Below are 144,179 nucleotides of genomic sequence, written 5' to 3'. Positions count from 1 at the left end.
GGGGTCCTGAGCTAGTGTCTGTATGTAATGAGCAAATTATCAGGACATGTTATTTGCATGTTCAAGGCAATTACAGCAAGTGCCATGATACGGACCCCGTGTGCCTTAAAATTGACGAATGAGCAGCGTTATGTAACTTAACACAAGTGTTTATTTACCATTTTCAGGGCTGTGAACTCCATCCACATTTGTTTTAGATTGTCACGATCGACTGAAAAAAATATAAATGCCCTGTTTTGTACATTAGGAAATTCTATTTTCCTTGAGGGCAGCCAGTTGAGACACAAAGAGTGTGCCTTTTTTCACCTCTAACAGAGCTAGCAGAGTCTGGGAGGAGAAAGAGCAACATAATCTTCTCCTATAAAAGGCCATCTACTGGAGGAGCGAGGCCAGATGTGTTGAGCGCTGTGATCAACCTGCTAGACTCATCTGGCTGATGAGGCTGAAATAACACAGTGTGTGTGTGTGTGTGTGTGTGTGTGTGTGTGTGCACGCACGTGGAGCTCAGCTATGACTTGAGATGATGAAGGGGGGCGAGAGAGTGGAATGACCAGGAGGAAAACTCGGATTGGAAAGGAGAGGAGGAGAGCTTTCATGTGTAAAACTACTCCTCTTTCCTTCATACATCTCACTTTCCATCTCTCCATCTCTCTTATTTCACTCCAGCTGTCCCTCCTACCCTCCTTCATCCTCGCTTCCTGCCTGGCTGGTGATGCTATAAATAAATTGAGCTAGATGTATGATCAGAAATGAATTTATCTGCCTGATGCGCTCCCTGCGACAATTTCCAGGGCAATATGTAACTGTTTGAAGTCTGAGGCGGTGCGAGGTGGTGGCTAACACAATCTTATCAAACCAGAGAGGGCTGGCTGCAGAATCTAAGCAGGCCTCCCCGGTCTGTTGGATATTACTCACACTGATGGCTTCAAGAGCTTTATCAGCGTGCCAGAAATACTGAGTAACCGAGTAAAGCCTGTTTCTGTATCTGTCTCTGCCTTTGCACACAGACGTTCTTACACTTAAACACATAAATACACATGTTTGCATGTGTCGCCCCGTTTAAACACACACACTTAAAGGCGAGTCCTGCGCCGCCGTACGTACACATTTCATGTGCTCGCTCAGGCGCACACAGCATTGGACTGGACATACAATCACAGACACACTGCCTGTCAACCTCCTACAGCCACAGTCACACACACACACACACAGAGAGACACACACACACACACATTGGATTGGTCCCAGCGCCTGCCATCTGCGTGTGTTTGTATGTTGGCCTATTGTACCAGGGAATGTGTTATATTAATGTGTGAAAGTGAATGAATGGGTGTTGAAATGAATCTTTTGATATTTGGAAAGTACAGAAGGTCAGGCTGTTACATGCTGTCAGGGCCAACGTTGTTTCTTTGAAGAAAGTTTAGACTGAAGTTTGTACTCAAAGTGCAATTTGGACTGAAATCACTGAGAGCTGAAAGCCAAATGCTTCTTCTTCTTCTTTTTTTGCAGTTTATTTTGATGTGAACTGTACACGGTTTGAATCAAACAGGAAAGGCAGAAAAAGACCCTTACCTGTACAATACAGTCATTCTCATTGGCTTGATGTTGTCTTTTCTCTGAAAACACTTGGACTGAAAGTATTGGCAAATGGAGGCTGACATATTCCAGTATGGTTTTGTTGTGTTCTCAGAGCCTTTCAGTAATCCTCATGGAAAAAAAAAGTGAAAGCCGCGCACCTTTTTAGAGCAGTTAGGAATTGTTAAAATATTGACTTTCTTCAAGGAAGCTGACCACCGATTTTTTTAATATTTGATTTCCACATTTATATAACACTAATTTAATCAATTTTGGAGTCTTTGTCAATAGTAAATAAACATTAAGGTGTACAAGCTTTCAAAGCATCCATAACTAAATGCAATTTCACTTGAATTCATCTTAAAATCTGTGGCTTTGATGATGATGTTTAAAGATTTAGTGCTTGTACGCTATGACTTTGTTACAGTGAATCTGGTGTCTTACTGAACTGCTGCACTGGCTGTCTTAAATTTCAAAAAGCTGCATGTGATACTTGTGAAAACACACTAACGTTTGCTGTGATTGAAAGGTGGCAAATATAGCGATGGATTTGGATCTTTAACTACAACATAATGCGATGTTAATTCGAAGGTTCTGTCCCCTGAAGAAAGTTTGTGCTTCACCTGCACAGGCTGCGACCACAAGCTTGTGTTTGACAGTTTTTCGGTCTTGTGCAATTGTTTCATCTGCTTGAGACTTCAGAGAACAGGTGCATTTTCTAATAATTGCTTCGGTCAGAGCTCTGCGAGAATGAACTTGCAGAAACAACCACAACAGGAAGAAGCTCCTTGTGCCTCAACATAGACGTATTCTCATCCTCTGTGAACTGTTTCCTTTATTGCAAGGAGTTTTAACTTCTCCAAACACCCTTTTACTGGTGTTTTGACAGATGTGCCTTCTGCCACAGCATTGGTACCAGAAGTAACAAGCTAGTTTCTGATATTTAAAGTCACAAATCTGAACCAATTACTTGACATTGTGTTGCAGGCAATAGTGTGGATGCAGCCCTTTATGAGTCCTTGGAACGATGATGTTTTGGTAATTTGCTGTCAAGAATATGAGAGGCTTTTTATCTAGTTCAAAATAGCTACTGCCAGTGAAAAATCTCAATTGAGTTGGTACAGTTTAACAATAAATGTGAAGTCAGGATGTTTATTTTAAAGGCACCTTATAAGAACATAAAGTCAGTTATGTTTGGCACTGACATCTCCTGCAGGGGAAAAAATAATCATGCACAATATTGGCTAATGGACAAAGGTAGAATGATGCTCTGCCACTTTAAGTAATGAAATAGAAAATTTGCAGTTTGCAAAATCTGGTTGAAATACATCTAAATATGTTAAGAGCTTGAAGAACCAATCATCACTAAACTGTGAGAGCCAATAGAAACAAACTGAAAGGTCAAATTTTTCATATGGACATGTGAGGTGTGTTGAATGATTCATGACGTCAACGAATGCACTGAGTAACATGAAAGAAAACATTCCACCTTAAAAGCTGCTGGTAGCTGCTGTTTGCCTTTGAGGCAATGAATTAAATGTTTTTTTTTTCTAGCTAACATTAACTAGTAAATATGAAAAGGCAGCACAACATGCTTTCATTCACTCTGCTGACAGATCCTTTATTTGTGATAAAGAAACATCACAAAGCCAGCCTGTTGAACTTGGCCAGCTTGTGCTGCATCCACAGCCTGCGGGAAATGAAAGCTAGCATAGCTACGTTAGCAAGCCTGTTAGCTGAGCGTGACCGCTGGCTGCACTGACTCCTGCTCAGGATGGATGCAGCGTTTCCTCGGTACAAGTAACTGAAGGAAATCATTCAAAATGCACTTGAGTACAATCACCTACACTGCTTAATGCTACGCTAAATACAACCTGCTGCAACCATGCTATCGCCTAATGCGACTTAGCTCATCCTGTACTTAAACAAGAAGCACTACACCTCTGCTAATGGGACATGTTTTAATTGCAGGTACAAGTACATTTTGGTCACTTGGGGCACGAGATCAGACTTAAAAGTAGAAAAAACAAATGTAAAAGTGCTAATAAATCCTGTACAGTCTACAAACACGTGTAGCACACATGACATAACAAGAAAAGGGGCTTCAAGATGCTTTTCAGGCCTGTTTTTATTAAGCATAGAAATGACTAGGTAAGGATCAAACCCTTAAATGATCATTTTAATGCATTTTCTTTCCCAGCTGCACCTACTCTTTCATTTCTTCATGTGAGAGTGAACTCTGCCCTTGAAAGCAGTGTTGTCAGAGCAGTTTTTTTGAATGGGTTTTTTCCAATAATAACAATAATAAGGGATTTTATATATTTTAATTGCACTGCAGATAAAGCACAACATCAAAATGCATCTTTTCTATGAAAACAGTGCAAAATTTTTAGGGTCTGACATTTCCTTTGAAAGAAGCTATAGCAGAACCATTGTGTTGCATGTTTCCCCTTTTTTCATTGAAGAAGAAATATAGGATTCAAATAGGCAGTGGACAAATATGGCATTAACTCACACTACGCATGCCTGATGGAGAAATAGAGTTTTTTTTTTTGTAAACTTGAACATGACCTACTCTTTGGGTTCATTTATTTCTGCAGGGGAAGATGGAGCAGATTTATATGCCTATCTATCATGGCCATGTGTGTTAATGTGATTTCACACAGAAAAATCCATACATTTGGTCCAGGCAGGACAGAACATGGGGAACAAGAAAAATGCACATTATGTTGCAAACGCTTTTCATGCAGGGAAATGATTTTGATCACTTAATACTTCTCAATATGCACACAAGCACATGAGAAAATGTGCCCACATTTTCTCATTTTCCTCTCAAAACAGTCTCAACAAAACTGGTTTGCTAGCAGCACTGACAGGGACAATCAAATGTCTTGTTCAAGGGCACTGGAGTAGTAGCTGTAAGGAGAAAGGTGACGTTTTCCTTTATTCCCCTGCTAAGTTCTCTAATATCTCAGCGGAATTTCATTTCACCGCACCATTTTGTGGAGGGGATGACACTAGCACCAGCTATCATCCTGCAAATGGCACACATGCAACAACTTGTCACCGCACTCGACACTTTGTGTTAAATCTCAGCGAGGCCACAGGGCTGCGGCTACTGATGGCCCGCCCACACTGGTGTCAGGATGTCTTCATGCTCGGTGAGGCCTCCCAGATCAGCTGACACAAAAGTCAAACTGTTATTATTATTGTTGATTGGTGTAGTTTCTCATGCCTGTGCTGCATTGCTCTTTTCCTCACTGGAAGACGTCATGCTGCAGACTAACATATAACTTAGACATAAGCAAGGTTGCAATTCAGATATTTTACCAATAAGAAAAAGTGTTGTTGCAACTTTTCCAGTTAAAATGACGTTATAGTTGTGCATTAAAACATTCATATTTGTGTGAAAATTCATGTCAGTGTACCTCAGCATTGTATAATAAGGGCATCAGTTCTTCTTGGGCTTCTTACTTTTGATTTCCTTTTGGAATGATTACCCAAAAAGCAGACATATGGGCACACAGGCTGCAACGTATGTCTACAGACATGCATAATGCACACATGTGCAGTTACAACTACAGGTATAATATTCATGCAGACAGACAGACACACGCCGTCTTTCATTTTCTCCCTCACACACACACACACACAGAGGAGTAGAGGGCTTATTTGAGGTTATTATGGGATATTAGTTTGGCTTGGGAAATGACAGGGCTTTGCACGGATGCTGCCGTTGCATAGCAACCAAGGTAATTTTCAGCTAGCTAGCACTGATTCATTTTAGGTGATAGAAATGTTTTTTTTAATAAAACTGGAGGAGCAGAGATATTTTTGTCTGCCAGCCGTGGAAAGAAAAAATGGGGAGGGAAAAGGAAAGAACATGGAGGATTTAACAATAACAATAATTTAACAAAAGCGTGTTGATATTTTAGATATGCAATGGTTTGGCTTGAACTTAAAATGTCTAGATTAATTAATTTGCAGATTCAAAACACACTATTAAGATATAATACAGTACATTATATACAGTAATAAGTAAAAGATATTCCTTGTCATGAGTCCGCTGTGCACCACTATGTACTCTTAACAATCTTAATTGGTAGCATGAATAAATAATATAATCATGCAATAACAGTGTAATTTATTTTAAAATGTATGCTTTATTTTCCTTCAAGAAGTTCAAAAGGGTGACGTAACGTTTCCAATTGTACAATCATAATAATAAAAACATCCCTTTTTCCCCTTGCAGAAACAAACAATGTATCAACAATCTACCTCGGTAGCTTTAGAGAAAATTGTAGTGTGGAGCGATGACAACCTAAATCTTGCAAAGCAAATCTCGCACTGCCTTTACCATTTTTGGTGATTAAAAGCAAAAAAAAAAACAAAAAAAAAACAATAGGAATTAGCATCCCAAATGTCAAACATGATCTCCACCAGCTCCTACTTGGATGGAGAGAGAAAGAGAGATAGGGACTGAGAAAAAAAAGTGAAGAGGGGAAAACGGCGATATAGAGGGAGAATAAGTCTAGAGCTACTGTAAAACATGGTGCTGTAGTGGCAGATAAGTGTTTTTCTGGTGGGGCAGATTAAAAGACTACAATTTCCCGATGAATATATTAACATTTTATGAGGTGAATCGGGGACTGGCAATCTCTCCCCTTGCATAAATAATGAGCTGCTTTAATATGACTGCCTGGTTGGGAGTCTCCCCTGACATGTGTGAAATTGAATGGGATGTTATGTGTGTGTGCGTGTGCGTGTATTTAAAGGATGGGTGTAGATGGGAGTAACAATGTGTGTGTTCTGTCGAGGGGAAATAAGGGGTGTGTGTTGGGGTGTTGGCTGGTGGTGCGTGTGTGTGTGCGTCTGCATTTGGATGTGTGTCTGATATTGGCTGTTGGTGTGTGTGCGTAGGCAGGATGCTAATGACTGAGTCACTGGCAATGCACCAGGACATTACACACATGTACATACACACGTACAGAGGGGCACACAAGCACCTTGTTGATAGACGCAATTAAAAGCTTTTCAGCTGCAAATTATACTGTACAAAGCTTTCCAGATTGTATTTGCATGAATGTTTAAAGGAGTGCACCAGCATTACACTAACATTTAGACTTTCTCATGTCTAGTGGCACAATACCTAATGTTACAACCAGCCTGTGAAAAATGCATGCAAACCAATGATTTATGACCTCTTGCCGTCATATCTAGGGTCTGTACTCCTGTGCACATATTCATCTTTGTGTCTTTTTTCATTATTATTATTACAGCAAGCCCTTTTCTCCTTCAAGCCTCCTTTTGATAAATAATGGTGCAAAATAAAGATACATTTTTTTTCTGAAAGTCCGTGTCAGTGTTCAGCCGAAATTCAGAGCAGCATCCCATCATCAGGAATTTGAGCAGCATTAATTTGCCCTTTTTGCTGAGATTAATTGAAATTACTGATGTGAAACCTGCCTCACACATGAAGCAGCAACGAGCAAGTGGGTTTTCCAAAGAAAGCTGGACTCACCAAACATGTCTAACAAAATTGAAATTAGCAGCACAGAATTGTTGAGAAAGCATATTTTCATTGCTTCTCGTAATGCATTTTGAATTGTCTGTCTCTTAAGCGTGAACAATGACACTGACATGCTCGTGTTTGCATCTCTATCATGCTTTTTTTATATTTAGATCAACTCATGATTACAAATGGACATAAGGTGCATCACTGAATATCAGAGATATGAGCACAAGATATGAATAGAAATATACTGGAACACAATGAATTGTGAATGCTTTATCTCTGAAAAATGTACTTATTGTTGGGATGCATTTTTCTGTGAGCATTTAGAGTTGACTGTATTTCACTGCTCTCTCCTTGACCTACTGTTCTGTGGTATAAGTTGTAGCTGCAGTGCAACTTCTACAGTACAAGCATAGCAGTTAATGACAATGAAGCCGTCATGGACAAAAACACAGTCAAAGCGAAAAGACATCCACAAAACATAGACATTGAAAACCAACAACATGCCACAAATGGATGTTTTTGACCAGACCCATTGAAGGCAGACTGCGAGTTCAAGGCTAGCAACAATATGATGTTAGGGGTTACATTCAAGTAATACAAAATAAACACAACAATGCGTTAAAGTGTATGGCAGCACTGGATGAAAATGGAGAAAAACATGAAAAGCTTAGCATCTGTCTCAAAGAGCTGAAAAGGAAGAAAGGGTTTCATGAGGTTTTTTTTCGCACACATTCACCTCTCAAAGGGATATGCATCTGTTTTCTTTTGGAAATATTCTGCAGGTCAAAAGGTGAAACTATAGCAGCTAAATCAGATACAAACTTTTTATGTGTGGTAGAAAAAGTAAAGATTTTTAACAGCCTGAACAGAGGAATCTGCTTTAATTTGTTCCACTTCTTGTCCATTGACTGACTTCTGTTTCCATATAATGCTGACATAAAAATGTTACTCAATAGAAGGCAACTTTCAGGACCTTGTGAAACCTACAAGTGCAGTTACAGTATTTTTTATTAATTCATTTATTTTTGTGATGAATACAATGATTGAGATGTCCAAGGTAGCATACCGCTAGATACAGAAAAGCTTCTGAAATAACATGATTTGTGCCAAAGCATAGTCAAATATTTATCACTAAACATGCTTTTCAGTCGTTAAAAAGGTATCGAAAAGCCTCTGACTGAAGTGAGTTTTCTGTCTTTGCAGCGCAGTTTAGTTGATCCAACCAATATCTGGAAGCAGCAATACTTCCCCTGTTCATGTCTGCACAGCCCTCCTTCACTTCCATCTCCTCTCTCCTTCTCACCCATCTCTCCCGCTCACAGTCTTAGCGGGGGTTGAACGAAATGAGCAGAGGGAACAAGAGATGGAAAGAAGGTGGGATAAAGTGTGTAAGCATGAGGAGAGATCACAGACTTTTCTGCTGAAATTTGCAACCTTCTGCATGCATTTTCCCTCTGAGGCGCAAAGAAGAAAAGTTGCAGAAGTTTGAGTGGAACCCTGCTGATTATTTAAAACAGCCACTGCAAAACCTGGAAAATGCGCCAGATAGCCAAGTGCGAAAGTATTGGGTTTAAATTGATTTTGATGCGTGAAAATGCAAACATGGTGTGAACTGCGTTGCTTCCAGTCTGCTGGCTCTGTTTAGAATGGACTTAATTGGCTCAGGTGCAGCCCGAAAGCCCATGAGTATGGACAAGTGGCCAACCATGGTAAATGTGTTGGGTTTTGCGTTTTACAATGCTGTTTTCACAAATTCATGGCTCTGCATTAAGGGAACAGAGACACGAGGAGAGGCAAAGTAATGAGCAGCGCTGAAAGAAAGTGAACAGAGTTAATGAGAACAGTCGTACAAGTGAAGTCGATTTTAATTGTGCTCTTATGATGAAAATGACGAGGTCTCTTTCACCTTGAGACAAGCTGATGAAAGATGGCAGAGCCCTTTCAGAGCATTTCACGGAGCCTGGCATTAGCCACGCAGCCATCTCTTATTCCCTTTACACTCTGTGTTACTTTAGCCCTCAGCTCCCAGACTCTATTAAAGCCCTGTATTTTGACGCCGGCTTCCCCAGAGCATGGCAGATTAGCCGGAGAGGGTCAAGCAAAGTTCACGGATAAAGGCCAGTTTCGGGGGAGACATGGGAGGCAGGAAGACATGGAGGGAGATGAAGCAAAAAAGGGGAGAAAAGTTGGAAACGAGAGAAGAGATCTTTCACCTTGCCTCAACATGATGAAATATCCCAAGACAGCAGTAACTGATCCAGCATAAAGGTTAGGCTATTATTAGGCTATGTGTGCACGTGTGTGAACACACATCAGCGTGCATATGTGAATGGTTAAAGTTTGTACCTTGACAGCAATAGGAAGGTGTAACCCTGTGCAATACAGAGGGGAGCAGCGTGGCTGTGACCTACTGTGATGAACGACCCCCCCTCAAGAGATGTGTGGAAATATGGAGAAACAGCTCAAAGTAGAACATGGCCTTGACAGGTCATAACTCTTGTGTTCAGGCTGTGAGCAACTTGGTTGAAGGGTCACTCTACTCTGATTGGTGGTGTGCAGCAGCAGGGAGTCTGCGTATTGTAGTGGAGGTCTTACAAATCAGGTCTGTTTCCCTGCTGCAGTGTTTTAATAGGCGAGAGGACAAGTGCTAATCAGGTAGCCTTAATTTAAACCAAACTGGAAACAAAATCTTAAAGAAAAGACGTATTTCTAAGCTCACCGTTAGCTGATGGCTGTAGCCATTTGTCTGTGTAGTCTTTTAGTCTTTAAAATGGGTTGTGAAAATCTGGGAAGCTTAATATAGCTGTTGCTGTTTCCATTAGATCTAAAAGTCAAATTAGTGCTGAAAAAAGGAAATCTGATCCGACTTTTGACAGTGAGCAGTACATCAGCAGACCTCATCAGCAGGTTCATTACTTTTTTTGCACCTTTGCCAAGCTCCTCATATATTTCACCACCAAATGAATTGATTCCTTGTGGCATTTCTATATTTTTATATTGCTCTGTAAACAGCCTAACCCTCGCATTACTAGATTTTTTTTGGAGCTTTCAACCACATTTACAGCCAGTGAATGAAGCTGACTTGTTTATCATCCGAGTCACGCACACGCAGCCTTATTATACATTACAGAAAGATACTGTCTCTACATGTCAGTGTCTTGCATTGCAAGCAGTACAGTAGCACTTAATCATAAATATCCTGTGCAAACTGCATATACTCTATAAATACTTGTCTTTGGTGGAATAGGCTTTGCTCCTGACGGTGCCAGTGAGTTTATGTAACAATGCAGATTTCAGCAGGAAGCACAATAATCCGTCTTATACAGAGCGGACCCCACAGACACTTATGGGAAGCACAAAATGCACCAAAGAGGCAAAGCAGCAGTGGCATTATGAGTGATAGTGAGAGCTTGTCAGATTATAAAGATCAGGATACTTTATTGCTCTGCTAGAACAAAATGGTTTATGTGATTTGTGTCTTTTCAGTGTGTCTTACATCTGTAACTTAATTTCCAGCCTTTTAGTTGTTGTCTTGGTTGCGCTGTCTCAATATTATGAGGTACTTGTAGTACAGAGGAAAGTGACCATTTTAGGTTTGATTTCGCTGATTAAAGCTGCTACTGTGTCTCACTGTGGTTTGCTGTAGCTTGACTGGTGTGTGATTGGCAGATTGACTTTGGTGGAAACATTTTAGAGGAAGAAGAGGACATTAAAAGCACTTAAGCAGTCAAGGCTGTCCCTCATATCTTAAACGTTGGCATTAATGTGAAACAAAGGACATATATTGTCTTAAAGATCCCCTCCATTGAAAATCCAGTTTTGAACCATGTAAACAGGTCCATATGATGTTTTTCATGTGCAGTCAGTCAACACCATGACAGAGTATTTCTGCCCTGGAACTGCAGCGAAACCATTAACAAATAAGGATTCAGACAGAACCCGTCAGATAATCAATATCAGGATGCTTTTTTTTAAAAACTTCATTGCTATGGGGGTTGTTCACACAGCTTGTCAAGGCTGTCCACATAGTTACTAGTATAGCGTTAGTAAGATAAAGCTAAGCAATTCTAGTGCATATGGCACGTGGGAGAAGCAGGTATGCCGAACTGCAGGTAAGTGACGGATGGGCAGGGGGAGTTAGAGGTTTGCCAACCCTTTTATAATGTTGGGCAAGTTACTTTCAAAATGTATTCATCATGTAATCAATATCACCTAAAGGTAATAAGTTACTCTACACTATGACTGTCTGTGTGGAGTAATATATTACAGAATACACTACCTTTGCATTACTTTCACCAAAATAACCTCAGAAGTACAAGCAGTGTTATTATATTATGATTATATTATGGATTGTAATAATAACGCTATTGCTTCTAGAACCTCAGCAATACCTGGTCTCTATGGAAACATTAGCTTATAATACTTTTGATTGGTTTTAAGAGGAATTTTGCCCACAAGCTTTATCAGAAGCATTTCTTACTGCTCATGCGTCTCATGTAGCAGATGCGCTCTCATTTTAATCTCTGCAGCTGCCTGCACCGACTCTGCCCAGGCTCACACCTCAGCTGTGTCCCACGGGCGTAACTGCAACCTGAAGAGTTTGTTTACGATGCAAGTCTATTTTTTCTACAATATGCGTGCGAACACAAGGTTATTACCCGATGAAAAGGCTTCTGAATAAATACGTCTACATACAATTTGCAACCTAGTTGGAGCAGAGGGTGCTGCTCTCTGGACAGAGACGACCACACACACACACACACACTCCTCCGTAACAAATTTGCTGAAAGCTGGAGCTATAGCAATGGCCCACATTTCCTATAATGCTGTACTGGCTATTAAATACTCGTAGATCCAAATCCAATTCAGGATGAGTTTCCATAACCTAAGATATAATTCAGCAATTGCCCTGATAAGCAGCACATGATGGCAACAAGACCATCTGTTTCCAGAGAGGCCTGTCTCTTCTAATATGCAGAACACACACACACACGTTTACCCCACACACCTGAATTCTCTGTCGCACATACACCCCTTAATTCAGGTAGATCAAGAGGCACCCTGGGAATACCTTTTGACGCTAGATAGTGTGCCGATGGGAATATTCACACATGCACACACAGAGCTGTCTCCCCCTTCTTCAAGAGGTTTGATTGTCTAGAACTTGAGGAGCATGCACACACACACACACATACACACACACACGCGCATGAGAGAGAGAGAGAGAGACAAACCTCTACCCTCTGTGCAGGTCAATCATGTCCCCTGGAAAGAAATCTATGACTGTGGCTGTAAAGGCTTACACACACACACACACACACACACACACACACACACACACAAACTACTTGTTTCACATATATGATAGTCAGGATTACAGTTTTCCCAGAGCTAGGAATCCTGGGGGACCACTGACACAACTGATTGCCTGCTACCCCTCCTGCAATGACAGGAACAGCAGAACCAAAGAGGAAGGACTGAAGCAGAGTGTTTCTTTTGCATCTGTTCTCTTCTCCTTTGTTGAATTCTGCTTCTTTCCTTCTTGTCTTCTACTCTTTTATCATTATCATGCCCAACTATCATCTCTCTTTTGTCCTTACTTACATGATTTGGTGCAGTCCCAGACAGACACAGACAGGATTTAAAAAAAAAAAAAAAAATTCATTTAAAGAAAAAAGATTTGAAAAATATATAAGCCCATATAACATGGCAACAAATGAACAACTAACAAGTTCCTACCAGGCACCAGGCAATGTGACTGACTTGAAGAAGTACTGGTACATCTCCCCCATGTTGCATCACCTGAAAGGTGTATAAGTACAAGTACTGGTCAGGTGTTTCCTTCCAATGTTCGTTCATGAGTCAGTACATGATCAAGTATAGTCAATTTGTCAATCTGTATTTGTCTTCCTATAGTGTAAGTCAGTCAACCTGAGTGTTTGAATGGAGACAGCAAGGGTGTGTGTAACCTCCAGCTTTAGAAGCTAAAACCTCATTCAGGAGGAGAATTTGCGAAGGAGTGATTGTTGCTGCTGAGTGTGCAAACTCACTTAATCATCATCATCACTACTACTATCTGAAATCAGAAGCCTCACCGAAGAGAAGCAGTTGAAGTCAACGCAGAGGTTAGTGTGATATATGTGTTCAATAATTTAGTATGGCCAGGAGCGCTGCCAAGTGGCGGCCAGGGGGGCCAAGGCCACCCTGATACACCTGCTGGTCCCCCTCCTCCACAGTGCATATGCATAATAAGCTTCTCAGGTGCTACCCAATCACCAGTGACCACCAAGTTATTTTTCTTGTTATAATATTAGGTATAGTTAAAATATTAATCAATTTATTTTTTCATTCTAACGTTTCTATTAATTAATTGTGCTATTAAGATGATGTATGGACTGTCTCTACTGTTAGTCTCAAGCTAGTGCACATAGTGTCCCTTAGTTGTCCCTGCCTGCCTCCAGGAATGGGTGTGTGTCTGTCTTCTGAATACACACTTGCATGTGTGTGTCCACATGCGTGCATCATAGCCTACACCTGTGTGTGTGTGTGTGTGTGTGTATTCCCTGCACAGCTCCTGTCCATTGTCAGTGTCAAAGCCGGTCCGTTGGGCCTTTCAGTGCACAGGTGGCGATAGACTGGCCCCTAATGAGTCCATATGGGACTGTCTGGGAGGGGTGTGTGCTTGTGCCTGCGTGTCTGTGTGTGTGTGTGTGAGTGTGTGTTTTCCCATGAAAGTCAGTGTGTGCTGTATATATTGATGTTCCCATTGTGTGCATGTGTGCTTAAGAGGTAAAACCCTGCTGTATGTGAGAAAGAACAACCCACCTTGTGAGCGCAGTTAAGATGAAACTTGCCACAGAAGGCGAACTCTGTGAACCTGCCAACCACTCGTGTACATGATCGTGTTGTTTTTAGACTGTTCGTGAGGTTTTAAACTCTGCATGCAGAATTGCATCCCAGCTCACCTGTCAACACACTGTGCATATATACTACGCAGTCTTCTCACAGGAATATTCTGTCGGCGTGCTCATCTGACTTCCCTCTGTGTACATATCTGTCTTTAAATCATACTCCATATCATTAAGGCATGTTATACCGACTGTGTGCATGCTGTTTGCTTGCTGATTCTCTGCCAGTGGCCCCAGTGCACAACGTGTCAGTGTGTAGCCATATTCACACTCATTCTGCTAATAAGCGTTAAAAGAACACAGAGTCAGACTTGGCATGTTTACAGGCAGACACAGACACTCACACACATCCCCTGAGAGGAAAAGGAATAGATTCATCCATCTTTTACCTACCTGCATGCTCAAATAGCAGCATGCACACACACACATAAGCATGTCTAATTACAGCTTCATTGTATTATGAAAATATAAGGTACAACTTTTAGCTACCAGTGCTGCTCATAATTTAATAGATTAGTTTAGTAAAAATATTTATTTTTAATCGTGTATCTGTCTGTATTGGGCCAAAATGCTCAAATAAAACAATGAATGATTAGATTATATAGTCCAGGTCCTGCAAATGGTATTTAAAAAATTGCATTCACACCTTTATTTTGCATACTTTTTAAGTAGAAGTATGCAGTTTGAATGCTCATGTGCACAGGAATGGAGCAGTTAGATCAGTTAAACTGAACTTCAGTGAACAAACAGGTCTGTTATGTGTCTCACACAGTTGATAATGTTTACACTCCACTAAAAACATGAAGTACTTGTGTGTGTGTGTGTGTGTGTGTGTGTGTGTGCGAACTTATGTATTTTTCCGTTTGAGTTCAAATGTGTTATCTCTTTATCTGTTGACACAACAGTGAGTGTGAGTCATTGAGTTGAGTCAGTGGTTTAAAGCTAGTTTGACCTGTCTGTTACATCACCTTCTGGAACAGATAGACAGATACAGACAACAACACGGACGGCTCAATGTCTGTAGGATATCAAAACTTTTAAGCCACAATTTAATTGCCATATCGCAGAGAAGATCTTCAGTTAACATTTTGATGCGTTTGTATAATGTCAAAACAGTTTCATACAAATCTGCTTCTGCGTTAGCGGCGCAGCACCTGAAAATGCGTTTGATGTTTTATTTGGAATTGCAACATCAACATAACAACGTAAATCAGTCAAAGTAGTGTGACGTTTCAGTTATTTCATAATTACATTCATGCTGGACTTATTAAAAAGAGTTGTTTTGATTTTGTCCGAACATGTTTAATGTTTTAATTATCATACTGTTTTTTTTTCTTGTCTTTATGTGCAGCAAGAACAAAACCATCACTGACAGAATGAGCATGTTGTCAAATCATTTTAATTGATTACATTTTTTGCAGCTCTGGAGACAGATACTCCTCTCATTTATCCGTCAAAAATGTTACAAATTGATCAAATTGAATGACGAAGAGAAGATTATGGTTGGATATGCTTGGTTGTCTGCAAAATAGAGGAAGCAACCAATTACGTAGTCCATTGTGATTCAGTGCTTGTCTTATTGGAAGTATTAGTTGTTAACTGATGACATATTTCATTAAAATCTAAATTGCTAAATTAAACAACCTGAGAGATTTCCTTGTTGTGCTCTGTTAATGTCACTGAATAAAGAAGGAAATGAAGTGACAAGACCTTAGTAACAAACTGCAATGATTATTATTTCTGTTCCCCAGTTTAATAGCTCAGATGTCACTTCATAGCTAAGGACCAAAGTGACTACATTGTAGTAATAATCCATCACAGCATCCCCTTCTCACACAACAGATGTAGGTCTTTCACAAATATAACTGGGAAAAATCAAGACAGCAGACGGAGATCTGTGAACAATAGTTTCATGTTTTTTATGTCTTTATTTGAACAGGGACAATGCACATAAAAAACATTAATCTTATATAAAAAAAGTAGAGATGTCATGTACTGGTTTTCGCAAATTGCTGTTTTTCAGCTGTGGTCACAGGGCAGGCAGCCAGAATAATAAATGAATATGAGAATTAGACATAAAGAGAGTAGAAAATACTAAAATGGTCAGTAAAAGTATACAAGCACATCATTCTAAAATCTAAAATAGTGTGCATTATCAAGTTTTTAAAATTTAAGGCGTTATAGTTAGTGAGCACTCGATAGTGGTGATATGGACATGTTTTATTTCTCATGCATTTTAAACGTGCTTTCATACAATGATTGGAGTGATCTTAAAGCTGTTTTACCTGCCTGAGACCAACATGCCATGCAGCATGAAAGACGTGAAGGAATCATTGCATTCAAGTATTTGATGCCTCATCTGTGAGAAATTTTCAATGTGAAAGATAAATTTCAGTGCGTTACCTAGCTTTGTGGATCAAGGGTGAGACCAAAGCACTTTAATTCATCCACGTTTTTAATTTTCTGCCCATTTACACAGACGTCAGGGCAATCTCTAAGTGTGTGTCTATTGGCAAAGTACATAGTTGCAGTCTGTTTAACATTTAGAGTGAAACAATAGTTATTTAACCATTTAGTAACATTTTCAACTTCCATTGAAAATTTCATGGCAATTGCTGTTGCATTTTTCCCAGGGTATATAACACAGTGTCATCTGCGTACATTATTTATTCATATTCATTGCAAACAGATGGGAGATCACTGATGTGCACATTGAAAAGCAGTGATCCTAAAATCAAGCCTTGTGGCACTCCCATGGTACAGGCTTTTAAGGGTGATAGTATATTGTTTACTTGTGCATGCTGATGTCTGCCACTTAGGTTGGATAATCCAGTTTTGAGTAGTTATGGAAAGGTTAGAGATGTAGAAAGCAAATTACATAGGGTGTAAAAAGGCAAGATGTGCAATCAATTGTTCTGCTACAACCTTTTTAATGACCTTTGAGTTGGTGGGGGTATGCTGATGGGTCTATAATTGCTTATTTCCTGTTTGACTCCAGATTTATGTACAGGAGTTAGCATAGCTGAAGGCAATGGGAGAAGTGCTCTCTTGGGTAGATTTGTTTATTATTTTAATATAGGGGAGGTTATAGTTTCTTGATATATTTAAAAAATGCTGTGAAATGCAGTGTCAAGACAGTATATGTCCTTTGTTTTGCTGTTTGACAGGGTTGACAGGATTTATTTTATCTTTGCCTCATTTACAGGTGTCAGAATAAAAGCAGATCTAGCATAAACAGAAACTTGGGGAGGGCAAGTTTTTGTATAATTCTGACCCAATTTCAGGACAGAATTTCTAAAATAATGTTCAAATTTGTTGTGCCAGCTAAGTTACCATTTTGAATAGAGCCATTTATTTTGAGCTACCACACTTGGGTTTGTCCTTTCCAACTTAGTTTGTTAATGCTATTCCATAGTATTTTACTGTTCTCTTTTACTTCTGTTTTTATTTCAATGAAAAAAGTTGCTTCAGCCTTTCTAAGTTGTGTTGTGACTTTGTTCCTCAAACCCTTACAGATTAAACGATCAGTATTCATTGCTGATTTTAGGGACTTTTTCAGAGGGGCATCTCTTTTTCTCATTATGTCCCACAGTTTCCTATTTAACCAAAGCAATCTCCATTTTGCATTTGTTTTCCATTGTGTTGGTGTATTTTAATAAAATCTGCCTGAATTCTGACACTAAATCAGCCCATTGCTGCTCACAGAGTTTATCTGAATAGTGTCTTGTGATAAAAAAAACTCACTTTCCCTTCGTTCTAAATTGTATAAAATAACTAATCTTATTTAGTGTGAAGAGCCTCGTCGCTGTCTAACATTTCACATAATAAAACAATCTCCTCTCACACTTCTGAGTAGGAAGAATGAATTAAGAGGGAAATTTGTCTTATAACAAGCAGATGAGTGAGACGGAAAAGAATATGATGAGGATTTAATACACCACTTGACCACCTACTGAGAATAGAGCCGATTCAAACACAGTGAGGAAATGCAGCTTAATGTGAAAGACGTGACTTATGAAAGAAAAGAAAATTGTTGCTCTATTGGTATAATGTTCAACAGTCAGTTCACCATAGATTTGATTCATGAACATCACTGTGCCAAAGTTAACTCCCCAGGGGGCCAGTTATCCCTGTAAACTCAGACAAAATGTGACCTTATGCATAACTCATAAGGAAGGCAAGACTCCTTATGTCGGTTTTTGTCCCTGATGACAAAACTGAGATTGATTTAACAACTCTGGACTTTCAGAATGCTTGTTTGATGTTTTGTACCCAAGAATGAAAGAATGTTAAATGAGGTGCAAATTTTACAGTTACAGTCTATACTGTCTCCGCTAATGACGCCACTTAAAAGCCTTTTGAGATAAAATGAGGCATATTGACCTAACATGTACAACAAACCTTTATTATATTAATCACATAACATTGATGCATTTAGGATTCAATCACCTGACATCTCTGGGCGTGGACATATCTACCACTGTATCTGCCTTCGAATGTGCTTGATGGATCCAACAAGGAGACCCACTAAAAAGAGACAGGCAGCAGACAGTTTGATTAGTGAGGTACAACACAACACTTACAAGAGATTCCACAATGAATGGCTCAACCATTACCTTTATTTATTCTAGAAGAGTGTTTTCTATCTTTTATTTAAATTATTCCTTCTATAGATAAAGTGAGGTTCCAGCATACTGTGTGGAATGTGTTTGAAGCTAAGTACTTCAAGCACGTCAAGTGAATGTTGTATCATTAGAAAATATTAGCTTTTCAAAATATGGATAGAAAATGAAAATAAGAATAAAGCCTTGAGAGTGACAGCCATGCATTTTTGAAATTATAGAGCAGATTGGCAAGGAAGCGTGTAGAGCTCTAAGGTGAGAATGCTTTAAAAAAAACAGCATTAGAGTACCTCACTCACACCAGTCCGCAAAGAGATACTATTTACTTTAAGTGGAGTAAAGCAAAGGACATTCACCATCTTCAGTAAAGTTCTGCAGAGAATCTCCAATTTCGAAGTTTTAGACCACAATTGACCGCTGACACAGTCTGCCATTCATTCTTTACAATGGAGACCACATATAATGATGCTATATAATGTAGCAGCTATTCCAGTGATGAAGGTTTTCTTCAATTTCCCCATGATTTTAGAAACAGGCCTCAGCATGACACAATAGAATAGCTTAAAAGTGAGAGGAACAGATGAAGAAATGTGAGGACATACAATAATAGGGAATTTTGGCACAAAGAAAGAATATATGAGACTCACTGTAAGTGGCGAAGCATGTGCTGTGTAGTTGCCATTTGCAAATAATGGACCTGTCATATGATGTGGGAAGACAGCAGTAAAGGAAGTGGGGGATGCTCCTTGTTCATTGGGTGCATGTTTATGTAAAGGTCAACCTTATTATGTTGATATAGAAAGAGTACAGTGGCCTAAACAAGCTTGTCAACCAAAGCCAGCATCTGTCAGGGTTACAGTGAGCGGAGGCAGAGTTAGTGATGATTTAGGCTTACAGCAGTGCTACGAAAATGGGAAACAGCACTTCATTAAAACACACACACACACACACATTACTTAAACTTGAACAAAGATGCGAGATTAGAGCTGTGGAGGCAGGGCAAAGTGTGAAATGTCCTGACTGCAGAGAGCAGGAGGAAATATTTAGCAGTACTGACCAATATAAAACACTTTCGCAGACTTATACTCAATAGTTTGTTTTCTAAACCACCAACAACATGGGGACACATCAACTAATAACAAACAGCTTCATGTCACCCTCTGAAAAATGTAATATCTTTTGAGAAGCCAAAAGGAAGACAGCTGTGTCTTCCTATGAAGAAGTAAGGGATGCTACAAAACAGGAACTCCCCTTCTTTTTAAGGAAACATGGGATTCTGATCAAGCTTCAAGACGGTGAAAGCAGTGTAATTCTGTCTCATAAATAATACATTTCCTTCCCCCTCTCCACCCTTGATTTTCCCTGACAGGTGCCTGTGTGTCCTCTTCCATTACCCATGTCATTTCCTCTCCTTCAAATGCAATCCCCTCTCATGTCCTTAACACTGATCCCTGAGGACTGACATGCAAGTGGAGGGAATGGATGGAGTGGGAAGGAGGCAGGGAGGGGGGAGGAAATCATGAGGAAGAGGAGTGAAAACTAGAAAAAAGACAAGGTGGAAGAGGAAGGATGGTTATGGCGGGCAAGAATAGTCTCAATATTCGGGCTTGTATGCAAAGCTACATATGTAGATTTCAACCCGGTCTTATGCTTAAGCATGTGATAGACCTGCTGATGCACTAGAGGATAGGATTTCAGTATCACGTTTTTGCCTCGACTATGCGTGAAAAGGACACGCGTGTATGAAGGTGCAGTACCAGCAGGGGGCGATAATGACCAGAGCGAAGGACAAATGTTGTATAAATAGCGACAAAGTGGAGGGTAGAGGCCAGGGCAGAGTGGTGGCTCACACACAGGAGACCAGGGTTGGATTCCTAGGGGATGTTACTGGTCCAAGTTTATTCTAAGCTAAACCATGATCTTCTCTTAACCTAAGTCAAAAGACTAAACCCAATGAACCTGCGACCGTCACCTGAAATGTTTCTCACCAAGCTTCATTTTGAAAGTCTAGCCGTATGCACATTTGCACATTTATTAATGCTAACGTGACCGCAGAATGACAGCGTGTTCTTTTCACCCCTCGACGAGGCTAAATGTCAGACTGACACGGTGGACTGGCGGGTCTGTTGCATGCTTTGGCGTGATACTGGGCTGTAGATTTATAGACAAGGCAACCGGGAAGATAACTAAGCCACTTCTTAGACAATAAGCCAGTCTATAAGCTTGCTGTGGGACATGAAACCCATACAGCCACACAGGACAAATGGTCAGCGAGGCAGGCAGTCACACTTGAATTTACCACCTTAACAACCGTATGTTCAGCTACAGAAAGCTGTGGGAACCAGCTTGTAAGCCACCAGCTTCCAGACAGACAGCTTCCCATCCAAAAGGCAATCAGATAGATATGAAGCCTGGCTCACCAGTCAGGCTCACGGACAGATAGGCAAATAGAGCTGCTGCTGCTTTGGTGCCGTTCTTCCCCTCCAGTGACGCTAGATAACACCACACAGCTAGACAAAGTAATCCACCATAAAAATACTGTTAGAGCTAGCCAGAGATAGATAAATGCTGACAGAGGAGGAGGAGAAAAGGAGGAGTGTGGATGGGGAGGTGTTGGACATGGAGGAAAGAGGGTTATAGAATGGGATGCAGAGAGAGAAGGGGAGGGGGGACAAATGGAGGAGAGAGGAGAGAGCAATATGAGATGAAGAGACAAAGGAAACAGAGCTTGTAGAAGAGGACGAGGAGCATGAGCAAAAACACGTGTGAAAAGTTAATATCCTGAATGATTATTTCTTTGTCTGTTGCATTCCCCCAGACACCTCAGACAATGGTTGATTAATGGGAAGAGATGGAAAGACGGCAGCGGAACAGCAGGTAGAAGGAGAAAGGGGATATGGGAAGAGGAAGGGAACGAAAAGGGGTATGAGTGAATGCACAAAAGGGAAAAGGCGGGATGGACAGAGTTGGAAATCGATGATCTCTGCTCAGGATCAGCTTTCTCTTCGTGCCTCTGCTGTCTTCTGGGTCTCTTTTGTGTCTCCTTCTCTCTTTTGCATCTTTCTTTCCTGCTATCTCATCCTCTCGCTTTCTGTTGCTGCTGGCGCTCTGCATCCCCAACTCTCTCTCTCTCCCTCTCACTCTGTCTTTGACTCCAGACAGTGTTGAATGTAGGTCACCCTGTCTGGAGGCTCCTCTCTCTCTCCTCTCTCACTCTCTCCCTCACCATTCATTCATTCCACTGTTTTCTGCCTCTCCTTCTCCTCCACTGGGGCTGCGATTTCTCCGGGCTGGGTGCCGGTTGCTGGACAGCTCGCCTGGCTGGATACCGCTGGATACTGGATATGATTTATATTGCATACGGAGAGTGCAGAATCTGCACAATCACAAGGCCTGGCTGCAACTATATCCTGGAATGAGAGCGGGAGATTTCCATCGCTTTATCAGCAGCAGCACGCAGGTGGATGCTGAGCATAGCCAGAGCCCAAGGGGTCAGCTGCTGCAAGAGTGTTTTCAAAGAAGAACAGGGAGAAACCTTTGGCATCACTCCTGCTTTCTCACTCCCATCCAAAAAAAGACCATTGGAACATTGCATGTTCGCTCGCTTCCAAAATCCACCACATAGGTCCAGATTCCCTTGTCTTTCTTCCCACTTTTTGTGTGTCTCTTTATTGGCTGGCAGGTTGAGTTGTGCATATTCCTTTTGAAATGACGATACTCCGAATCTCTTTGAAACAACTTTCAGCACAAGGCAAGAAATCCCTGAAATGTCTGCTGGATTTTACAGCAGCCCTCCGTTAAAAAATATGAAAAACGCGCGCTGTCTTGCTTTTGTTCGCTCCTCGTCTCTTCCCTTCCAAAAAATATGGGAGTGGAGCAGAGAAGAGTGTGTGTGTGTGTGTGTGTGTGTGTCTGAGTGTGTGTCTGCTTCCCCTGCCTGCCGCAGTGCAGAGCGACTGGCTTGGAGAAGTGAGGGAGGCAAAACGCAGACTGTTGCTAACTCTGTGGTGGCAGACTGGCAGAAAGTGTTTGAGTCTCTGTGTGTGTGTGAGTGTGTGTGTGTGTGTGTGCAGCTGGCTGGCTGCAGTGTTGTAATGCAGCAGTCAGCTGAGGCCATCAATCAACTATCACTCAATGTCACCTGCAGTCTTTTGTCATAACAAATAGTTGTGTGTATTTGTGGGAGGGTGAGTGGGTGTATAAGTGGGTGTGGACATGAGAGACATCCACTCAAAGACCACACAGACATGCACCACACACACACACACACACACACACACACACACACACACACACACAAACATGGACACAAATGCTAATCCCTGCTACAGAATCTTGCGTAGTCATTCTTTCTGTTACAGTTTGAACAACTTAAAAATGTGAAACCTCAGAACTGTCCCCAGGTATTTAACTCAACATTAACTTAATGTGTCTTAATTGTTCAAATGCACAAGTCAAGCGATTGTAGGGCATCCTGGAGCGTTATTTCTATCGAGAGGACCAGGTGTTCGCAGAGCACCTTAACCTATAGACTCATGTTTACCTGCTTCAACTCTGTCTCAGAGACAGATGTTGCTTTGTTTCAGCAGATGCTTCTTTATTCCTGTTCACTCAGAGGCACTTAATTATTGCATAGGTGAAGAGAACAGCATGTAGTGTGAGTGAAGAAAGTGTTTGAACCTGACTAACTAAGAGCAAACGCATGTGCATATAACTCAGAACAGCCAGGGGTGGGTAGTAATGCATTACCAGTCACGCACATTAAGTGAGAGTGGTCAAGTAAAAAAGTATTTTTTCATGTTCCCTTTTTTTAAAACAGCACCTCTGCTCTTAACTCCACTATACCTGAGCTAGTAATCTACTTTTTACTTCGCTACATTTGCCATTCATACCTTTGTTTCAACTGGTAGGGGGGAGAGAGCGAAAAGCAACCGTGTCCGTCTGCAACACCCAGACGACGACAAGAGGCAGCTTCCAGCGATGATCCCCGGCCACATCTTGTGTCCCAAAACCTAAAAAAGAGAACAGTGAGATGAAGTGTTTGCTGTGCTACCTGAAAAGCATTGAGATTGCCACTTTTAAAAACTCCTCTTCTGACCTCCGTAAGCACTTTGTGTAGCCCTCAGCCAATTACAGGGCACAGGGTGAGAGGTCGGGACTTTATAAAAAGGTAGCAACCAGGGGCCAGACCATAAGCAGCGTGCATCCAAGAGGATGCTATGAAAATGTAGCCCGTGGTCCCAAAACAAGGGTGGATCTGGGTCTGGCTTCCACCTGGCTGCTGGCGAGTGCTGGAGGAGAGGAGGGAGATGAATATTGGTGTGGGCCTGTTTTCTGTTAGACAGGTAGGTTCTGGCAGTTAGCTTAGTTAGCTTGCAAAAGGATTGGCTTTTCTATGACAACAAATGAAATGTTCCTACAATAGCAGCTTGCAATTTTCTTGCGAGCAGTGTGATTCTGGTGCCATTAAGCTGGGGAAGAAAGGGACAAGTTTGGAGGTTGTGTTGACAAACAGTAGCTGACAATTCCTGCGTGGTGTACCTTTAAAAAAAAAAAAAAAAAACTTATTCGAAAAGACTGAAAGAACATCATGTCAAACGTAGCACCTCTGAAAAACACTCTTGAGGAAATGCTGCCACGTCTGCCTGCTTGCCTGTATGTGAAATAACAGCGATTTCATTGCCCTTCATTCTGGAGTGTCCAGCATAGAAAGGCAGACAGAAAGAAAGACACTGAGGATGAAGTCACACATCTGCCATAGAGGAAAGGCCTGTTATTTGCCTTTCAACCCTTTTCTCTTCCTCTCTCCTCCTCTGCCACTCTGGTCTCCAGCTTTTCTGAGTAAAGAATGCTGACATTTGTCTGTCAGCTCAGCTCTGTAGGTCTGGGTTGTAACAGGGCACGGCTGGGTCCCGTTTGGATGGGATTTATTTGCAGCCCAAATTACCGACTTATTTCTGAGCAGTCGTTGATCCTCCTTGCCATCCTCAGAGCTCCTTGATTTCTAAAGGTGTGTGTTGCATGATTTTCCCAAAGAAGATCCTTGCCTATTACAAACACCGTCCAGTAGTTTGAGTCCACTGCTGTCCACAGCAGTGAGTTCTGTTACTGAGGAGCAGAGCAAACATTAGTTTATCCACCTCCCTACAGAATGAAAAATGTCAAGAAAGTCAAAGTAATGTATGATATCATGCATTTACCAGCATGGAAGACTTTTCCCTTTTATAATATAAACTAATCCTTTCGTAATGCAATAATTTATCATAGTTATATTTGTTGTACCATTGTACTATTTTTTCTTACAAAGGTGTATATTTGTGCCAGACATAAGTATGGCAGTAACTGGGACTGGGAATGCAGACCACTCCCTGCATGTTGATTCAAAATAACAACATTTTATATTACGTTTACTTTAAACAAGAATAACTTTGCTGGTTAGTGTTTATTGAGCAGTAGAGCATGTTAAGGGCTAAAAGCTGAGCGGTGGTGCTTGGTGGTTTGCGTCTTCACTGAGTGATGGGGTGTCATTGCACCTATTAAAAAGATTCAGTCTAGGTCAGGAGGTCATTTAGGAAGGATGATCTAAAGTGGTCCAGCCTGAATCAGAGAAGCAGCTTCCTCCACCTTACTGTTGTTTTCACTGTTTGTCTCCCTGTGAAAGCTCCAGAAGCTCAGTTTCAAATTGTTCTTGTGTATTCTCTAAAGCCTTGTCCAACTTGCTCATATCCTTGTTTCTCTGTAAACCAGTATGCTGAGATCCTATCTGGTAAGGTTGCCTTGTCTAAGTGTGTGCATGCAGTACCTGAGCTTGGAGCCACCTCTCACAGCTCTGCAGAAGTTTAGGTTTATTTGTGGAACAACATCACCCAACTGCACCCCTCCAAATATGCACATATGTACATGTAGTGTTAAGCAAAAAAAAAAAAAAAAAATGCAACCCCCTCCAAACCCCTATTCGACATAAAAAAATCAAATGTATTGATACAAGCTCTTACCACTGTGCTCATTTGTACTGAGAGTCATGTTTCATCAAAGAAGCATGCAGGTAAAATGGTAAAGAAGGTAACAGCTGTCCTCTGATGTGGATCTATGGGGTGTTACAAACTGTACATACGATTAAAAGTGGGGTTTTCGGTTTTCACGTGTAATGATTTACAAGGGAATATGTGTGTCAAACGTGTGTGCAATGCAGGTATCTATGGTATATGTGTATGTTTTCTCAGGGTAGAAGATAAGCAGACAGATGGATGGTGCTTCACTGGCCGAAACAGCTGGTGGTTATTTAGCTTGTATTGCCAACAGACTGTCAGTCCACCCACTGGTAACACACGGCCTTCAGCTTTCAGACTGATATAGTGAAAAGACACAGAGGACATGATTCTTAGATCTAAGTTTTTAGGCATACAGCTCCTCTTCATTTTATGAACGGAACTTTTGTGATGGAAGATTCAGGTAGTAAACCATAAATTACATTAGCAAAAGTACAGAAGCAGGTCTGTAACCCTTACAATTAGTGTTCTGTGTGATAGAGGCAACATCTTAAGTGCTGAGTAGAGTCATTGCCATGATGTTTTGCTGTTGATGATGATGCTTGGTAATCCTCTTTTCCTCACTATTTCCTGTTGATGAAGGTTGTGCTCTGATAGCTATCACTGCTTGTAATGTGTCCAGAATTGTGCATTACCCTACTGAGGAGAACAGCACATTTTAAAAATTTATAACCTCGGCTGAATCACAGTGCAATATTGTGTTGAGAAGCAAAGAAGACATTTGTATGAGGGCACCAGTATGAAAAATTAAAGTCATGCCAAATCCCGCCAATTGTACTGCAGAGCATGATGGTTCTGGAGAATGAGAAAGAACAACATGGAAACAGGGGGTTAACTACAGCGGTGTGAGGTGAAGATATGTCATTCACCCGATGAAGACTGAGGACTCGTAAACACGAGTGACAACCTCTTTAAAACCTCTCTCTCCCTGACTTAATCTCTCTGTGTGGCTCACACATCTTTTTTCCTTCCCTCTCCCTCCCTCTCTCACTCCATCACACACACACACTCACTGACACACACGTTGTCAGCCACATCCTCTGCCTGCCAGGTGTGAAGAGGGAGATGGAAGACAGAGAATAGAAATCATTTCCATCCTTGTTACAGACACCCGGTGGCAAACTCGAAAGTGAAAGACATGCCCTCTCTGACTGGCATTTTTAATACTCCACCTTAACCAGACTTCTCGTTTAGCCTTGTAGCCCCTATCTACAAATTGCGGCGGTTACAGCATTAATTTTATATTCTCTTGAAGTCACTGCTTTTCAGACAGATTGCATAATATTTACGAGAGATACAGCGGCTCAGGGCTAGAGCTAATTAGTAAAAACACAACAACAGGAAACACGTTCACACCTTGCACATACATCCAGCCCTGGGGCCGCATTCACAGAGGAGATTAGGAGTCTGCCTAAATGGTGCTGTTGTGCAAACTGCTGATTTTGTTTTGATTTGCTGCTGTGCTGATTTCATTCTTAATAACTCACCCACCATCAAAATATGCTTTTAAAAGTGCATCGTTGTATTTCTCCGAAACAGTGACGCGATGAGGCACATTACCTGCAGCATTTGACTGATGGTAAACAGGTCTGGACTGCGTCTAAATTCTCTCTGACTTTAACTGTAAAATACTTTGTGGATTACTCTTTGACCAAAAATTAAAGCTCTAAATTTTGTACTGACACAACCCTTTTTTTCTATGAAGTTCTCCTAACTTGGTCATTTAGGGGTTGCATTTAGCCTTAGGGTGTTATGTAAATATGGCCCCTCAACTACTTTGTATATTTGACAGTGTGTACAGTAGACTATGTCACTGAAATGTCAGCTACAGTGTAAAGATGTTAGAGCTTTGCACTAACACCAGTTAAGAATGTGTTCTTCAGTTTGTTGCATCCTGCTAGTAGCTGGTCAGACTGTGTTGGAGTATTGAGTGTGTCTGTCAGAACCTCAGCAATCGTACTAACTAAACTACGCATTTACTGGTCATAAGAGTGACTGAGCTCTGAGGATTCATCCAGAAATCCAAAAAGTGGTTTTCAACTTATAATATTTCCTGTCCTTTCATTCTTCTGTCTCTTCTCTGTGTGTTCGTTCTTTATTTCTTCTCTCCGCTTCCCCCAACGTCTCTTCTTTTGACCCTGACCCTGATATTGACTGACTGCACCATCAAGTCCCTGAAAGAGCAGAGCTCAACTTTTGTCATATTGAAGCCATCTGTGTGTGTGTGTGTCTGTGTGTGTGTGTGTGTGTGTGTGTGTGTGTGTGTGTGTGTGTGTGTCATCCATTCTCTGAAGGCGTCGGTGAATCTCAAGAGATGTGAACCACACACACACATGCTGCCGCCTCATCACCCAAGGTTCACTCCTGGGATCCTTCCATGTGTGTCATCCGTGCAGTCTGCCACACACACACACACACACACACACACACACACAAGCACCCAGGAGTAAAGCTTGGAGGAGACAAGGTGACACCACGTCTCTCTGATACCTGGTTTCTGTCAGAGCTAGGTGACAACTGGTCACCTTTGACTGGACACACATACGTACACGCACACACACACACACACACACACACACACACACACACACACACGTATATATGTAAATACACACAGAAATGAGCATGCACCAACAAGCAGACTTGACACGTCTGCCCACTCACAAACACAAAAATATGCAGTTAATCTCAGATATATGCATGCAATAAATAAATGCAGCCAATGCACACAGAGGCGCACACACACATCCAGGCATGCAAATCCCACTGTTAACACCTTCACATCTGATTTAAGCCTCTCTACCACCTGCATGGCAGATTGAGGTAGTGTCTGCGGTGACCAGTCACCCACTGCAATGACAGAGAACATGGTGTCTCACACTGTGTCACTTTCCTCATGAAGGTCAGATGCCAAATGTCATAAGTGCTTTAATATGCATGTGCCACATGAAGTGTGTAGTGCTGTTAACTCTCAGAATGACAGTGAGGGTAGCACACCTCTGTCAGCAGCTTAATCCTTTTACGCCCTGCTATAGCCTGTTCAATATGCCCCTGTGTCACTCTGTTAGGATCATCATCATCACCATTAAACTGATATGATGATATTGTAACTGAGAAAATATAAGTATTATAAAAGGAAATTGTGCTGAAAACTTTTCCAACCAATATGATTCACATATACCGGAGTTGGAAACAATAGCATTAACAGTCATACAAACTATTGCAAAAAAAAATCTGACAAACTTGCAATAAATTACAAACATAACCATTAAAAAATAATATTGTTTGTTTTTTGAATGAAACTAGCTGACATTTTGAAGGTGGTTCTGTACAATTTAATGCACCATTTCATTTGGAGTTGACTATTTTAGTATCTTAAATATCAGTAAATGTGTGCTGTACATAGTTGCTGACATGCTGTATTGAATATACCACCCAGCTCCCATCTCTTTATAGAGGTTTAAATATATTTTAAATTTGCAAAGTTAACCATTCCTCTGAAGCTGACAGTGTTGCTACGCAACAAGTACATTTTTTAGCAACAAAATGATGCTGCAAGAATTGAAAAGTAATTAACTAAACACTTTAATAATGTGCAGACAGGATGATGCTAAAACTTTGTTTCAGGCTTTTAGAAGAATGTAGTCATTAAATGTTCTGCCGTTCCTTTACATGTATTCTCTCACAGTAAAGAATCCATTTGAACTCATAACACTGGGCAAGTTTAAGAAATATTTGTAAATGCAGTCTTACATATTGGTTTTTCACACATGTACCTGCTGAATGTGTGTGTGTGTGTGTGTTCCACTTAATCACTAACTTGGTAGTTTGGCTGTGTCTCTGTTTGCTCTCCCCTATTGAAACTACCTTGAAATGCGACAGATGTTCAAATTCACCTTGCTGAACTTCACAAATCAAAGCTAGACCACTAATAATGAGCTCTTGTCAGTTGAGAAAGAGGAGAGATTGTGGGGGTAAAATAAGTACACACACGCACACGCACACACACACACTCCTGAACACACACCACCAATTATTAACAGCTAAGCTAGGGTCATACTTTGCAGCTGCTCTTTCTGGATAAGATAAGACTTTGACTACTGAGTGTGTGTGTGTGTGTGTGCGTGTTCTTGTCTGTGTATTTGTGTCTGCATCTTTGTCTGTATCAGTGCCTGAAAACACCTGTTCAAACAAACCTTTAGAAATACGACTGAATAAATACATTTCATATATACAGTAACCAGCCATCTGTCTGTTAAAGGGTTGTAAAACACTGCTAATCTAATAAATCATAGAGCTTCATTGTATGTGCTATCGCTCACTGATACATTCTATTGTCATGTGGGGGCTGAATGTGTTTAAGAATTACAGTGTTTTGGTGATTCGCTGCTCACCACAGTGGGAGAAGAGGCACAGTGGAGGGTTACCTAATTGCAATTTTGGTGTGAGTGTTTTGCATCCACCTGGTCAATACTGTACTTTACACACTATACCTGTGGTTGTCTTTTTCACTTCTGAAAGTGCATCCACATACACCTCTCCAAAATCACATGAGCCCCTTTTATTGTCAAAATTCCAATTATGGTAGTAGTGCCATGAAGGCATCCTCACCAGCATTTCTAATCCAGCACAGGCTTCATATATGAATGGCCTCTCTTTCTGCTAATTAAATCTCATTAAAACCACTGAATGAGGCAGGTATGTGGCCCATCTGCAGTCTCTAAAAGAGGCATGCATTGTCAGAGTATGAGAATACACAGCAGATCCACTGGTTAGCTTAATTACCTCATGCACAACCAGCATCAAGCTGTTGAAAAATAACCATGCAGATTTCTGTCTCAATCTGATCAGCCACTGTGTAGCTTCTACACAGGCTGCCAGTTTATGCAGTGACAGTAATCAGGAGTGCTAGAGATGGTGACATCCATGGACTGCATGCACGAGTTCATTCAGCTCCATGAAAAATCTTGAAACTAGTTTAACTTTTCTTACTTCTGACACTGACACTCCTAAGGATAGTGCATTCCCACCAATACCCTCTCTTTGTTCTCAATACCACGACTTCAGGCTAGGAGCCGCAACCACTGCTTCTGTTTCTTTTTAACAGGTCTGACGAAGCAACATCTGCACAGCTGCAGCTGCACAGAGCATCATATTTTTAATTGCAATAGAGGTCAACCTATGGCTGATGAACAGCATGATAGAGCTGAATCGTGATTTTTAATACAGCTTTTATTAAAGCTGTCGATTACATTACCAAAGATCTACCATTTCGTATCTTATCATATTTCAATGCTGTTTTCTTTCATTAAACTGCTTTTCCTTTATCATTCACTCATTTACTTTATTTCTTTCTTACTCATTTTATGTCTAAATATAACCATGTGTTTTAATAAGCTGACTTGTTCAACATGTTTTGTAAAAGTTCTAGCAGGCTAAACTCTAAGCAGGGTTTGTGACAACCGGTCAATATACAGCTCAGTCAATATTTAATATGGGAACAGTTTAAGTTTTCATGAAACTGACTGGATGTACTCTGAGTGGGTGGCTGACCATATGGTGTCAGTGTTCTGAATAACAGATGACCTCAGATCAGATTTATCTTGCGAGGGAGACGGGTAGAGAAAAGAAAGAGAGATCGGGGTGCTTTGGCAACACTGTTCATCTAACATTCATGCCAATGAAATGAACTGAGCTAAACTGAGGAGAGAGGGAGGGAGGGCTGAGCGACGGATAGAGGAGGCAGAGAGCAGAGACAGAGGAGAGAATGAGAGACTGGCGAGAAGACAGCGAGCAGAGGGGGGGCGAGACGTCCTGCTACACTGCAGCCTGCACAAAAGACTGAGAGTTCTTTACCAAAATAAAACTCACATACCAAGAGTTTGACACACTCAGACCAAAACAGAATTCAATATTTACTTGAAGAAAAACTGACACTGCCAGGGGAGCAGCAAAAGATGTCAGAGCATGTCACAGCCTGAGGGAAAACCAGTGGAAACTGTTCAGAGCTCCTTCAAAACTTCCCTGTTCTTTTCCTTTATAGCCCTCACCACTGTCATTACATTTATGTGTTCATCTATGTCTCTTATCATTTATATTCGTTTATTCTTTAATCATTAACTAGCTCTTTGTACACAGCAGGGCCATTTAGTTGCACCGTGTAGTACAGTGGATACAACGTTGTAATGTGCAAACCATCTGTCCACTTACCTTCATACATTTTGATACTGGCATTGTCGACCTCGTACAAACTGCTTTGACAGAAATAAGCTTGATTATGGTTGTTCTAATAGAGCAAGAAAAGTGGTGAAGTGAAGTACGGCGGGGGAGGGGAAAGGGTAGAGAGAGAGTGAGAAAGAGAAAGTGAGGACAGACAAAGACATGGGGGGGTGGGGGAGACACCCAAAAGAACACCTGTTGAGATTAGGGTTGGCACGCGACCCACTCCAACTCGCGTGGCAGCTGCACCGCACTGGAACAATGGCAGTAAAAGAGAGAGACAGAAAGCGAGAGGAAAGTTTGAATGCACTACTTATCCTTTCAGGTCGTGTGTGTGTGGCATACTAATGTGCACGCTGAGAGAGAGGAGACAGAGGGAGGGAGAGACCGAAAGAAAGAGAGAGAGACAGAGAAGTGTGGGCAGCCAAGAAAAAAAAAACAACATGCGTATTCAAGTTAACTGTGATGCCGAAACTAGGTGAAAGGTCTTATTTATCTTTGGGTGGTAGAGTAGAGTAGAATAAGTAGTACAGAATAGAACAGAGGACACCTGCTCAAGGTGCTGAATAAGGTGTTGGCTTTAAGGGGGTTGCCAGCTGTCACTCCAGGTGCACCGAGTTCCCAAGAGTTTGTTGGAGGGAAGAAAAAAACGGCTGAAGAAGAAGGAAATTTTAGAGTGATTTAAATCGACAAGGATTCACAGTATGTGTGGTCATACTGACTGAAAACACGTTCCCATTTACATGTTTTTGCGTTACATTAGGACAGCATCTTTTTCAACCTTAGTGGATGATTTAAAGTGCTCTCTCACCAGGGCTCGGTCCTGTTCCATCTATAGCCTTCTATAGCATGGAGACTTATGTGCTATAACGGTTTCCTGCACTTCCTTATTAAAATGGCATCGAGGAGCGGTGTGAGTTTATGAGTTAACATTCTTATTTCCATTGCAGTTCTGCTCCATGAACACACAAATTGGAGCCCAATTACCCATTGCTTTACTTGGATGCACTGCAGATATGAGGCCATATTGAATATAATTGTACCCAGTGAAATGCATCCAGTAATGTTGGTGACGATACTTTCATACTAATTTCCCAGTGGTGATCCAAGTCACCTCAGACTCTCTTTTCATTTAGATACAGAACATCTGACCATCTCTCTCTCTCTATTGCACACACACACACACACACACACACACACACACAGACCTACTTTAATTTTCATTTCCAATTCATTTCATATTTCGATGACATTTTGCAGAAACATGCTCTCCTGGAAGCTGAAATCATTACAGTGGTGACTGATTCCAAACTGAGCTGATTTTTTAACCAACTCCAAAGCGGTTTAATTTGTCTTTACTTCACTGCCTGTTCTACTTTACCGCAGTCATGGCATTCAAACACACACACACACACACACACACACACTGCACGACGGCTCGCTTGGATGCCTCCCTATCGCACAGAGACATTATGTAATTCACCCCTGGTAACTGTTCTGAATGCTCGGTCTGATCTCTGTTACCCTCCCTAAATTCTCTGCAACACAGCAGAGCAGAGTCCTCTCCGGCTCTGCGACGCCATCTAGCGACCGCCCAGAACCGCACTGTAGGCTTACTGTGTGCTTGCATCCCTCCTTGCTCCTATTTTCTTTTTCTTCTCTTTTTCTTCTTTTTTTTTTTTTTTTGGATTACTGTTACTGATTAAAGAGTGAAATAAACTAATCATTATTTTGCTGGGGATGCGCCCTGAGGAAACATAGACGACTGGTGTCTGCTTTATAAAGATGTGTTATTATTACCAAAAGCAAAAGTAGGAAAAAAGAGACATGGGATTTTGGCAGTTATTATGATGACTCGTATGGTGTAAGGTTAACAGGATTGAGATTTTACCTGTGTTCATTGTGAGACTGATGCTAATACAGCGCGCGACAGTGTTGTTCATTCTGCCATCAGTTATTTTACGCAAAACTTCTTTCTTGTTTTCTAGTAAAGTGGGTATAATTTCCTCCGTGCGTAAGAGGGACACCGTGTGCGTAAAAGCGCAGTGCCATGCGGTTCTCTGTCACTCGGTCTTGTGCGTGTCACTCAACGCTCACACGGAGATGTGCGGATGTGCTCGCGCAGGCAGGTCGCGCTCACCGCTGCCTGCTTCATTGCCTCTCTCGCTTTTCTCCGTCTGGCGTGTGGAGCGGGTTGGTTCGATGTGTGTTATGTGACAAAAGACCGCCCAACCCCGCCTCAGACGGAGAGAGAGAGAGAGAGAGAGAGAGAGAGAGAGAGAGAGAGAGAGAGAGAGAGAGAGAGAGAGAGGTGAAAGCGTGTGTACAACTTGGCTTGGAGTCTTTTCTCACACCAGCTTAACGATCATGATGTGTCCAAGAGACATTTCCCTGTTTGTGAGGCGCTCAGTTCCAGCGGCTCAACTGTTGAACGTGGTCTTGTTTGACCGCGTATCGGTGACACAAGACGAGCCCACGGACAGCGACCACCTGTAGGCAAACAACCACCGATTAAAAACAATTAGCAATCATATCAATTAGTCAAAGTCTCCTCTTACTGTAAGTGATCCATTTTTTTTTAAATGTACAGCACATCAGATAGACACCGACATGTGTCAGCTTGAAGAGGTGGAACTTAATGTTTTTATTTTCTATAACATCTTCTACATTGTAAACATTAGGTAATGCATAACTACATCAGCTGCATTGCGCTGGCAAATGTTCTGGCTCCAGATTACCACCATTCATAACACCGACACCTCCTTTTCTGTGCCGGGGGGGCAAAAAGGAGGTTAATATCACAGGGTATGTCTTTTATTAAATATTACCCAGGCAACTCAGCGGTACAAACTGCACTCAGTGTTAAAGTTTCCATCTGGTAAAGTATACCGAGCTTCTCATATAGCTATATGTTAATGGTGCACACATGGGCTGGCGGTAGGAGAGTAGAAAAGGGGGTCCCATAACACAAGCCAGTGTCTCTTTAAAAAAATTGAAGTTTCTTGTTGTATTCTGGAATGAGGTCAGACACGAGGCTCCTCATTGCACGCGCTGATTATTATTAGATTCCATTTTCGGCCAATCGGCGCCGAGGGGGGCGTGAGTTTGGCGCAGAGGCAGGGTAGCGACAGCGCGCGATTGGTGGATTTTTATCGCCGTTGTATCTCCGAGAAGGGATAAATGCAAGCAAGGGGGGCCGGGTCTGGAGGGCTGCTTGAAACTCGACTGCAGGTCTGCAGATGGAAGGCGGACAGTGTAACTCGCTCTAGGTTTCTTTTTTTTCCTCCCCAGCATGCATGGCTTTTGTTTCTAGGAGAGGGGACAGAGCTGATGCAGAGAAAAGCACTTACCTTACATACTGTACTTGGGAGCCCTTTGTAAGTGCCCGGGTGCACAGTGTGGCTCTCAGTCTGCGATCTGCAGCTGCATAGACTATGTTCAGTCACCACACGGCTGAATTAATTTTATAACACAGAAGGAAGAGACTGAGAGAGACAGATAACAGTGGGCTGTACTTTCTGTGCTGTTTCAACACCTACAGAGACTGGAAATTAAACTTTTTTTAAACACATCTAGCCTTTTTAAGGCTACACTGGACTCAACTGTTATCGAGAGTTTGCTGCACATCTCAGGAGTGAATTATTGCTTGCGCTTTTTTCTCAGCTCCAACTGCGAAGAGGGGGAGAAAAGAGCTGAGTTTGCTTTAAAGTGAATCGGAGGACCAAGGAGAGAGAGGGAGAGGGAAAGAGGTAGTCCACCGCTCTCCCTCTGTGTGTTTAACTGGGCAGCATGGTGCAGAAAATGAGCCACACAGAGAGCACCGCCGAGGCGCTGTCCTTTTTCGCCGGGGATTCGAGCTCCGACTCCGGGGCGTGCATGGATCTGGACCCGGCCGCCTCGCCTCTCTCCCCGGGCTCCACAGCTTCCTCGACCGCCGGGGACAAGCTGGGAGACAACCCGGCGTGGTGTAAAACTCCCAGCGGCCACATCAAGAGACCCATGAATGCGTTCATGGTGTGGTCACAGATCGAGAGGAGGAAGATCATGGAGCAGTCGCCGGACATGCACAACGCCGAGATCTCCAAGAGGCTGGGGAAGCGGTGGAAGCTGCTTAGAGACAGCGACAAGATCCCCTTCATCAGAGAGGCGGAGCGGCTCAGGCTCAAGCACATGGCGGACTATCCCGACTACAAGTACCGGCCGAGGAAGAAGGTAAAATCGAGCGCCTCCAAGCCTGGCAGTAGCGGAGACAAGGGGGAGAAACTCAACAGTAGCTCTAACAACACCAGCACTAAGACATCCTCATCTTCGAGGAAGAACGGATCCAAATCACCCAGCAGCAGCAAACCCCACAAATCACTTTTCGGGAGCAGCAGCAGTAGCACCAAAGCATCACCGTTTGCCTCTGAGCACCCGTCAGAGCACCATCACAACTCTCTCTACAAGTCGAAATCTGTCTCCTCGGCGGCCAAGCAGATACCGGATGGCAAGAAGCCCAAGCGGGTGTACGTCTTCGGGAGCAGCGGGGCCAGCCTGAGCGTCAGCCCCGCGTCCTCCGTCGTGGTCCCGGCCAGCCCGACGCTCAGCAGCTCGGCGGACTCCAGCGACCCGCTCAGCCTGTACGAGGACGCGACCAGCGGCAGGGAGGAGGGAGCCGACTCCCCCGGCAGCAGCGGCAGCCTGGGCGGGTCTTCGGAGCGCCGCGGCGGGCACACGTACAGCAGTCGGCGGGCTTCCTCCCCGACCCCCTCCGCCTCTCACTCCTCCGCCTCGTCCCACTCGTCCTCCTCCTCTTCCTCGGAGGACGAAGAGTTCGAGGACGACTTGCTCGACATCAACCCGAGCCCCAGCTTTGACAGCATGTCGCTGGGGAGCTTCGGCTCCTCGGTGCTGGACAGGGACTTGGATTTGAACTTTGAGTCCGGCTCCGGGGGCTCCCACTTCGAGTTCCCCGACTACTGCACGCCCGAAGTCAGCGAGATGATCTCCGGGGACTGGCTGGAGTCCACCATCTCCAACCTGGTGTTCACGTACTGAGTGAGCGAAAGGCAGAGAGACGGAAAGAGAGGCAGACAGGTAGACAGGTAATGTCCTGCGAGCAAAAATACGACCACAAACCGAATCAGGAGTTCCTGGTACAGTGGGCGTCATAGTTCGTGATAACTTCACCAGACTAGTAAAAAACCCGCTGAAACTAGCCCCCCGTCCCTTCTCGTCCACATAGGCAAAGCTGCAAAATCATTTGGAAAGCTAAACTTTAAACTTGCTTTTTGTAGGCCTACTTTTCTTTGGATGCGTGGACTCGGTTCACCCACAGAAGCGGAGGGAGTGCAAACGAGAGGCAGGGGAGGAAAAAAAGGAGAGACTGGCTGAGTTTCCTGACAGCGAAACGCTCAGTTCCGAGCTGTTTTTGAACTGAACAACTTAACTGTGATTGATTTGCACGTTACGCGGTCCGCCGTTCACTTAATCAATGTTGTCGCCGATTAAAAAAAAAGAAAAGAAAAAGAAAAGGGACATTTCACAACTTTTTACCAACCGCCAAGTGAACTTCACCACTAAAAAGGTACAGAAACAGGACTGTCGCGCGACATTTTTATTGTGGTGTGTCACCGAGAGGGATTTTTAATGAAACCGAGGTGGGTTGATGTTTTTTAAAAGTCGACTATTTTCTCAAAAGCAAAAAACATGTTAAGCATGATAGCCTACTTTGTTCCTATCTTGTGCTGAGATTTTCTGTGAGACTGTCGAGCAGTTTTAAAAACTAGTATTAGGGTTATTTAAATGGATAGGTGGCGCTCGCTTTCGGTTCTTCTCTTTATGGAAAAAAAGGACATTGAAATAATCACCAGCTGTTGTAATTTTTCAAACTTCAGGATTCAAACGCAACTTCAAATCTGTGCTGAACTTTATACACGTGTTCTCTTCTATTCAGGACCAAAATTCTTTAATTTCAGATGATAGCTATAGAGAAATCCTCACCGATTTGTTTTGTTTTGTTTTCATCCTCTGAGCTTTGTTTTGTACATGTATTCAGATGCCATTTTATATGGGATGTTGTATTTATATACTGGGCCAAGCATTTTTGACTTGATCTTTTTTTTTTTGTTTTATTTCTTGTACACATGATCTAGTCCTGTTTTTTTCTTACACGGTTGTTTGTCAGTATGTCTGTGTCTGTCACATTTCCTTCTCAGGCGAAGGGCTAGAGTTTTAAAAACACGCAACTTTTGATTTCGTTTTATATTTAAATGTACACACTTTTTGGACACTTAAAAGAGAGGAAACAGTTTGATTATTTTCTCAGTGTATTTTTGTACAAATCTATATAGAAAATGGGGGAGTCAACAATCGGTGTGTGTAGCCTACTAATACAGCTGTATTGGATTTCCTAATTTTTAGTACCCGACAGGCTGGTTTTTATGCTGCCTTCAAGTGCTCATGGTAAGCTCGTACTTATGTTTTTTATACCGCCTGTTCAGATGCTTTTGTAAGGACAGCCAGCAAAACAGACCTTATATCACTGTGGTGCCTATTCTTTAACTTTAGAAATCAAAGGCACCAAGCTACTTTATACTTATGTAACGGAGCAGAGGAGAGATTATGACTCAAGTGTGTAATTGGAGTTTGGATTCTCTAATTTGGCAAACCTTCTTTGACTTTTACCAGCAAATACTGACAAGACTTCTTTGATGTCCAATCCCCGAAGATCTCGTTTTGTCCGGACAGGCATGAGATGCCTAACCACCCAGTTGTAAGGATGCAATTGCGATTTTTCCGACAGCACTTGAAAGCAGCACCAGTCTTTGTATCAGCCTACCTTCTACGTTTACAGTGCCAGTCTGCAGGCTCCTTAAAGACACAGGAATGCATTATTTCTGGAGGCTATTCCTGTGGACCATGTGGGTTTAACAGCTTCATTATCTTAAGCAGCCACTTGCTTTTTGCATTTCCCGTCAGCCTATGACAACACATGAGGAGATTGTAGCTTTAAATTTGACTTATTTCTTGATGTTTTCATTAATTGATGTCAAATTTGCCAATCAACCACTGGATTGAACAGGCTATCAATACAGCAAGCAAACAACAAGGATGATAACATCAAGCATATTCAAATTTCTGACTTGAGTTCCGCAACACCTACACTTACTGCGTTTCTCATTGTATTTGAATATATAATCTTTTCTACTTGTCGGCTAACTATTAGCTAATAATTGTTTTAGTATCTTTATGGCATGGTGAATAGCATTTGTATTTCAGATTCAGGTTATTAGCTGTTGTGTTTTTTCAGAAAAAATGAAAAAATGAGGAAAAACGAAACGTGAACTCGATCTTTGTATATTTGACTGTATCATAAAGCAAAAAGATTGTGTGTTTATGTACGTTGTTGCTATCGAGGACAGGCACTGTCTAGAACTGCTATCTTTTACACATCCTTACTTACATTTAAGGTGGTCAGTTCAGGACTCTTTTTTTTAATATATATATATGAAAGCATTTTTAAATATATTGACTTTATTTTTCATCCATCCTGTGCAATATGCTGTGTAGAATTATCATTTATTGTCTCTAATCATGCCATAAACAAAGGAACCACCCTTTTTTTGAGACTCGGAGAAAGGGAGGGGAGAAACTCATGCCAGCTAAATTGTGTCCATTCACTGCCTGTCAGATTGTTGATATAAACTTGTGTACAGAACTTTTTCAAGGAAGGAAATAAATATCAGCTGGAACTGAAACTCTACCACTCTTTTCTTGATTCTTGAACTTTTCTCTCTTTTACTGTCTTTAGGCAGACAATGATGAGTTTGTGTGTACCGCATTTGACTTCATAAATAAGAAAGAAGTGGCTGTTACCGACTCCTAATCATCATTACAAACTTTGTGCATGGACTAGCATGTCATTGAGTCTAAAGAATTGAAAACAGGAGCACACATAGTCCGATCAAAGTTATTTATGCATCTCACTGCTGCACCTGCTTTTTACTAGCACAGCTGGGTACAAACAAAACACATAGCAAACATCACTATATGGCTGTTTCCCAGTGGTTTACACAGAGTAACCAACAAACATGGGCTCAAATAACCACCTACTTCCTCAAAGGGAAGCAAAATGATTGTGGGCAGTGCACTGTGAGATCTAAATGAGAAGGCCATGTTTGCTATAATTGCTTTACTTCGTTGCTAATAAGTTAAGATTTCATTTACAGTATGGAAAAGGGCTTTGTGTCTTAAAGCTTCACACTGAGTGAGTATTGTCCATGTCTCCACATTCTGATTGAGACTTTTTTTCTGCACAACAACGTCTTCTACATTGAGCGTAAATGGCCCACGGATGGTCTGCCAAGCTTTTGGAAAGCTCATCTCGAAGCTATGAAAAACCTCACTTTTATTCCCAGTTACACTACAATACGCAGGACTGACTCTGAGAGAGTCTTAGCAGACCTCCCCCCTCCGTAGACCTTGGATGGTCCTGATTCTGTAAAGCCTTTTGGAAGCTTACAACGCCGCTGTGGAGGCAGGAAATAGATGCATTTAGATAGACTCAGACAGAGAAAATCAATAAGATTATTTTAACCCTATCGTGACACATATTTGATATGTTTTCATGTTAAGCCCCCATAAGTCTGAAGTCTACATCATGCATTCAAAAGGTATCTTAGCAGAGGTGTGTCTTAGACCTGGTTATCCCACAATGGTGATTATATGGCCATGTGGCATAACAGAGTGAGTAAACACAGCCACAATACATGTGATTTTTTTTTTAACTATGTTGCACAGTTTGTCACATCAGGAAGAAAACACAAGCTAAATGTATGTGTTCAAACAGCCATGCAACATTGATTTGTGGCTTAAAGGGTTAAAAATCAAATGCATTATGTATAAGATACATCCTTTCTGTTACTGTATGAAAACACTTGCAGTAATCTGAATGCACAAATCTTAATCTGACCCACTGAAAAACATGAATCAACCTCAGATTACCTTTTGATTTGAAGATGGGCTCAGAAATCCCAACAAATGACCAAATCGTTTTTAAGTTCACACAAAGCTTTGCAACCATCAAACATCATAATGAATAATGTGGACAGATTTTGCTGTTTCACAAAACAGTCACTGTAAAAAAAAAAGAAAAGATGGTGTAGTGGGGAACGTCTAATGATGAAATAAATATGTACTGGCTGCATCCTTTGTAACATCACCCCCTGGATAATGCTCATAGACTCATCTGAAGCCAAGAACATGAAAAGCTAACCTATGCTGACCAGATGAAGCCTCACAGCATGGGGCCACTATTAACATATCTATACACTGCACAGGTAGTGCATGCATTTGATTACAACTCTTTATTATACAGACTCTGAAGTGATGGAGCCGAGCAGTTTTACCATCATCCCGTGACTAACAGCACTGTTTCTTACTAATGTGCTTCTTGAGTAGCCAATTATGTTGCCTGCTTAGGTTTGTCTAATTGCCTAAAATTTATTCCTGCTGAAGACTAAAATGTTGCCCATTTACATCATTAATAAAAGCTGCGCACATACTAGGGTCACCTTAATTGGCTGAATGATAAGGGATAGCTACAATAAAGGCTGCTTCTTGGAGAATACACAATTATCAGTTCAAAAGCTAAATCTTCTTGCTAGGCAAACTGATGGTCTATTTCATTCTGTTCTATTCCAGCCTGTTGTGTGTGTGCTGTATGCTGGCTGTCTGGTGTTCAGACAGTCATGATTTCCCTTCCCCCTCTCCCAGACAGACCCTTATTGTGGGGGAAGGGCTGGTTTAGCAGCAGTCAGCCAAGGGCCCTCCAGCATAGCTGACAAGCATGTCTGTCTGTCTACGGCATGTGCGTGTCTGTGTGCGTCTGTGTGTGTGGATGTGGCTGAAATACTAGGCATAAAATTAAAATCACATGACAAGGGTATCCCTGCAGTAAGACCAGGCCCTGAATGTCTGCCTCACACATCAACAAATATGTCCCTTTTAAAAATCAGCGTTCCTCGTCTTCTGTCGGGCTCAGTGGTATAAAAGCACTATTTAAGAATGCAACGTCCTCAACAACATCACATCCTTCCTTTTAGTACTTTCAAGGAATCTTCAGCGTGCAGTTTGAACCTTGGCACCTCTATTTGTTGTGTGTGACTTCCTTGAAGCAATACTTCAGAACTATTCTATTCTGTTGCATAATAGCTTAATTAGGTGTATGAAATTACTATGACTATATGGAGCCATTAAACACCAGAAGTAGTTTCAGGTCACAGTCATATGCATGTCTTAATGTTGTAAATGGATGCAAAATTACTATAAGATATCAAGACTTAAAGCTTTTATACAGTTGCATAAATATCGTGCACAGTTTGTAGCCAAATGCATCTCCAGTATCGTTTAAATGAGCAGTCTTATGCACGTCACATTAGTTTAATTGCTTAAGTGTAATGGGTAGGCAAGTAGCAAGATGTTTAGCATGTATTTCATAAAACTGCAATATCAGAAATAGGTTAACTTTATTCACCATATGCAATATTATGTACAGGGATTAGCCTTGGTGTCATGAGTTTCACAGTAAAAGGATGACAGGAGAGGAAAGATAAAGATGAAGATGGGTGCAAGTCACAAAACAGACAGCACATGTAATTGTATTTCATGCACTACATTCAACATTTATTTGCTACATGCAAAAAGCTGCACTATATGTATGCAGCTGTAGAGGGAATACAATGGCTGTGCACTTGTGCAGTGATCCATAACTGATTTTATGAAGCTGCTATAAGTAAGCCCTTGCAGCATTACACCAATATGCAGATATATGCGTTTTTATCAGAGCTTAATTGGCTGACAGAGCTAACTGCTGACTTCACATGGAATGTAAACACTGTCTTCTGTTCAGCTTGCAGTCATGTGCATTTCGTAGCACCCACAGTGTATATTACTTTATTTCTTAACACTGTGATGATAAATAAGAGCCCTGCAAGGAGATAATATCTTCAGTGTGTGGTATAATCTTGCAAATTTCCCAACAGCTCCAGCACTTCTCTGTGTGTGTTAAGCTCCTCTAAGCTGTATGTAGCCTGTTCAGTGTGCAGTCTCATGCCTGGCTCAGCTGACTCCTCAGTGGGAGATATGCAGGCAGCAGCCAGGGCAGAGCGGAGCGGAGCAGAACAGGCTCACTGCTGGAGTCAGTGGCCCAGTAAAACCACAGCAGGGAGGATAAGAGCTCTGCCAGAGGGGGGTGAGAGAGGCATGACTGTATCTCCATGTCTGCCTGTCTGCATGTGTAGCTGTTCTATCCTCAGCCCAGACGGGGGTGGTTGGTGCAGTGGTGGTGCTGGTGGGGAAATGGCTACTTCTCCGCTCTCTCTGTTGCGTGCATTTTTTCAGAACTTCTTTTCCATGTCCTTCTTTGTACGAGCACCATCTGTTTGTGTTGTTCTCAACTGACGCAGGTTTCCCTGTTAGCAGTGGCATTCCCTTTTCATTATTTATTTCTCTCTGCCTGGCACATGAACGCAGGAAGCGGCGGCGATGGCGCCTGTTATCTTTAGTGCTCTCGCCTCGACCTGACCATCTCTGTCTGTGCATCTGAGATGTTCCCGTAGGCTCGCACTGACACGAACAGAAACATCACGCACACCGGGACGCACAGACAAGTTCCTGTTTGTATGGCTAGTCTGTTTTCAGGAATCAGGTAGTTGTGGGTGAGAGCAGTACTTCCTGTGTGTCTGTCTGCCAAGATATGGAAAGATTACCTGTCTGTCTGTTGGAAGCGGCTGCAGTGTAACAGGCAGGGCCACACAGACTGCATTTTTATCTGCCTGCAAACAAGTGTGTGTTACCTAATACCTGGCACTGCATGTATTTGCATATGCATGTGTGTTGTTTGTCTGGTTAATTTATTTCTTTGGGGAATGAAAATATTACGATCAGGACAACGATGTAGACGAACAACTGACAGAGGGGAGACACAGTTATGACTTCTTCTCTGCGTCTGCTTGTCGCTCTTGTCTACTCTACTTAAATCCCTCCCTGCCCCTCCCTCTCCCTCCCTTCCAACACACACATGCAAAATTTTACCACTGCCGCCACCACTGACTCCAACACCAATAGCATCTTCTGTCACTTTCCTTTCTTGTGTGCATCTTGTGTTACTATACAGCTGGAAATGGTCTTGGTCTTGTAATGCACTGTGCTTTGTCTTAAAAAAGACTGATGCATATGAAAGGAGTTTGACACCTTTCTTTCTCTGCTTTGGACCTACAGATCCTTACCCACTATCCTCACTTTAACCAAATTTTAGGATGTGATCAGGTTTATGTCTGTAATTAGCAGCAGGATTTAATAATAGACTGGAATGACAATTCAAACTGATTAATAATGCAGGTCTAGTTTAGAAAATGACCAAATTTGCATGCACATGGATTTAAACAGTGAATCTAGTTATATATAATCAATCTAAGGGAGTGCAATTAAGCAATTAAATACTGATAGTGTTAATCACCAAAATATTCTCATTACATGTAAAAACCTGAAAAGGTTCAAGCTGAGAATCAGCAGGATGAATTTTTCTTAACCTCACAGGCACCTCAGCTTAAGAGGTTTCACCTTGCAGCGGCAGCGCTGCTCCTTATCATTATTTATATTTACTGCTACACTGTGCATTACAAAACAATGAGACCCTTTTTTTCTCCTTTTGTCTCTTCCTTTGTTCCCCTGCTGCTGCTGCTGCTGCTGTCCAGACACAATGGTAGTCTCCAGGCGGTGCATCCAGGAAAGTTTTTGTTTGTCAGCCAGCCAGCGTGCTACAATGTGTACACAAACGGTGAGCATAAAAGACGAGAAAAGAAAGCGGAAAGAAAGAAAGGATGAAGCAAAGAGTGTTCAGTGTGGCCGTTTTAAGCATTACTTTTAGTGAAAGAGAGAGAGAAAAAACAGTTCTCAGAGGGGGAGAGGTGCAAGGTGCTAGTGGGTGACAAACAAAGAGGCCTGAGTGGGTAAACAAGATGAATTAAATGTTAAAATAATTAATTAGATACAATGAATAAGGATAAGATAAATAGATATTTGAAGACAGATATATTCGTTGATTTATTAATTGATAGGGGGAAACTAAATAAACTGATTAAGTGAAGTTAGTGAGCTTAAATAAATAAATAAATCCAAGCTTTAACCAAACAATTACCCACCGTGCTCCGTGATGGTGATCACACACATCTACGGTCCGTCTATACTGTTGTGCGCATAGTTGTTTGACTTTGAGAGGGCGGGACTCTTTGGATAGCGAAATGAACTAGGCGCGGCCAAGAGGAGCCCCATCCATCTATCACACGTGTAGACAAAGGGGGACTCCACAACACAAAGCTGGATGTGCCCTCTCAAACTTTTTCCACGACGCACGGCGACGCGCACAGAGCAAACCACCCACAGGTGAGTTGTCCGCTGACTTCGCTTGCACCCCTGGAGCCATTTTCGAATTTATTTCCAGTGAAAAGTTGCTGCTGTAGTTGGTGCGTCAGCGCTCAAACTTGAGCACAAAGCAGGAGAGAGAGGGAGAGAGACATAGAGGAACAGAGGCAGCGGGGAGAGAGAGAGCGAGAGGAGCGGTCCCCTTTTCCTTTGTCTGATGCGGGGCGCTTTGAGGAGAGAACTTGAGGGGATGCTCAGGCACGCATCTTCATAACGCGCAATAATACTCAGCATATGATCCTGAGAATTATTTGTCAGTGAGCTTTAGTGGAGGTGAGATGGAGTTTGTAGTGCTGCCGATTTTTTTTTGTCTCTTGGGGATGTTGCGACGCACAAGACAAAGCAACTGCCTGTCAGAAGTTTGCGGAGAAATGGACCTTTTACGCACGCCGGAAAACAGACACACTGACAAGTATTAGTTCATGAATAGTTTGTAAATAGTTTTCTTCCTCGTGCAGCAGTCTCACGATAGTGGTGTTCGTGGTCTTACGAAGTTGCCAGTGCACTGTGGGAATTCAGAACAATGCAATCAGGTGTAAAGTCTCTAAGAAACAAAACAGTGACACAGAATTAAACTTGTTGCGCGAATGAGGAATGATGTTCGGAGGCACGAAGATCCACACAAAATAGGTTGGTCTCGAAATCACTGAGAAACTTGTTATAGTTTATTGGAAACAGAGCAACAGGTATAAGTCGCTGCAGCTTCTTTGTTACAGTAAAGGCTCCTTTGTTCTCAGTCCATACAAAGAAAACCAGCAGAAAGGAGCGCAATTCCACAAGGAAACAACTTTTTGGAGCGCTTAAAATGATTTTCACAGGATCAAAAATATTTTGAATTTAGCTGTTTAATATTCAAAGTGTGGAATAAGCGTTTCTTTCGTTTTTTTCCCCTTCTTTTAAATATATAAAGCCCGCCGGATCATGTTTAGACAAAAAGTTACTAACTTAAGGTTTATGAGAGAGTTTCTCCTTGATTTTTAATAAATGTGTAAAATATAAGAAATGTAGTTTACAGGATTTTTAGGCTAAAAACTTTCTTCATCATGTGAAGGTGTGGCCAAACAACTTGTTTGAATTTGCTGCATTCCATTGTACAGTAGCCCTACCCTTCAACTTTGTATTAAGCAACACAGAAGAGCCTTTACACCTCCAGCACTGATTCGTCTTATGAAGCAAAATTAGTTTTGCTTTCTGTAAAATATTTGCTTTTGAATGCGTTTATTTTCCCAACTTTTTCAACTAATTTCAAACTCATGCAGCTCACACCAACTTTTCCACAGCCTTGCAAATTGACCTCCAGCGTGCAGATACAGTTTATTATATGTGTAATTTTTTTCTTCTTATTCTACCAGCTTTAAGTAATGAGCACATTTGTTGCATTGACGTAATGTTTTAAATGCACTGCTTTCAATCTCTCTCTTTCCTGATTCCTGTGGGATCTGTCCTTAGGTGGATTTTAACACCAGATTAACCAGCAAAGCGTTTTCTCCTGTTGGAGGTTAAGGAAATGAAAATATGTGGAAATCACATGGAAGATGTACAGAGTCACCTATCAAGCAGCTTTTGAGACGCAGAGGAGGATTAAGAGACTGTGCAGTTTTCTTTTGGAGAAGGTGAAGACTCATAAGGATTTAAACTCCAGCAGCAGCAGCAGCAGTGCCAGGCGGGATGCGTTTTATGCACAATTGGAAATCTAAAACTCATGGAGACACTTGGAGGATTTCAAAAATGCGTAACATGTCTCTCCACAAGAACCGCCCCGGCCCAAAGTCACTGGGATAGCAGGATATTGCATTTGTGGTCCTCCTCGGCCCTTCGCATGGGTAGGTAGTGTTACTTTGTATTGGGAGGTGTCACTTGTCCAACCCCTTGTTCCCTCAACATACACTCGCACACACACACACATGCACACACACACTCCAACCACCCCCTATTTATTTCCCAATCAGTTGGATTATGGCAGAGGCTGTGTTGTCCCTGTACTGGAACATTTTAGCGTGGCTGTTTATGGTCCACTTCCTATCCTTATGGAGGACAACAAGCAAACAAAAATCAAGACAAATTTGAATTTAAAATATAAAACAAATCGATTCTCTGGACCGTTCTCAAATAATTTTTCCTCTAACCTGTGGTAGTTTGGAGACAATCATAATGCGATTATATCATTCAACAGCTTATCATTTCACGTCGGTAGAAGCAGTTTGGCCCACAAATGAGGCTTTTTTGAATGTTTATAGATACAGAAACTGGGTTTTACGGCCTGGGGTTTTTTAAACGGACACCACGACTTACAGGGTTGACTTTTCACTTGAATCCATAGTCAGACAGACAGACACACACACACACACGAACACACACGCAGGCCAATTAAGTGCCTAGAACCTATTGAACAAAGACAATTTTCAAAGTTTTTGTCACTGCATGACCACTATACAGCATAGGCATTGCACATGTATTGTATAATGATTAAATAGCCAAATGTCTTGCAATTATTATTAATAATAATGATAACAGTTAATGGTAAGATTGCATTCTTTTTCCTGACTGATCAGATATTGTATGTAACTCCACTATGTCATGTGCAAAGTTCCATCTAAGCAGACTTGTCTGTCTGGCCTAATTAATTTCTTCATAATCAGCTCTTCTGAGTCACATTTGCCTTTCAGATGTTCTCTCTTGTCAGTGTTTGACATACAAACGTAGAGCAGTCGTGTGAATTGCCACATGAGTTGCTGCTTTAGTGGACGGCAGTTAGACAAATGTTTCCTCAGATCCCACATTTCACTGACGGGACTGAACGGAAGAGGGGGAGCTTTAAAATGAAGAAGGTGCATGTGCATGGTGCCTGATTTTATGCAGCAGTTAATTTAGGCAAGCTTGTTAAATCTTAGAAAACAGGTGATGAGACATGCAAGCAGCCCTTTTAACCTGTGCTTCTACTATGTGAGTGTGAGGGAGTGAGAGAGAGTGTGCAAGACTTACTCCTTATCAATGATGTCATTGAGAGCCAATGAGAGCATGCAGTGGTACTTGTCAGCATCCAAGCTCCGCCTCCAGCCTCCGTGCATGGCAGCCCACATGGTCCTGCAGCATCACATTTTCACCATGCGTTACTCTGCAGCAGAGAGAGGCACAAATACTGGGATGTTGCTCCCGGCTGTGTGCTCTGATGTTAATCTACCATGTCCGCTCAGGATTGGCTTGTAAGCATACTGTGTGCAAGGAAAAACTTAAAGGAGGAGAGATGACAATTTTATTTTGTTAAGCCCTTGAAAAAATGCATTTTAATGAGAATGTGAGGAAACAACATGCAGGCTAATGAAGATAAATGATCAAAATTGTAAGCTCAGCCAACTGACAATGCTCTTTTTTCATGTGGCCGTTGATTATTTTATGCTTTTTATGAGAAAAAATAAATGATTAAGATTCCCTTAAAAATCATTCTAATTAAGATCAAAACATCATACATATAGGGAAAAGAATGTGTGGCCACCTGACCATATCTATGTCAGCTTCACAACAACTTGGCTGCACTTGCTGCCAGTCGAGCTTTAAGACTCATGGAAAACGTCATTTACCCGCCTCCTGCTGCTCTTGCGGCTCTGGCTCAGGTCACAGCCTGCAAGTGACTGGATCAGTGGGAATGTGGGTCAGTCAACACTGACACACAGGTGGGACAGATGTAGGTCAGTGGTAGAGTATGGGTGTTGATGAGTCATGAAGTCTTCATTAAGCAGGGACAGAGGATGCGTGAGAGAGAGGGCGAAGAGGGCTGTTCAGTTGTTGCGATATGCAGAGAGAGTATGCAGTGCATCTCAGACTGACCATCTACCAGACAAGTGGTAATCTTTACTTGCTTTCCTGCTTGAGTAACCCTTGAATTTCACCCTTTTTGCCCCATCATTGCACATGTAATTGTGTAAACCCCACCATTTACCTATGATACTGTGGATTACAAGTGTGCAGATTCAATCCAGTACCCAGTTAATGAACTTGTGAGTAAAACAGAAACATCAGGTTTAGCATAACTAATCATTGTGACAGGCCCAGCGCTGAGCTCTTAATAGGCATCACACAGGCATGGTTTCTGCGACAATACAGTATGCTCCACTGTGTGTAGCTTAATTACATTGCTTATCTGTAATGCTATTATCAAGCACAGTGCAGTTTTCATAACATTTGCCATTTGGTGGACGCATTATGAGAGAATACTTTTTTTTTATATAGACGTCCCAGTGGGAGTTTAGCTTCTCAGCCTAATCCACTGAGTTACATGGGACAACATTAGCACAGCAATCTGTGGCATCTTCCAGCTCTGAAGTCTCAATATCCCTCTAAGCTGGAATGCTCATTAAAATGGGCAATGGTTTCACACCATCTCTTTCTCCGCAGCATATGCACAACTAAATCTGTGTCACCATAATCTCTCATCCATCTGCATTTGCTATTACACTAATATAGAGTGCTTCATTCTGCTTCTGGTGAAGCCTGATTAGGACCATCACGCAAAGTGCTGTGTTGGAGCAGAGAAGTACATTGATGCCAATCCTACACACATCAACATATCTTAGCCTGTGTTGTTCTTTTTAAGTTCGATTTCTGTTATGCTTGGCATGTCTTTGAGCTGGTCTGATGCTATGCAAAGTGTATTAGACTAGAATACAACATTAGGCCTAGAATAACTAATCACTACTCTAAGCCTAATTCTCTCAGACATCCTGTGGTCAGCCTCAGGAAAGCTATCAGGTTTAGTTTAACCATCCATTGCATGTAGCTTGTGGGCATTACAGCTTGCAGTCCCAGAAATCACTCGCACACATTTCTGCATACACTAGGTATATTATCTGGTTCATCAAACAACAAAATCAGCAACAAACACCAGTTAAGGTCCAATCTGCTTTTGCAGCGTTTGTTACTTACACATGAAACACTGTTGACCCACCACTGTGTATGTTTACACTGCGCTTTATTGAATTCATACTATTTTTGCACTCTGTAATGTAATGCTTGCCGCTCTGATACAAGCACTGACAGATGGACAAATAAATTTCGAGCTGGATCCTCAAAGTGTAACAGCCGCTCAAACAGATTTTGTATGTGTTATGTACTATGTGCCTTGACAAAAAAAAAAAGAGACTAAATTAAAGTGGCTGCAATAAAAATGTTGTTTAATTTCCCCTTAACAGCTTAATTTTGGTTGATGTTCCCTCTGTGCATATCATTGAGTCATACAGGACACTACACTGTGGGTACAGTACAGTAAATTACAGTGCACTAAAACATTAGGCCCACCATTACTAATCGTGACGACAGTCCTAATTCTCCAAGCTACAGGCATTCTGTGGTCATCCTGTTGCAAACTATCAGAGCTTAGTTTTACCACTCGGTGCCTGTAGCCGCGAGATAAGTCAACGTGCTCCACCGGCATGCTAATACATACCCGCACTGGGGGACAGGAATAAATTATTTCTTTAGGACTGCGCGCAAAGGCAGAGCGTTTGAAGGAGGGGAGGAAGAGATAGAGAGAGAACATAGGGAGATGAAGCAAGGAAAAGAGACATGAGGGTAAATGATGGGCTGGAAAGAGACGAGAGAGAGGAAGCAAGAGAGGAGAAGCGAGATAGAATGAGAGGGAAGGGGGGGAAAGCAAGAAAGAGAGATGGAAAGGCCAAGAATAAGACAGATAGTAAGTTTTGTAGTGCTCTTTATATCTGCCTCTCTTCCCTTCATAGTAACTCTCTCACCATGACGGAGTGGGGTAGTCATTTTATTTCTGAGTGTGACTGAGTTTACTGAAAACACAGTCCTCCAGAGCTTCCTGTTCTTTACAGCCAATAAGGCTCTTCCCTGATAGGTAACATCTGAATGAGCTAAGAGCTCATGAACAACACAAGGTTTGCTTTGGCAAAAAATAGCCGTACAGATTTCTTTTACTGCTTTGACCTGAAAACCATTCAGCCTGCATCCACCATTGAATGACCTTTTGAGGGATTTTGCCCTAGTTTGAAAAAACCCAAATCACGCGATGAGAAATAGCTGGCGGATAATGTTAAATAATGGCAAAACAACTGAAATCAAGCTAAAAACCTTGTTATTGCTTAGAAAAAGCAATGATTTAGATCTCCGAGGGAAAGTGAGGATGGGGCTTTGTGATGCAGAATGCTGTTTAGTTATTTCATGTTTGGGTTTAAATGTTAATGTCTTGTTTTGTGCCACACTGTGTGCTTATACTTTTCTGGCTACTGCACATTTGCCCTGTGGGATTTCAGAGAAGTCAAAACCGAGCTGCAGACAATAGCATGACAAATCAGTCGGAAAGCACATAAAGGTAAGCGCCAAATCAAAATTCACCGGGTGAGAGCTCACACGGTGTGTTGCGCAGCAGGTCTAACTGCCCCTGAAGATATTGCTTTCTGCTCCTCCTTCATCCCGGCCCGGTTGTAGCTGTACGAAGGGACACAATTTCCAATAACAGCTTTAGCCAGTTGTCCGTCTGTCTATTGCAGGTCAACTTATTACCTCCATAAATGCACAGCATGTTGCTGTCTGCGGATGGGCTGATAATCCTTCTAAAGACTGGGGTTTTATCAAAGCTAAATCTGCTCCACACACACACACACACACACACACACACACAGGACGTGCATACATCAGGAATACCCACATGGGAATAATCACACAGAGCAACTACACACAAAAACACATATGAAGATAGATTTGCCTGGGAGACAGACAGACACACACATACACACACACGTGTAAAGACTAGGATTTTATCACAGACAAATCTGTTATTGTCTGGTAGTTAGGAGATTAAGAAGCAGTGATTTTTTTATAGACACAAACACACACACCCATGTGTCATTAGAGGATAACAATGGCTTGCATACTGAATGCACAGTGCAGTTAAGCGATATCAGTGTAGGTGAGCTTTAATGCTGTGGTTTAATGCTTTGATAAAGACACCTTTTGGTGACCGCTTTTATTGTGTCCCCTTATTTCTGTTTTGAAATTTCTGAATCCTGATTAACAGTCTCTATAAAAGATTTCTAAAAATCCTTTTGCCAAATAGCAATTTGGTCCATGTGTGGCAAACATCAAGTGAGGTTATAGCCGAGCCTGTGCAGCCGCTGTCGGCCTTTTGCTGGCCTTTCTGAGCCAGACAACATATCACAAGTTCAATTTTTATGAATTACCAAAGCTCTTGAGGTAACCATTTGAAAATCAATCGAGTCGGCTCAGATATTTAGACCAATCACAGGACAGTTAAACTGCAAGGCCTGTATCTGTGTCTTTAGTCTTTAGTGGATAGTTTTGGAGAAGTTGTTTTTCATCTGAACATGTTTACCAGTATGAAAACAAGAAGCAAAACCCGGTGAGTGGTGCAGTGATCCAGTTAGTTCGTGTTGTGTCAAAGGAAAGACCTCTCAGTCATGCACTGTATTGCACAGCCTAATTGAAATGATATCTGGTTCATCCACAGAGGTGTCAGACCACAGTGGGTGAAGAGAGGCTAGCCCTCTATGCTATGTTATAGAGAGAGAGCTGCCAATGATGGAGACCTGGCTTGACCATCAACTTGGAGAGTAAGGCCCACGTTTAGTGAATGCTTGGACTGTCCTGTGTGCTGCCTGCTCTGTTTTACATGCGAGCACCTGACCTGGCGATGTCACAGCTTTTCTCCATGCACCGTTATCCCCCCTGCCCCTTTTGTACCAAGAACAAAATGTTTGAGGATGAGGACAGCTGCCCGTGGCTCCTGGTCTGTTGTGTCTGCCTTACACCAAAACCTGTGGCTCCTCTCTGTTCTTCTCCGCCGGAGCAGGACGGGATGCATGTGCGTGGGAGGTGGTGTAGCAGATGACGGCGCCTTAAATGCACAGTACGTAGCTTCTGCCTCCAGGGGTCTCTTAAACAAAACAGCAACAAAAGGCAGACATTGAAGACATTGTGAACTAACGTGGGATCATGGGAGTTGTGGTCTTCACTGTCAAACAACCGCCACTGCTGTTGAAAATGTGACTCAGGCAGAAATGTGAGATAATGTTTTAATTCGCGTTACATTTAGCCACGTTGGCGACTTCCTTCCTCACTCTCTCATTGCCATTGACGGGCGTCCAAATGAAATGCATTTAACTCTCATTTCACCTTAGTACCAGATCTGGATCTGTGTCTGGCTGACATCCATGCTGTGGTGTGATGCTCACCATCCACATTAGTACTACCCAATAGTTGACCAATACTCATATGGAGGTTGCATGTCCTTTGCTGAGTTGAGGGCATAGCATATTAAGAACTGTCCTTGACCTTGGCCGGCTAAAGTTTCCATTATACTTTTAGACTTCATGCTTGTGTAATGTTTCTGTTCCTCCTCAAATCAGAGCTGTACTTTTTTCCAGTTTATGTATAATTTTGGGAAAGCAAGAGCCGAGATGAGACAAGACAGGAGAGGGGCTGCTTCCCTCCTCTTTTTACTTGTAAACAAATCTATGTTGTGTCACCTTCCCACACTTCCCTCTACAAACTCAGAAAGTCAGAAAGCAATGTTTCTCCACATGAGATGGTAACCTGCCTCAGCTGTCAGTCACAACCCAGTTAAGCACAAACTAAAGCGCCTGCCAGCCATACTCTGTAAACTGAAAGGAAAATGAAAGCTTCCAGCTCTGTTTGAAACTGGCATCCTCTGATTTCCTGAGAATGTGCAATATTTTGACAGTAATTATTTAAAAATATTTGCTTTGCAAAACAAAAAAGATCACAGCAAAACAGCAAATATTTCATAAAGGGATAAAGGCGCTGCAGAGTGACTGAGAATCCACAGTGATGTAAAAACCATGAGGGAGAGCAGTAAATGAGCACAACTCCAATCCAGCTGCCCTGGAAGTGTCACTTTGTCACAATTTGTTTTTGTCTTTCCCTCCTTTTTTTAGATGATACAATACAATCCCATATTCTTTGTCCTTACTTATTTAATGATATAAAGCATAGCAAATTCACACTCCCCTCTTCCAGCATGTGCTCTACTTGGGAACTTCCGATATAAAACTAAATATAAACCAGGTGTTTAAAGCTGATATTGCACCGTCCTAATGGTATAACGCTAATCCACAGTAATGTGGCTATTTGAGGGCTTCGAGGCATTGTGATGAGCTGTAGTCTTGTTCAGATATAGCTGTCAGATTACAGTGAGTTGACTATCAGCATTAAACAGGAAGCGTTTTGACTCCAACACCTAAAATAACATCTTTGTGTGTGTTTATGTGATGCTGTGTGCTCTGTGCTAGCGATAGTTGAGCAGGCTAATCCAACAACATTATCTAGCTTCATATCTTGCTTTTTTTTTGCTTTGTAACTCCTTGTCAGGACTGTGTACTATGGTTGACTAGTGCTGAATCAGATCTGCTGTGATGGAGATATCTGAGCTCAGCTGGGTATGGTGTGATAAATCAGATTACGTCCTGTAACACTAGCTGAGATATCAGACTTTAGACCGTCCCCATCTCTGTTGTTGTGGGTATAACACACCCCTTTATTCCTTTGTGTATACATACAAACAACACTGCATGCAGAATGTGAGATTTTTTTATACCGAGATTACAATGTGGGATGAAGATCTCTGGATCCTCTGGCTCACAGCTGGATCTGTCAGAGATAATAGATCACATGTGGACAGCTGTACTGCTTTAAGCCCCCGGCCTGCAACTCTAGTTTTGTAGGTTTTTTTTTTTTTTTTGGTCTTTTCTATCAAATTAATTTTCTGAGTTGCTGATACAGACACTGGCGACCCAACAGCTGCAGTTTAGACAGGTTAATGTTGTATGTGGTAAAATATTTTTGCGTGTCCATGCACTTGTTATGATAAATTTGGAAAGATTCATAAACGCAGATTCAAAACCAACTCTTAAAGAGATTCATCAAATATGAGAAAATCAACTGAGGCTCAGTTAAGTCATAGAAAAAGCTTTTGTATGGATTTGTCCACAAACATTTCTATTCCTGTTTCTCCATCCATCCATCCAAATCGCATTCTCCTCCCAGATGCACATTGTGCTGATACAATATTAATTATAATTCTCTTTGATGGTGTAGTGGCTTCCTGTAATATGACTCAAAATTTATTAGTGATTGCCCAACTTTTTTTTTTTTTTTTTTAATATTCTGCATCAGAGATCAGTCATGTCCGGGAATCTTTGTGCGTGAGCGTGCCATTTACAGCCATGTGATGGTTAATGTAAAAAGTTGGGTTTCCTGGAGGCAGATTATGCCTCAGACTATGAAAGCCTTCCCGTAACAGTATCTGCATTGACACGATTTTCCAGTCCAGTGCGAGGCATAATCTGAGTGCCTGGAAATGGGCTGAATAAGCCCAAGTAAATGCCCCGCTCTCAATAATGTAGTAGTTCATAGCTGGATAGAGCCTGTATGCTGAACACTGCTGGATACATTCCTAATTTCTTATAAGACACTGCACAGCACACAACAGTTAAGAAGGAGTTTGAATTTAATTTGAAAGCACTTTAAATTAATGGGCATACTTATTGAAATAAATATATGTATTTTAGCATGTGGCAAGCTGTCTAAATGATTATTTTCACCTGCACTAATCCCCCACTCATGTGAGTTTGTCCTGGGTCAAAAAAAATCCAGATTGTGATTTAAAGCCAAGGCCTTTATAGACAATATAAAAGATCCAGCAGAGAATAAAGGCTGACATATTTCTTTTCAGGTCTTTTCATATGAGGTCAATGTGTAATCTCTGGTGGGAATGTGGCTGAATAAGGCTAAGTCATGCCCTGCTCTTATTATTATGCATGTAATTACTATGCGTCAGCCTTTAGCCATTCTGTACTATGCTGTGTTGCCAGCGCCAGTTCATAAGGTCAAATTCATGGTACTTGTAAATGTCCTCGCTGAATAAAATTAGATCCTGACTCAGACTGTGTGTACTGTATGTGTGTGTGTGTGTGTGTGTGTGTGTGTGACAATCTCTGCAACTGAAATCATGACACTCACGCACACCAAGCCCACACACAGTGTTTGGCACAGCCTGTGGCAATGTTCACAACACCTCAACATGAAGACGCCGCTCATATTAAGACTAACCACCCAGTGCTGAATCACAGTGGACACGCATTTCTTTTCAGGCAAGGTCAAAGCTTCGTCTTCAGCCGAGAAACGTGCTGAGTAAGCATGAATCATGCTTTCAATTATGCATTAGCCTGTTAGCCTGCGCGCTCTGACAGACAGGCAGTGTAAGCTTTCAGATAGCTGTCAGCGGCCAGACTGACAGGTGACCCTTTAATCTGTCAGCATGCTATTCTTACTTTGAAACCAGAAAATGGTCAGTTAACCATCCAAAATGAAACATTCCTCTTTACATGAACATGTACTGTTGTCTTAATCATAACAAGTCAAACTACTTTACTTGGGCACTCCTTGTGTAACTAGTGGAACTGCTGGAACTATGTTACATTCTGGCTAATAACTAGTTCACAGCACTAATTTGCTCCCTTCCCAAATTAAAGTGGCTCCATGCAAACACCTTAATTGGCCTAAAGGGAATTAAGAATGTTCACATGCAACCTAATTGTCCATTAATATGACTCATTTACTTTTATTCCAAATTACCTGCCTTCACATCGCCACCTCAGGCAGCCTAGAGGAACCTGAGTGGCCTTGTTCTGGCTAAAATTAAATTCAGATTAATTTGAATATTTCTGCACATGCAAAGTTAATCCCCGCGCACCAGTCAGGCTACCTTTCAGTTGGGTTGGGTAGATAATCCACTTCCAGCGTCGCCAGTATGCATATGTGTGAGTGTGCATCACTGATTCTGTGCTCATGTGTGAGCCTCTCTTCTTCCTGCTGTTTGCATGTGTGTGTGTGTGTGTGTGTGTGTTGGTCTCTGTGCTGCTGTTGTTTGTATGCAGGTAGAAAGAGGCTGCTTTACCAGGTACTTAGTGAGCTCTCTGATGTCCTCAGCTGTGTGTGTTAATGCTGACACAGTGAACTGTGGCCACTCAGACACACAGATATTCAGTATGAAAGCGCGCAGTCACAAGGACGCTGGCAAATGGATGTTTACACTTTCTCTCCGACACTCTCTCCCTCCATTTCACTCCCTGACTTACTATCTGTTTGCCCCCCTCTAATTTATTCCATCTTTCCCCCCCCTCGCCCTCGCCCTCCCCTCCTCTCTGCCTCTTTATCTCTTTCTCTGACTTAATTTCTCTGTCTGATTTTCTCTATCACACGCGTGCACAGTGAGATGCTGCCGTGCCACAATAGACGGTGAGAGCACTGAGCCAGACTCCTCTTCAGTTCACCGCCAGTTCACTCGGCTCCACGCTGACAGAAATGATGCTAGACAGAAATGCAAATTTGACAGTGACAGCAACCGTGCCAGCCGCAAATGTTAACAGTCCTCCTCAAAACTTCAGGTACCAATTTGCATTCACTTGAAAGGGTAACTCCAGACTTTTAGACAAGGGTCTGTATTATTCTCGTCTCAGAGGAACTCAGTTAGTCTGGTCGACTAACAATATGCTGTCATTTTGTGCTGACTCATCTGTCCCAGGAGCTTACAAAGGATCTAAAAATATTGTCAGACCTTGTGAAAGCAAAGAAACATCTCATTTGATAAAGATACTGCACTAAGTGGCATCATCATTATTATTTTTTTTAAAGTGCGTTCTGGGACATACTGTCTCAGTGGAAGTTAGTCTGTCCCTTTGTAATGTCCTTGCAAACACTTCATTAATCAACCAAAGTTTGCAAAATTTGCAGTCATCTTTTATAGTGTGGATGGCTGCTAATCTGGTTGGCTGTTTTACGGCCTGTTTCGCAGTCCTAGAAAGCGGGCTAGAGAGAGTGTGGGGGGGAAAGACAAGTTGTCCTTGTCGGGTGGAGTATTTCTGTTGGACGGTGCCCTTAGACGAGCATGTAAGAGCCCCTGCTGAGTAATGCACTCTCCATGTGTACGTCTCCCTCATCATCTCAAGCTCTCGCTCCTCTTCGGTCACTTTTTCTCCTTTTCTCTCCCCTCGAGTTACACTTTGACTTTCTTCCCTCCCGCCTCTCTGTGTTCCTCTCCCTCTCTCTCTCTCTCTCTGTTTCATGCTGGTACGCGTTGCTGTCTTTCAGTATTTGCACTTTAAGCGTCCTTGTGCCAATGCGGTCCGCCTGTCACAGTTGGGATGCCTATCTGTCTTTTTCTCTCCTCCTCACTATTTCTCTTGATCTCTGGCCGCCTCTCTGGCTGGCCGCATGTCTGTTTCTATTTCTCCTCCTCTCTGTGCGTTTCTGGCTGTATCTCTCTGTCTGCCTCTTCCTCCCACTCTCCATCTCTCTCCGTCTGCATTACGCCATTTGAGTGTAAATATGCTCAAGTGTCTTCTTAACAGTGATGGACTGTTTTTTTAAATGCCTGCTTCGTTCTCTCTGTCTGTTTCCTTTAGCTGGAGGCCTTAGTTTTCCACCTTCACAGTGGTTTGTTGATCAGCCCTTCTTCTTGCAGGTGTGCGCTGCTTTCATCTCTCCCTGACTGAGTCACCGTCTTGCAGAGTCACATGCGTTCATCGGATCTCTGTGAGAGTTTGCTGTTTCAGAAGGTTTCACGCCTCAGATTACCTCCAGCTTGCACTGGAAGGATCATGATTTATTACTTTTTGAGCGAGTTTTGGATTACTTTGCTCATTCCTTTGGTTACCATACCGCACCAGCAAAGCCATAGGAAGATTAAACCAAGATTCCAGAGTTGGGAAGGGTTTAAGCATAATTGTTGTGTAGTCAATGTCAGTGTAATGTGGTATTTTGATTTTACACACAGAATTTGCAAAGTCGCAGCTTCCTGACTTTAACCTGGCTCTGCACACAAGAAATTATCCAGTTGTTATAGCAACACAGTTTGGAGTACAATAAACTTGCTTATTTATATACAACTAATTTGCATTCATAATTACATTTGTGCTGACAAACGTAATTGCTGAGTGGATTATGTTTAGAGTCAACGTTTGCTTGAGTGAATGAAAAGCTACATTTATGTACTGCCTCGGAGTCCCAGGTAGGTGGATGGGGTGGATGGTGAGCGTCCAGTGCAGGACTGTAACACCAGAATCCAGGGTGCACGCCCAGACTGTGGTCAGGTTTAGGCAACAACAGCACTTTGGTTAATGTCCATGAAATATTGTGATTGCTGTTAGCTTCTTCTGTATTAAAACAGACCATGATCTTTCCCAAACATTAAATAAATACTGTCAGTAAAACCATAAAAAAGCTGAATAACGCTGTAGTCACTACGAGTGGATAGTGCATTGCAAGACTTTAATTGGAAAACAAATGAAATACGTTATCAGTAAAGAAACATTCAGTCTTGATTTTGCTCATTATGCACCAGTCAGCTGATGCAATGGAAGGAGCAGGTGGATCTATGTCGAAGGATGGATTGTGATGGAGTGTGTTTTTGCTTTCCCTGTGTGTGTGTGTGCCAGCTTGTTTTTGTCCCTCAGTTTACATATGTTCATGTCCATGTGTGCGGTGTGTCTGCCTGTGCATCTGTGTCAGTGTATGTCTGTTTATTTACGTCTGTGTTTGCAGCATGTGTGCACACATGCAGTATGTGCTCGCCTCCGTGCGTATGCACAACGTGTGCAGCTTCACCCATGCTGTACTGTTGAGCTACTGAGTGTGTCTATGTTTATATAAGGTTTCCTAGTCAACCCGTCCTGGACGTCTCCAGTTGTTGACATGGAATTTCCTTTCAGCAATCCAAACCATTGGAACCATTGTCTCAAACTGGGGAGCCATAAAACTCAATTTCCCATGGAGGCGGGGTTGGTGGCGATGGTGGTGGGGGCATTTTGAAGTCCAAATGTTCTTATCTCATGCACTATTAAGCGGGGCAGTGGGGTGTGTGGGTAACGTGGTTTAGAGTCCGTCTGTCACAGCCTCGGGGCATGTTGCTTTGAGTGCACATGCAGACACACTTGCAGACGCGCATTTGCACACACACACACACACACACACGGAATGAACGTATGCATATGCATAAACACACATAAAACAGACTCCCTAACACACACGCACAAACACACCTCTTTCTCTCATTGGCCCATTAACGCACACAAACATGCACAGTGCCTCAGGGCTCCAGCTCCAGTCCTATATGGCCTTGGTGCAGGTCAGAGGGGTCGACTGAGACTCTCACTTCATTAATCACATCTGGGAAGCTAGCAGCTTTTTATGTGTATGTTTCCATATGTGTTTGCCCTTTATTCAACTTTGACTTCAGGGTAACGTATGGTCCTAAAGCTGTCCTTTAATTATTTAATTAGATTTGGAAACTATTGTAATTGATATAATAGTATATATGTATGTTAATATGAGGATTTTCTATGAAATTGTAGCCGTGCAGCTGTAATTAAACAACTACTTGCTAGCCTTTTTTTTTAATTGCTCTTCTTTAGTGTCTATTTTCCAAGGCAGCAGAGCTTCAGAAACAAAGCAGCACCTTACAACCCTTCTTTCAGGCATCCCTGGCTATTTCTGACCACTCAGAGGCAATCAATACACAGACATAGCTGAGGCTAATTCTATGTAGGAGAATGAAAAGAAGCAAGCACTGCAAGCTGAAGCAAACACAGAGACTTAAACACAAACATGGCATGTGGAGTGGCAATAGCTGTCACCACCAGAGTAATTAAAACTGATGGATTAGAAACATTGCAGTAAGTTGTTGATGTGATAATGATGATGAAGATCATTGGTTCTTTTTGTCACAGCATGCTGCTTGTGTCAGTTGCTCTGCGTGTCTTTTTGCGCCGGGATCCTGCTCATTGGTCATTCGGAGGAAAGCAGGACAGCAGACTGACGCCTGATACTTACAACAGCCACTATTTTGGTGAAATTCTTGGACTTTTCAGCACGCAAATTTCCATGAAAGCTCATAAGCACTTAATCTCCGGCCTAAGCTGCCCTCGGGGGATTTGTGTTTTCTGTCACTTTTCATTGTATTCGTTGAAAATGATTTTATGTGTGTAACGTATATAAACAGCAACAACTGAGAGCAGTAGTCCAATCATCATATTTCAAATGACTACAATAGCTGTTCCGTGCATTATAAATGAAACTAATGACAGTTTGGCCTTTGACAATGCTTATCAGACCTTCCATCATTGTAATTTAAACTGATGTGACACAAAAGCATGAATATCTACATTACAATGTCCTTAAATCAGCGCTGCGCTCATTCATGGCCAGGATGCTGGTTTGTGAATTGTGATCTGATTAAAGATATGAATGGTGTAAAAGCATTAACACCATGTTAATAGCGAATGCACATACAAACACATGCTGTCACCACCCACCATAAGCCGGAGAGAGATACCTGAGAGAGGCTTTGGCAGTGCAGTGCTTAACAGTGTAAGGTGCTATCACAATGCCTGCAGTGAAACCCATGTCACAATGTGTACTGTGTGTGTGTGTGTATGTGTGTGTGCGCGCATGTGTGTGTTTTGCCCTTGACTGCTGGCACTCCTACATGCTCAGAAATGGGTAGGGGCTTTAACTGTGTGTGTGTGTGTGTGTGTGTTTGTTTGAGACAGACAGACAGGTTAATTGGACTAAAGTTAAAGATTAGCCTTAGTGAGTGCAACCTGTTTTGCACAAAAATACACTCACTCTTTTACTCAGATTCTCTGACTTTCATGTACACACACACACACACACACACACACACACAGCGCATGATGTCACTTGTACTGCAGGCACCAAACTAACACCTCTCAGTAGTTGGCTCTAGTTAGCCAACATCAGGTGTTTCTCTCATATGGAAGGTGGCTGACAGAGAGAGAGAGAGGGAGAGAGGGGTGTATTTGTGTCTCTTTGTGTGCATGCCAAGAGAAGTGATGTTTGATGTGTGTGCATATGTGAGGGTGACAGTGGGTGAGGGGTGTATTTGTGTCAGCGCAATCAACATGGAAGCAGGGGAGAAAGGAAGCGAAGGATGTCTGAGCATATGTGAGTGTGCGTTTGCGGCCCGTGTGTCTATTCCATGTGCACTTAGCTTCTTTAAAAAAATCTCAACACTTCGCTAACTGTGTGCTACAGATATGTTAAGTGTGGGCGTTCACACTATATTAGTGGCCCCCTTGTGGTTAACAGTGCATAACATTTCATCCACTTGGCAAAGCCGGAATGAAACATGTCCAACTTAAATGTTGTGTTACCTGTGGGGGGTCATTCATCAGTTATTGAGGTGATTCTCTCTCCTGCTGACTTCAATCTGAGCTCATTCAGAAACCAGCTAGGCCTCGAAACTTCGAATCAATTCTTCTGTTTCTTTTACTTTGTTTCCAGGTTGTCCAGGACTGTGTTTTTTGGACCGTCGCGCCAAACACTTGCGCACACTTCATGCTTTTGCTGAGTGAGTAACACAGAGTATGACAGACTGTGTGTGAAGTGCTAAGTGAGCAGAAGACTCTACGACAGCCTCTCACAGCGTTTGCCAACAGCATGTTGCCTTGGCAGAAGAACTGTTCTTTTTGCACAGCGAGTGGTACCACTGATCAAATGTGTTTGTGTGTCTGTGTCTGCATCTGTGTGTGTGTGTGTGTGACCACTGCGGTTCCCACTGTGTGTTTCTCAATTTGTTCTGAGCACCAAGTTGAATCTGAGGATTCGAGTGGCTGCCTGCTCTGATAATGACAGAATAGGTGTGGCGTTCTTGCAATCGCGTGTTATCGCCACTGTCTGTGTGCGTGTTCACGCGTTTTTAGCGCGAGCGTGTTGCACCCTGCTGATCACGACCACTTCATGTCCACATCAGAAAGGCTCTACAGAGAGTTTGCACTCAGATCTGATATCAGTTTGCCATTTAAACTCATCTGCCAGGTACAGAAGTGCACGGACGTCTTTGTATACACACACGCACAAACACACAAATTCACCGCGCCACAACACTTATCCCCATTACTCAAATAGCGTGAGGAGGTGAGCAAAATCTTCCGACAGACCAGTGAACTCTAAAGTAGGTTTATCAACAAAGCACTTAGCAGCAGTGAGGAGGAGGAGGAGGAGGAGGAGGAAGAGAGGAGGGAGAAGGAGTTGAAAGTAGCAATAGGGGTCTTTTCTAGTTGAAAGTTTACCTGAGAGTGAGCTTAGGATCAAGGCCCAGCTGGCTGACTCTCAGCTGACCCAAGTCCAAGGAAAAAAAGATAGAAAACACATCAATTTCAAACTTGGGGAAGTTATAATCAAAGACTTCAGACAGAGAGAGAGAGGAGGGGGGGTTGGGAAAGGAGTGTCAGTGAGGTGGTGAGTCCGAGTGACTTTTATCTCTGCCTTAATGTTTGCACCCATCCTTTATCTCGTGTTTTTTTTCCTGTCAGTCCTTTTCGCACTGTACACTTCCCAGAACAGCAGAAATGGTGCCAAAAAGGGACGATCGCAAATGAAAACAGCCAAAATTTGAATAATCACACTGTGTTTGGTCAAAATTTTCCACTCGGCAAACGATGGAGGACGAACGCACATGTGTGTTTCCTCCAAGACGCTGCCCGACTTCTCCGTCAGGGAGGTGAGACACGGAGCCAAGATGGCCGCCCATAGCTGGATATGCAGCACACGAGTTGTGCTCGGGTCTCGCTGTGACTTTAATTAACAACCTTTCAGCCTCATCCCAATTTTGCAACACAATCCCAAGCTATTCTGATATGACCTGAAAAAGAACCTGACCGTTCAATTAATTAAGCTCCAAAGTTGCCATCGCAGCCAAATTTTCAAGGATGTCCCGAGGCTGCTTATATCATGGATTTTTTTTCCCTTTTAAACCACCACCTTCTAAATTTGGACGAGCAGGCCTAATTAGAGGCTGAATTTGGTTGCGTAGCTTTGGCTGCACCGCTGAGTCTTTCTCCGACCTTAAAGCGCACCAGAGGGCCGCCTCGGCGTCTCAGCAGAATACCATCACAAGTGTTGATGCAGCGCGCAGCCCCGAATGTTTTTCCTGCCTCTCTTCATTGCATGCATTGAACATTTTATAATGCATCTGAGGAGAGCAACCTTGCTCTTGTGATTCTGAGCCAAAATTTCAATGAAAAGCAAAAATTGCGAATGTTAGAGAGAAACCTTGTATGTGGTCTTCCTCTTTTTCGCAGAAAAATAAAGTGTTTAATGTTTTTTCTTTCATTAAGGAACAGGAGTGCAGTAATTCGAAGAGGCTGCAAGTGTTTAGAGTCGTCAGATTTTTCATACAGTGCAGATTTGGCTGCGTGACCGCTGTGATCTTTAACCACAGCAGAGGCTTAACGTCTACATCCATAAAGTACCATAAGAATGATGTCTCATAGGAAGCATCATTATGTGGAGTATTCATCTTCTGGGATGCTACTTTCCACTTACAGTGTATCTGCATTGCCAACAGCAAAGAGCCTGAAGTTCAGCCCATTAAATGGGTCCAAGTTTTCCCCAGGCCTCCTTTCAGTCCAGCAGGGTTTTATGAGGGTATATTTCACTGACTCACTGGCACAGCTGAGCAGGGAAATCCTTCTCTTCACGGTCTAGTTGGGATGACTGATGCAAATATGCTGCTACTGAGTCCAGACACTGACACCATCATCACGCTGACCCAGTTAGAGGGAGAGGGTGGTGGTGGTGGTGTGGGGTGGGGGGGGTTCCAAGTCATTTGTGACTTACATTTATTTTTGTGACTCCACATGTTTTTAAGTAGTTCCAACACTATTAAAAGCTTTGAGCCGTGCATGGAAGCTCTATGGTGTGGGAAGCAAGAGGAGAAATGTTTCAGGTCATTTGGGATGTATTGAGCGACTGGACATTTTTCTGGACATACAAGAAAGAAAGAGAGCGGCTTCAGATCATTTGTGATGTATGTTGTGTATTTTTTTGGCAACCACGCACAGTTTCCCCCCCGCGCTGTACTTTCCTCGATGACGCATGCTGTAGCTCTTAGCTACGCGTGCAAGTTCTGTGCCGGCCGTCTGTTGGGTTTCCAAGATTATTGTGATTTTTATCATCTTGTCTTATTTTCTGAGGGGTCAGACAGAGTCAAACTTTGATTTTTCTGTCACCCGTGATGTCACATGTTATCATAGCACAGTTATGACCACACCCGACCACAGCCATCAGTGACGCCGGGTGTGGTCAGGGAAGAAACAGGCTTGAAATCAGAGAGAAGCTGGTGTTGAGTTACTCTTCAACAACATCACGCTACTAATGCTTTTGCTGCTGAGAGTCACGAGAGAGAGAGAGACAGTCATTCCAGACATGGCCACTAGAGGGCAGTTGTTATAGAAACGTAATCATGGATCCGAGCGTGTGAATTTTGACAAAATTAACTGCAGCGCCGTAGCTTAAAAGAAAGTTGGGACTCTGTGTAAAACGTGAATAAAAACAGAATCCACTCATTTGCAAACAAACAGTTTTTACCAACAACAGTTTTACTAAATGTTCCAGAGCCCATGTGGTAACATCCTTTATGCTATCATGTGATCATGCAGTGGTGGACCTCCCTTATAAACCTCGAGTGTTTATAAGAAACATCATTGTGCTTTATCAGTACTACAGCAGGACAAGCAGTATGATCTGTATCATGCTAATGGTCTGAACTCACAACAAATGCTGGTCACGTCTTCTCTAAACCATTAACCCCGTTCGTTGTCAGTCTTTTCAGTTCGTGTAAGCGTTCGTGCAGCGATTGCAGTTACATGAACAGAAGTATTTTTTTTCAAAGGCACTAAAAGTCACATGACCCTGTCTCTCACCTGTGTAGGGTCAGGCTCCTACTTCTCTTGTTTGTATTCCATGTGAGCGGCGCTGGCCTTACTGCTCGTTAACCTTTCCTAATGCGGCCCGCATGTATTAATAACACTCAGCAGGAAAGGTCAATCGATGTAAGTGTGCATGTGTGTGTGTTTATATAATTGTTTGTCACAGGGAAGGCTTATGCAACCCATATGTGGCTGGCTATAGAAGGTATACGGGCTTGTCAGTGAACTGCTGAGGGTAAATTGAATTTGCTCTTAATAATTAACCAGGACTGATGGTTCGATGCTGTGGTGTGCTTGTGTGTCCTGGCCTGGCGGGGAAAAGGCTCGCTAATGATGATATACAATCAAATGTATCGTGTTTCAGGGTGTGTGTCCTTGCTCTTTGCTGGGCTAGATTAAAATACCGCTGCTTAGTCATTTCATTTTAAATGGAAAAATGAATTAAAATACCCCTGCGCTGCCATTTGATTTAAATGAAAAAAAAAAAAAAACCCCAAAACATCAGCATTTAGTGCCAGTGGCCATTAGTAGATCTTTACCTGAAATTCAGATATGATTTTAAAAAGATTACCACTTCATGCACAAAGAATCACCTTGACTGTGGATTTAATTGCTATGTAGTGATAAATTATGTAACTGGATTCAGTTTTACCTTAAGGGTTATTAATTGATTAATTAAATGTATATATCTGACCCGAGTGACCAGGCTAGGAGCTTTAAATCGATTCCCTCATTGAGATGTTGCATGCTGAGTCCATGTTGACCTTTTCAGTGTGACAGTGCTTGGAAATGCAGACCAAAGACAAACTGATAGCACTTGCTTTAGATGTAACTGCTTTATACAACAGAGAGACACAAGAAAATGAGACAGCACTTAATGATTATATGAGATGAGAGCTACAAACTGGATTCAAACAGCATAATGATGAAATGGTATGCACCCTAATGGACTAGCCTCACTGTAATGTTCTTACTGTTCTCCTCATATACTGTATACGCCCCATGGTGAACAGTGGCTGGGCACAGGGACTCCTTGGAATTTTGGTTTGTTTCAAGAAGGCAGTGAAGCTGCAATGAAGAAACACAGTAGTTACAGCACAAGCCAAGCTGATCGCCTCCCGGCAATGTACTTAATGCACAGGCATGATAATGGTATTTATCTGCATCTATGTATTGAATTAAGATATATATGATATGCATAAAGGTAAAAAAAGTGGGGAAAATACTCAAAACTGAGCTTTTTTTTTCGTAACCTGTCATCCCAGGTGAAAAACACACCTGATGTCAGTCCTCCTATATCCTGTGAAGCAGGACCGTCTCCTATAAAAGCACAGGCAGTTACACAATAACGAATTGTGTCACATAAGCAGCTCGCAGCTTCATTCACAGTAGATAATTTAAAGGCCAAGGAAATCTTTAAATGTGTGTTGCTGTATATTTTGTCATTGGACCATCTTTGTGTTTGGCAAATGTTGTCCTAACATGCCGACTACATGTGATGGAGCAATGGCTTATGAAATCTGCTGTAAACCCTCTGTTTCACCTCAAATGCATCCCTGTGCCCCCTCTTTTCCTCCAAAGCTCAGCCAAGGTTTTGCCATAAAGCAGCTTTCAATACTATAATGATGTAATAATCTGATGAATAATCAACCGTCTTCCTCCAGTTGTATTGATTAGCACCCAGAACAAGATGAAAACAGTAAACAGAGCCAGAGTTAAAGGCAGAGCACAGACAGTGTATTTGAGTATCAGCTCATACACGGTTGACTGCCAGGTGAATGTAGCCGATTCACTCACCCCGAAGGCAACAGCACCACCCAAAAACTCCCAGTTTCCCGCAGGTTCAAATGTACCTATTAAGCAGCCAGTTTGTTGTGCAGATCAGTGACTTTGGCGTGTCAGAACTTAGCAACACGCACGCAAAGTTCAGCTTTCGTTTAATTGCAGCCCACCAAAGACTCAATTTTGGGTCTAACCCATGATTTAGGAAAACAGCCGACACAACCCACTGCAGATGAACATTTCATGTTTTCTCGGTGTGTGATTTCCAATCTGACTGAGGCCCGATAACGGCGACATTGCTGTTACTCATTCCCTCAGATCCCCTGCCTCCATTTCTCCTAATCAGATTTCTCTGGTTGGGTTATTTATCATCGCCAGCTCTGACTGTGAGTGATGCTTGGCTAATGGGTTTAGCATTCAAATCTGCTGGCTTGATGCGACAGAATCCCAACAAGGGTTGTCATTCCTGTGGCGGCAGCAGCTTCGGAGTGGCGCAAATAAGAGGGAAATGACATCGTTGGAATATTCATTCATGGCATGGTTGTTGTTACATTTGGTTAGATTTGTATTGATTTTAAGGATGTTAAAATGAAACGGAGAGAGAGAGAGAGAGAGAGAGGCAGAAAGAGGGCAAGACAGAGAGAAAGAGAGAAAAAGGAAAGAGGGGAAGAAAATAGAGAGACTTGAGGATGTGTGCTTTAAATGTGATAAAACTGACAAAAGATGAACCTGCCCATCCATGCATTCATCTGTCCGTGCATCAATCCTTCCATCCATAAACCCTTTTTTTGCCTGCTCATTTCCTTTCAGGGGTGTCAGGACTCGTGACTCACCAAACGCGGAGCCAGGAAATGAACAAATCAAGTCAATAAAACAGAATCGAAAACAGAGAGGCTCTCTGGCGGCGTGGTGACCACGTGCACACCAATGAGGCCGCGTGGTGCTGAATGACAGTTATGGTTATAACAATAATTATAAGTCATAAACCGACAGCTGTGAGAAACTCTGTCTTCCGTCATCTTTCATCGCTGCACCTGCGCCGTGTGGTAACACCGCGCGGTGTCTGGTCGTCAGACAGGTCCTCGTGCCTTATTGTTTTGTGTAATCTGCAGCGATGACAGGACTGTAAATTACAAGACAGCTGTTAGTCAGTCTTCATCCATTTCGTTCTTTCCTTCCATGATATCTGGCTGAGTGTCAGGCGTATCATTTTCTAATGTTTGATCCGAGACCATAAATTAACCGGGAGCAGAGATAACGAGACAGCGTGCGCGTGCGTGCCTCAGACTCTTCAGTCTTCGCTGCCCCACCACCTGTTCCATGTAAATAGCTCCATATGTGTGGGTGAAAGGCTTTATGTGGCTCATGGGAACCATTCTGGACAGCCCCATCACCTCATTGGTCATCAGTACCACAGTTACAAACACTGACATCACAGCACAGAGGGAAGGAAGGAAGTGTTCTGTTTTTTTTTTTTTTTTAACAGAGAATTATAATAAAATCAGTAAAGTGAACTTTTTAACTGTTTCCTTTCAACCTTTAATTGTGCTCCTTCGCTTGATCACATTTGCCCATTTCTGCATCATTCCAGGCAAGTCTGGACATGTAGGCATGCTTTCAGGTTATGCAGTTTGTCTTGCCTCTTGATCTTGTTCCAGGATCTGGTTCACGCCTGCACACACACACACACACACACACACACACACACACACACACACACACATGCACGCACGCAAATGTGGACACATCTGGAAATACTTGACTGGTATTTTGTGTTAACAGTTAGAAAAAAAAAAACTGGTGTCACCAGTCTGTCACAGCACATGTGTATGTTCCGACAAGACTGCGAGGTCGAACAACCTGCTAGTCAGGTGGAGGCTGACAACCTGCAAAGCGCTTTCCAAACGGCGATGGTATCGCTGCGGGCGCGTGCGTTTGTGGTCGAGGCACGTCTCAGCTGATGTTATGACGATGATCCGTATTGACAGACCAACAGGATGTGCGTGTCTAGCCTTGGTTAGAAAGTAACGATCACGTGACTGTGTTTCACAATCCCTTTAACGTTGCAGTAACAGAATACCTTTACTCACGCTCACAGATTACAGCTGATCGGCCTGTGTCGAAGCAGCCTGTTGCTGCTTTCACCTCTACACTCTCAGGCAGTTTGCATGGCTTTTGAAAAAAGTTTCCATCACACTTACTGAGTTGCCAGCGATGTTTTATCTCACTGGAATTAAATTTCATCAAAGACGTCCTCTAAGACATCCTTATGCGAGTCTCTGTTCTCTTTTTATTAATCATGCCGACCAGTGGCAATAATCGTTTAACTCTATCAACTGACTACCCTACGATCCTTGTCCATACAGAATTTATTTGCATAATTCAAGAAACAGCGTCACAGCGTGGCGATATTTTGATCTTCCTTCATATAGGCTGGGTTGACAAGACCTTGTGTTCATGTATCATTTTGAGCTAGAGGATGTGTGTGTGTGTCTATGTGTCTCAGCATGACTTCAAGTCTCCCACTTAGCTTTGTAATTACCTTTTTCCAGCTATGATGGTTAATTGGAGTACAGGAAAATCACTGCTGCACACACACACACACGCACACAAAGTTGAACTGTCTCACTGAGAGATTGGAACTCTTAAGCGTTCTTAATTAAGTTTGAGCTCTACACTGACTTTTATTTGTATATATCTGTTATGATTTTTCATTTATTACTCGATAAAACCGATCCTTTGTGCGTATTATAAGCCCCCGAGGAAGGGAAGTGACACTTTGACAGCCTGTTTGTTTTGTCGTTGATGAAATGTGCAAATACATTAAAGAGCGAGCGAGAAATCTCATTGTTCATGCAGACGCACAGGAGGTAACGCTAAATAACTGTGAGGAAGTTTTTAATGGATTGTAGAAAACGGCAATTCACTTTCATTTTTACATCTTTTATTATTTAGTAAGCGGAAAGCAGCAGTAAGCTTGGAAAAAGTGGCTGAGTCTTAAACTATAATTAAGGACTTTACATTGACACAGAATTGCAGCGAGGCCCTTTGGCTTGGCAGCAGAACTTTAATTCAGTAAAGCTCGTTGAATAGAAATGGCTTTCTGTCTGCTGTGCCAGCACACTCTCTGTATGTTGAGCTGTCTTCGTCTCTGACTCTGTTTCCTATTGTTGCTCTTTTTCTGCTCCCTTTGCGACTCTTTCCACGCTCGTCATATACCTGTCTCAGTTTAAAGAAGCTCTCAAATTTGAAAAGCATCCAATAAGTAAATGTCCATGTGGCGTTATCATCACCTGTAATCCTTCCGCAATGCAAAGTTGCCAAACTGAGATTTATTTATATCAAAATGTCGCAAGCTCTTACTTTAATATAGATTTTTTGACAGACTCAAGGATGAGTGTTCATCTAGTCATTTCACAGCACAGACAGAATGGCAGAAACAGAGGGACAGAAGAGTGTGGGGAGACAGGAGGAGGAATATCAACTGACAAGAGTTATAAAACTCAAATTTATTTCAATTAGAATGTCAGAGGACGTCACTTTGATGCAATTTCTGACAGAACAAAACTCTCAAGTGCACGAAGGAAGACGAAGAAAGCAATAAATGCAAATACAGGGTTGGAAAACAGACATTTATTTATAGGAAATGCCACAGATTATTGCTTTATGCATGTGTTTTGGTTTGGTCAGCCAGCTCCTATGGTGAACACACATGTTCTTTAATTTGTTTCTGTCTCTCTTGCTAGTCTCTATCCAACTTTAGGACTTTAGGGTGTGTGTGTGTGTGTGTGTGTGTGTGTGTGTGTGAGAGAGAGAGAGAGACAGAGAGAGAGAGAGGAGATACACAAAGACAGAATGTGCGATTGTGGCCATGGTTGAGGCCATTCCTCATCTGTGTGTGCCTGCATGTGTGTGTGTGTGTGTGTGTGTGTGTGTGTGTGTGCGTGTGTGTGTGTGTAATTTTGTGACAAGAAAGACACAGATTATTGCACATGAAATGTTATTCATACAAAGCAGCTCTAGCGTGACTATCCCCCTGCTACAGCACTCAACAGCCTATTGGAGAAACACAACAGAACAAATCTCAGTGAAAATAACAGTCTGCAAATCTCACAAGGGAGATTCTCTCTCACCTCTCTTCATTTCTGATTTTTGCCTCTTTTTTTTCTGAAGGGAGGCACTTGTTGTGGGCGACAATGAAAGTGCTTTTTTTTAATTAACAGAAATGGCCGCGTTTGTGTGTTGGGATGCGTGACAGAGTTACAGTACGACGGCGTTCTTGTGTTTCTAGAAACTTTTACATTGAAAAAAAGCTGTTCAATGAATGTAGTCAAATTTGCTCACAAGTGGAAGATATAGAGTGTATACAGCCAATGGTAACTTAAAACTAGGGGCTGGTGGCTTCTTAGTTCTCATGCACGCTGTATAGAAAAACACACAAACAGAGGAAGCCACATGGGCTACGGAAAACACTTGAGCCTCTGGGTTCAAATGTTTTCTGTAGTTTTCCTCCCCTAAGACCGACTTCCTCTCACAGACTCATCTCCCAGCTGAATCTCACGTCCTTTCCCATCCTCCTCCTCCTCCTCCTCCACCTACCCACTCAGCATCTCCCATATGTCTTTAGCCACCCTTGCAGTGCCTCAGCGTGATCATTTTTCTTAAATATGCAAGTCACACTAACCACAACTGAGTGTTTTTCTTTTTTAAAGTCGATCTCCATGATTGTCGATCTCCGTTGATGTTTGTTCTGAGCCTGAGTCAGAGGATGATGTTGCAACAACAGAGGGGAACGTTACAGAGGAACAGTCACAGCCAAGTGCAGCTGATACCTTTTTGCTCAAAGTGGCTTCAAGAATATACTTGTGTTGATGGTGTAGCCCTGCTCTAACTGTTTGTAATAAACAGGACTTGACAGGACTTACAGTTTTTCTGTTTGCAGATGTTCCACAGGTTCACTTTGGCGCTCCTCTCTCAGTGTGTCTTTTGCATCTCTTCATCCTCTCGTCCCGGCTCCTGTTCATTTTCTGCCTCTCTCCACTCGTCTGTTTCAGAGATGGATCTTGCTGTTTTTCCCTCCTTCTCCTCTTTTTACCAGTTGCGCTCTGTGATTTCTCCCCTCCGCTGTTCTGGTTTTCTCTGTGTAATCTCTGTGATCTCCGTGTGAGTTGTTTATAACTCCTAAATGTGCCACTTCCCTACCCTGACTCACTTTCCCAGAGTAACAGTGCAGAGAGAGATGCATTCATTTTCACCGTGCTCCGGCACACGTAGCTTTTATTTCCCTCTAGATTATGGTTTTTTTTTTTTTTTTATGGCAGTTCAGCTCTGTCAGATGTTATATGGTGAGAAGTGATAGGTAAAACGCTTTCCTCTGTCTTTTCCCTCTGGTCATGTTTTAGAGCCGTGGTTACATATCTTTTACTGTTTTCTCCTACTTTGAGCTGTACTGCCGTGCACAAAGTGTTCTTAGATTTCATTCTCGAACAAAATCAGCCACTTTTTTCTGCATAATAAATTGAATGATAAGTATTTTATTGGTTATTGGACCATAACAATAGCTCTTAGCTGCTCTTAAAAAATGGGAAGCACCACCTTGCATGGCTTGGGTGAAATTCTAACAATACATTGGTGCAATAACAGCTGCCGAAACTGTGCAAGACATATTCTTTTTAATACTAAAGATTTAAATGTTATTTTTCCCCTTAGCAAAGTCCTTGAACGGTAGCTAAACAGGTGGTTGTTGCTAAGCAACATGTAAGTGGTAACTTTTGGGTTGGCACGTTCATTTTGAAATCATGGCTAATGTGGTTGTATCTGTGTGTTTGTGCACCTCTGAACCTGCACCAGTCTGTCAAAGTACACACAACGAGCTGTTTTATGCTCTATGACATTTCCATAGAGGTGTATCTCTCTTGAGGAGGTTTAAAGAATTTGAAGCCCCATCATTGCATGGATGAATATTGAAAAGATTTTTCAAATTCTGATTTCCTTCTGAAACATTAGAAATGTTCTGCATTGCTCGGTGCATGCAAGGGAAGCATCTTTATGTGCAGGAATGAGCCATATTTCAGTCTAACAGCATAGCCTTGTATTTGAAAAGAGAAGACAGAATAGACAGCAGAAAGAATGGCCTCCATGGTCTGCCTTTGATGCTTATGATGCCTTCGACTTTTTAACCCCAACTTTCATTGGATGGAGGAGGCCCCCTCTCTGTCTGTCTCCTTTTCTCATTGGCTCTCCCCCGTGTCTGTCACACATACACCCCCCCCCCCTCCCCGCTTGTCGTTCTCTGTCTCATTACCCCCCCAAACACACACACACACACACACACACACACACACACACGCTTGCACAATGCCTTTCTCTTCGCTCTCAGTGCCTGCGGTCATTTTCAGTTGGTGATTGAACTGACTCAGTTGCTTGTGTGTGTGTGTTTGAAACAGGAGGAGTGGGAAAGAGAGCAAGATCCAGTGAAGAGGACAAGGTAATAGAGAGTAACAGGAAGAGGGAGGGGGTGTGAGAGAGCCATGGAGAGTGAGAAAGATGCGATGGAGAAAGAGGGGGAGAATTGTACAGCCAGATATTGCCTTGATGTTGATACTGCCCTGCTGACCTTCCATCTACCTACTATCTCTCTCTTCCTCGCTTCCTGTGTTCTGCCTCTCAGTCTCGCTGAACTTCTCTCTCCATGAGCTCTGCATTCGAATGACCAGAACCAATTAGTCTTTTGTGCTCCATTTAGTACTGTTTCCTAATTATCTTAAGATTTTGCAGCAAAGAGTGCACACAAAGTGTCATAAATATGGAACTTTTTAAAGCCGTGCTCTCTTTGTCTCTCTCTCAATGTATCCATCTTTCTCTCTTTGCCTCAGCTGTCTAGTATCACCCCCTTTCCTCTCCTTATATTCCTCTCTTCTACCATGTAATTTGAGAGGGAACACGGTGAAAAAATCCCCCGGTAGTCTGACCCACCGTTGAACCTTTGCTTGCTTTGACAGATCGCTGCAACGCGAGCCTTTCATTTCATCGGCGAAAAAGGCTCTCTCTCCCCCTTTTTCTAAAATGTGTTGTGTCTTTCACCGCAAATGGAAAAAGATCAAGTCCAGTGCTATTAACGTGTGTGATATGTGCGCATTGTGTGTGTTTGTCCACCTTGGTGCCATTGATGTATACGATGATTGTGTATCTGTATGGGGCCCATTTGTGAGATAAGGGTAGCTATAGCAGAGATAAGGGGCGCAGAAAGAGGCTTTGTTTTGGCCAGACGTGGCGAGAGGTGTCGCAGACAGTTATAATGATTCATTTGGGCACACTTTAAACACCTCTCACTGAGAAAGTACACCCTGAAACACACTTCACATGCTATCACAATGAGCCTGTATCAGAGTCAGCATTTTTGACTGAGAGCAATTGTCCAAAATACAAAAAAAGGAGAACCAAGCCTCTGATTTGATCTCACGAAACTTCAAGCAAATCCATTGTCACTGAATTGTCGTCTTCTTTTATATAATTTTCTCTCTAGATTTCATGTTAACAATTTACAATTTACAGCTTAGTGAGTTCGATGACAATATAAGATTCAGAGGCTTTTTCAAAGATGCTTTGAGAAACACACAAATATGAGGTATTGAACCTGTGATCTTTTGGTTATCGGGCTTGTTCACATTGATCGTGACAACAGCATCCTGCACGGCTGCAGATTCACAGCAGTCCGGCATCATGCAGATTCCTTTTTAGGTTGGATTTCTTTGCATTTCAGTAAAAAAACAAGATGCATCGGGGGTCAAGGGACAGAATGGGGCCAATTTGCTTTGAATAAATGTTCATTTAATTTAAGAAAACAAGAATTATTTTCTAATAAAAGTTCCCATATTCAGAAATAGGTTGAGAATACAGTGGTAGTGAATAATTATATACAGTTAGGTGTTGTTTCAAGGTGGAATGAGGGGAAGTTTACCCCTGACCCTTCACCACCCCAAACTAAACTTAAATCTACCAGCTGTCTACTTTAAGTTTTTTCTTTTAACATTACCTGCCTATCAAAAGTGTTTTAAATCATAATTATTATCACTTGCCACGAACTGCAGTAAAGGGCAAAATGAAGCATTTCCATTATTTGTGATGATAAGGCCTATTATAAATCCTTGTCAGGCCACTATGAACATAACAGTCCTTTTGTTGTGGACAAAATGAAAGGTTATGGCGATTGAGAACGAAATTAAAGGTTATAAATGAAATTGAGTATTTCCTGCATGAGGACATTTAGAAGATTGAGATTGTAATCATTACTGTTGTGGCTGACAAAGAGTAAAATGGGTACGGGGTCTATTGTGTAAGCTTAATGAAAAAGTAAGGACTTGACATTGCAAAGGTTAGACTTATGGCAAGAGTGAAGGAGGGAAATGAAGGGGGGGTGTGGGTACAGATAGATGGATGGTATGAATGAAGGTGGAGGGGGAGGAGATGACAGAGAGATGGAAAAGGAAAATAGAACAGGGGGGGTTAGAGAGAGAGAGAGCTGGAGGTTCAGAGAGGGAGGGAGCTGCCTGGCAGCAAGACAAACCTGGCCAGGTTGATTTGAGAGGTCTCAGGAAGGTCGTTCATTTGACACAGTCGGCTGCCCCGTGCCAACCTTGACCGCTGGTTCATGCTCTCGCTCTCTGTCTCTCTATCTCCCTCTTTCTCTCTCTCTCTCTCTCTCAAGACGAAGCTCTGGCAAGATGCCTCTCTCCTCTCACACCTCCCTCCTTCTTCTCCTGTCATCTTTCCCTCCTCGCCTCTGACTGCGTCCTCCACTCTTCGCTCTAGTAAAGGAGAACGAGAATAAGTGGTTTGGAAATGCATACGTGTTGCATTTGCATGGGTATTAATTCAAGTAAAATGTCCCTGAAGAACACGTACAGCACAAGTTTAAGACTTATCTGTAAAAAACGATGTTTTTCTGCGCTCATTGTCCCCTCTGTCTATGTTGATCACACAGTGTTACATAACTGCAAGCTTGCTGTCTTCACCAAGCTTTAAGTAAGTATTGGAGGAAGGTGGTGTTTTTATGTTTAGAATCACATTATGGACGATAGGTGCCTCATTATTTTCGTTATGTGCAACATAAAAAAAAAAAAAATTAGCTCTGAACGCAACGCAACGCTCAAGATATTTTCAGTTCATGATCAGTCAAAGTGTCCGGGTATTCTGCCATGTTGTACTGGCTGTTTAAAGGGAATTCATCTCGTGATTCCAACAACTTTGATGGGAATATTTCTGTTATTTGCATTTCAGTACGATGAGCCCCCAAACTGACTGAGGAGATCCTCCTCCCTGCTCTTCTCCTGGCGTTGCAGAGCCTGTGTCAGGGAGGTTGGGTTCCTGGTTTAAAGCAATCGAAGGTTCTTTATTAAATGCTGTAGATAAGTGAGGCTTGCTCGCATTCTTCAGTGTGGTTCTTTTTATTTCCAAAAAACTATTTCCAAAATATTTACAGCTCTCAGCTCTACTTGTGCGATGGGGGAATCTGCGGGGGTCTGGTAATGTGTGTGTTTTGAAGCTCCTTTAGTTTCTGCTTGTTTTCTCTGGTCTCAGTGTCATTCTTCACAGGTGGTGCAAATAGGGCTTTGAAGTAAGTAATCCATATATCCACATCTTGAAGCAGTTGCTCTGAAGGTGTTTAGCAGAGGGAGTTCTAGCGATTCCACCAGGAGCTGGGTTGTATGGATTCTGGACTTGAACTCAGCTGTTTAAAGATATTGATTTGATTCGTCTTGTTGTCTGATGGTACATTTGGAGGATTTGGGAGGCTTGCAGTATCGGAGGTGTGCTAATTTATCGGCTGGATTTTTTTAATAGGAACGTTTTCTGCTGCCTTTCTCACAGCAAACATTTTGACTTGTCCAACGCAAGCCTGCCTCTTACCATTAATAACTGCTGCAGTAAATGTAGGTGTGCCTAAATGGAATAGACCCATTATTGATGCTAACAGCTTCACCAGTGCTGCAGCCATGTGTCTGTTGTGAAGGTCTGTCTTTGGAGTGTGACTTATCCAACATTAAACCTCTGGACGTGGTCATACAGAGAGGACAGACTGACTGAAAGCACTGAAAGAGACTGTCTCCATGTTTGTAATCTTGTAGTGCTGCTGCTCAGAGGTGAGCAAACCTTCCTAAGTGACAATTGACAAGATATAGACTCTGCTTTTCATTGTGTGCTGCTTTTTTTTTCTCTTAACAATCTGTAGCTTCTACAACAATATATATCCCTCTATCCCTTTATCCCCACTTTTGCTGTGTCCCCACCTGTGAAAGACTACATGGGAATCATGCTCTAATACACAGAACAGAAGAACAGAAGTCAATTTGAGATGGGAAAGGAGAGATGGAAGAAAACAGAGGAATAGAAAAGGGGGCAATTAAAGGAATATGAGGAAAGTGGATGAAGCAGAGGACAAGTGTCAAAGGGAAGGAAGGGACCATTCACAGAAGTGGGAAAGGAGGAGAGATAAAGGAGACATCAGAACAACAGGTGAGGGAAATGAGAGAGAGAGAAGGAAGTAAGGAGACAGAAGACTACAGTGGAGGTTGTTTAATCCTGAAATACCTGTTTGTCACATGGGATCGTGGGAGGACAGCAGAACATTCTGACACTCACACGGGTGTGTTTCCATGTCTTTGACAGGGAAAATACTGAGGAGGAGAAGAAGAATTTAAAAATACAGCGGAGAGGAAATGAGACTAAAGTTAGCTGTTCTATCAGATGTAACAGATGGATATAAATGGTACTTGTTTCTGAGGTCAGAGTCCACGATGCTCAAGTCTTTAAAGTTTTGAGAGTTCATGACACTTTGGCCTTTTTGGGGTCAAAAGTACATCCATTGTGCGATTCTGTGCACTTGTGTGTGTGTGTGAGTGTGAGTGTGTGTGTGTGTATTTTAATGTTTCTAGTCAACTGCACATCTGACATGCACTGAACCCTTAACCCCTAGCAGTGCAGATCCTTGGCTCAGGACCTGCATTGCTTGGCAGGCTACTCAGGAAACAGCAATGGTTTGTGTGTGTGTGTGTGTGTGTGTGTGAGTGTAATTGCTAGGTGTGTGGGAGAGGTGTGTGTAGTTTGCGTTGGTTTGGTTCGAGTTGGATTTTAGCCTTTAAAAAAACAGGCAAATCTTCCAAAACAAGCAGCCAAGCAAGGACACACTTGAAATAATAAAACATACGTCAACACGAAAACTGTTCTGCAACTTGTTTTGTAATGTGCACGCTGCGTGGAGGACATACTGCCAGGGAACCCTCGCCATCTAAACTGACACACCTCTGCAGTGTGCACCATTGAAAGCTATTATACGACATCTTATAATTGCAGTTCTGATAAATGCGATATTTGCATTTTTCTTTCAAGTGCACTCACTGAACTCCATCTGCATTGCTCCTGTTCGCCTCGTCCTGCCCCTCAGGCTCAATAAAACATCTCATTATTTGTCACGTGGAGAATCATCTGAGTGGGTCCAGTTTGGGGTCCAACACCAGAGCTTGGGAAACCAGTCTCTGTTGATCTTCCCAGACTCTATAGGCTAGCAGTTTTTACTTTTTTTTTAAAAGCAGGTGATGTGTTATATGTAATAGATTACATTCTGTACTGTATCTTCCCAGCCTTGCCTTGTTCACACTATAAATGCTTTTATGAGCCTCGGGCCTTGTACAGTATAAGTCTTTCATCTATAAGGCTTTCAGCTGTGTGTCAGCTCTGCCAATAAGACATGCCGTTTAAGACTTGGCAGCTAGTCTGCAGCCTCCACACTAAATGGTTTGCAGCTGACTTTTCCGCACAGTGGCTTTCAAACTTTTCAAAATGTTTTTGTTGCAGCCAAAACTGATTTTGTAGGGTAAGGTTACTGACCTGCAGTCCGGGCGTGTGTGTCAGTCACCCTGCCCCATGTCTGTGACTATGGAGCTTGATAGTATTCCACTGCACATAACTTTGGATGGAAATTTCTTTAAAGCAGTTGAAGGAACCATCTCTTGAACCGGGAGCAGACAGAGGCTTTTTACTGTAAAGGTGACAAGAGAATTTATTTTGTTGGGAATATCAAAAAGCTATTCAAATAATGTAATTGTCACATGGATTTCCTTCACTTTCCAAAAGCTGAGCCATAAATTACCACGTCAAGACATGCCTTTAGTTGCAGAGTTTGGTGAGTCGACTGCAAATTCAAAGTGTGTGCAAACAGCATGACTTATTGTGAGAGAGGAAGATACATGTGTGAGTGCTTGTGTGTTTATCAGCAGCGGTGGAACCTGCCATGACAGACATTCCTTTCTACCCATCATGGCTTAATAATCACATAGACTTGCACACACACACACCTTGTATTTTAACAAGATAGGCCTGCTGTGCTTGTTCTCTGTAAAATCGACAACTAATATCAGGAAGGGAAGTTATAATAAACATAATGGAGGTTATTGTTTTGTGTGTGTGTGTGTGTGTGTGTGTGTGTGTGTGTGTGTGTGTGTGTGGGAGAGAAAGAGAGAAAAGGAAGAGAGCAAGTAAGGGAAGGCTGCATTTTAATTATTTACAGCTGAGCAACTGAAACCTCTCCCCCTCTCTCTCTCTGCCCCCCCTCTCAGTCTACCCTATAATCCAGAGTTAAGTTATAAACACAGTTAAAGTTTCCATCTCTCTCTCTCATCCTGGGTGGCCGAACAGTGCGTGTTTGTGCGCGTCTGTCTGCATGTGTGTGCTCACTTCTTGTTTGTCTATCTGCCTCTCTGCGGTTGAATGTCTGTAAGCGTCTGTAGTTTTCTGGCCACACTGTGACCTTTCATGGCCCAAATTGTGTTTATTTCGTCTTACAGAATTGTAGAATCTGACCATGTTTGCATAGCATAGGTGTCTTCGGCGGAAAAATGCGCTGCTGATACAAATTCAGGTCTTGTAAATGTGATGAAGACATGGAGATGATTAGTCTGTAAGGCTCCTTTCAAAGAAGGCTCATGTTCGAAAGTGTTGTAACAGTTATAATGTGATGCTTTATTGATCCCTATAGTCATATTCTGTTTTTATTGAGGTCAGGGGTCATGCTTAGCTACAGAACAGCACCATCGCAGCACGGAATAATAATATAACCCTTCACTGCCTCACTGCTGCGCAACAACATTATCTCTGCACGGTTAATAAATAATTGGGATTGAGTTTTGATTTTGCTCTCGTGCTCTGATCCCAAGTATGGTGTTTTTCATTCAAGCTCATGATTAAATAATATTCAATAATGTTGACTCCAACTGGAGACTAGAAGACTTGTGGTGTCACTGATGCTTATGACATGCAAAACTACCTATAGTGCAGTTTTCAGGACGATGGCAGAATTTTTAAAAGTTGATTTTGTGTCTTTTAGCCATCAAGCCAACAACATCCTTTTGTTCTGGCTTTTAAGATACTGTAATCAGAAGTAAATAGCCTTTGCTAGCAGTTTTGCAACATATGCATTTTTCTGTTGAAGTGACAATGCATTTGCCATTGGATCACAGTCACGATGCTTCCCACGTTCAGCTGGGCTACTGTAGGCAAAGCTGAGAGACTTTGATATTTGTGCAGACCAGAGCTCAGCATAAAACAGTGGGGCTGCACAGTTTTATGGGGTCTCTGGATTGTTAGCTCTGCTCAGTTTGAAATAAAGCAGCCATCGCTGCAAACCCGTTGCCTTCTGCTGTGTTATATGATGGGAGGGATGGATGGGTGGGTGGGTGGGGGTGGGGGTGTCCACACTGCACCTGGGCAGGCTAGAGACCCTGCATGACCTCATGTTTGTAGGGAAACCGTTTTCAGTTGCTGCAACTTGAAAAGTGAGCTTAAAACGGTAACCCTCTCTCCCAGCATGTTTTAAAAATGCTAAGTGATGGGGGGGGGGGGGGCTCAGGGGACACGGGGGGAGACGCCGCCGCTTCTGAGCAGCCACTGCAGCGCTCTGTTTCGCCGCTGGAAGGACAGGGAGTCTGGTGGAGCTTTGATGTGCACGCAGCTCGGCTAGCGCCTCCACTATGAGGGCCTCTCTGGTGTGTGCGGGAGGCTGCGTGTGTGCAAACAGTGGGTGTGCTGTCGCCATCATTTGTAGGTTATTCCCACTTTGTTCCGGAATTCTGGGTTGAAATTGGTCACAGGCGGGCAGCTCTTACAAAACTATCTTAAAGGTTAAAATGGAAGAAAAAAGACATCTAATATGAACATTTTTAATCGGTGTGTGTTGCAGAGAGTTGATATGTGCATAGGCGGTTTTGTTATATAATCTTCACATGAGTAAAATTAGCTAGAGCTGTGAAGGAAAGCTCAACCGGACAGAGTGAAAGTGGGAAGTAGAGAGCGAAAGAGAGATGCAGCGGGATGGTATGCGAAACTGCTGACACCACTCGTTGGCTGTCGAGTATATAGAGAGTCTCTATATGATCTGTGGGTGGCCTAAAACACTTTTTGCGAGAGACGTGAGGGTAGTTTGAGCTTGTTCTGTGGAAAGTGAGACCAGCCAATCCTCTCAAGTCTTACATCAACATCAGGATGTTATTGATGTGCTCTATTTTAAGGTGAGAGCTTTGAGAGTCTCTCTCCCCCCCGTCTCTCTCTCTCTCTCTCTCTCTCTCTCTTGCTCGGTCTGTGAATGCTTTAAGCAGTCCTCTCACTGCACAACTATGTGAAAAAAATAAGCTGGCTTGGCGAACTTTCCCTAAAGTTAATGATTTAGAAGAGGTGTTGGCAGACTAAATTATCACCTTCTGAAAGGACCCATTGAGATCCCATATGAGAACCACACATATCTGCAGCAAAGCTCAACTCGGCCAAGAAAGATTTAGCCAAGGCCCACCCAAATCCAAAAAAAGTCTGTTCGAAACTGTAATGAACCATGGCTGTTTAGCTCTTCGTCAATCCAAACCTGGAAAAAAAAAGTGCTAAGAATATGTGAATAAAATATGGGTCATGGCCTAATTTAAGCCCTGGAACACAGCTAAGTCTGCAGAGGTGTTTAAAGCTGTTGTGCTAAGACTATCAGATTATATTAGATCAAATATGCCTGAATGATAAAAGCTTAAGAAAAGACACCTTTTTTTTTTTAAAGTGATGAATTGCATAAAGGCTCTCTTTCAAGGTGTTACTTCCTTAAGCACTTTTTCTGCTCGGGTGGATTCAGGTGTGCGCAGGTTAACCATGCAGACCTTAAATCACTTAACTGATGTATTAGATGATTCGACTTCTGAGGCTTTCCGTACGTGCACCTCTTTTGCCAATCCTCCCGTATGAAAATCATGAGATGAAAAGTCCCCCAGATGAAAGAGCAGAAAGTGAGCCAGCGTAATATGACAGCTAAATTGACGACATTGGGCAGACTAAGCTGACTGTTCTGAAGGTCTAATGAAAGGTTTCTTTGAGAGGCCGTGTCAGCAGGTGAATGGGGGTGAAATATGCTGGCTCCCTCCCTCCTCCCTCCGTCTCCCCACCTGTCTTCTGCTCCCCTATCTCTTTCTCCTCGCTCTAGCTCTTTCTCTGGCCTGAAAAGAAAGCCTGTGTCTGCCTTGACCGCCAGAGTTATTATCGGCTCCAGTGGTGGTCTGAGGCCTGTGTGTGTGTGGGTGACTGGGGGTCACAAACACTCATCAAAGCTCTTATCTATACCATGCACAGTGTTGCTTTCGAGCAGTAATGTAGCTTAGGGACCGTACTGCCATACTGTGTGTATAGAAATGTATCAGCTAACTGGATTTGATATGAGTGGAGGTCAAACGTACCCTATTTTAGCACATTTTTCACTTTGTCTATCTCTCTCTCTCTATCTGTGTGTCTGTTTGTCAGGCTGTCTGTCTGTTCGCCTGTGTGAGTGTGTGTGTAACAGTGTGTGTGTGTATCTGTGCTAACAGAGGGAGTTATTCCGCTACAGCTACCAGCTACCTTTGATGGACCTTCTTGATTTATAGCAACATTAAAAGGCTGTTGCCGGCGTTTGCATTTTTATTTTATGTTTCCTCTTCCTTGCATGAAGAGACGCTGTGACTTATTAGTGCGACAGATTCTGCAGAGGACAGTGTTTTGGTGTGTGTGTGTGTGTGTGTGTGTGTGGAGGGGTGGGTGGGTGGGTGTGTAGGGGGCGGATCCGTGAGGCTGCAGTCTGTGCTGCATGCATTTCAATGATTAGATTTCAAATCTCACATCATACTTTGATGGAAAGTTCTCTGCTTTGTCAGAGAAAAAAAATGGTTCTGCTGATTTACAAATTGCTTGGGAGAGCAAAATTAATGCGATTTTAATTTACTCAAAATGCATTTTAAAACTTTTGGCCACACCGAACAGAACCGAGAGGGAATTAAACAAACTCACACTGAGACAGATTAATGACAGCTGAAAACACTTCTGCAATGCATCAGTGGTTTGATTGACTTTGACACTTCTGTTAGAATCAAATTCCACGCTTGTCCAAGGACACATGCTTTCGCATGATCTCTTTTTTTTCTCTCTCTCCATATGTCTCAATGAACCTGCTGTTCGCTGTTCAGACTGCATCTTAAAACAAAAATGGAACCTGACACCACCTTGCATTGGGTCCCTGGGCTAGCGAGAGACAATATGTTGTTCTAATATGCTAATTTCGCATTAAGAATTCAGTGAAAATGAGCGCGCGAGATGATCACACCATTAAAAGTTAGCATTAGCGGCGTAGTATGTTAATCAGGCCAGATGGGACCATTCTGTTTGTGTAAATTAACTCACTCCACTTCTTTGTCGTAAGACCTGGAAGGATAATTCTTGACAGGCCTTTGAGATCGTTTTCACTAGAGATACATTATATTTGTATCAAATATATGGGCTGAACCGTCGGTGTTGAAGTATGCAACTTGAAATAAAACCCACCCTGTCCTGTACTGTGAGCATGAGCCTGTGATCTGCAGTGCGTCCAGGAGTTATTGTATGATGCAGTTCTGTAATTTACTCTTTTCTACTACCCTTGACCTGCTTTGCCCTTCCCGTTACCTGCATGTGCATGGCCATAAGATCGTAACGTTTACTGCTGATCCACATAGTGGTCATTACTGTGATGAAATCCTCCCTTGCTGCTGTTGAGTTTGCTCAAATATAATCATGTCACGCCGACTCCGTCTCCTAGAAATTACATTTATGCAAATTTGTGACCCTACCACATGCTGGTGAGAAGAGAAACTGTGTGTGTGTGTTTTTTTAACAATGCATTTGTCAGGAGGTGGTAGAGGTGGACAGCAGACATGCAAAAATCAGGACTTTGACACCAGAGACAGGGGTTCACTTCCAGAGTCATGCCTGTGGTTTATGCAACAAATGCACTTCGATTAGAGTGAGTCAAAATTTGCGGTTTTGGGTCAATCCCTATGAAGTAAACACATTATGTTTCCCTCACCAACCAAGATCTGTGAGTGCCTAAACATTTAAACGTTAAAAAAAGTTTCAGAATGTTTTAGTCAATACATCGCCAGTGTGGATAGGAGTCATTAATGAACACTTCCTCATTGGGCTGATTGGACTGAAATTTGGGTGTCATTAAACGTATTAGCTGTTGCAGATTAGTTGTATGTAACATCATTTCTTGGAGACGGGTTGCACACACATGCAACTTCCAAGCTGAGTTCTCAGTCGAATGTGCGTTTGTGTACTTTCCCATAAGTTATGGGTCAACCTTTCCTTTGGCTCTTTTGCTACCTGTCAGCAGTCCATTTGAGTCGTGCACGTGATTTGTTGTCCCGCCTCGTAATTTCAATGCCGTGACTGAGATGCCGTCTGTGTATACAGTCTGGCTATAATTAATGAAGGAGTCGTGGTATCCATGGTGATCTCCTTCGTTGTGGTGATCGTACAGTGTAATTATCTTTAGCTCTTTGGCCCTTTTGATGAGAATTCAGATTTTTGATGATTATCTGAATTTATATCCTCGTATTTCACTTCAGCTGTACTTTTTAAACTGAAAGCCTCTTTGTGCTGTTGTGAATTACACTTATTACACGCCTGCTTTCGTCCCCTGTAAATCTTCCACAAATAACATGATGCTTTTTCACGTCAGTCGTGCTTTTAACTTCTGATCACGATGCCAGTTACTGTGCCACACATGTGAATTCCTGATTTGCGAAACACTGGGGTTATTCTAGCAGAAAATGGACTCTATTACACTTTTTTTTCTTATAGCAGTGGTGATCATTTCTAATTATGTTACCCTACCACTCATGGATAAATGCAGGGAAAACAGTTGTCTGCACTATAAACTGTTGGATAGCAGCAGACTCCCCCTGTTCAAATCCATTATTTTTATCCCCTGAATACTGTCATTATCCTAACAACACTGAACAAACTGTCTCTCACACAACCCAGCATCCTTCTTTAGCCAAAATCAGTATTAGTTTTCCACCACTGTCCCCGGGCATGTACTGGCTCTCTGACTCCATAATCCAGGGCATATTCTGAGATCCTTAACCCAGCAGCAAGCTTTGTTTTTGGGCTTTAGTCCAGCTCTGCTCTTGGGAGGTCCAACAGCTCCTCCAAACCCCCTCCAGTAATTTTTTTGGCGTGAAGGTTTTTTTTATTTTCAATCACGCTGTCCCAATCCCCAGGACAATTAGAGGTCGTCACAGAGCAGTTTATAGAAAGTGCAGAGCAACAGAATGTTGTTTTGGAAAGTTGTAATGGTCCCTTGTGTGAGTCAATAGGCTTGGAAAGCAACGTTGAAAGAAAAAAAAAAGACTTGTGCTAAACCAGAAATAGGTTGCTTATCATTTAATAATTTTTACTTACCGGAAAATCTTGTTTATCCAATTCCCTCAGGAGCCGAGGTTGTCCAAGAAAATTAAATGTTCTGCATGAAGATTCATTGAAATTCCTCACCAGATCTTATTCAAGCTCCAAATTTGAATAGAATATATTTTTGTCTTCCCAGTGCTCAGGCTCATTATCTCGATCCAATTCACAAGTAAAATCAGAGAGCTGAGGTTTCGACACACAGGTTGTACAGTATCCCACGCTGCTAATGAGTCTTTACCACCTGTCGCAGTGATGCTTGTAATGTCGAATGTTTGTTGAGGAAACAGCTCATTGTCTGTCCTGGTACAGCCAGTTCAACCTCCCATTCTTCCTGTGTGCGAACATTTTCCCTTCATTTTACACTGAATATGCGTGTAAGACCAGCAAATTCAGAGACGGACCGTTCATTTGACATTATTGTATTAAAATGAGCCAACGTTGCTTAGCAGTCATCAGAGTCTTTGAGTTTTTGCACTCATTCACCTTTCATCTGAACATGTGACTCCTGCAACCCAACTAAACAGCTCTCTCTCTCTCTCTCTCTCTCTCTCTCTCTCTGCCATTATCTAGTCAGCATGAGGTCACTGTCTGATCCAAGCCAAATGATGTCATTTCCTTCATAAACAAGTCCAGCTTCCTCTCAAGGGTCCATATCAGCTGAGCTTATCCTGTGAGGGCCCCAGTGGGACTTGAGTTCATTTTAGAGTGTCCTTCCCTCCCCCAACATACAGCTAAACTCTGCATTACTAGTTTATTCATTTCGCACAGCTGCATGAAACTATATTTGCTGCTTACTCTGCACCAGACTGTGTTTAGTTCCACAGTGTTTGACACACAATAAGAATAGCCTACTAGTGTGCTGCAGAACCACAAAAGACCAGTTTGGTGAGTCAGATGTTATCCCACAATCATCCCTGTATGTATGCAGAGTCTGCTTCAGTTACCCTGACTCACAGCGCAGATTAACTGAGTGAAAGCATGTGATTTTTCACTGGGCTGTTGGTGAAGCAGTGTTTTGGCTTGTACAGCAACGTGGACCAAGTGTGCAACCACAACATACACTGGTGTCAAACAACTCTCAGGCACCAAAGTATGCAGTATTCAACAGCCTGGCTGTTAAAAAGGCCATGCACTCCTGCAGGTTTATTCAAGTGCAGCTCGTCGTTCTGTAAATCAGCAAGGTAAAAGGAATGACTATGAAATGATTTTCAGAGGTTTTTATGGAGTGAGGCACAGCTGTAGCCTGCCTGCAACAACATGGGCTGGGTTCCTGTAGTCAGCCAAGGTAATCACAGCCTAGATGAGCTTTAAAGCTGATGGCTGCTGGTGGGGAAAAATGGAACCTGTTTTCTTTGCCAAACCCCCTCCTCACCCTGTTTCTCAGGGATAGGTTGATATGGGTTAGGAGTTTAAAACTGCTACACACCCATGTGTTTTAACAGTTCTCCACCACATGTGTTATCAGCTGAGCCATGAATGTGGGAAAGCCCCGCAGGCAGAGTGACATCATGCCCTGTGTAAAACTAGATATAGTTTAACACACAAGGGTGTAACTGGGAAAACGTAGGAAATGGGAGAGATTGTCGAAAACAACTGAAACCAGTGGAAACAAACACAGATAAAGATGCCCGCTAACTGTTCAGGCTTGACTCTCAGTTTTGGCTTTTTTGTGCACCATTTGCAAAGGTGCAAACCTGCACTACATCTGGCGGTTTCACCTGTTATAGATCAAATCGGGGGTGACAGCTCCAATCTCTGAATCACACTGTAGGTTAGATTTGAATTCCGGTAGGGGCTTTGAAGCGCTCAGGCTTGCAACAGTAGCATAAAAGTAATGTTGACATTCTGGCCTGTATTGATGTGTTTTACTGTGACGTGGCTAAAGAAATTGATTTTTTTTTGCTTCAAATTGATTTTTGCATGTGCTGGCCATTTAAAAGCTCCGGCAGAGTCAGCTGTTTAGTGCTGAAATGTTTTAACAGTTAAAGCTTCTCTGCATGTGTTATCAGTTTAACCATAATGAGCAAGAAGCCCAGTGGCGGAGTGACATAATTTATAGTTTAGAACTAACACACTGGGGTGGAACTGGAAAATAGCAGGGAATCTTTGGAAATAGGCGGAAATTAAGAAAGATTGAAAGCAATGGAAACAATGATGGCTGCAGTTTGTCTGAAGCAGGGGTTGATGACGATGCGCAGTTCATTTGAAACTTGAGCATGTTGAAGTAATCGCTTTTGACGAGTGTATAAACAGTGAGCACAGCGTCTCATCAGCGCTGAGTAGGGCAGTAGAGGATGGACGGCCTCTTCAGCACTGGAGCCTACAGTTAAGACTCCTCAGAAAGATGTGTTCTCTTGTCAGAAAAAAAGCCCAGCCGAATGATTTCAGTTGTATGACTTTCTTCCAACATATCAACTCACAATTGAGAGAACGAAAAAAAGTGGGACCTCATTGCATTGTAAGACTAACACATAATGTTTGAACTCCAAGTAAAAATAATTCCCCCTCCACTTTATGGTGCATTAATGATATTAATATTAATAGAGACATCACTGAGGACAGTAGGAGTGCTAGTGCCTCCTCCACTCAATGAGGGCTTTTTGATTAAAAGAGGTAAAGAGTGCTGGTTCTTCCTCTGCAGCGCTACCGAGAGAGAAGTGGCAAACGGCTTAAACAAAAAAAAGGGAAAAGGCTTTAGGGAAGATTACATCATCATTGTCATCATCACCACCATGACCACCACGCTGACCAGCACCATCATCATCACCACCGCTCTAAACCACCACCACCATCATCATCATCTTCCAGAGCTCAGCACACTAGTGTATTAACTCTGAGATTTAAAGCCCTGCTGGAAAGATGACATCACCCCCCCACCCCTCACCCCCCCTTATAACTCTCCAGGGTACAACTGACAGAGCCGAGGAGCAGGGAGGTAGTTTTGTAAATGATGTGATGTGTTGGCATCTTTGCAGGATTGTCAGCTGCTTTGCCTTCTACATCGCACAGAAAAGGCCCTGTAGGAAAGTTGACATCATTCTCATGCTGCAGAACAATAACTGGCATCTCTAATCCTCTGACATAAAATTGACATATGTCTGGGAGAGGGGAAATATATGACAACAATGGAAATCGTTGGCCCTGCTGCAGGAATTGTCAGCTGTTTGGCGTTCTGGAAATAAATGGATTGGGATTGAAGTGTTTCAGCAGCGCAGAAGACTTGCCAGAGACACAGTCCATGAACTGTGACTGTAAGGGTTCAAACCTTCCTCGTGAATTGCTGTCATACATCTCTGTGCGATGTTCCAAGCGTATCTACACTGTAATGTCTAAAATCGGTTAATAACCCTCTGGAGTGTGACTCCAGTCTGCCCCCCTGGCTAAATGACATAATTCCCAGACATTGGGAGCGTAATGCAAAACTTGAAACTGATATAGAAATGGGGAAATGAGAAGGTTGAAGGCGTTTGAAAAATCCTAACTACACTGGAGAGCTCAAGGTTAAAAACCTAAAACCCATCTTGTTTGGATCTTAGCGCAGAGCACTGTTCCTCCTCCACCCTCCAAATGGTTTTGATTCTTGGAAGTAAATTAGCGAAACTTGGAAGCAGGGATTCATCTGCCATAAGCGCTTGAGGGAATCATTCGGCTGTGTTAAACTAAAACCAAAAGTGCTACAGGCAAAATGGATTAAATTCCACTGGCTGGGGTAATGCTAACTGATTTAAATAGTTGTGTGTAGAACTGCTCTGGTGGATTAGCACCCTGAAAGTGACAGCATGGTGGGAAATGATGACCACAGCGCCAGAAAGGTGTGTGTTTGTTAGCTGTCAGCGGTTTCCTAAGGAGAGAGCAAGTGTGTGTGTGTGTGTGTGTGTGTGTGTGTGTGTGTGTGCGCGCGTGTGTTTGTGTGGTAGATGATGTGCCACAGAAAAAATGCCAAATGCTCAAAATGCCAGAGACACACTCATGCATGCGCACACACAACTACTGTATAGCAAAGTGGTGTGTTTTCACAGAGAGCTGCCAGCTGGGTGATGTCATCTTGCCTAAATTTGCAATATGCATCAGCTAACAGGTCAGTGTGTGGTTTTTGTGAGTGTGTGCACGTGCATATTGCTACCACAGTGACTCTCCATGCCTGTCACTTTTATTGGTTTTATACAAGCAATTTTAATGAGAAAATACAAAATGTGCCTCCCATCTGAGTCATATATACAGTACATACAGCATGGGCAGTATACTGAACATGTGTGAGTGTCATTTTAAACCACTTACAAACACCCACTGTATTAGGCTCATAACTGCAGTTCCTCTAATGACCACTAGATGCTCATTCTAAGAAAAGTGGCTGAGAGGGTTCCCTGCTTCTGTCTTGATATACAAAATCAATGTTTTCCAAAAAACATTACAGTCTCAATACCACATTTTAATTCTAATGTTTGTCTTGGAAGGAAATTAGTTTAAAAAAATTATAAATAATATATAAAATAAATATATTATGGCTTAAAAAGAGGTATGATTGGAAGCTTGACTGACAAAGAGTCTTTTAATTATCTTATTTATGCAACTTTGGCTTTGGATCAACACTCAAATGCTGATTGTATTCAAATTATTTGAATCATGCATGTTGGCTTTATGGGTTGGTTTGTTTGAGAACATTCTTGCTTCTTGATCTGGTCATGACCAAGTCTGCTGATGAACACGTTGAACTCCACAGAGGTCACAGATCATAGGAGGATGACTTTGTTTTCATGGTCATTTTGTTCCTGGCCTGCTGTTTAATATGCCATACTACACTAACCCATTACTGTTAACATTATCAAACAGCCATCTAGATCCTCTGTCTGCATGCACTGCCTCTCTGTCAGGCATGTGTGGTATTGGGTGGCCACATTTATCATCAAATTCATTTGAATCAACATTTCACAAGCATACCAAATGGCTCAGGACTTAGTTTTGTTCGGCAGGGTCATCCGGTAGGTTCTCACATAAACAGGAAGAAGGATGAGTAACTCTTTTCATTGTTGGGACCTCTGGATATTCCTAACCCCATGTAAGGACCTGCGGGCATTAAAAATCTGAATCACTGATATAAAATGACTCACTCAGATACAGAGCAGAGAGCTATAGTAATGAGAACAGTTAGGCATTCACATTATGTAGATTACCACATGCTGTGAGGTTGACTCAGTCCTCTATGGGGTGATGGCGTCACTGTCTGAATATTGATCTATAGCCTCAAGTGCTCTGTGTACCTCACTCTCTTTAGATGTGTCCTTGGGCACAATGAGACTTGGTCTCTGACTCACGTGAGTCATGCTGATGTTTATAGAAGAAACATGCTGTATTGTGTTTGAATCAATGAGGAAAGGAGTCTGCCAGCTGAATCATTAGGGTTATACACACCACGTGACCGAGGTCCATAAAGATCCGAAAACATGATCACTCTGTAGGATCTTATAGTCACAGGGTTGTGTAATTAGTCAGTAAAATTGATGAGTCCCTGTATGGTAAGTGGAAAAGGATCTATCTGACTACTGCATGTCTGGTGCTCTCACATGGGGATGTGAAGGTATCCTAAATGACAAAGCTATAGCGGATTACCACACACACACACACACACACACACACACACACACACACACACACACACACACACACACACACAGCTGAACTTGTCTTCCTTCCTGTGGAATGACAATGCTTCCTTGTTTATCCAGTTGCCATAAAAACACAATCAGCCACAAGTCAACACTGACTGACTCCAAACAAGCTGGATTATTGCTCTAATTAAGCTTTAATAAGCCCTTATTAAACGGCCGCAGGCCTCGTTAGGCGGTTCATTAAGTCATTTCATCCCTTTATTCCTTCATTAAGTCTCTTTTCTTCTCTCTTTTCTTCTCAGGGAGTGTGGGAGTGGTGAGGTCTGGGAGATCACGACCTTAATTCTCTCCAAGACAGACGGTTTAATTAACACTGGAGGAATCCTAACTGGCTCCAGACCTCTGCAATGGGAATGTACAGGGGAATTGGATTGCCAAGGTAAGGCACTAAGCTAATGTGTTTTTTTACTGGCAATACACACTAATAACCTTTTAAATTACTGCTACTCTGCTCCCTGTATTTATGATGTAATTAGATGGTAATATTGGATCCATAAAAACATACAAAAACTATGAATATATATATAATTTTGCAGTGTTTTAGAGAAATGCCTGATAATGAACAACATGGTTTAATTAAATGTGAGCATATGTTTTATTACTTTATTCACCAGGCCCCAGCATGAGAAATAAGGAGTAAATGTAGAAATACATTGCAAGCCAGAGAGCTAGTGTATATACCTGACTGGACAATATCAAATTATTCAAACTGAGAGAAAAAAGACTGCATATCTGTTGCAGTTTTCCCTCTACCTTCCTCCCCTTCATTATGCACACAACTGCGTGCAGGTTTCCCACAGTCAACGCTGACATTTTAGCTGCAGCCGTTCTCAAAAAGTTCAAAATGACGCTGTCACACCACTTGTGTGTAAGCTGTTTACAGTTAGAAACAGGAGAAGTTGACCTATTAATTTCATAAACCCGCAAAACCAAATCTGACTGTGAAAGTGAAGAGGACGGAACATTTACCACAGTTTGAGAGCAGCCCGAAGTGGCTAACCAGAAAACAGAAAAAAAAAAAAATCAAAATGTTTTTGAAAAAAAAAAAAAACATCCACAACCTCATTGACTTTTTTTCACATAAAATGTGAAGTTAATGCTGAACACATTTTAAAGGTTTGAGCTTTATGCTATTTCACGTCCAACACTGGTGGCATTTTGTGAAGCTGTTTTATTGGTTTACACTTTGCAGTGACCTTTCACCTGTTACGTCCCAATGCAGTATCCTCTTTAAACAGAAAGTAGCCTGTGTCAGTCTCGGGATGCATCATGTTTTAAAATACAACTTAATGGGGATGTGGAATACACTGTTCATATATCTGATAAACATTCACTATAAACCTGTTGAATAAAAAGACAAGACGAGGGCAACAAGATGCATAGACACACACACACACATATCCTGCAAACCAGCTTGAAAAATAATAACTTAAAAGACCAAAACTGCCGCTTTGAACAGCACACTGCTGAATGTTCACCCTAAAGCTCAAGAGTTAAAGATTACAGTTAGTGACACCTGCGTGTTTTAGTGTCTGCTGTGTCGGGGGATTTCCAAATCTTTGTGGAATATTCAGAGGTGAACTTTGCACGCACAGAGCTTTTTCCCGTCGCACATGCCAATAAACAGCACCTGAGAGACTGTTTGCTGTGAGCAGTGAAGAAAGTTACACCCCAGGCAATCTTAAGGGGAACAGGTGTCTCACTTCTTACAACGTAACGCAGTTTATTATTGCATAAGAGTCAGTATGAATTTATGAACACAGATAGCTCTCGCTCCCAGAAGTGAAAACAAGAAACAACGACAGGTAAAGAAAGCAGAGATGAGGACGTTGTGCCGGCTGTGGGTGCAGGTGTGTATGGAGACAGACAGTGATAAAATACCGAACCAGTAACACATGGAGACTGGGCCAAATTTAGCTATATATTTTAGATTGAAGGAGGTGTGCATGCGTGATAGAGCCAAAGAAATGGAGATAACGCGTGTGTGTCTACGCACGAGCATGCGTTTGCATGTTTATTAGCGGTTTGGATCCTGCTGAGGTGACAGATGTTCATGGCAGAGGTAGGCAGAGATGAGATGCAGTCCAAATTAATCTGTGTGTGTGTGTGTGTGTGTGTGTGTGTGTGTGTGAGGGGGAGTATTTTTCCCCATGGAAGTCAGAAAAGCTGTCCTTCACCTGTCTGTGTTGTCTTCACAGCATTGTGTACATGTGTGTATGTGTGTGTGTGTACTGTATGCTGGCATGATTTACTGCAAGCAGGTAAGACTTCCACCTTCAGCCATAAAATGATTGAATTTCCTGAAGCTTCAGCAGATGTCCAAACCCCAGGATTCACCCTCTGCCTCCTCTATCTTTTTGCTCTCTTCCTGTCTGTCTTTGTTGTTTTCGAATCCTATGAGCTCCCATTTCCCTTTTATATTCTCCCTGTCCTCCTTCACTCTTTGTCTAATTTATTTTCAACATATATATGTACATATATACATACGCACACACAGCCCTACTCAACCTACATATACAGAGACACAGCATCACAGACTGTTGATGTTGAGTGAGGATACAGATAAGCATGCACCCACACACAGTTAGACACAAGGAAGGTTTGGATGTTATGCAAAATCATGGTTCCTGTGTAGGAAGACACATAAGAATCGTGTACACACACACACACACACACACACACACACACACACACACACACAGTGTCAAGTGATTAGTTACACAAGTAGAACCATAAGTTCCCTTAAAAAGCAGAAGTTCTAACTGTTTGTACCTTTAGGCAGGGAGAAATGAAACTTGTGAGACACAAAAATCTACAGTTGAAGCCAGTCATGGGTTTAGTTGTTTTACGTTTTGGTGTGCGGTTTGGAAAACACATCCAACATGATCGAGCACACAAATGAACAATCAGAGCTGCCTGATCAGAGTGTTTTAAAGAAGAGCACAATCTGTCTTTATTAAGTTATTCTAATGTAACAGTAATTAAGCTGTCCAGCTCAGATTCAGAATAATCTTGATGTCCATCCACCTTGTCTGCACACTTTAAGATGATGATTATCCCTAAAAAGTATCGGACTTTGCATATTAATAGCAGGTACTCTCCAGTTTAACATAATTATGCCAAGGCTGAATTTGGGAAGTTCAGGGGAGAGGCTCTGGACAACTGCTGAACCCACAAGATCAATTTTGTCTGCTGAGCGAGCCGACCCTTTGCCATTAAAGCGTTTTTGATTGGTTGTAATTGTAGCTGTAGTCTACTCAATGAAAGCAATCAAAGGCGAGCAATTACAAGATGCTGGTCACCAGCCCTCAGGGTAGAGCTTCAGACCAGGCGACACGTGTGTGAATGTGCAGATACGAAAAGTCACACATACGCACGCATGCACACACACACACACACACACACACACACACACACACACACACACACTCACCCACACATTTCCTGTGTGTCTCATGTAAGACGGTCTTTTCTTCTTTCTCTTCTGTTTGGAGAGGAAGTACGGGTCTAATGACTTTTCCTATGCGTCACGAACACTGCATGTGGGAGGCAGACAGCCTCACTGCACGTGTGTGCATGTGAGGACCTTTATGCATATATGCATGAGTCTGCGAAGAGCTTGATACAAGCAGGTTTTGTTTGATATTTGTTAGAGGCTTCACGCATATTTACAAGTTGGCGTTTTTATAAAAATGGTGTTTGTGTTATGTGCGTGTTCGCCGGAAAGGCGCACTCTTAGCGAGTGCTGAGTATTTTTGGAGCGCTCTGACAGATAAGTTTGTCTCGGAGGAATTTCACACATATGCTTGCTTCATCTGATGTGACCGTGTGCGCTTGTCCCTATATGCTTGTAATGGAGCGTGAGCATACGGTGCTGGACGGCATGCGCGTGCAGTTTGTTTTTGCACGTGCTTCTTGCTCACTTCTCGTAAACACTGTTTTTGGCACACCACTGAGACCTCACACTTTGTCGAACTCATTGTTTTTCTGTTTTCGTACTCCTCACACACTCCATATCGATCCTAATCAATATTTTATTTCTTATGAGAATTATTGCGGGCCGAGCAGAAATTTCAGATACAGTTTCTTCATGTATCCTATATTTATGATGGTTGCTACCGATACTTCTCCTGGCTTTTCCAACAGTGTCCCATGGCATTATTTTAAAGCTTGAAGAAATTTTCTATGGCCAAATCAACACTGAGCTGTCAAAGACACCTTTTTTTTGTAATTATTTTAGGGAATTTGAATATGTATCTCACTTATCTGATAAGTAAGGAGCCCCATAGACAGAGAGAAAAAAAATGTAAATGATCTTTTACTAGATCAAGCACTTGAAATGCTACTGCATGTGCATGTGATACAATTTGTGTTTTGCTCAATTTTTCGTGCAAGAGATAAGTGTACAGTATGTACAGAGGATCAAAAAAACGCTGCATCATTTATCCCGCCTACTGTAGATGAATCCACGCCCACTTCCGTATGACAAAAACCTCACCAGTGTTATAGAGCTACAGTCTCTTGGGAAGTAGCAATATGGTTCACTGAATTTGATGAATTTACTGTCAGTCTACTCCCAATAGTCAGTTCATAAACAGCGTGGCTCACTGATGCACGGTTCACCTGCTAACTAACGCTGGTTCCGTTCGGTCAACTTTGGGGTGAAATATCTCAAGCAATGTTAAACAATCAGGTGTCTAGCTGTAAACCCCATCTGCAAAAGTCTGACTTTTCTTCATGGGCTGCCAGAGTGAAACAAGGTTTACTAATCCCACAGTGCTTGGTTTCCCAATCTACAGCCGCAGTGAGCTTGCACAGTTCATCTGGGGCCACCGAGAAGTGTTTTGCTCAAAGCGAGTACCCATTCAAAGACCAAGGTTAGCGCTTAGCTATGAGCAACTGACTACTGAAACATTATTTTAGGTGGAATGAAAAACAGAATCAAAAACAGTCGTTTGATTGGATCCAAGGCCTTTGCTGAACTCTTCCTCCAAACTCATCACTCCCCTTCTCTACCTTTGCTCCCTGGTGCCAACTCCATCATTTCCCTTACTACGTCTTCCTCTTATGAACACCCACTCCTTTCTTCCCCTGCCTTTTCTCTTTCTTTCTCCTCTTCCTTCCTCCCTCTCTCCCTGCCCCTCCATCACTCCATCCTTCCTCTTTTTCATTCCCAGACTGTGGATCTCAACTCTTTCTGCAAACCCCCATGTCTAATTTCATCATGCATTTCTCTCTCATTGCCTTCCCACCCCAGCGGCTCTCTGTCTCTTTCAAATTCAAGTTTTTTTCAACTTCAAATATGTTTATTGGCTTTATTAGGAATAATCTGTTGCCAAAGCTACACAGCTTGTGGTGATTAGAGGAGTGGTTATTCACAAAAAAGTTCAGTAACAGAAGAAAAAAAGCTAGCAGAAGTAGACAACCTTAATCATTAACTTGCAAATTATGATAAACTGAGGATCATTCATTTAGCCGCAGTGTGCATTGAGAAAATGAAGCAATGCTGTTCATTACAATATTCGTCTATCTCAATCATGAATATACAAACAAAAATTAAAACAGCTTGAAATTTTGGTATATACACGTATTTGCTTTCTTGACAGCTGGGTGAGAAGATCGATACCTCTCTCATATCTCTATGCTGCATATGAAGCTACAGTCAGCAGTTGGTTAGTTTCACTTAGCATAAAGACTGGAAACGAGGAAACAGATATAGATTAAACACGAGATACGATGTGTTAATTAGTGAGGTTTAGAGCTGCTGGTAAGTGATGTGTATTTCCCCTTGTTTCCAGACTTCATGCTAAGCTAAGCTAATAGGCTGCTGGGTGTAGCTTCATAGTTATGATGCAGATCTGAGAGTGGTGTCAATCGTCTCATCTAACTCTAAAGCGAATAAGCATATTTCGCCAAAATGTCTCAGTTTTCTTGAGGTGATCATGTTTCAATGACCATGCACATCATTTTAATGATGATTCCTCTCAGAGGTATTCTCAATCAAGCATTTCACAGAGTTTTGTTTCATGTGGTGCTCAATTCCAGTATTTCAGCAAATGGAGAGTGTATAGTTGTATTGCTTTGTGAATATTGGCTCTTTGAGTTGTATCAATTTTACCACATTTCTTTCAGAGCAGTTTAGTGGGATGACTTTGGTTTTGCCTCTTCGTCAGGAACATGCAAAGGGAGCTTGTTCCCTCCCCCTCCTCCCTGTTGCTCTTTTTAGCTCTCCTCCAAACCCCGTCTCTTTCAGCTCCACATCATCAGCAGTGAGACTACTCTTGCAGTTGGGTTCAGCTGAGGTCAGACACACAGTGTGTGCTGCCCCGGGGAGATACAGACTGGCTACCAACCAGATAAGTTGGAAGGAGATGTCCTGGTATCCCCCCTCCCCCACTCTCTCACTCTCTCTCTGTCATTTGTAAGAGCTTGTTGCTCCCACTGAGCGTTGGAGGCTGAGAAGAGCTCCTGGGAAACCAAACCTGACCATTAAAGCAAGCAATAATGATAATAATAAATGAAATACTGTCTGTGTCTCATTTCACTCCTCAGCCTCCTTCCCTTCCTCTCCATCTCATCTCCTCCACACACACACACACACACACATTCAGATTGGAATGATTTATTTATGTCAGCATAAATTACAGCAATAATCTCTGGTGTGCTGTATGAGAATCAGATCCTGGTGCAGTTGGTGTTTCAGCGGCGATGTTTTGTGGTGCCTCGATGCCAGCTAATTTTCATCGCTGTGTGTCTGTGTGCGCACGAGTGTGTGTGCGTGTGTGTTTTTTTAAACTCGCTTGGCTTTTCCCTGACAAGTCTGATCTGAGTAAACAAGGAGCCGGCCAAATAACTGTGGAGTGAGAGGGAGGGAGAGAGAGAGGAACAGGGTCAGAAAGTGTGTGTGAAGCAGTGAGAAAGGCAGGCACTTACTCAGGCTAAACCCTGAAGTCCTGGGCAGGAAGCTGATATTTTCCCAGACTTACTTTACTCTTTTTTTCTTTTTTTCTCTGATCCGACAATTGTAGCTTCCTCGGAGGGGCTAATAATACAACAGAGCCATTGTGCAATGCGTCGTTTCCCCTCGCCTGATTTAGCAAGAGAGAAGGCGTTTGCATGAAATCTTTCCACTCCCAGTGTGGTTGGGTGGAGTTTTTTACTGCCATCAGATTGGATTGTCACACCACATCGTAATAATGCACCGTTATAGTCTGGCTCAGCTGAACATGAATGCACAGATAACAGTGCTCTAGTAGCCACTGTACAGCTCTCCATGTGTCGCGTCTATCTTGCTGTCGCTTATTTTCAAAGCATTTCTTTTTAGGTGGAGAAGCTGTGCAGACAGTGGATGTGAAATGTGGATGGAATCTATCCACTAAAGCAGACATGCAGAATGAGAAGACTTTGAGGATAGATTAACCATCACAAGTACACTGGGTAGATTTCATTTCATTACAAAATTAGGTTATTTTCGCTCTTGGACCAAATATCCTCCTTCCTCGCTTAGCAAATAAAATCTGCTATGAAAAAGGCTCCCTTTGTGAAGCACAACTCAAGTTTTTCACAATCGTCAAGCCAAAAGAAATCAAAATAAACGGAGGACGTTTTACTACGTGAGCATGAGTAGTAGACGCTTAATAAGCACACAAGACAGAAAGAATGTAAAAAGCACTATTTGATAATGGCTATATTGCAGACATGGAGCCATAAATACATGCACAGTGGATGAATAAACTCACACACATAGCCAAGGCCAATATAAGTGTTTTTAAACACACATCACAACGCATGTCACAAAATGGCCATGCAGTAAATATAGATCAGAATTAGTAGATGTGTTCAGAAATAAAGCAACATTTTCACATAATTCGCACGCTGGACTGTTTGGGATTATATGCCCCACACAGCCAGTGTACCAGCTGCACACAGACATTAGCTGCATGCTAGTTGGTAACATGTACCGAACATGAATTACTGATAACAGTAACACCAGCAATGGCGCTCTGAAATCTGACGGTCTAACATCTGGTTTGTGTTCATTGCCGTTGCCAAATGAACTATTGGAGAAATAAGAACACGATGTATAAAGATTTTATCAATGTTTTGTTCCGAGCTGGTGCAAGGTGTTTTTGGTGTTTTTTTTTGCTATAAAGGCATCGAATAAGTCCTCTAAAGATTGCTTAGTGAACCACAGAGAAACTGTTTTTGCATTTCCTTAGATTAAAAACATCCATAAGGGCAGTGTGTGTGTCTTATTTGTCCTGTGGGATGGGGCTCAGTTTTATTAGAAACTGTGTTGCAGGCAGGTGCAGCATTGAAAAAGGTCCCACACAGTCTAGAAGGCTGAATGTGAGATGAAATTACTTGTTAGATGGATGGTTTTTGTAGCATATTTGACACAGCCTTATAAAAGATATAAGTGATCTTGCAAATGATATATTAACCCTAGTATTGCTTCTATATTCACTGCATGCCTTTGCTATACCGATATCGCATCAAACGTGGACTTTAATAGAGTATAATGTTTTGTTGAATTTTTAAACACACAAACCTTCACTTATTATTCACCTTTTGTGGACACACAAATGATCAATGGTGGGTGGCGAGATGAGATGATAATATAAATTCATAAGGAAAGCATTACTCTTACATGAGTTGTGAGGAGGAAGTAGATTTTATGACAGAGACGGTGCAACATTAATAAGACAGATCGCTGTGTATCCCAGCTCACCCGAGATCATCCCCACAGGCAACGCAAGCTCAGCCTGTCTGGCCATGTTGACCAGTTTGTCTGTGTGTGTGTGTGTGTGTGTGTGTGTGTGTGTGTGACTGTAGCCTTGCATGCATCCCTATCTGTTCATCTGGCTTCTGGCCTGTCTCACTGTTTGTCTCCATGTTTGGCTAACCATGCATCTTTCATTTTATCAGTAAGTCTATCACTTGGTGTGTGTATGTGTGTGTCCATGGGTGAAATGACCACTGGGTTTCCCGCTGTGTTGATCACATGGTCCACTCCATTCTCCTTTCCTCCGGTCCTCCTTTTTACCCCACCTGGCTGCTCTACCTTGACCACCCATGTTGTTTTGTCTGGCCTGGCTTCTTGTGTTGAACTGAATGGTCACATTATACAGACTTTTCCATTCCCCATGTAGGGTCCCTGCAGGTGAAAGTGCTGCTCCATGAAAAGAGATCAAAACAAATGCAAAGTGGCACTGGGGACATTTTCATACAAATGCATTTTGCTACTCTCAATTGAAAATTTATGTTCCACAGTGGTGATTCAACCGAATCATCTGGTTTCAAGTAGGTCTTTTGTGGCATCGCTGTATGAGCAGATAAAGATCTGGGGACCACAGCATGACCCGGGGTATCCACCTTCACTGAGCAGATAGTGCAACGAGCACCGCCTACAGAGACTCAAACGATACCAAACGAAAATGAAAGCAAAGAATGTTCACAGTGCTGCTCGGTGCACATGAGCTAACAAAGAGCAGCGCAACACCACTGCAGTCGCAAAGGAGTCCTAAACCCTAAACATGTAGGGTTTAACTAAGAGTTAACATATTTTGATGCTAATGATATCAGAAGAATGGCACCTTCATTAGCATCAAAAAACCACCACAAAGTCCTCCATCCTCTCTCTCCACCCGATCTCAGCTCTTTTGTCTGTGCCCTCATAGCCACATTCTCCAGTAGTCAGAGACAATAAAGGTCTAATTTGTCTTGGCCAGAGCTTGTGAGCACAAATACCTGAGCAGCAGGCCATATGGTTAGTGAGAGTCTCGGCGAAGCGCTTGTCTGTGTGTATAACCTTACCTGTCTGACTGCATGACATTGTTTGTGTTTGTGAGCATGTGCAGGTTGTGTGATTAAGTGTGCAGATATACCCATTTGTCTGTGAGTGTGTGTGCGCGTGTGGGTTTATTTTCTGCCCAGGTCTCTTTGCCCATGTCTTCTCATTATGGCGCTAATTACCCGGGTGTGGACTTGAAAAGGACATGAGAGTTTTAGTCCAGAGACAGGAGGTGAAATGGCGTGTCTCGGTCTAGACTGATCTGGATGATTAGAAGGTGTGCCACAGTGACAGAGAGTGAAAAAACAGAGGATTTGGCAGAGGGAGTGTTTTTGTTTTACCTGCTTCCTTCCTCTGTTTTAACACTTCACAAAGGTTGCCAGCAAAGGAGGGTGACGCCTGTGGCAACATATCAAGACAAAAAGTTTTTATTTAATCTGATCCAATTACATTATGGCATCCCTGATCAAATTATTTCCTTTCGGTGCGCTCATGAATTCTTGAAGGCTACTGATATTAAGTCAGAACAATTGAAATAAGTGCTTGCACCTCTTTGCTCTGCTGTAAACATTCACTTGTGCCCTCTTTAAACTTTCTTCCAGTCTCTATTTAAAGGGCAGACGCTAGTAAAAGTACCCAGCTGTCTGCTCTCTCTCTTTCTCTCCGTAAACCTAGCCAGCTGTCTGCCCTCCACTTTTGACCTTGTTTTGATGAACACTGTTGTATGTGTATGAGTGCACACATGCGTACGTGCATGTGTGTGTGTGCGCATGCATGTCAGCGGGCTTTTCAGCGTGACCCTTGACCTTTGGTGACTGACAGGCTAAGTCTAGCCACCCAGCCTCTCTCTCTCTCTCTCTCGTCTCCTTTTCTCCCCTCTGTTTCCTGACTGATAGCCTGTCAGTGGGACAAGCTCTTAGGCTAGGACATTATATTTGTGGGTGTGAGGGCGAGTGGGTGTGTGAACGCCACTGAGACAGGGAGGGGAAGAGAGCACGTTCAAGTGTGTGTTTGTGTGTAGGTGAAGTTATGTGCACAAGCTTAAGGGGGTCACAGAGGAAGACACTGTCCAGACGTTTCAAAAATAACAACCCATATAGTCGGGAAGCTGTGTCTTTGATTGTGTGTGTGTGTGTGTGTGTGTGTGTGTGTGTCTGTCTGTCTGTCGTAGCAAAGTGTATCTGGTAATTATTTAGTCAGGCTTTGACCTTTGACCTTCCCCTTTGACCTCCCACATCCTGTTCAACTTGAGAGAAGATGGACACACATTCATACATATGCACACACACACCCCTCCACACACACACACACACACACACACACACACACACACACATCCTGGGGTTTAAGGGGTTTGTGTTTGTGTGGGCTGGGAGTAAATTCAGAGGTTCAGTGATTTCACTAACGTGAGCAGTTCAGGGCCGAAAAACATGACTGGACTATCAAGGAATGTTCTCAAAATTGATCAAACATGTCTCAGAGATACCGTGAACACACATTAGTTAGAGGCAGCCAACATGCTGCTTTAATACAGCACATATTTCAACATTCATCCCCGTGTACCTGTCTGCACCTATTTTATACCATTTTGTCAAAAGGGGCAAAAAGAAAAGCTTCACCCTGCAGACTCACACAGAGACAGAAGGAGGGAGTGATCCATAGACAATCTGGGAAATCAAGAATGAAGTCAACTGCTATTGAAAGGTTTTTGACAATTACTGCCAATAACATTACTAGTTATTGATTACTGCACGGACTGGGCCTTTGTTCATTCAATAAAATGACCCCAAATTATACAAAGTATCACCTTGGCAACAGAGGTTCCTTGCCTGCCAATGAAATAAAGGAGGGGACAAAGCAGCAGGAGCAGCTCTGGACTCTTTCCCTGCCGGATAACATTACTTTGTTCTTTTGTGATAACATCTACCCAGAGCCTTATTACGCCCGTGTGTGTGTGCAGCGGCAGCAGTGTTCATATGGTGTATCCAATTTGTCATGCTGTCTTTCTATATACTATATGTCCATTTGTGGTATGTAAAATATATTTGTGTGTAAGAGGAGACATAATTGTCTTTTTTCGTTTGCCAGTTGCTTCTTATCTCATCTTTCAGTGACATTCTTTCCAGTATGATCACAAACCCTGTGACCCCTGGCTGTGCAGTTATCACCACTGACGATGAAGCAACAATGCAGGCAGAGTTTTGGTTGTGGTACAGACTGTATGGTGCCTTCCCATTTTGTGGTTATGGATGGATGCTTGTAATAATGGTTAACCTGGTTAACATCATGGCTTTGCTTTGACCAGATCTCATTGTAGTAATTGCTCTAATTCTCAGCCTTGCGGTTGCATTGCCATGACCATGTCTTAACAGAGAAGATATCCCAGCAGTGATAAAAGTAAGCACCATCACAAGAGCCTTCAAAAGAAAACATAAAGGAAAGAATATATCGGTACGTAATGACATTTATTTCACCAGCCTTCCCAAGGTGTCAAACATTAAAACGCACGCAAAGAAACAGAACGCAGCAGTATAGAAAACAAAATAAAAACAATAAAAATACAGCCGTGAAGTGGAATTCAATAAAGTCACTTGAAAGCGCAGACTCAATTATGGTCAGGCTTGAGTTTAGCTGGAGGGGAAAACTTTTAACTGCCGGGGCTGGGTGAATGGGTTGACTTAGTGCTTGGGTGAGACATTTGTATGGGCGGTGTATGTGTGCTGTGATGTTAACGGATGTCTGCGTGTGTAAGCCAAACAGCTCCTATCCTTAATTCCAGGGTGAACTTGGACTTCCTCCCCTTTCAAGTCTTCTTTTCAACACAGACTGACACAAGACGCTTCTTCATGAGTCATGTCTCAGGCAGTTCTCCCTCACTCTTCCTTACTTAGATGTTTATTGTTCTTATAATATTCCTCTATAGTATTCAGCCTATTTAACAGCTATGTCGTATTTCATCATTTATTTGGCAGGTAATTAAAGCAAACATGTGAAAGAAAATATAATATTTATGTTCATGTATCGGTTTTATTCCTTTTACATCACCTGTCACACAGTGGCAGGCGTTGCTGCTTGCCACAGTTTCTTTTTTGATGCCAAAGAGTTGAACAAGGTCACAAAAATGCTGGCCATAAGGAGATCTAATCTCAAATTGGCAACTGAAAGTCAGTCATTAGTTTTTATATCACTTGTTTGGCTATTGTTCAGTCACCACTTGTCCCTCCGGCCAGCTTGCCATGTCACTTTACCTATAAAAGAGTACTGTGGTATGTCTTTATATTGACTATACTGTAGGCTGCCCATGTGGGATGCTCTCTAAGTTCGAAAGGTGTTAGCTGTCATGCCTTCAGCTGCGCGCTTGTTCTTTGTCGCCTCACACCAGACCTGACCCTGGTGACTTTTCACCTTTTGAAGGGTGAACTTTGACCTATAGAGAAATGACCCTTGATCCTAACAGGTCCTAATGGCGCAGAGAGGACTGCTGGTGACATGAGACAGATGGAAACACACATGCATGTAAAGACAGACGCACATGCGCTGGTGCACAGACATTGAGACACACTAATAGAGTGGGGAGCGTTGCTCTGCAGGCCCGAGGAGTGACAGGAGAACCGTGGGGACACACACAGACAGAGCTCGGCTTACACAGGAAACTGCTGAGACATGCAGGTCATGTCTGTTTCCATGTTTATGGACCCAGCAGACATGCAAAGGCGCACAGGCGCATACACACTCACTACGTGTAATCAGTTTGCTTTGTTTTGTGTGCTGCCGGACAAAGTTTTGGCTAAGACAGCATTGCCTGTCAGATTAGTAGCTGGTTTTGTCCACCCAGAACAACAGGTCAGCTGGACTTTGTTTTATTACCGTTGTTTGAGAACATGTATGCAAGTCTGCAAAACTCCTAAAGAACACGCATGAATACTGCAGATGCATACACCTTACCTCCTGTAATTGAGTTTTCTGAAGGTTAAACTGGACACAAACTAATATGTTTTGGCCTCCGAGGGCTTCCTTCCCCTAAAATAATGAGCCTCGTAGTTTACCCTTTACTAAACCTCCCCAGTGGACCACAGATGGCCTTTCAATTACCAAGCTAAAACATGCAGAATGGCAATGCATGGCATTATCAATGAACATGCAAGAGGGACCACATTCTCAGCTCCTCGTGAGCAAGCAGGCAAACACACACACACACACACACACACACACTTGGAGACGAATACACAAGCACATCGTGTATGTCCACACACTTGCCTGCATGTGTGGACACGCATATGCACGCACACACACAGCCAGATTACTTTGCTTATTTGCTTAGCAAGCAATCTTTGTTGGGGTCACCACTCCTCACCCCTGCACTGCACCAATCTATAAAGCGAGCCCTCTGGGACCCAGTCAAGCCAAGGTATTTGCAGAGTGATCTGAAGTTAGTTCCTGTGCTGCTGCCGCAGATTTCAGATTTAAGATGAATGCAGTACGCAGCAAAAGACGACGGGCTGTCAGGTTTTTCAGTCTGAAGCTATCAGCTCATCTGTGAGCCATCAGGGGATTTTTATGTCTCAAATTTTCCACCATAACTGTTCAGCACTCACGATGTTAAGTGAGACAGGCCACTAGGAATACCCAAAGTAAGAAACCTGACCCCTTTAGAAGTTACAATTTGCAAGTGAAAAGTGGAAATGAATGACTAGAAGTATTCTGTTTTCACTCTAAAATCAGATTTTAAAGTCACATTTTGGCTTTTGAAGAAACACGGCTGTCTCCTGGATTTTTTCATAATTCTATCATATCGTATCCTATCATTTCAGATTGAATTAGTTCTAAATGTTTTCCGTAATTTTAGTGTAGACATTTCCAAACTATTCCACAAAGGGCCGTGTGGCTGCAGGTTTTTGTTCCAACCAACCAAGAGGTCGCCTAATTATCAGCTGAAGACTGAGATCAGATGATTAAATGAGTCCAGCCTGGTGTGCTCCTCCTTGGTTGGAATGAAAACCTGCAGCCACACGGCCCTTTATGGAATAGTTTGGACATGCCTGGTTTACTGGCACTGCATATACTCCATGAGAGTCTAATTGGCCACAGAAGATGCCTGTCAGAGGCTCAAAAACTGATTGTTTGTCACTGCAATCAGGAACAAATTACTCCACTAAAGTTGCTGAATTGATTAAAAAGGTATCCAAAATCCTAAACTAACTTCTAGCTTCACCTGTGGCCTTACTGCCATGTAAATGGGTAGCATTTATATAGCGCTTAGCACTTCTTCATTCAAAGTTTTATGTACTTTTTTCATAATCAAAATCTGATCAGTAAAATCCTCACTCCTGTAACATTTCTACTAGTGCCACTGAACATAATGTATGTTAAAGTGTTGTCATAGAGCACTAGAGCTGTTAATTGTGGCTGATTAAGGACCTGTTTTAATCATTCAATCATTTCATGAATGAGTTGACCAACAATGAAATGTCTTATTATTTTTATTACTCATTATTATTTCTGAACCTAACATACTTGCACTTGCTTATACAATATATATAGAATATATGCTGATAGAGACAAATCATGGCAGAGAACCCTATATAATATTTCAGCGTCACAGCTATATGTTACTTTTGGATGTTTTTAGTGTGAAATATTTACCTAAACTTGTCTTTTTCTTTAAATGGGCTCATACGTGGCACGGCGAGATGAAAAAGTTGTGAAAAGCTATATGTATGCAAGTCCTACTGTTTAGGAATATATAATTCTCTATTGATATGCTAAAAAGACATTTGGGATTGGGGTTTTAAAGGCAGATATCCAACAGGGAGTTGTGGGCTAGTGGAGGGTAGCTGCATAATCAGCTCCACCATCAGCTAACTGATGTTCTGCATAATAGAGATGGGATTTCTGGGTCAGTATGTGTCTGTGTATGCAGCGTGTGTGTGTGTGTGGCGGTAGTGGTGGGGGTTTGTCATTTTATCTGCATGGATGTCTGCATGTGTCCTGTCTGCATGTGTGTGCATGTGTGCAGTCTATGTCTGTATGTTTATCTCTACGTGTGTGCGTGTGTGTGCGCGCGCGTGTGTCAGGGGCACTGACCCCTTTCCCCACAGGGAGGACGGTCCCTGTCCTCATTAGGGAAGAGAGATTGAGAGTGAGACAGAGAGACAGACAGACAGGGAGGGAGAGAAATAACAAAAAACAGAAGATGGAGAGAAAGAAACACAGGGAACAGCGGTGAAAGGCAGGCAGAATGTATTAGGGGGTCCATCCTAATACATTCCATTACCACAATGAACAGGAAGGGCCATGGTCAACGAGGTCATGAAGTTTTTTGATGCACACACACACACACACACACACACACAAATACACATCTCCCGCTTCCCTCCATGGGGTGTATGTCACAATCCAGACTTGACTGTGGTTTAATTGAATCAAGAGGCAGTGTGTGGGTGTTTGAGGTTTAGGAAAAAGGGAAGAAGGGCCATGGGGGTGGTTGGTAAGATAGATAGAGAGAGAGAGAGAGAGAGAGAGAGAGAGAGAGAGAGAGAGAGAGAGTGTGTTTATATAGACAGAAAATGTGATTGTCAGGTTCCATGTGTGTATTAAGTGCACCCAGGAGTCGGTCTGTATTTGTGTGTGTGTACGTGAGTATGGGATTACTCAAACCTCTGCAGTCTTGATCCAGCCTGCGTGGCTAGTGACACAGAAGGCAGGTTAAAAATCCTTTTAAGTTCGAATGAGGTGTAGCTTTTTTTTCTTCTCGAACAAAGCGAGGTTTATATTAAAACACAGAGAGAGAGAAGAGGGAGGAGGGAAGAAACTATAAGAGCAGCCGTATGTCTGAGAAAATCAAAGGACAGAATGTAGCTCTGGTTATTGTACATATCATATTAGAGCCATTAAAGGATATTGAAATCACATTCTGTAGGAGAAAGAAAAAAAACAGGGATTGGGGGTGAGAGAGAGACAGAGTTGAGTGATAGAGAAATGCTGAGTGAATGTCATGATAATCCCGGAAAAAAAAAAGAAAAAGAATAGCACCGAAGTACAAAGCGACCACAACAGAAGGCCTAAACCTCAGCGAAGCCCACCACCTTATGATCACAGAGTGGTGCGGTTCATCTGGCAGGAGGTTCTTATACTTATTACAGTCATGATCTAAACTCCTCCTGTGTTCATGTTACAGCACTTAGGCCTCCACATGCCCAAAAGATCATGTTCTTTAACCATTTGTGGCACGGATCTGAACCTATACTTCCATAGTGCCCCAGTGGCTCAGTGTGCAAACTGTCAGGAGGCCCTCAAAGCTCTCCTCATATTGCCTGTCTAAGCGTTGATTGCTCGGCTTTGGTTACAATGCAGATGCCACGCCGTTAGATCGCTGCGAATGTTATTCATGGACGTGTATTACCGTCGAGAAAGTGAGAGATGGATGGGTTCAGGATGAGAGAGTGATCGATGGATGTAGAGGGAAGAAAATGCAGAGAAACAGCCGAAGGGAAGCGGAGCGTTGGTCCGAGAAACAGACAGACAGCAAGGACAGAGATAGAGTGAGAGTCAGAGACAGAAAAAAGAGAGGGAGAGAATTAAAGAAACCACAACAGAAGCCCGAAGCCCACTAAGTCCCCTTCTCCTTATGATGGTGGGGTGTGGTGTTGGGGATCTGGCACAACTTCCTACAGTACAGCCCCTTTCTAAACATCTCATATATATACACCCAGTCAGAGACAAAGTCACAGCTAACCACATCACAACGTTCGTGCATATGTGTGCGTGTGTGTGTGTGTGTGTGGTTAGCTCAGCTGCTCCCAGGCTCACAGAAAGCATGCGCTGCCTGAGCGTGTCAGAGCTGTCTCTTGATCTCGTCTTTTTATTGCCTAATCCCTGTCTCTCTTCTCGTTCCTCCCTTCCTCCTTATACAGCACCCACCCCACCCCCACAACCCCCGTCCTTCATCTTCTCCCTTCACCCCCAACACCCCTCTCCATCTTTTTCCTGAACATTTGAATCTAACCTCAGCTGCCCTGGCAACATATGATCCTTTCCATTCATGCCAATGAAGGTTGTCCCTTTTGCTGCCCTCCCACACATCTGCCTCTCCGGCTTCGATAACAGCCCACTGCACTGAACCTTTCAAAGTGTTCCCGTTTGCTATAGATGAGTTTCAGATAGTAGCCAACCCACCATATGGGTCATTGCCGCACTCATTCCCAGTGGGTCGCGAGCGAGACGATGGTTCGCTCATGAATGTTTCATTCTGGTTTACATAACAGTGGCTCAGGTCTTTGGTAGCACACTCTGAATGTATGATTACAAAATCCTGTCTGCTCCGCTCGCTTTTACCCCGTGTCCGTCTGTCAGCATCTCATACGTTCTCTGTCCATATAAATTTGCCTCCCCCTCGCTTTCTGCCTCGTTTCATGAAAATAACGTGACGCAATCGAGACATATGACCATCACAATGCGCTCCCCGCATTCATTTTTTTTCAATTTCCACTTGCCTCATTGGCATGACAAGAAACATTTGTGTTGCTTAAGCATTCACAGAAGGAAACAGTAGATAAAAGAAAAGAAGGACAGTGGGCATAACAAAATATGATGATGGTAAGAAAAGAATTGACTGCATGCATGCAATAAAGTTAAATATAGAGTAACTAGAAAGCACTCACTGAGTGCATGGTCCCACCAAGGCTGCGCAATCTTTACATTGGTTATTTTCAATGTAAACATGGTATGAAGAATACCTTAACCTTAAAAAAAGAAATAAATGCTTATTCAAGCACATTTAGACAAAAATACATTTGTACCTAAGTGGGTAAAATTAGAGTAAATATGCAAGAAGAATGGTGAATAAACAGTCACGCTAAATTGACAATGACAATAACAGCATGCTTATGTTTAGCAGATATAATGTCTGCCATGTTTACGATCTTAATTCAGGGTGTTACCATGCAAACACTTGCTAATTGGCAAATAAACACAAAGTGGAGCTGAGGTTGCTGGGAATGTCACCAGTTTTGCAGCTATTTGGTCACAAACCAAAGACCACAACAAACAAATGGATCTGTTATAGGAATCTGTTTTGTTTTTAGATATTTCATACAGCCGGTCCAAAAACATAATCTCCATGGCAGAGATAATAAAAATGTCTTACGCACATTATACTCTATTTCCATAATAAGATTTTGTAGTTTCCCCTCTCTCTTCTCCATACCAGCTGGTAGGATAAATCCATACTCCCGGTAAGGCAGCTGCAGTAAGTGCAGGTTCACAGATGATTTGTCTTCTTTCTGTCTTGCCTCGAGGCAGCAGGAGACAAACCGAGTTTCTGCCCTGCCATACTGCTGTGTTCCCCCAACAGAAAAGGAAGCTTTTCATTTTCTGGCAAGGTTGTGAAGCCCGGAGTAACTTTTTCACAACTTTGGTCATATTTTATTCTCATTGTTTTCTGCAATGTGCATAGGAAATACTGTATATGTGTTTTCTTTCTCCATCCTGTGATATTGTGGCATAAGTAGAACTTGCACACTGCTGTGTCAACTTTTCTACCCCTGCTCTTGTGCTGTCGGTGTCTGCAGTCCTGGACTTTATGCATGAGGTGAGGCCTCGTGTTGCTTTTAGCAGATGACCTTTAATGTTTTTGCCCACAATTACTAAAGTAGTCTACTTATGTCTCCTCAAGGGCAGCTGTCTCCCTTATGTTAGTCTGCTCGACATTCAGACATTTGATAAACATCTCCACCGACTTACTGAGTTCAACCTCTAATGGGCCAGATTTCTTTACACGAAAGCACTGACTTCTTTCAGTTTGCGCACGCATCTGCCTGTAATTAGAATTTGATTTACTAAGGCAGCAGATAATTAAACAATCAGTGGCTGGTGCTGCCTTCTACGTGCATTCTGTGAATGAGGGAGGATCGCCTTCTCGGCTGATTCGTCTCCAGCTCCAGTTCAGAGACAGAAGTTTGGTGAAATGTTACATGTCTGATAAGTCAAATAAAGGGCTGTGTGTCTGTTCATCTTTGTGTCACTGGAAATCCCAATTTATCCTTAGTTGGTCTCAATTGACAAACATAAAACCAAACACAATCTTGTGTCACTCACTGTAAAGACAGTGTGGGTGGGGAAGTGCGTCTGCTTTAATTGTATTTTCACCGAACGAGTGCTCCATCAGTTGTGGTCCAACACAAGCTCCAGAAGCTGCCATTACATTTTAGCTAAGTAAAGTCCCCACAATGTGTGAGTCAGGTCCTCTTCACCGTTGAGCCGAGTTCCTGTCAACACCCATAAACGTTAAAATACTTAATGTCTTTCCATGCTGGTTCAAATGCCTATTTCTGCACCGCTTGAGGTTCAGCCTCTGTTCCCTCTCCTTTATCCAGAGCCACCACTGCTGCGTATGAGTCAGGTCCTTTTAGCCATTTACAAACTGAGCAGACAGCCATCCATAAATGCCTGCGTATGTCTCCACCCTTTGGGATATGTCTCTTTAGCCTGCCACTGAATATAGTTTGTCTCTAATCATGGCATGGCGTCATTAAAAGATTATAAAACCCAGCTGATAGAAGTAATGATCACCATCTCCTTTATATTCTCTCTCTTTTGTGCCATAACACATCTCACTCGTCTCTTTATCTCCCGCTTGGTCAATGTCTCTGATTTACTCTCCATCTAGGTGTTTGCAGTGGTGATAAATGAATTTATGAGTCAGTCTAATTGCATGAGTCAGGCCTTCTGGTATGTTTGGTTGAGACTTTCTCTCTTTCTCTCTCTCACTATCTGTCAGGTCCTCTCGGCCATTTAGTAGACTGTGAAGCTGACAGACGATGCCCATGAATGATGAATGATGACTGGAGGTCTGTCTGGTGCCAACAGAATGCATAATACAGCATAGATACAGTGATTCCTGTCCTGCAACCAGACACATGCTGCAGCTGCTGTATCATCTCACTGGCGGATCTGCCCCCAGCAGAAAAGCGCGGCAGCTTAAAGTGGACATCCACTGAAAACCGCATTCAGGTATGTTGTCTCATTCTAGAATCCTAAATGAAGCAGCTTTAGGAAAGGCTGGTTGTTGAGCTGTCGAATCGGCTGTAAAATGAAATGAGATGAACTTTGGATAATGTTTTACGTCATGTCAGGAGTGGGTATTTCATGTTGTTTCATTTCTAATGATATGGCTGATATCTCATTCTATGGTAGATTTCTGAATTAATCTTGTTGACTTGTAAACTTTTAGTTCTACCCCTAAGACCCCTCTTACATAAAGCACCAAGCTATAACATGCTTTTGACCCCTTCTTCACCAGTTGAATATTATCTGTACAACTTTTCCTTCCATCATTACATGCTTCTCAGGATACATTATGGATATGTTTTTCTTTTCAGTTTATTTTTCATGAAGGCTTTAGAGGGACATTTTTGACCTTTCAAAGAAGATGTGGGAGTGCATCTGATTTGCGTACACTTTGTCTGCAAATGTTTTTTTGGAGTGGGTGGACACAGACACGTATACAGCCTATACTGTAGACATGTTTGTACGCCTGCATGTCTGTGGCTCTGCGTGTGTCTGATTGTGTGGGCTCAGCTACAGCCAGGCTGTAGAGGCATGTTTCTGTGCCTGTGTCTGCTTGCATGCATAGATGCCAGTAAGTACTGTGGATGTCTGCGTCTCTAGTATAGGAGCATGAGCAGTTATGCTGGTGTGTGTTTGTGTGTGTCTGTCTGTGTGTTCCTACTGTAGTATGTAGGTCACCAATATATTCCTGATGAGGTCTAGTCCTCTGGAGAACTCTACAGATATGAGGGCCTAAATTAGACACTATTATCTGTGTGTGTGTGTCTGTGTGTCTGTGTGTGTGTGTGTGAATAACTGTGCAAGAGAGCGAACTAGGCGCCATTATCAGACAAGAGCCTCACAGGCATGCGTGTTCAATTTTGTGCACATGCATGCTTTTACATGTAAAGAGCATTATCATGAGTGTGTTCGTCTGTCTATGTGCGTAGGTGTTTAAATTGCATGCTATTTCCAAAATAATGTATTGTGTTTGTGTGTTTGTGTGTGTGTGTGTGTGTGTATGTGTGGGTGTCTGACACTCTGGTGTCATCTGACAGGCTAGTTGCCTGTTACCACTGACCTGGGACCGTAAACCTCAACCCTCAGCTTTAACGACTGTTGGCTCAGAGAGCCTGTCCATATTGCTGTTACCAAGCCAAACTGCTAATAGGCCTCAAGCAGCACTCCAGGAAAACTATGCGGCCACTGGCATAGCAGTGGCCATGTGTTAAGGTGTTACCCATTGTTGGAACCACATACAGCATAACATGCACAAGGGCCGTGTTTGTAGCATGAAGGATGGAAAAGGCTGAATTCATAATGTGTAATGTGCTTTCTGGCTTAAAATAGAATTTAAGGTTGTTTTTTGGAAGGAGTCAGGGCAGCTGAAAGTTTTAGCAGACATGTTTCTGGACAATCACGCACACAAAATGATTCCATGCTGTTTTAACTGTTATTAGGCACTTCGGTATGGCTACCATTAAAGACCCAAGAGCAATGATAATGAGGTTTCTTTTAGGCATACAGACTCGCACGTCTTATGTCACTTCCTCGATAAAAAAAAAGTGTGGCTTTCTGCACGGCTGCTGATCTGGGACAGGTCGTTGAAACATTACATGTAATTCCCCTTCATTTCAGGATGTCTACATTTCCAGCCAGCCTTACTGTCCGTAAGTCGCAGCGACAATACCACATGCAGTCAATCTGTCAAACCAATTCCGAATTTTGCCGCAGCTCAGCCCAAAAGTTATATTCAACCCGAGAGAGATGACTGGGAGTGAGGATGTCTACCTTTGAAAAGCTTCATGCTTTGACCAAATCATATGCTGTCACTCCTAAGCTTTAGAAGGCCTGCACTTTTCATCAAAGCCCTTGATGGCTACCTTTCACAGCACTGTCGAATACACCCTCAAAAGCTTCCCTCCCTCCTTTCCTCCCTTCCCCTCCCAAATCTCTTTCTTCTTCCCTCCAATGTCGACTACCCCTCTTCCCTGCCTCTCCTCCCCCCCCTCCCTCAATCCTTCCATTCCCCTTGTCCTTAATCCATGCCTCCCTCCTCAATCAAACCCTCAAATCCCTCCAGGTTTTTTTCTCTCTCTGTGTATGTGTGACTTCAGTACTGTCAAGGTAGATGAAACAAGAGGAATTCAGATTCATCACAGTCGTAACCTGCCACGATAATAATCCACTACTATTCTTCCCATGTGGCGGTAGGCCGATGTTACTGGCCTTTTCGGGGTTTATTTGCATATTTGTTTCCCCTTTGTTTCTTTTGATGAATTATTTACCGCGGAGTGAAATGACAGCAGAGATCACTGATGATTGCTGTCGCGGGTGGATGGGTGCCTTTTTCCTCTTTGTAATTATTCCCTTTTTTCCTGATTTTCAATCAAGTTTTTCACTCATGTTCCCCGGTGACAACAGACGAGAAGCAGAAAAGAAAAAAAAAAAACACACACACATACATTTTAGCACCGCTAGTGGAACCTTACCGCTGTCTAGCGGGAACGCAGCTTCCTTTGTTGTTGTAATGATTACAGAGTAGGAAACAGCAGGAGAAGAGTGGAGAAGGGAGAGAGTAGAGATCAAATGGAAAAATACTGTAAACACAAATGTGCTGTAAGGGCCACCTCACACACCTCCCACACACAGGACGAATGAGTGAAAACACACACTCACGCGTCCTGACCAATCAAGAGACTCGATTAGCATCAGATAAACTATTAATAACGACTGAATGGTGCAGTCTGTGATCCTTTTAAGTGAAGTTTGAACACAAAGTCAAAATGAGCCTCCAGGAGCTTAAGGTTTGAACCGCGTATGTATTTGCACACAAAACAATGTCTTAAGACATGTAATCACAGTGAGTTGTGTCCACATAAGCGCCTTGATTGAAAGCCTCGGAGATGGCATTCACAGTGTGTACCAAGGATCTACCTCATGTACACACACTCATACACACACAACACACACTGCCACCCTGTCCCTGTATTGCCCTATCCAGGAATAACAATGCATAATTCATGTCCCGAAGTCTCGTCTGCAGACAAAAGTCAGCGTTTGCATTTATTATTTATTGAAAACAGCTCACATGATGAATCCGTTAACAAACAGAGCTTCCAGTAAGCACTGCACTTATTTCTTCTTCTCTTGCTGTTTGTGTTTTGGCATAGATTTAAGTGGGCTCATTAGCAGCGATGAGGATGTAAGGAGAGGAGAGGAATGGCAGGGGACAGAGAGACAGGGAGAGAGAGTGAGAAAGGGGGAGTGAGAGAGGAAATGAGGCCAAAGGATAAAGGAATCATTTTTGTAAAGGTAGGAATTAATGAGAGGCTTGTGCATCGCAAGCTAATTAATTTAACAATGAAATGCTTAAGGGACTAAGTTATAACTTTTAGGACTTCCTCACATTTATAGAGTGAAAGTTTACTATTGCTGCCCAATGGGTATTTGAAATTACTTAACTGCACTGCAAAACTTGGGAGTAATGCATTTGGTTCAGTGTATAATAAAACACCATCCACTGTCACAGTTACACTTGTTGTGTGGACAGTTTGCCTCGAGGATGGGAGGCGCATGCGTCGTAGTGCGAGAGGAGCATTCGCCATCCTATGCTAATGAGGTCATCATTTATTCCGGAGTACTTGCATTTTTTTCTTCCTCTGCTCCACCCCTTCACCACCCATCAATCATCGAAGGCATGAGGTATTATCTTTGTGGAACATTTTATATTCAGTCTCCCCTCAGATGGGTGGGTGGACGCACACACACAAACACACACACACACACATAGACACACAGTCACACACACAGAGTCATTTTTGTTAAATCAAAAAAAAAAAAAGAGAAAAATCAAATCTGGTCTAGCAAAGGTTGAATAATTGATGTGTTATGTTAAAAAAGGAATGAAATAATCATAGCCTGTTGGATGTTGGAGGAACATCAAACCCAGAGTTGGAGCTTGGCAGACTGGGCTGAGCAGGGTAGGGGCCTTATGTATTTGGGACGGCTGCCCTGTGAAATAATAATGAATAGCAAAGAGTCAGTGGATTAGGAAATTTTTGTTCTGCACTGTACCTGACACTTTGTACGTGCCCACCCGTGCTTTTTACAGCATGACCGGGGCACATCTATGCAGCATTAATACGGCAAGATTTCCTGAAAATACTTTGCTTTGGTGGGCTGGAGAAATATTCCAGCAGGCCCGCACAAATGGAAAAAATGGCTGCAGCGGAAAATGACACGAGGTTCACACGAAGTGCTGACCTAATGGAAAGATGTCGGTGCCGCTCCACAAGCAATGCATCTCAGTGATGCAGCGACAGCTAGCAAGCAAGCGCGGCTTCAGTAACAGCTAATTGTTACTCTTTGCTTATTGAGGTTGATGTTTTTAAAAAATGCTGATCGTCCCATGAAATGAAATCAACATTCAGCCTTACTGTGCAATAAGTTCATGGTGCTGATGAAATGGAATAATATCTGCTTGCTTGCCACTGTGGGCATGTGGGCCACGTTTTCATGGCTATGAAAGTTAGCCATGAATATATATGTACTGTACGTCTCTTAGATGCACACACGCACAAACCGCCGTGCATCGTCATTTCAAATGAAACCACTTTTATGTTTAGGACCACCTTTAAAGATTGTCCTCATTTGGGATGCAACAACTGTGCTAGATGAATACATTCATTCCAAACTCCAGTGAGAGCTGTGCAGCCGTGCATCTCTGACCGATATCTTTTCGTGATTGTATGAAGGCTGCATGGTATAGATTTTCCCATTCAGCAGCAGAGGGATATAAATGTTTATTATTATTACTGTTCCAGTTTCCCGTTCGCCATCTGCGTTTTTGCCCACCAGTTCCAATTTGTGTTTAACGAATGATCTCAGGGAATGAGATGTGGTGGGGTCAAGAGGTGCATTTGCTCTCTTTCTCACTGAGGGTCGGAATTTTATAGATACTTAGAGATACTGCGCATACAAATAAAGGCCACTGTGTGACTAATATGATGAGTTGCAGGAGAGAGGGTGAGGAAGGAGGGTGATTGACAAAAAAAAAGTGTCCTGTCAACTGAATTCCTTTGAAGTAAGAAAGCTGATTGTTAGTCAGAGTTGATTTTTAGAATGAATAAGATCATATGACCCAAAAAGAAAAACCTCTGAATGAGTGTGTGACAACACGGGGAACAATTACACAAAATAAATGAAATGAGCTTGAAGAAAACATGAAATATGGTCAGCATGCATCAGGCTTTACCAAATTCCGCAAACCTTTGGATGGATGGGTTAGAGTTACAACACGTGCAAATGGTGGCACATTATCTTTGGCCCATCCTTTGCTTTGTCCATTAAAACCCTTTAACCCATCACATTTCTGAGCCCTCTGACTTGAAATATGTGTATCGACTCAGGGGCCTTTTTAATTAATTCACTGTTTCCTCTCTTACAGGTCCCCTTCTCTGTAGTCCACATTGCGAGAAGACCACCTCACAGGGATTTTCCCCTTCACCAGGTAACCACAAAGGAAGAAAAGAAGCACATTATCCACATGTACAACATACCCCCAACACACACACACACACAAGTTTTCTGAGCCATGCAATGCTGACCACCAGCACAACAGGAAACACACACGCACACACATATTCACACACACACACACACACACACACACACACACACACACACACACACACACACACACACACACATATTATCTTTATGAGGTGTTATACACCAGTGACCACCAACACAGGGTCTCAGTGTTCTCTAATCCACACTCAGGCTGAATAGAGCACTCCATGCAATGGAGGGATTACATTGTCGGATTAATGGGACTTTTAATTTGAGTCATTGTAAGTGCCCTTTATAATAAGAATAGGTGCAGGAAAGAATACCACCGCCTCCGCATGATATTGTTAAGTGTGTTACTGTAAATTTCTGTATTTACTGCAATGATGCACACACATTGTCTGTACGTATGTTGGTCCCATTTATACAGAAGCCTTAAAAGACTGTGAAACATACTATACTGCTAAAACTAGTACTACTACCATTTCATTACTGCTTACACACATGGACGACAAGACAGCTGACCAAAAGTAAAGCCGAAACTTCTTAATTGCCCCCTGGTGGCTGGCTGCATGCATAGGTCATAAACCCCTCCCCCTCCACGTTTGCAGAGGGGACATGGGCCAGACTAAAAAATACATATTAAAATACATTTTTCCCTTAGATGGTTTCTGTCATTTTAGCTACTTCTTATCACACTGATGCATGTTCAAGGTGTTAATTTTTCTGATAAGTTTGGCTTTAATTTGTTCTTTGATGTTATAAAACGGGGGCGTGACACCATGATTCATAGCTGTGATTGAAGCATGACTGAGATGGGCAGGTATAAGGGCTGGACCTCATACAGCGGTTGGTGGATGGAGTGGAGACGCGTCGTCCATCTTTATATACAGTCAATGGCTGCCATGTAAAGTCACTGATCAGCCATACTTGTTGGCAGCTAGTTAACTGCGCTGCACTGTAATGATAATGTACAATATTGCAGGTAATATATATTAAAATGCACATAAACACATGCTCGCAAAGGAGCCCAAATCCAACATTATTTGTTATCTGCTACCTAGACTAAGCCAAGATGGGAAGAGAAAGAGAAAAAAAGAAGAGAAGAGGCCAACAGACAGGCAGAAAAACAGGGTGAAATTGGCCCAAAGAACTTAAGCAGCAGAGTGAAGAAAGCTTGATGACTGGATGGATGACTGGATACAGGGAGGGAGTGGAAAGGAGAGCTGTTTACCATTTCTGAAGGCAACAATAAAACCATGGATTTAAGTATAAACAGGGGTAAACAAAGGCAGCCTTACAGAATAACATTGTATTTTCCTTTTAGTCATTCTCTTCTCCGTCTTGTCTCTTTCTTCTCTTTCTGCATCCTACCAGAAATCTGACAGCTGCTGACAAGAAGAGGCTGTTTGCTTCTTTATGTTAGAAAGTATATGAGGAGCTGGATAAGTAAGGAGTGAAAAAAAAAAAGCAGAAGAATTGCATGTAGTGGTAAAATCAACTTGGATTAATTATATTTTGCACAAGGTCAGTGTGCTGCATTATGATTTCATCTCCCTGGGAAAGAGAATACAACAACCAAACCATAAAACCTCAGTGGTTGTTGATCCATTTTACTCATTAAAACCACACTGTTGAACTTGCCCTTCAAAACTGGAATAGCTTTCTGAAACTGCTGGTTGGAATTTTAATCAATCCCTTGCCTTAAAATTAAAATTGAAAACTCAACGGACATCTCAAGCACGAGACAGGAGCGCGAACACTGACGATTGTACCCCTCTGTGTCTTGTGCAGAGGTTGGGGAATTATTAGAATTCCACTACTGACAACACCTGCATCACTCTGCTTTTGGCTCCACTCCAACCTCATTTCGAGAATCAGTGCTGAATTCAAGCTCACGTGAGTTCCCTGGATATTAGCCAAATATATGAAAAACGTGCACAGGCACACTGTGGGTCAGCGATAGTGTTTCTGTGCCTTATTAAGTTTGCATGTGTATTAGTGTGCTTATGTGACGTTTGTCATTAAATTGTGCTCCACCTAACGTTGCTACTGCTGTGTTACTGCTTCCAAAGGCATGCTCGTGAGTGATAACTTCAACCCCTGCAATTATTGCACAACACAAACAAACACAAGGGATGAAAATTTTGGTAAAATGATTAGGCAAATATAACTCTGGGGATTCTTTTCCTGGCACCCCACTAACTTCCATTATTTATAGAATCTTTGTTTTAGTTGTTTTGTACTATGCCTGTAGTTGCTTTGTTGACAGCCCCAGCCTCTCAGAAAGCAGTTTCTATCAGCCCATTAAAAGAGGTACTTACAGCTTTTTATTCTGGTCTCTCTGAATAAATTGTATGCTGATGTTATTATCATACAAGATATATCTACACAGATATATGAGGCAGTGATGTGTGTCACATATGAAGCCTTACACAGAAGAAGAATGAGGCTACGTTTGACACTTGATTGACACCTGTTATTAGAAAATACATACTGTGTTAATGAAGGATTGGCATTGTAATGCAACAGAATCAAAGGTGAATCCGTCCATATTTAAGCTGCACATTGATATTCCTGACCTTGCTGTCATGTTTGCGATGCTTAATATCGTAAACAAAGCTCTCATCTCCTCACTGTACATAACACGACTTTTAATCCCGTCACTCTGCATCCTCAAGTCGAGGACGGCCTCAGCGAACGAGCAACTTTGATAGAAAGCAAAATGGATTCACGTCAAGGCAGAATGTAGAAACGAAATGACGTTGGTGACGGCTCACTAGCCGTTACCTTGCTCAGATGACAAACCTGGACAACTGCTAGTAAAGTAGAGTGTCTTTGCTGGAACTATTTTCAGATTTCAGCTGAAACAAAACATAGCTGCAAGAAAATAATGTGAATCGCAAAGGGCCTTTTCATGTGGAGATGTACATTTGAATGTAGCTGCTAAACTTGTCATTGCCAGTGCCAGATCGGGATGTACTTCAAAATCGGCAAATTGGGACATCCTTGTCGATATGGAGGTGCTTTTGGCAGGGAAAATGGCACGCCTCATATATTATGCTAAAAAAATACACATTTGAAAGAAAAGTCTGATGCAGTAAGCAGGAAATTGGGGGTAAATTGGCACATCCTCCCGGCTTTACATTAATTGTGCTCGTGCTATTGTCAGGGCGTTGCAGGGTGACAGACAGATGGGTGAGGGCTGACACATGTTTTTGGAGGAGTTTAATATTCAAACGCTCCTCATGTGTGAATACAGACACCTGGGGTAATCAGCTGGCTGTGTGTGCGTGGTGTGAGTGGCGTGCAAGGCTGAAATTACCCATAAGCCTCTCTGTCCCTGCCTGTCTCGTTGTCAGGGTCTCTCCCTTGCTCTCTGGTGTCAGGTACACTGTCGTGTTTGCTGACTGATTAAGAATCATCCCGGTAGAAAAAATAAACACACTGTTGCGGCATTTTTTCAAAAAAAAAAAAAAAGAGGTTTGAATTAAGGTATTTATTTCTGTTTGAGCTCCTGGTACGGCTGATCTCAGTGCTATTAAAAATTCATTCGTTGGTAATACCCTCCCACTCGTCCTTCTCCATCTCCCTTCCCCTGTCTCCCTCTGCAGTGCGCTCATTTTCTCAATGGTATCTCTGTCTCTTTGTGTCAGTTGACTTCATTTTATTGGCATGGGGTGTGATTCACTGTCTCTATCTCTCTTTGTTCAGTTTGTCTCTCCTTTCATTCCGTGTCTCCGCACCTCTCTCGCTTCTCTCTTCAAAAATCTGGCATGGAATCGAGACAGGAGAGCGCCTGCTGTTTTTCTGACACACTCTTCCTTTCTTAAATCAAAACCAACTGAGGCGAAATCAGGTTATTACCTCAGCTGTGCTTCTTCTCTCTCCCTCTCACCCATTCTTCCATTTTCGCTCAAGGTCTATGAAATTCTACACTTTGAAAAGAAACTGAGGGCAGCCGGTCAGTCAGAAGAAGGCGTGCAAGTTGGATTTGACAGGGGATTGCTGCATAAATCAAGCAGAAAAGAATAAATTCTGAAGTGTGAGATGGACGTCTGACAAGGTTTGTGAGTGTGCGTGTGTGACCACGTGTGTTTGTGTGCATATGCTTGCCTCTCAGTCTCCCTTCAAACCCCCCCTCCCCACACACACACCCAGACACATACACACACAAACACAGAGTCTTATCATGTGGGGTGGTGCTGACTGTCTGGCCCGGTTTGTTGTGGTCAGATATTTATGATTTTTTCTCAGCCTTTCATCTGAAGAGAGAAATAAGCATCGACCACAACGTTTGTCTGTGTGTGATCTCAGAAAGAGCGGTCGGCCAATGAAACAACTTTTACACCATATGGTCAAGACATGGATGGACGGAAGGGGAATAGACAGGGAAGTTGATGGGCAGGGATTGAGGGAGGATAAGAGGTGAAACTAACATAAACAAACCCAAATAACTTCAACTAATTTCTCTAAGAGAGAGAGAGAGAGAGCGAGAGTGATGGGAAGGAACAGAGATGTGATGAAAGATTTAGCGGCAAATATACGACCTAACTTTCCGCAAAAGTGAGGGAGCTGGATGGAGGGATGGAGAGAAAGAGAAAGAGGTGATTTTTGCCAGTATCAAGCTTCAAAATGTCTGCTCTGAATTGATGGATGCATGGATGGGAAGGGATGAAAGAAGTTAAATTGAATAGGACAGGCTAAAGAGTCGAATGAGGGTACTCCAAGAAGGCAAGGACGGTCAGTAAGCAGCATGGCAGAAAGTCATGCAGCATAAACAGCCGCTTAAGACGGATGATAAAGATGGTGGAACGGCTGTATCAGTGATGGACGATCAGCGATGATGATGGATGAATGAAAGATTGGAGGAGAAGTGAGGGACGGAGAGCTGTAAACAAGTCTGAATAACCTCGTAACAGAGGCAAATCCACAGGAGGAAGGATGGATGCGAGGTTGTTATGCAGAAGATAAAAGAAAGTCAATAAAGTAACCTTCTCGTGCAACCTTGAGGAGGGATAGAAAAGTACAGGAAAAGGGAAAGGTTGACGGAGAAATAAGGTAATCAGGTAACGTCAGCAACGTTAGATTTCAAGGGAGTGAATGAGGGCTGGAGGTCACAGAGGCGGAATAAAGAAGTGATAATGAAGAAATGGAGCTTGCAACAAGATGTAAAGGGCTGTTAACTCAAAAGATGCATGTAAATTGACCAAGCTTTTGAAAAATGCAAGTAGAAGAAAGAAGCTACTGTACATTGAGACCAGATCGGACTCTTTGTATCACTTCTTTCGGCGAGAGTCGCCATCTCAAAGCAAATGCAGCAATAATGTGGAGCTCCAATGTCAGAGCGTTCGCAAGCGTGTGTCTGCGTGCGCTTGTGTTTGCCTGTCTTTTTGTGTCGCTGCGAGGCCCATGTGACGAGGTCAGGCAGGAGCTTTTGTGTGTCTTCGCCCTGCCGGCGGCAGCGCGGCATTATCACGAGACTTGCAGTCGCTGCAGCAGACCTTATGAAGACACTTGACCGCTTGTCCGCAGGAAAGCCAAGAAAAGAGGCCAGGCCAGTGCCGATGGAAGATGTTGAACACCGGTCCGAAATATCCCTCAGCATCTTTGCAAACGCAGGTTATTTTTCGCTGAAATACGTCTGTGATTTGTTGAGTTGAGATATATTTGGAGCCTTGCACACTATAGGAAAGTTCCTATCCAGTCCAATTCACCTGATATGTCTTTGAACTGCAGGAAACTGGAACACCTGGTTAAAATCTACACAAACATATGAAAAACAAGCAAACTACAAAAAAGCCTGAGTTGACCCTGGTCAGGATCAAACCCATGACAGTTTAGCTTTGAAGGGAGCCGCCATGACACCCTGATTATCTTGCTCCCGGGACAAAAGGTGGTAGTGGTTGTAACTTTATTTTCACAGGTGTTGTTTAAAGGTCACTTCTTAACTGAGGCTCTGAGAGCATGTTTCATCAAACTGCTGTGTTCTGTATCATGTGGTCAGTTAGAATGATGCTGTCCTGATTGCTGATGTTACTGCTCCTAACCTGAACTACTCTGTTTAACTCTATTTATAAAACTGTTCAGGACTATTTGTTTTACATATGTGATTAAAATCCTGAACAAATCTTCATCTGGGATTGATGAATGAAATGAATTCACGACTTTTCCAAACGGCCTCCTTTCCCCGGCGGTGGGGGACTCAACAAGGCTCTGCTGTATTCATCCCAGCAGCCCATCCTCTCTCACCTGTGCAAATTACTGTGTGCAAACAGACTGGATCGCACTAGCTTCATGTGGTTAGCCACTTCCCTAGCTGGGGCAGGGTCTACTCAGGAGAAATAAGCCATTTCCTGTTCACTGAGGGAAAGATATTCCCAACTGTAACCTACTGTAATTCGTTCCAGGTGGTGGGTGGAGTTTATCTTCTTTGAGAATGTATAGGACTGGACAGGAAACATGTTCAGCAGTTTAGAGTTCCTTAAGCCTGTTTTTACTGTTTTAATTTCTTTAAAACATTCAGACTGTATACAGTTTACATGATAAAATATTACAGCTCTTTAAAAAAACATCTGCGTTTGCTTATTCTGCTAGCTGCAATAATTTCAAATGCTTCCAGATGGGGCAAGATGAAGCAGGGTACTGTATATGGTACTGTAAGTACGCACATAACTTAATTTGGGAAACCTATATTAAGGTGGCACATCTAGAGTCATGTAATTAGAGACATGCCACGCTCTTCTTAGAGGAATTTATATATGTGTGCTTCACTCAAGCATTTGTATTTTGTTAGCTAACTCCATGTCTTGTAAATATATATGCATGAGGGCTGAATGCAAAGCCGAACAGAAGAGTGATCATCTAGAGGACTTCTGACATGAAAAGGAGCTGCAGAGATGCATTGTGTCAGTCCTCTGCACTTATTTTAGCACGTCTGTTGATAAAATGCTTGAAATATGTGCACTCATCCAGCTGCTTCTTCAGATCCCCAGGATCTAAACAAAATCCGGAAACAGAAGCTGCTTTACTTGAAGTTACGCAAAAAAAGATGTAAGTGAATACATCTACTGCTCTTCTGCTTGTTTGTCAGGCTGATCATCTTGGAGATTCTGTATTTTTAATTGGTTTATAATACATCTCTGAAAAACACAGTTCGCTGTGACTTTGTCACATGATTTGATGTGTTTTTAATGAACGATAAACTCGGCTAAATTTCGAATGCTACTGATGTCAGCTAATCTCCATGACAGCTTATTTTGAAGGCTGGCTCCTGCTGATCTTCTACACTGATATGCATGTTGCACAGTGTAAATGTTCTATCAGGCAGGTTTAAAAATATATGCTCAAGGTTTCTTTTTTTCTCCTTTTTTACAATAATGCAGTAAGTATTGCATTAATTATACACAAATAATCAAATATTTACCACACATTTAAATATTAACAGCAGTATCAACATTTAAAGTGTATGAGTTAGCAAGATCATAAATTCACAATGAGCTTGAGCTACAAGAATATGCTGTGATACATGTTAGTGCTTTGGATGGATCATTTATAAATCCTGTACACTTTTTAACTGCTTTATAGATGTGGCCTCACAAGGTCAATTCAAACACTGATCTAATTTCCAAGCCTGACCTTGAGTGTGTGTGTGTGTGTGTGTGTGTGTGTGTGTGTGTGTGTGTGTGTGTGTGTGTGTGTTAGTGATAAAGAAGCATTACAGCCAGAGTGGAGGCATGTCCTGGCTAATCCACAGGCCAAAACACACAGGCAGTTAAGTTTCCATGACCTCAACTCCATGCTGTTTGAACACGCACACGCATACTGTACACATATACACTTACACACACACGTGCACACACACTCATACCCTGTCTAGTTTCTTCCTCTTGCCTCTCTCCCTTCCTGCCATCTTTCATCTGTCTCCGTCGCTGCTGCCTCCTCTCTCTGAATTGCGACATTTTGTCAATTACCATTTGGTTCATTGTTAACGCACGGAGGAAATAGAAAGGCGAAGTGTGTTCTGTTATACCACAGGAGTTCTGCTGTCTTCAGAACAATTACGTCAATTAGCTCGTTTAAATGCTTTCCAGAGAGGATCACCTAGGCTAATAACAGCCCAATGAAATGACAGCCAACCAATTAATCTCACTCTAATTGCTCAGTAGGTACAGTCAATCAGTCATAATCTCTCTCTGTTTTTTTCTGACTTTCGGCACACATTCCACACTCAGCTGCCTGACTCACCGCCTGTCAATCAAATATTAACTCGCCCCTCCACCCCTCCGGAGTCGGAGGTGCATTCCACTGTGTTGACATCACGGCGTTGCTGCGAGTCAGCATATTTGACTTCGAACATAACACTGAGAAAAACTGTGTTGACAAAAAAAAAAGAGAGGAAACCATGAGACAGAGAGAGAGCAGCAGGAAAAGACAGGCAGAGAGAGAAATGAAAGAATGCGAGAAAGCAGAAACTAGATGGAAACTTGTTTATTTTTCAAGCAACGGGATGAATTTTATTTCGGGACCCAGAGCGGCCCGTAATCAAAACCTGACTCCGTTGCCTCACAGTCATTCAAAAGCCAAATGCATGCTTGCAGCTTAGATCAATTAACGCAAAGACAAACATTAGCTCACTCTCGCAGTCTGTTTGCAGTAGACTGATGATAGATTGCTGAATCACTGTGCCACATCTTAGAGTCTTCGAACTAATAGTTTCACATGCTCAAATGTTATGATATGCGTCATGCGAGATTTACAGTACGTGCAGCTTTCTGCTTCTGGCAGTGGACTCTTGCACACGTGTACTGAGGTACGAACTGGGCTGCACTTGCAGACAACATTGTGCTTGAAAAAAAACATAACATTTGCGACTTGGAACAGCAGTCACTGTTGACATATGCAGCCTTGAAGTGAGTTTAGTGTGCTTTAAAGCCTTTTGTCAGCAGTTCAGAATCCAACATTTGAAGGCTCATGAAGAAATATGCGATCTGGGTTGTTTCATAAAGAAGGAGAAGCTGCTCAGCGCTCAGGGTACAACACAAATACTGCAAGTGATGTTAGTCAAAAGAAAGTCTAGAAGGCCAAACTGTCAACTGCAGCCAGCAGAATGATTTGTTTCTGACCTCTGACCAGAACAAAATTTAACCACTGAGCGAGGTTAAAATGATATCTCTGTGCGAATGTGTCTTATTTATACGGCTACCTTTATTGGCAAGAATTACTCATTAAAAGTGTTGTTTCTTTGGCAATACCATTAGAGACAGCTACTGAATTTGCACTTATAATCCTCGATTTTTTAATTGCCTTGTTCCCATAACTGGCGTCTCAGTCACGCTCATTCCAGACTCCAACCATACAATTAAAACTGTACATATCAGCACTGACGCCCTCACATGACTCGTTCTTAAGAGTCCAAACATCAGCCACTGGGGCAGGTGAGTGTGTATGTGGTTCTCTGTGTGTGCCATGTTGTGATCTGAACAACAGAAATGCCATTTGGCATCATGGAATGCACATAATGTGCTGCATGTTACCATATAATTGCTCTATTATATATCATGTTTTCAACACATCCTATTTATGGACTTCAAAGTTTTGCTCACCCCACACATCTGCTAAAACTGCTCACTCTCCAACTGTTACAGCCACTCAGATAAACATCTTTAGTTATCAAACACCGTGTTTCAAATGGGACATCCTGTTTGAAGTGGTCTCACGCACACCACAGCATTCTGCTCCATGAGCGAGCAAAGCAGTAAAATTCACCAAAAATGCCAGCACTAAAAATAGAAGTATCTGCGCACATATATTTTATTGCTAACATTTGCACCCTTTGACCTTTCTCAGGACTTCACCATTGTTACAGAGCTAAGATTCAGTTGATGCCCTCCATCAATAATCCAACAGTGCAAAAACTGTAGTCAGATAACAGGATTTCTGTTGATCGATATGATGAGGTTGTAGCTAGTAGTGGCACAAAACATGAGGCGGAAGATGAGCGAGCTGCAGCGTGACACATACCCTCAGTAATTAGTTGCAATCCGCAGCGTCATGAGTACATGCTATGCTGCTTATGTGGCACCATCACAAACCATGATGTGAAATATTGTTTGAAAATATTGTTTTCCCTCACTGATGTTTAATTGTTCCTCAACCGATCTTCTTGTTCCCTTTCTCATTCTGGTTCCCACCACTAATTAGGAATGGGACTTAACTGCCGATGACTTTAGTGCGGGATCAGAACACACCCAGCCATTACAAAAAACCCAGGGACTCATAATGTGGTGTGGGCTCAGCCACTAAAGCTATGGGGCGGAGAGACAGGAGGGGAGGGGGGGGGGTGCTGGTAACTGCTTCTCTCGGTCGCTCTTTGAATTGTTGGTTGTGCCCTTTCTCGCCTTTGGCCTGTCATGAGAGGTTTCACTTACCCCATTTTAAAATTGTTTTCTGTTTGCTTCCTCTGCTCCTTTGCTCAATGTCTCTCTGTTTCTCACTTGCCCCAGAATCTCACCTCCTTCTTCACCCCCCCCCCCCTCTCACACACACACACACACACTTTCTCCCTCCCACACTCTCTCACCACAAAAAGACCTAATATGAACTTTTGACAGGAGCTGGGATCTTTGTTTAATTGCCAGTGTTACTGTGAATGCCCTCATAAATCTAATGCTGTAATGCCTTTGAAACGCCTTCTAGGCCTTGCAATCACACACACACACACACACACACACACACACACACACACACACACACACACACAATCTCTTTCTCACTTTCTCCCACTTTTCTCTCACTTTCCTCCACGTACTTCCAAACACATGCACAATCGCACACGCAGATGTGATGTGTGAGAATGAGGGCTTTGAGGTTGTTTGTGCTCGCATCACACACAGCAGCTCCAGTGTTTGTTTGCAATTTCCACTGGCTCTGGTCCACTCCACCAAACCCATGGGAATTTGTGGATCAGCATCTTCTCAAAAAGCTCCTGGGCGTCAGAGTGTATAAGCGAGCAAAAAAAGAGTGCAATGAGTGCAGCGAGGTCGTTATTTACTTTTATTTATGTGGTATTTCTGATGTATTCTGTATACCATAGTTTATAGTGGAAGGCCACGGGGAGTGTGAGACAAATGGTGACATAATTTAAGAGACAGTCTGACACTAAATAACCAGATCATACTGGAGAAAAATTCATTTCTGAATGTATTACATTTGCTCCTTGGAATGGCATTGTCTAAATCTTTATGCAGCTTTTTTTTTTCTGATTATACATTCATGCAACCTTATTTTGCTGCTCTTCTTTCATTTTTCTATCAATTTAAGCAGAGAAGTAAATCATATATTATAATAAGGCAGGAAGATTCATTCTGCAGAAAGTCTGATAAAATGTATGTAAATATGACTCTTCATTTGCCATGCATTTAATCAACCTAAATACTAAATATGAAACTCAAATACTCAAACAGGGGGAGCTGTAGTTTTACATAATGTTTGCTGTTGGGTTTTACACTCTGCATCAGTTCAGCTCCCGTGATAATACTCAGAATATTGCCTGTGGTGATATTTGTAATCAGCATATGAAACTACAGTATAAAATTACCTTATTAGAGGAGTCAGACACTGCATTTCATTGCTCACTCATTTCTTTTTTTATGGTGTTCTGTGCACAATGTTCCAGTTAGTATGGAACATGTCCAAACTGGAGGCTGGTGCACATTTACCCCCATAGAGGAAGTAGCTCAGTGTGTGTGACACAGTTTGGTCCGAAACAGCAACACAGTGACACCACAGTAGTTTGGTGATAACAGGTGGAGTTTATAAGGTCAATGTTGTCACCCAGTCTGCTCATGCACACTCCTCCACCTTACCACAGCACTGCACACACACCCACAGTACAGGAGGAAGCACTAACACATGCAATGTGTGTTTGACCTTAAAGGGAAAATCACTGTTGCCTAGGATTTAAAGTAAATTAATAAGCAAAACCATAGGATATTTTCAAAAAGGGCAGTGACCTTGTTTTGATCATAAGCCAGACGCACACTATGGATCACAGGAGTGGGCTTTTCAAACAGACGTATACAGACGCTTTGAGGACGACTAATAAAGTCCTGGCAGTCCTGACATGTCTAAAAGTCAACAGTCAACCAGTTCAAAGAAGATAAATCTTCTTCCTGTGGTACAAGTTTAGTTGTTGTTCATAACCTGTTGGCAGAAATCTGAAGCTGTGCTTGTAACCAGAGAATAATAAACGCACTTATTGTTTCTTTCAGGTGTGGCAGAGTGAGAGTCAGAGGGGAAGATCGCCTGGTCTAGACAGGGCTGTCAAGGTGAGAGTTACATTCTGTCTTTGTTGTCTATTACTGTGTACAATACCTGTCTGTGTGGGCGCATTTCCATCTCTTTCTTTCTCTCTGCAGCCCTGGTGTTTTTTCCTTCTTCTCATATTGTCTGTGTCTCCATCTCTCTATCTCTGTGCTCCTAGCTGATTACATGAATAATTTACAGCATGTAAATCCTCAGCAGCTGCTCGCTGTTTTGCCCTCCTTGTTCCTCTCTCTTTTCTCTTTCAGGTTAACATGGGAGGATTTTTCTCAACCTTGTCACCTCGCATTCCCTCTCTATCTTCCTGTTTCTGTGCCCGGGGTTAAGCTCTCTCTCTCTCTCTCTAATTACACAGCTCTCAGTTGCAGTCCTGTGTCTTCCCATGGGTTTGTGTGTCCTTATGTAAGGACTGGCTGAATGGCGTTTTCTTCGGTAATGATGGGAATTTTAACTCACAAGTCCACAGTTGTTTGTTTGTGAGTGTGTGGATATGGGTCTTTCATTGTGTGTTTATACAGTATGTGTAGATACACACAGTTACTACATGGCTTCAGATCCTTACGATCAAGACACTAATGTGGACTTGAAACTCATTATGATTGCAGTTCTTCGGTGGCTGTACTTTATGTACAACTGGGACATTTTTTTTCTGTCACTGCAGGCTTGAAATGCTTTTAAAAGGATCACAAACTGTGCTGTCAAATTAGTTTTTCTCTTCTTTTCTTCTGTGGTCCCTTCAATCAAGTCCCTAGGTTGGACTCCAAGCAGATTTTTTCTCCGTGTGCACGCGAAGTAATTTCATGTTGAAAAGAAAGAAAAAAAAAACGTGTGGTTCCACACAAGAAAATCTATCAAAAAATAGCATGAGGCTAATTCAAGAAAAAAGAGACAACGGAGGGGAAGCTTTACCTTTGGCTCTGTTAAATAATTTCTCCCCCCACATTCAGTTTCCATTGTTAGAAGCCAGGGCCGATCTCCCCAATATTACTGCTAATCTAACTTCAAAGGGTTGCAGTCATGTTAAAGCACTTTTTAATTGTGATAAGGAATATGCTTTCATGCTAAAAACCTTTCTCCTCTGTTCATCTGGACAGAACCCATAAATATCGAGTCCTTTTTTTCATTGCCAATTAAAATTAGAATTGGTCACATTTTTCACTGTCAGCCATTTCCTTTGCGCATAAAGACATGTGTGGGCCACACACACACACACACACACACACACACATCTATAGCCTACACACATGCATACAGACACATGCAGAGTCGGACATTGCTATATGTGTGTATGCAGAAGCACATACAATGCACGCAGTGTTTTTGCCAGAGTTGACTAACACAAAAGCTTTGCTTCCTCGTCCTTGTCCAAAACTAAAAGTGCTCAAAGGCTTTGCTAGCTTTGCCGCTCTGGCAGGCCTGATGATTCACCACAGGCTTCCCTGTTGTTCCTATGACACATGAGATGCAGGCTGCGCCGCATTGTCCAGAGACAACACAATAAGATGATTCTTGAGTGAATCACTTGCACTCTTGTGCTTTTGACATGGAACATTCTTGAAGCTTTGATATATACACAATATTTTGAGGCAGCAGAGCAGAAAGATGTAATTCTGTTGTGACAAAATCAATTTGGAAAACACTACATTGTACAGAACGGGAGCGGCATGAAAATGTACCATTGGTTGTAGTTTTGGTGTGTATTCTATTTTACCTCAAAATGATCCTCTCAAGTTGTCTTAGGCAGAGCCTCTTAGCTTTGAAAACAAGTACATCTTGAAAATGTTCTGGACAAATGAGAGGAATAAGAAAAAGAAGAAGAAAACATGGGTAGCTGTATATACTGCCAAATCCACTGTCACATGAGAAGATTGATATCAGCTTCATCTTTGTGTGTCCAGTACATATAGATCTGGAATGTGTTAGCCTAGCATAGAACAAAGACATGCAGAAGGAAATGTAACTCTCAAAAGTTAGAACATTTACAAGATATGAAATATATACAGAAGACACAGTGAGTTCAGCGTGAATAGATCCTGAGTCGGGACAATGATCTGATGCTGTCAATGCATGCATAACCAAGCAGTGTTGTTAAGTTATGTGCATGTATTACAACTTTGCTCATCAACTCCTCTTCAGACTGCAGTTGGGGTGTGACAGCAGCGTTTGACAAAACCATTAGGACCATCATTGCACTTCATTTGCATAAGGCTAAGAGGTGGGTCAGTCGATCCCCCTTCAAGACTCATCAGCAGAGAAAAACTCTTCCACTGACATAGTGTTACTGACACTGCAGTCAGACCGACAGCTCCAGCTTCACTGCAGTCGCTCTCACAGTTCACCACAGCACAACTTTGCACTGCAGTCAGTCAGGATTTTAGACATGCTGCAAATTGTTCAAACCGAGCTTCTCGCTGACAACACTCGGAGTGGGATTTGTCTCTAAGTTTGGAGAATAAACTATTAGTGACGCGGAAGGAGCAGAAGAAGCTTGACTTCGGTTCGTTCCCCCTCACCTCGGCTCACTACAGCGTGCCTTTAACACTGCAGTCAGTCTGCGTATTGAGTTTTTGGCTGACATGGCTGGGTTGGCTCACTGCTTGTTTAGCAGTCTGGGCCAAGCACGTGCATGTGCGGCTGCGTGTTTACGTGTATGCATGTCTGCGCTTGGGTTTCTGCAGGATTTATGCGCATGTGTGCGGATGCATGAGTGTGTACGCGCCCCTATGAGCCCGCATGACCTGATTGTGTGTCTACAGCACATACCCTCATGTGCAGTGCAGTGAGGGAGGGCTGTGAACCTTGGTGAGGCGTTTTTTATTTTTTATTTTTTTGGTTGTTGTGCAGCGTGGCCTCATTATCCAGGTGTTTACCCCCAACCACAGGAAGCGCTTGTCAGTGACGACTGTCTGCTGGCAAACATCGCCTGAGGGAAAGAAAGACAGGGAGGGAGGAAGAGACAGAGGGAGAGAGGGAGAGAGAGAGAGAGAGGTGGAATCATTGAAACATAGCAATTTTGTAGAGGGGCTCGTGAGAGTGTCTATCTATCTATCTATCTATCTATCTATCTATCTATCTATCTATCTATCTATCTATCTATCTATCTATCTATCTATCTATCTATCTATCTATCTATCGAAGCATGTGTCTATGTCATATCCATGTGTGCATGCTTCTGTGTGTTTGTCTTTCCTAAGCATGTGTGTTGTGTGTGTGTGTGTGTGGTTGTGCCAGTCAAACCCTTCCTGGCAGGTCAGTGGGTTCCTCCACTCCTTCACCAGGGAAGGGAGGGGGGGAGGGAGGGAGGGAGGGAGGAGAGGAGGGGAGACATACAAGCTGTTGACAGGGATTTATGAGCTGATAGTGTCAGACTGCAAGCACAACAACAGTCTCCCTGTCTCTGCCTGTCTGCTCATGGAGGGAGAGTCAGAGACTGACAGAAAGAATAGAAGAGGGAGGACGGGGAGGGGAGGAGTAAGTGAGGCAGCAAAATGAGCTGAAAAAGAAAGAGCAGGATGAAGGAGCGAAAAAGAAAAGGTCGAGGAAGACAGTTAGTGGAAGGGGATGAGGCAGGATTGGGATCCAATTTGATTTATTTAGGAGTTTCTCTCCTTTCTCTCGGCACTACGCTCCTTCTTTTCTCCACACAGCTTCTTCTCCTCTCTCTCTTTAACATCATCATTGTATGAGCTGACTTGCTTGTTGTGCTGACTGGCGACTGCTTTTGGTTTGGCTTGTTTGGACTCATGTGAGTGAGAAACCATGTGTTCATGTTTTCAATATAAACCGAAGGCTATTGTTGGTGTCGCGTGAGCACGGAGATGATGACAAGGGCTGCACTGAGACGAGACCGTGCACGCATATTCTGGACAATAAAATGTCCTCCGCCGTATTGTTGTATCGCAACAACAGCTCCAAAAAAGCTGAGGATTACATTTTTGATGGACTATGAACCGTGGACAAATGTTCATTTTTAACAACTGTGCAAGAATAAACAAGCTATTGATAAATTTTTTCGCACATTAGACAATCGGTCTTTTGTGGCTGTGTGTGTTTTCAGCGTGTGTGTGTTCAGATTTGTCATGGTGAGTCATGACTGGAATGCTCACAGTTAGATGACACACACACAGTGATATAGTTGGACTGTCTGACTGTCTGACATATGAGAGATACAGTCTGGAGGGTAATTTTGTCTAATTGCTGTTCTCAGCATAAATCCATAATATCTGTCTCTATTTTGGTTTGGAGACTTCCACAATACATCCTCTTTTACGAGCTTATTTGGCCGCGGGTCCTTTTCAGGCGAGGCTGTAGCTGTATCGTTCTTGTATGGCTGTATTTTCCTCACCAGTCTAATTGAGTTTGCTAATACTGGTTAATTGAGCCAAGTTATTTCACATATAACACTTTGCTTGCGTCTGTCTGGTTCGTGTTTAGTTTTTGCATGGAAGTGAGACACAAATGTAAAACCCACTATTGTCAGTCGCTCCTTCATATTCTCATGTAAAAAAAACTGTACATATAGACACGCAGCCATATAGACACTGGCTTTCAGTTTAGCCTAAAATACCATACCCTGTTAACTGTTATGACTGTCATAATAACAGTGATCCAGATCCGGTCTGCCAGACTGACATATTGGGAGACAGACAGCCTGACAGTGCAAAGTACACCTACCCCCTGAGGATAATATAGACTGCTAGTGATTTATGTGTCAGATCCTGTTTAATGATATAGTATTAAACAGTAGTGAATTATGATGCCGTTTTCATTTCACCTACACACTCAGATCCAGAGCCAAGGTTTCACTGACACTCTCCAACAAGCTGAGTAAGGATCCTATGTTGAGTTTCCCAGAAAAGCAAATGTCGTAATCTTTTTCCAAGCTCCTGTCTATAGATAATGGTCAAAGCCTTTTGTTTAGTGAAAATGCAGTGCAAGTAAACGTGCACTAATTGTAATTTGTACAGTGAAGGCAACATGAATGACCCTCGGATGGATACCCTGAGGCGAAGATGCCCTACAGGCAGAGTTGGTCCTCTGGTTAAGGCTTTCAGCCCCTGAGCAGGAGGACAAAGAGGGCAGTCAGGTAGTTTGGTGTGTTCAACCACCTTGTTCACTTGGGGTGTAAAGAGCAGCACAAGCTATAGGGACCAGTAGAGTCTTTAAACCTTCTAAAGGCTTCACATCTGGTTAAATTCACATGGATTACATTATATTAGAGTCGTGTTGACTGCAAGTAAAAGATAAGACCATGCAAGTAAGACATGGGCAATGAAATTTACAATGAAAAAATAAATATATAGTAAATATACATCTGTGGTGATCTTATGTAATACTGATTAATGTCTCACTGGAGCTGATCATATGCAACATTGCATATAACCACGTGCCGCCACCCACTCTTTGGTATTTGTCAAACATTGTAATGTGTATATATTTACATTCGTTCATCTGTCTATATGTGTGTTCTCTATATGTCTGTGTGTGATGCAGAGCTACAAAAGAAACCTGCGTGAAAATGAAGAAAAATGAAGAGGAGGAGAAACTTGACGGAGAAAAAACACCCCAAAACACCACAACAAAGAATATTCACCTGTCATGAATATGATTAACAGTTAAATGATGTATTTTTTTTCATAACATCTAACTGTTCGTCATCCTTGTTATCATTACTCCTTCAACTGCAACTCACTTATTTAACTTTAAACAGATGAGCAACATCTGGTGCCTTTGGAGTCGTAATTAGAATTTTAGAATGTGTAATCACCGAGGATTCTCAAGTGTTACTTTTCACAGGGTATCACTGACTTTAAAGACGTTAGAAAATCTTTATTATTCATGTTATTTTCTACGTGTTATATGGTGAGACTCATGACAACTCTTACTGGAGAGTTTGCTCATATTTCTCAAAGCATTATGTTTACGATACATGAGAAAGTGCTGTTTATTTGCTGTCCACATTTTGTTCCGCAATACTGTACATGATCTTCTTTATATGGGAGATGGCTTTTGCCTAATGCTTTTAATGTATGCAGATTTGAGAGTGGTCAGAGCAATGTATGCAACTAAGGATTACACAGCTTTGACAGCCCTGGTGTCTGGTACAATAACATATTCTTGTATGTGCACTGTATCTGTTGAGAAGTAACAATCCCAATTTGGTCACAGGGGAACAAAGACAACATTATGGACATGTACTCATACAATATGCAAAGCTACGTGGAGAAATACTCCCAGACTGTACTGCTCTCATGTGACAACATACTGTATGTACAACGTTTCACTTTTATCATCGCAGCATGGATTATAAATGAATATCGTATTGTTCTGTGAAAAATCTAGGTAATATAATGCTGAATAAAGAATTCTAATGGTTACTCAACAGAGCCGTGAAAACGTGGGAAAAGACTCGTCATGTGCGACGACAGCGGCAGGGTGGAAGTGGTGCACTGTATAGAGTACTTCCTCCTTTGCAACATCAAGAGAAGGAGAGAATTACTTTTTCTTCCACACCTGTGCTCTGAAGCCCTGTAAGCAGCTTGGGGTTGAGTGGCTAGCTGCAGGTTGCTGTGGTAATGATGGTGGTGACTTGATGAGATGTAATGTGACTTACTCCTACCCACCATGTCTGGCCTTGGCTCTTGAAAAAAGCACTGAGTCACAGACACCAGCGGTGTTTTAAATGATAAAGTAAATGACTTCTTAAGCCTCCCTTTACAATATGTCTGTGGTTCACTTACAGCCTTTATCTTCACAAATCCAGTTTGACCTGCAATGATAGAAACCACCTTTCAGCTGTAATAACAGGTGTACCTCACTTATCATCCAGTAAGCCCTCTGCAATTATGTGGGTTCCCTTTTTGACTTTACAGTCCACACAGACATTCTTTAAATAATTTTCTTTTATTAAACATCACCATTTGTTACTGACCGAAAAAAAAAAATCCTCATCCTCTCATATTCATTCATACAGAAATCATATTTTCAGCCAGAGCAGAGGTGAGTTAGCTCTGTTACACCCTGCAGGGAACAGTTTGGAGGCCTCCCTATCTGCTTCCCTCCATCTTTGTCTGTGGTTGCTAACCCCAGCTACAGTGGTCAGACATGGGCCCCCCATGTTTTCCATGGACAGTTTATCACACTTCCTCTCCCTTTGCTCTGGGCCCCCAGTCAGTCTGCCAGACAGGAAAATCAAAGACTTTGGGACATAGCATTACAGTGCAAATGGTATATTGCATTGCATAGCATGCTGATGATATATGGCCCTAAAGTGTCACAAGTGAATACGAAACAGGAAGGAGGTCTGAGCTGAGTTATCCTCACAAGTGAACATAAATGCTTGAATTACACATTGAATTGATTGAATGTTAGTCAAAATGATCCTATACATATTGAATGGTATGGAATTGAATGGCAGGCAAGATGATTTTCACTTGAATGTCTGTAAATCCCTTTTCATCCGAAGTTTAAAGTATTTAATGAATCATTTGTGGTTCAGTTGATTTCACTGGCATTGTATGGTATGGATCTTAATGTTAGGTTAAGGGATTTTATTATTTTCTGGGGCATTTTGTCACACTTTCTGTCAGTTTAGCCTGTCTCCATAGTCATTCTATCAAACACTGACAAAATAAGGGAACAAAGCCTAAAGCAGAACCACATCTGCCTTCAGCTATGTCCAACATCTGGCCCTATTCCTGCAGCCGCTATCTGGATCATGATTTGTGGTTGAAACCTGCAGGTTCAATAAAAAATAGGAACATTTTTTTGTGGAGCAATGACATTTTAGCATGCAAACTGTAATGTGAACATAGAGCTTGTTATGAAGAAGCCCTTCTTTTTTCCCCCTGTTTCTGACTTATTAATGATATTTGGTGTGAGGTAGAATACTCAGTTCCAGTGAGGTAGTAAACATGTGCCTGGCATACAGTCCTTAATAATAAACTCAAACTTAACTACAAGTTAGACAATAGTCTCGTCACTCAATATGTTGCCTATAACTTCTGTTGTGTAGAAAAAGAAAAAGAGCACCATGTCTTCTGAAGCTTATATGTATGGACATGCACATTATAAGACCCAATTCTACTTCTGAACTTGTAATGGGTGAAGTTTTTTTTTTTTCCCCAAAAAGTGGTTATGAAAATCATTACTACCACGAGTATGTACCTTCTTTCTTTGGTACGTACCCTCAGCACCATTCCTCTGCTCCTCACTGTCCATTTTGCAGCCGCGTTTTAGCCTCAGCTACATGCTCTTTGCTGTGCAAAACAACACGCAACAATAGGCTAATTTAACACAGGCTGAAAAGTTAGGATGGTGCCTCTCAAGCCATTAGACAGTGCAAGCAAAATAAGGCTTTTTGGTTCTTACTTTTTTGGAGGAAGTCATTCAAATAATGGCATCAATTCTGGCACTCTACAAATAACCAGCACTCAAAATGCACTTTTTTGCAAGTTTCAAAGGGTCTGCACCACAGGTTCTCCTGAGATGTGTAAAAGGCTTGTTTGGAAGGTTAAATAAAAACCCTGATTTTAACATGCAATAATTATGTTACCTGCACTTTTTCTTGTTCAACTACGGCTCAGACACATACATAGATAGGAGAAAGAAATGACAAGTGAGACAATTAAAGAAAAATTATCATCATACCCACACAATGGTACATGATACCTGCTAACGATATATCTTTAATTAATTTGAATTAAGCTAAATTGGACATTAAGCTGTGAAATGTCACTGTGTACTTCTTATCTTCCTCTTATTGGCTCCTGTGACAGCAATGGCCCCATTTCTGTTTTCCCTCCTATGTACCTCAGCCAGGATGTGTATGAGCCTGCCAGCCGTTAACCCCACAGAGGAAGTGTGCAGGAAATGAGATCAGCCTTAAAGAGAGGTAACGCCTGAGCCACTGACACCAGACCAATAACTGTCACTCACTGCACCTGATACTGAGATACTAAAAATGCAGCAAAAAACAGGAAGGTCAGAACAAAATAGAGCAGAACAGAATTTACTAATTTGATACAGCGGGAGCACCAAAGAGGAGTACGAAACAAGAAAGCAGGATGGAGCAGAAACAAGGAAAAATAAAGGCTTAAAATAGAACATACAATTCAAAGGACTCAAACACAGCACAGCAGAACAGAGAAAAGTGACGCAAGAAAGCAGAAAATTCACCACTCTGCTGGAAAAACTGTCAAAGAGTTAAAGATATATGTGAAGGGGTGGAGGTTGAATTCTGCCATTGGAAACGTAGCTAGCAGTATTGGTGCACATTTTCCTTTGTGGTGCTACAGAATAGAATGAAATAGAATAGAATAGAAAATGACAGAAATAAACAATCTAGACCAAAGCATTGCAGACAAGACCAGACTAGAACAAAACAACCCAGCACTGCGCAGAAGAAAGAATGTTGAGTACAGCATACAGTGTGAGAGGAGATTAAAGACAATACAGGAACAGCACCACCCAAACTAACTATCAGACAAATTCTGTTTGAAAAAAAAAAAAAAATGTTTTCAATAGCTAAAAATACCAGCAGGGTTGGGCCTAATTCAGCGGCTGTGTATGTGAAACTGTCACTATGCCCTGCACACAGTCTCTTTACCATGATGAAAGACACAGTCTGTAACTTCACTGAAGAAACCAGGCCTGACAGCAGTGTGTGCACATGTGTGGATGGTGTGCGTACGCGTATCTCAGTATGCACACAAGCGGCTGAATTTTTGCTTTCTCTAAGACTGAAAAAGAAAACATGTTTTTATTTATTGAGATGCAGGAGGCAGGATGAATGATGAAACATTTACAGTGCCAGCTATCACCTACACCCAAGAACAAGGGTTTTTTGATAAAAATACATAGATACAAACACAGCACTTGTTTCTGAGGCAAAATACACAACTCCAGTAGGCAGAAAACTGGCTTGCTATTTTGGATTCACGTTTTATTTGATATGACTGACTTGTGTTGGTATAAACTCCTGATGGATTTTTCCAGATGTTTCAAGACCTCAGAACAGATAAGGTTAGGCTGCTGACGTCCACTGACGCTGCTCCACAAAGTAAATGCATCTTGAATATTGCGTTTGCCAATCACATTGTAATTTATCTGTCTGCCATGGCTCTCCTGGTGGTGACTTGCTCACTCATGATTTGCCTGCTTGACACGTTAGTGACACAAGTATACACCTTTGTTGCGCTGTTGCAGCATTCGTGGTGCTTTTGCACATAGAAGATGATAGCCGTGTAATGTGTGCAAGGCCCTCCCTTGTGTTTACTTATCCAGAACATAATGAGGCCTGTTTTATGATTTAGCATCATTAAAAACACAGTCTAATGTATATTTCTCCATGTCTGCAGATCAGACTCTTTGTCAACAGAAAATAGAGACACAGACTATATCTTCTGAACTATGGGCATAAGATTGAAAAACTACCAAAAGCCAAATCCACAGTAAAATATGAATAATAATAATACAACAAAAAATCATTTGTCATAACTGTGAACTTATCATGCCCCAAAAATATAATTAATGTATGGTGTTGTTAAAGTCTTTGTATCACATTATGTGATTCAGTGAATGACTGATGAAATGGGTAAATATATGAACAAATAAATGAATAAGTAATGAAATGATTAATCATTTAATTAGTTAAACAAACCAAGCGCGTGTCAGAGACTGACAGTGCTCAAAAGCCACATCACCATATTTGCATAATCACAACTGTGCAGAAAGTGTTTTCTGACAAATTTAACCACATAGACATACATATCTATATATGTATGAGCAAGAAGATCTCAGAAAACATACTGAACATATCATTACTGACTGAATGAGGATATATGGAAGGTATTGTTTTCAAGGAATATATGAATTGTATGTATCACATGATATAAAAGCTACTAGTACTTCTGTAACTTCAGAAATGATAGTCAGTACTCAGAATGTTTCATTAATATTCTCTTTGATAGATAGATAGATAGATAGATAGATCAGGTATCTATCAATCTATCAGTTTGCAATGCTAATAAGAAATGGCAGTTAACAGGAATAGTGCAGGTCAAGTTGAGGTCCGGAAACTTGTAGGACTGCCAGAAAGGAAAATCAAAAACCCTGTTTGACTGCAAAAGACCTTCATGAAGATTTAACAGTCTGGAGTGGTGGTGCACCTTTCTACTGTGAAGCAACACCTGCACAAATATGACCATCATGGAAGAGTCTTCAGATGAAAACTTTTCCTTCCTCACCTGAGAAAGTTAAAAGTTCAAATAGAGCATTTTGGCTACAATGAGCAAATGTTGAATGGGTGCAGAATTTCATGAAAAGAACAACACCTCTCTAATTGTTGAGCACAGGGCTTGATAGAAATGCTTTGGGCTTGTGCTGCAGTCATTGGCATGGGGAACATTTCACTGATAGCGGATTCAACGGATTGAATGGAATGGGTTCAATTAAATACTGACTAATTCTAGAAGCAAATTTCACACCCTCTGTAAAAAAGCTGCAGATGGGAGGATGGCTTCTACAACAGAATAATGACCTGAAACACACCTCAAAATCTACAATGGACTATCTCAAGAGGCACAAGCTGAAGGTGTTACCATGGCCTTTACAGTCCCCTGACCTCAACATCATTGGAAATCTATGGATAGAAATCAAAAGAGCATGCAAGAGATGCAAGACGGCCCAAGAGTAAGTACTGACCATGCAGGGTGCTCAAGGTTTTGCTTCAGTCCCTTTCGCTTTTGTGTTTTTTTTTTAAACTACAAAAGATGGTCATACAGAAGTAATTTTGCTTAAAATATTAACAAATGTGTCATGTGTCACTCCTCTTTTTGGAAATCAGATCGTCTTTTACTCACTTAGTTATTCACACTAGGTTTGACAAGGTGTACCCAAACTTTTGCATTCCATTTGATATGTATTTCTTGTATGATCAAATTTACTAACTACTACTATTAACTTACTACTAACTAACTCTTGTTAGTTTGTGTCTTAGCTTGTGTTGCGGCAGGAGATGAACCGGGTTGTGATCACACCTGCCAAGTGGGCGAAGGTGGAGGGTGGAATATATACAATGACAAAACGAAAAAAAAAAAAAAAAAGCATGCAAAAACTCTCAAGACAGATGATGGAGATGAAGAACCACCACTTAAAGTTCAATGTCTGGGATACGGACGCATTCCTTGATAGTAATATATTCAGTGTTGCACTATCTGTTGTAAATGAGAATGATCGACACCCACTGTTCTAACTGCTCTCCTGTTGGTTTCTGTCTACCTGTACAGTCTCCAAGGTTGTGTTAGAGTCTGGGATATCTGATATTGGCTCTGACTCCTCACCAGGGCTGTTAGCTTGTCCATCTTAGCAAGAGATCTCACGTTCCCCGTGATGATGGAAGGGAGATCCAGCTTGTACCTCCTCTTCTTAGCCCATCACATAACCCTGTCTGCAACTGCACTTCACCCTGATTTTGCCCAGGATTTCCAGCATTACCTTACCTTAGCTGATCTACGTGGAAGAAGTTGCTCTCTGGTGTAAACAAAGGAGCTTGTCTGCCCATGGCAGGCACTCACGTAGATCCTTGAACTTGTGCAAACTTGTGTTGCATTATGGTGGTTATGTGCTGCCAGCTAAACTGAAGAAGTTGAACCTAGAACTGAAATAAATTATTATATGGAGCCAGAAGGAAAAAAAATATAGCACTACATTATGTTTTCTCTACTGGAAGGGCACCCAAGAGGGCACTTAATCATGTTTTCTCAGCTGGAAGGACAACCAAGAAAGCAATTGTTTCGCATAAGAAATGTCCAATTTTTTGATGTCATTACAGATATATCAGACACATTATCATGACAGAAAAGGTGAGTGTGACAGGGGATGAAACTGTCTAAAAAATAATATATGCATTTTGCCCAGCTGTGTTTCACTTTAAATGCAAGATCAAGTGTCATTTGTACTGCATACTCTGCTGTTTCATTTGTTCTAGGAAACAAGGGCAAACTAATTTAGCAAAAACACAGTTGGCTGGCTGATGCAACACAGTGAAATTTGAGGAGCATTCATCCACAATAAAC

At 42.3% G+C, this 144,179-nt stretch overlaps 1 protein-coding gene and 1 long non-coding RNA gene across 3 annotated transcripts; both read left to right on the top strand.

Annotated features, from left to right (window-relative positions):
• Positions 1 to 35,090: 35,090 nt before the first annotated feature.
• sox4b (SRY-box transcription factor 4b) lies at positions 35,091 to 39,630 on the top strand. Its single transcript, XM_041941679.1, has 2 exons — positions 35,091 to 36,975; positions 37,168 to 39,630. Exon 1 carries the CDS (start codon positions 35,681 to 35,683, stop codon positions 36,926 to 36,928), a length of 1,248 nt encoding a protein of 415 aa, XP_041797613.1. The 5' UTR covers positions 35,091 to 35,680; the 3' UTR covers positions 36,929 to 36,975; positions 37,168 to 39,630.
• A 5,572-nt stretch (positions 39,631 to 45,202) lies between these two features.
• On the top strand, positions 45,203 to 139,175 carry LOC121609911. 2 transcript variants are annotated; one of them, XR_006007022.1, is made up of 8 exons: positions 45,203 to 45,316; positions 46,805 to 47,178; positions 62,711 to 62,777; positions 92,612 to 92,748; positions 112,940 to 113,172; positions 118,658 to 118,720; positions 131,052 to 131,108; positions 136,597 to 139,175. It is a non-coding gene; the product is annotated as an uncharacterized LOC121609911 (long non-coding RNA). The 2 variants fall into 2 exon arrangements; XR_006007023.1 differs by lacking the exon at positions 62,711 to 62,777.
• The last annotated feature ends 5,004 nt before the right edge of the window (positions 139,176 to 144,179 follow it).

The sequence above is a fragment of the Chelmon rostratus genome, chromosome 8, assembly GCF_017976325.1.
Source record: "Chelmon rostratus isolate fCheRos1 chromosome 8, fCheRos1.pri, whole genome shotgun sequence".
Classification (NCBI taxonomy): domain Eukaryota; kingdom Metazoa; phylum Chordata; class Actinopteri; order Chaetodontiformes; family Chaetodontidae; genus Chelmon; species Chelmon rostratus.
The sequence above is the reverse complement of the archived record's forward strand: the minus strand, read 5'-3'. Positions and strand labels throughout refer to the sequence as shown.

Excerpts from the sequence above, each read along its gene's own strand:
- sox4b (XM_041941679.1), top strand. The coding sequence starts at position 35,681 with ATGGTGCAGAAAATGAGCCACACAGAGAGCACCGCCGAGGCGCTGTCC.